Source organism: Genypterus blacodes, unplaced genomic scaffold, assembly GCF_046128005.1.
Source record: "Genypterus blacodes isolate CSIRO-AG114 ecotype Tasmania unplaced genomic scaffold, CSIRO-AGI_Gbla_v1 ptg000064l_1, whole genome shotgun sequence".
NCBI lineage: Eukaryota > Metazoa > Chordata > Actinopteri > Ophidiiformes > Ophidiidae > Genypterus > Genypterus blacodes.
Genome location: NW_027466876.1, coordinates 258,284 through 380,179, shown reverse-complemented (window position 1 = coordinate 380,179; position 121,896 = coordinate 258,284). Strand labels below are relative to the sequence as shown.

The window sequence follows — 121,896 nt, the reverse complement described above, 5'->3', positions numbered from 1 at the left end:
GGCACAAGATGTCACAGCATGCTTTGATTAGTATGGAAGTAATTTGCTATGGCTTTCACAGTCTTATTGGACACTTTGAGCAGAAGTGTTAGAAACCACCGTCATCACAACACCAATTATCCTTCAGAAGAATGCTTCCATCAAACCAGTAGAGTTCCAGGAAATTGTATAATCGATGCCAAGGTTCCTTTCCTTTAATCTGTCTGCCGTCTGTATCAAAACAAGCAAAAAGACAAGGACGCAGGCAAGTTGTGGAGCCTCACCAAGCTTTATTTACATGCGCACCATTTCTTATACAAACTAGATTACAATTCAAAATGGAATACACAGGAAAAATACCCACTAACATCAAGTCGAGAAGAAGCAAGATTAATAAAGGGTAAAGTTCAGCGGTGTCATGAGGGCGTAGGGAGGGGAGCTGGCCTCTTAATAGACAATGAAAAGGAAACATCCAACAAGTGATTAAGGTATCTAGTGGTATGCCTCTTGTTTTTTTGCTATTTTTTTGCTTTTCTTAGCTCTACATTTGTACGTGTTGTGCTGCGGATGTGTGATAATGTCTGATAATGACTTCTCTCCCTGAATGAAGCAGTAGCACTGAGTGGTTGTGTGGATGCCTGACCCACTACAACCTCAACCAAGAATGTAACTCTTACCCCCAACAAGTGATACATTTTACACTCAATGTACAAAATGTTAGGAAAGCCTTCCAACGTCAAGGCCTCAGTATGTTTCAGACAAAGTGGCTGCTGGATCCTGATGCTCTATGTAAAATGTAGTTTGCAGCACTGCGATCTCCCTGAAAGAAGCCGAGATACGGTTGTTTACTGCCCGATTGCTAAATCAGCTGCAACATGGCAAATTAGCTGCAGCTGCATCCAATTTACAATTTGACAGCAGCACCAACTTTCATATCTCAAACCCACCTTCCCACTTGGTTATTAATGGGGTTTGGCAGGTTTTGGTCTTGTCACTGTGCTTACAAACCTGCACCCAGGATCATGTTTGAGGAGATGTCTCTGAAGGTTCTCAGTCTGCCAGGTCATGGTATCCAAGGAAAGTTAATCTTAGGTTAAGGTTAACTTTCCTTGGACGTTTAAGGATGTTTATCCCTGTTTGTGTTTGTGACATCGCTTCGACTTTACAAGGTTGCGTTCAAGCATTGTAAGACACCACATTGATGCACCAAACCTGATTGTGTTGAATCATACTGAGGCCTTTAATAATCCATTGTTATAGAACATTTTCCCGGGAATCCCCTTGTGGAATGCTCCTAATATTTTGCACATTCAGAGTAGACGATGATGATGATGGTTATTCAGATGATGGCTCAGGATTCATCCTGCCAACAGAGATGTCTTAAAGCTGTAAAAGCACCAGGGTTTTCAGATGTGACTCTGTGTGGGAAATTCCATCTCACAGTCCCATGAAGCTTTATTTGTGTCAGAGTTCTAACCTGCTGCTTACTGAGAGCACGTGGACATGTGGAGGCGTTCCCATAGTGCCTGTACACAAACTGTGTGACAATTGGGGCAAGTGTTGCTATTTAAGCCCCCATTTCAGAAAAAGGATGAAATGGACGTTCATGTGAGTGCGTCTTAAAATTTCTTAGGGAGGAACAGCACCATTGGAAGGGTTCGAGGGGGTACAGCTAAGTCATGCACTAAACGGCAGGTAGCACAGTAGATCATTCTGGCCAACCATGCACACACACTCATCTGTCTTTACCTCAAAGTGACACTGTATACACACATCTGTACACAATTATACACAGTAAGAGCAAACCCTTTAACGTTGCTACCCCAGGACAGAAGGGGCACCAGGGTCTTCAGATGCTACAACAGTGGTGCTTTCCATCCATATTTCCACCAATCAGTAATTTCGCTGGTAAGTGTTCCCTCCAACCTGGCACAAAACGTTCATTTTTTCTTCAATGTAACCTTCCGAGGTATCATAAAAAATCCATGGGTCAAGTACTAAGTGACTATATAAGGACATATAGCGAGTACATATGCATTTCACAAAATTCATAATGCATAAATACATACATGCATACAGTCGGTTGTGCTGTATGCACCACGAGGGATAGTGAAGGATTACACATCCTTGTGATATTAATTCAACAGAAATACAAATGACACAGTTGAACACATACATGAGACACTCACACACGCATACACACACAGAGACAAGTACTCGGGAGATACAGGAGGTCAACTGCTGGAGCACCGGGCATGTCCTCGAGGGAGGTGTGTATGAGCGTGTGTGTCACGAGTCCAATGAGAGCAAAAGCAAAAATAACATGACGTATGAAGTCTTAATCCTGGTTTAGACTTTCTCTTCCTTCTTCCTCTTCATCTCGACGGTCAATAGTTCACAGGTTACAAGTTCACAACACAAAGCATTACTGGATTTCTAAGACATGTTTTAAATACCACAAGAATGTGACTTGATGTTTCATAAACGGGAAACCTCCCCCTCCCCCCTGAGTGATGCCATATATGCATAACGCGCCCCACAAGCTCGTGACAAAGAAAACAGCCGAGCTTCATAACACAGATACCTGGTATTATTTTCTCCATTTGTGAGTGTGTGTGTCGTGATTTGGCTGCCAGCATATCCTACTGTTTGATTCAAGTAATTTGGCAATATACAGAGATAGCTTATCGTTGTACTTGAGAAATAAATGGCTTCTGAAGGGATGAGCCTAACGCGAAGCCCCTTCCTGTCTACACGTCACCACTGTGCCGTGCTACACATGGCTGCAGCTTTGGGCTCCTGCAGATGGAAACTAAATGCACGGCTTACTCTCTGGACAGGATTCAACACTGTTTACATAGCACCTGTATGGTGTGGAAATGTACACAACCCTAGAACACAGGTATTAATTTTGGCTACATAATATGCTGTGCTAAACAACCTCAACGGAACTCACCAAAAAGCTAAGAAAACAAAGAAAAAGCGAAGATTTCTCCTCCTCCTGGACTCTCCACCGCCCTGCACTGTACATATATTCATGACAGAGATACTCTTCCTCTAGTCTTTTCTTTTTTTTACAGTTAGATATACACAAGGATAAAAAAAACAAATGTTTTTTTGTAGTATTCAGCTAATTTTAATAAAACCCGAAGGATACTGCAATTCATTTAAAATTGCAGTCAGTCAAGCAACTTATGAGCAACAACAAAACTAGAAGTGCGTGTCATTTTGTTGTTAAACTTTAACTCTAAAGGAGTTTGGAGTCAAACTGGGGCAAAGTGTAAGTATGTCTGCATGTGTGTGTGTGTGTGTACGCGTGTACAATCTGTGTGCAATACTACATTTCCATCTTTTCATTTCATCAATACACTGATTCTCTTTATACAGACATGTCAGATGCAGGAACAATTATGATAAAACAGGAAAGTCAAACAAACACTGAACATTAAAAGTCACAGGGTGAGAACAGGGTCTTTTTTTAACACAATACATCCCTGGAAACCACTGGATCAGATTTACACCACATCACTTCTGGATTAAAATTTGATATTCATGTCTTTTTTTCTTCTTCAACAGGAGCAACTGCATCGTGCACGGCGACCAGCCTTTACTTGCCATTAAGTCATTTGATTCCACCTTTTCTGATCATCAGTGTCTCTTTGATATCAACAGATTGGCTGTCAAAGGAGAAATTGCATAATTCTAAGATTTGTCGTGTCAGTTTGTGGTGATTGTTTGTTGTTGGAGGCTTTGAGGGCTGATGTTCAGCATCTCCAGAGTCTGTCAGGTGGTTTATAGTTCAACCAGTGTAGGAGCGAAGGTAAAGCTCTCGAGAGGAAGTTCTTCTTCTGTAAACACAGGGTTTGTATTTAATGTTGTGCTGATGGCAGGTTTGGCAAAAAGGATGTTGTGTCTCTGATCTTCTCTTGCACTACACAGTTCAGACCTGGAGAGATAAAAGACATCAGATGATTATGTCTGGGTATTCATAAAATACTTAAAAGAAGGGAGACTCAAACACTTTTTGGATTGTTTAAACTACTTATAGTACAATGAAAATGTCCTCCAGTAGAGTGAAACGTTTAAGCAGCACAATATAACCTCATATTAAAATGCTATCATCTGTATCCACAAACCCTGTGGAGTAAATGAAAGGTTTCAATGCACTCATAAAACACTGCCAATGGAATGCTCGCTTGCTTTGCCGCTCACTCTAGTAAAAGTTATTTTGAATTGAATTTTGGGTGAAAAAAAAAGTGATTTGAATACGGAAGATAATCAAAGGATACAATGTTTTATACTAAAACATGTTCGTATGTAGGACTGCACACAATTGGTTTCACAGACTGAGGCTGAGACAGGTTGAAGGTTTTTATCTGACAATACCAAGGAAAACATCTATCTTCTAAGTAAGTAGCATCTAAAGTAACTAGAATCTTAAAATCTGTACTTGAAAAACTGTTCTTTCCACCTCTTTGTCCAGACAGACTCACTTTCTCAGACTCACATTTTTGCTCATGCAAACACACACAAACCTGCTCTGCTCCTCCCTGAGCCGAGCCGTCTCAGCCGGGTACCCAGCTCTCAGAAGTCTGCTTGGTGCTGGTGAAGTTGCCGACTGCATTCATGTTGGCCACAGGGTCAAGGTCAAAGTCCAGTTCGTCTGCTTCCATCAACTCGTTCCTGATGATGGTGTCTATATCACACTCCAGGCTGCCATTGAACATGTCCAGGTCCAGATCTGTGGGGAAACGGTCTTGACAGATCCCACTGCTGTTGCTTATGGTTCCATTCAAGAAGATGGAGGTGTCAATTTGCATGGAAGAGGAGCCATTTCCTCCCAGAGGGGAGAGCAAAAGTTGTTGCTTGGCATTGGCTAGAATGTTAGCCTCGTTGGTTAAGCTCAAGCCTCCGTTTAAGGACCTCAAGGAGCTATGGTTGTGGTTGTTACTTTGCAGCATCTCCCTTTGGTTGCCTTGACCCACTCCACTGGTCCCAAAGGTCATTATCGGATCATTACGTAGCATGTGGCTGCGGCGGGAATTCTGGGAAATGACAGCAGCGGCACTGACCTGTGACATTAGTGGGTCAGATTGGGTCATCATGACGTCACTGTGGCTGTGGCCGTCAGAGTTGAGCAGGTCTTGTAGTGTCTGGCAACCAAAGCGGGAGATGCTAGAGAAAGAAGCCTGCTTGTTCTCCTGGATGGTCTGCATGGGGGACGCACGCAGAGACGAGCTTGCTGTGTGGGGGCCAAAGATGGAGTTACTGTAGCCGTTACTTCCATTGTTAGCAGGAGACGTGGTTGAAGGAGTGGTGGCTGGGGATGGTGATCCTAGCCCATTGGGTTTGGACCCAAAGATGAACCCTGAGGGACCGTTTGGAGTGACCTGTCCAGAAACGGTTGGCACTAGGTTGATGTTATCCAGCAACTCGTCCATCATGTCGTCTGTAAGTCCGTCGTTCAAGTTCATGGTACCTGCCAGGTCTGCCAGGCGGGGTAGCTCAGCTGGCACGGCCTTCCCGTTGGCCGTGTTGGGGGAGCTGCCAGGAGACAAAGCTCTACCCGGACTCGAGTAGAGCATGGGTGAGAGTGGAGGCTCATCATCTGGCACCTCATCCAGTTCAGGATTAGCCAGGATGGGTGAGAGGCGGCCACTCAGTGTGCTGGCATTTGAGTTAGTGCGGGAGCGGAAGTCTGTCCAGGCGTCCAGCTCTTCCGTACTTCGGGATATGGGACTTCCAGGCCACTTGGAAAGACCCGAAGGACTGTCGCCTCCTTCGCCAGCCGCAGCCGCCGCCGCTTGCAGTGCGGCTTTCTTCTTCGCCGCACGGCCACGGGCGGACTTGGTGTACTTGTTGCTGTTGTCCATGGAGACCGCCCGGCGACGAGGAGCTTTGCCGCCCTTCCCCCCCTCTGGGTTGATCATCCACCAGGAACTCTTCCCCGTCCCCTCGTTCTGAACGCGGATGAAGCGGCTGTGCAGGGACAGGTTGTGCCGGATGGAGTTCTGCGACAGACGAGAAGAAAGAAGAGATGGTGTTGAGTGATGTTTGTGAGATTCTTTCAGAGCACTTACTCAAACAATAACTGCCATCAGCATTGATTTGTTCTATTCTTTTTGAATGAATACCTATCATTAAGTCCAGCAAACACTGATCCATAAACCGCCCACTGAGTTGCAGCAATACATTTGCTCTTGGTGACGGTAACCACAAAACAGAAACAGCAAGTGACAAATTTACTGATAATTGTTGGCCGGATCACCATACTTACTGACTGAACTAAAATGAATGTTAATACACTATTTATAATACCGAAGACGGACCTTAGTCAGATTTATCATTACATTTGGCCGATACATTATTTTTACGATTATTACCAATTGGTTTAGTAAATCTTCCCCGAGTCTTTTGCTTCAGTTTATTTACTAAATACAGACAGAAGCACATTAATATGCAGCAGCAGTTGGCAGTGATATTTATGGATCAGAGAGTCATCATAATTAAGAATCTACTCTCTTGAGAAAGAATGAATACGTACAAAGAGCCCCTGTGTTGCATCAGAAGCATGTTCTGATGCATGTGTCAGATCATGTGTGTTTGTGTGCGTGAGTCATTACTAGTGTGTATTGATCAACTCTGAGCTCATTCATGTGGCAAACCCAAGAGGCTCATTGTGGGGAACTGGTGCACATGACTGCCCCACCTTTCTAATGATCAGGAGTTTCCTTCAGAAAAGCGAGACATATGTGCACATTAAAGGGGCAATCCGCACCGTACCACTTGTTAACCCATACATGCCCTCGTCTATGCTGTAACTCTGTTCCATGGTGATTCTTAAGGCGTCTTTAGCAGTCCCGTATCAGACAACAAAGAGGATCCATAGTTACATTTCGGTGTTACTAATGACCAAGGTGCTAATCTTCATGGGAACGGTTAAAAGCAGAGAACAAAAACAAGGCTCAGCTTGTTTTTTTGAGGATGTGATGGGATTATTAGTGAACCAACAGTGATTGGAATGGACTTCACAGAGCTTTGTTATATTTAAATCATAAGGAAAGAGACTGAGAGCAGAAAACACCAGTAATGTTTCAGGGAAGTGCACTAATCTGATCACAGTACGTTGAAAATGATATGTTTCTAAAAACAGCCTTTTTCACTTATTGTGCACAGCACTTTTGTATACACATTAAAACATTACAAAAGGTTCAGTGGAGAGCATACAAATCTGTTTTTGTCCTCTTCAAGTAACTGCTTATAGTCCAGCCAATAATTGTATGATGGAAACTTCTTCTAATTTCAAATTGCATCCACCTGCTACATTAAGCCCACACACACATGTCCCCTAACACATCCATCTGGACAAAACACACCCTATCACTTCCACAATTCTCCTCCTCTCAGCTTCTCTTCTCTATCTTTTGTGCCAGAAAGTTAAAGACACAAAGTGCAAGCACGAGTTTCCACCATTAAATTGAAAATGGCTTTTCGTAAACTATCCAATAGATCAGAAGTTCTCAACCTGGTTGTTATCCACTTGTCCCTGCTCTGTGCATAGCTGACCAGCTACACACATCTGATTTATACAGAGAGGAACCAGGAATGAGAACCACTGCTACAGCTGTTAATTACAGTATTTTGGTTTGATTTCTTTCCTCTCCTCTATGCTTTCCTGGACTTCTAGAACACCTCGTTTAATTCATTCTTTAACTTCATTCCTTCATTGCTTTCTTCGCATGGCCCCCTCTCTTCTTGTGTCTGTAGTTTCTTTGTACTCGTAAGCACACCGCTCTGATGGGCCCTGAGGAACTCTGGGTGTATGCTATATGCTCGCTTATAAACAACCCAAACCACCATCACCAACATGTACGCATTCTCCCTCCCCCTGCTGTGTTTTTACTCGCTGAAACATTTAAAGATTCTTGGATTCAAAGCACATGAGAGCCCACTTTTCAGGGTTTTGTGGGAACGATTGCGTTGTTTTCCATGAATTAGTCCCGTCCTTCTGGGCTACAGTTTACAGGCAATTTGGTCTGGATTGTTTTTCTGGTCAGAGGCAGTTCAATCAGAGAAGAGAAAGAGAGAGAGAGAGAGAGAGAGAGAGCGAGCAAGCTACAGTTACAGTTACATGTCAGAATGCTATGTGGGCAGGAGAAGAAAGAACCATCTCTGGGGCCAAATTGATCCCATGACCTTATGTGAGTGCATATGTAACTACATGTGTATCTGTAATGGTTTTATGGAAATGCCCAGTTTTGTATTCGCAGACTCTTAAGTGTTTTCCAATTGTTGCTGCATACGTTCTTTATGCAGGACTTTTGGGACGTTGCGCATTTGAGACCACTGGTGTGCATTAGTAAATCCATAAAAAGTTGCATGTTATTGTGAATGGTGCCTGTGTGTGTGTGCGTGTATCTGTATATGTGTGTGTGTGTTTGTGTGTGTGTGTGTGTGTGTGTGTGTGTCTATGCTGAGCAATGAGGTAAGATGAAAAGAGATACCACGGAGACCAGTGTTTATCCTCTGCAAGCATCTCTGGAGGCATGACGTAATGCTGCTTTATTGCACAACATCTTACAAACACACACGCGCACACACACGCACAGAAACACACACACATACAGTATATCTGATTATTTCCAGCTGCCAGGGGGATGTAAATAATGGCAGATGACAGATTTAGCATGAGGGAAAGGGACGTTTTGTGGGAGTGATGGAGAGCAGAATGAATGGAACGTGAGCTCGCCTCTCTTTTCCCTTTGCCCCGCTGCTGTAAACATTTACCTGCCAGCACATGACACTTCATCAATCCATCCCCTTGCCTCCACCCTCCCCCACCACCCCCATTTGTACACTCTCCTCCCTCCGACAGAGGCACGAGTTTGACGCACACTTGTGCCCCTGCTCGTTTGTGTCAAATGTCCGCAGAGAGGTTTCCAGTTCTGTGTTTGAGCAGAGAACAGAGAGGTGAAAACGCTACCCTGCACCCTGACAACAGACCTGAAGACAAACAGATAAACAGACGCAAAGAGAGTGAGAACACCAACCACCAATTAACGGCCCTTCTTTCAGCTCGTACTCCACATTGGCAAAAAAAAAATCAATTGTACTTGCACTGTACCTATAATTAAAAATGTTCACTCAGTGTGCACTGTAGTGAGGCAGCAAGGGAGAATAGAAGGGGAATCGTGTGGTTTTTTTGCAGATTAAAGAATTCCAAAGGAAATAGAACACCATTAGAATCTATGTGCTACTTTCCCGTTACAATCTCTGGAGTCACAGTTTGTTTTCACTCAGTGCTTCATAACATCACTGTAAAGCCCTTTGACAGTGTAACTGCAACTGAATGAACATACTGTTTATATTTTATGTTTTGTTACACGTAGGATGTATGTGCTGTGTGTTTGTGTGAGTGTGTTAACGGCCCCGTCGCAGTGCGAGCAGGTTTCTACTGTAGCTCCTCTGGGATCCTTCCAAAGCCCATTAATGAAAACACTCAGCGAGGCGGCAGCTCTGATTCATACCCCCTACTGTGCAGCTAGGGCACGCACGCACGCACGCACGCACGCACGCACGCACGCACGCACGCACGCACGCACGCACGCACGCACGCACACACGCACACACACACACACACACTTGTGGCATCTACCCTTCCAAAGTATGATGTCACTGACAGTGCCAGCTCATTTTTGGATAATTTGGATTTCCCAGTCTCTCAACATTTCCATTTTTCCCCCTCTTATGTACTGTGCGCTCTGCTTCACCGACTTGTCACTGATGGAATTAAATTTGAATCAGGATAGTCTTCAGCTTGTTATTGTTGCATGTTTCTAACATTACAGGATTTCTCAATGTAAAGTGTTGCGATAACGGTGACCCCTATATCAGGATCAATATGTGGGTCTGAACATGCCTGGATTGCATATGCAGTACGCTGTTAGATCAGGCAGACTGCCATGAGCGTAGAACACCTCCTCCTCCTGTTCTCAATGTATCCTGCACTTTGTGTTAGTTTATGTTGAGTATGGCTGTACATTGGACTGTCAGTGCTCCAAACAGAATCCCTCTCTACCTTGGAGGAGGAGGAGGAGGAGGAGGAAGAGCACAAAACTCAGACTGAGCAAAAAACAAATGTACAGCCATTTATGCATTAATTGGTGATCTTTGACTGACGTATACAAAAAAGTCTAATCTTGCAAAATGTTGTTTTGATGCCTACTTTCTACGATTTATGAGTACATTTCTTTCATGACAACTCAAACCATGAAGAGAGTCGTTATCACCAATGTTGAGTAAAACCAACTAACTCAAACATTGCTTGACTAACTTGAACTCTTGTCGTGAAACCAGCTCCAGCTGTGTGTGTGTGTGTGTGTGTGTGTGTGTGTGTGTGTGTGTGTGTGTGTGTGTGTGTGTGTGTGTGTGTGTGTGTGTGTGTGTGCACCAGCTGCAGCCAGTGCTCAGGAACACAGAGGCCTTTTTGTCCGTCAGCAACATGTGGGAACAATTAATCACTGTCAGCAACCACGCTAGGAATCTCTCTCTCTCTCTCTCTCTCTCTCTCTCTCTCTCTCTCTCTCTCTCTCTCTCTCTCTCTCTCTCTCTCTCTCTCTCTCTCTCTCTCTCTCTCTCTCTCTCTCTCTCTCTCTCTCTCTCTCTCTCTCTCTCTCTCTCTCTCTCTCTCTCTCTCTCTCTCTCTCTCTCTCTCTCTCTCTCTCTCGCTCATTATTCCCTCTCTACTTCAGAAGGTGCGTCGGTGTACACTTATCTAAACTCCCTAGTAGATTGAAACACAATAGAATGACGTCTTCAGTCAAGAGATTGGGTGATGGCATGCAGGTATGTGAACGCTGCACACCTGTTAGGTTATCTAGTAAATTTCCGTTGATTTGATCCGTTGGCGTGATTGAGAGTTTGTTTAGTAACTGCCCTCAGAGCTGACTGAGTCCCAGGAATGCGATTGGTGAAGGGGAATTGACCGATGCCTATTAAGTGAGGCAGTTGGTACGTGGGAGGGTCTATGACATGATGTTGCAAGTGTATTTCATCACCCAGCTGCAGCCCTCATCTGAAGTCAGAATAATGAGCTGGGTCAGTTTCATTTCGCAGAGTTCATGGTTTGAGTGGATGAGGGAAGGATTTGAATAGTTCCCCAAACCCTTTAGCCCAGAGGAAACACAGCTGAGAAATACACACACACGCACACACACACACACACACACACACACACACACACACACACACACACGCGCACACATACACACACACAGAAAGCTCTGGGTTAAAGGGTTACAGGGCCAAGAGACAGCACAACACCAAAGGTCAAAGTGCCTTCAGGTTGCAGCTCTCACGTTGTAACTCCTTAACTCCGCCCACTAAACCTGATAGCACTGTTCTGATTGGACAATGTTAGTGAGCTGAGCTTCACACCTTTGGCGAACTTTACCAACCTATGACTATGACTGTGTGTGTGTGTGTGTATGTGTGTGCGTGTGTGTGTGTGTGTGTGTGTGTGTGTGTCCTAACCAAACACTACACACACTTTATCTGTCATTATGTAAACCAACACTAATCTGAGTCTACTGTCAACAGTGGTCGCTGTTGGGGCAAGCGAGTAAGTTGCATAACATGGTTATGATTTAGGGGGGGGGGTTGACAGCAGGGTTGTGGTTAAAATACTGCTTGTCTTGCACTGGAACATTCTTTATTCAGACGGTGCAAACAAGATTAACTTGATTTCAAACCAACAACAGATACAGTAGCGCCCCGTCCCAGCAGATGGATGTCAGATAAGTGACAAAACAAAAGAAACTGAACAAACACAACAAAATGACAGGAGCCAACTATCTTCTATTGAAAATCACAATAATATACCTGTCTATTCATTTCAGAAAAGATTTACAAATAGAGATTAGAGTTGTAGTATAATCTATATAAAGTAGGAGCAAATCTGATACTGTAATGCCATACAACCATGATGGCCTAAAGAAAAGAGCCATATCCTGAGGATTTCTGAGGATTTCTTCTACTGCAAAAACACCGGTGCTTGGCTGGTAAAACTGCTTCCTGTCTCCATTCTATATTCTGGAGGGAGGAAGTGTAACAAGGAACGATGATGTCACAGGCCAGCAGGCAGAAGATGCTGTTGTTAGGGTGCATTTTATCACACAAACTCACAAAACAACTAAATAGACGACGGCAAGGTACTGCTAGCAAACTGAGAGAAACTTCACATGGAAAAAGAATATGAAGAAACCAGACAGATGGAACCCTTTTTCGTACTATAATAGAGTTCTTTGGTGTATTTAAGAATGTAATTCCTGTACCATGGTGGCCCTTCCCTGCCCTTGAGCAAGGCACCAGGCCCTAGACCTTGGAGCTCCTACACACATATGACATACATGTGTGCACACGTGAGGTCTGCAGGATGAAACGCTGAGGAAAAGAGCGAAAATATAATGAAACGTAGAAGACGTGCAGGTCTTATAAATAAACACACTGCAGAGAGGTGACTGTTATTTATACTGTGACCATACACACACACACACACACAGACACATGCACACACACACGCAAACACAAACACATACACTGGTTCCAGCTGCCCTGAGTTCTGGAGAGCAGACAGAACATTCCATTCTGTTCAATCAAATGTGTGTTTCCCAGCCAGGCCTGGGCGTCTCTGTCTGTTTGTGTGTTTAAGTTGTATTTATGTGTGTGTGTATGTGGGTGTGTGTGTGTGTGTGTGTGTGTGTGCTGGATGACGATCTGGAGTTTGGCAAAGGAAACCTGTTACACCTCTTTTTCATCATATTTGTGTTCTTTGTCCCCTTCCTTTTGTGCGTAGACGTAGGACTTGACGGGACTAGCAAAGTTCACACAAACACACACGCACTTTTAATATTGACTCATTTCCCAAATTAGCTTTGTGTTATGAGTTAGATCTTATATAACACATTATTTGGAATGGAATAAAACATTACTTTTAGAATTAAATTGGATTCACACACACGCGCACACACACACACACGCACACACACACACGCGCACACACACGCACACACACACACACACACACACACACACACACACGCACGCACACACGCACACACGCACACACACACATTCGTGAGACCTGGCTCATACAACGTGAACCTCTCTCTCTCTCTCTTTCTTCTGTCCATCTCGGCTGCCTCTCATTGTGTAAGACCATATAGGCTCGACTCTATCCTTGTTTACTCAAAGATTCCTCCAATCAGATTAAGCCTGTAGGGGGGTGTCAGTCGACCCATCCCACACCAAACAGCCAATCCCAGCGGGCCGGGGGCTGAGGCACAGTCAGTCACGTTAATTCTGTACGGCAATTCTTCACTGGGTCAGTGTGTTTTGATCAGTGCAGAAAGGTCATGGTGATTCCTCTGAAACACACGGCTTGTTGTGTGAGTAAACACACACATGCACGCACTGAGCTCTGTATGTTCACAAATGTGCTGCTCATCATAGCTCAGGACGGTTTGCTTTGGACAACACAGGACAGCCCTGCTGGGCTTTATCAGCCCGAGTTCCAGGACATAGAGTCCTTAAGCCACGGAGCAAGTGTGATTGCCAAGAACACACACACACACACGCTCACACACATACACACACACACGCACACACACACTGACAACAGAAACATCTCAGCAGACAAATTGAGACTTCGAGAGTGGGACTTCCAGGTCTATAATCCCGAGAAAAGAACTGTGAAGAAGGATCTCAGGCAAAAACACATGAATGTCCACATGTGCACTTTTGACAGTGAGAGGACAGAATGTCTTTCCGAGTTCTGTCCAAATACTTTGATTATGCAATAAAAACATACATCTGTTCAAGGCATTGCTCAAGGGAACTTTGCCATTTGCTACAAAAAACACAAACCAGTGGCCAGTTCATTAGGTCACCGGTGTGTCTTATGCAATCTATGAGAACAGCCCTGCCACAAACACTCACTCTGAGGCTCCATGGTCATTTTAAAGGATTTATTGGTGATTGTACGTTTATAAGTGCTGGGGTTTCTTATATTTTGCGCATTAAATACATAAATTTAATGGAGTGGAAAGAATATTTGGAATAGCTTTTTATATTATGCAGTAAAATAGAACTTTACATCTAGCTACAACTTCAAACCAACACAAACAACACTTTCTAAGCTTCGCAAATATACGTATGTTGTCCCTATTGATTGTGTCGTCAATATTCTATAGGAGCTTTTGTCAGAGTTTGTGTCTTGATCTAGGAGAGACAAAGATAGGAGAGATTATATTTTTTTGTGCTCAGGTCATTGGTGTCATGTTTTAACTGGGTGGTTGATCGTAACAGCCCTGTATGTGTGACTGATACCTGGCACCTAGACTGGATGGCTTTGGATAGATGTGTGTGTGTGTTGTGTCTGTGTGTGTGTGTGTGTGTGTGTGTGTGTGTGTGTGTGTGTGTGTGTGTGTGTGTTTGAAGCGGTGGGTCGGGTTTGGGCTCTGGATCAGCCCTGACATTATGACGATGCTCTGTCTGTGGTGACTTGCAGCATAACCTTTTTAAGAACTTCAACTATTTCAACATCAGACTGCCTAAAAATAGAGGGGCTAGAGGGCAAGTCTGCGAGAAGCCCAGATGACTGTGTTTATCCTGATGACACACACATAGGAAACGCACACAAAAACACACATTAAGTGCACATTGCGTACGTGCGTGTTTTTTTTCAATGCTTCTTTTGTTTTGTTTTGTTGGCACCTGTGCCGTCGCGCAAGCAGCATGAGCTGATGTCCAGCTGGTGTTGTCATTACCTGCGCCAAGGAGGGTACTGTTTCGGTTCTGTCTGTCTGTGTGTCTGTGTCTGTCTGTCTGTCTGTCTGTGTGTCAGCAGGAGAGTTATAGGCAGATTTCAATGAAACCTGGTGCAGGTTGGACATTAAACCATTCGTTTTGGTAGCGGTTGGCCTGATGGTGGCGCTATTGCCTCCACTGTTCTTGGCTTACAACTTTGTATCTTTTCTTTTACCTTTGTTTTGCTTTGCTAGCTTCTTCTGTGGTTGTCTCGGTGACGTGGTGCTTTGAGTTCATAAAGGAAGAGCTTTTCTATTGGAACAGGAGATTGAAGAGACATTTCCAGTATATTGTGAGCGAGTGAGGGACACTGAGAGGGATCCAGGAAGAAGAGCGAGTGAGATAAAGGGTGAAGAGTGGGGGTAGACAAACGCGGTATCTTTCGTATTAGGACTAGGAAGATGTCTACATGATTAATTACACGGCTGTGTGATAGGAGCACGGCGGAGGAGTAGAGGGCTGGAAGGAGGAGGAGAGTCATTCATAATTATCAGGAAAAGGCGACGCTGCAATTCCTGTGGGACGACACGGCGACGGCGACAATGGAAACCTTTGGGAAATGAGCCCCTACACCCACATCAGGGCGCTCGTGCTTGTGTTTCAAGGGCGAAAGGATGGGAAGGGAAATAGAAAATAGATCCACGTGCACGGGAAAAGGGAAGAAGAGAAGAGGGTAGAGGGAATAGGGAAGAGGGAAGAGGGAAGAGGGAAGAGGGAAGAGCGAAGCCTTCTTAGCCGAATTGAGGACGTACCGAGTTACGGCGTAGGTTTAGAATTTAAATCTGCCTGATTCTGCAGAAACTCACTCCTAAACCTGCTGCAGCATGAACCCTCTTGTAATGGAGACGGTGGATTTTCCTTATTAGACCAAATGAATTCCTAGTGTCTGGTCACAGGCAGGAAATCTGTACAGGAAAACACTTGATCTCATTCCTCCTGATTGTTCTCACACCGCTTGGATTGATTGATATTTCGTAACTGATTCCCGCCTTGATAAAGTTGCGCTGTAACTTAATTTTGAACAGCACGACACATAAATGAACACAGGCCGTCGCTGTTATGAATAGAAAACATTCAACAACAGCTAGAGAGCTTGCAGCCTCAAAGTGACACAAGATGGCAATGACCAGGACTAAATGAGGAGCTACTTTACCTGGAAATCATCTGGAGTCAAACCTGTGTGTGTGTGTGTGTGTGTGTGTGTGTGTGTGTGTGTGTGTGTGTGTGTGTGTGTGTGCTACACTGAGGTTGTGGGTTGGGTTTGGGTGCCTATGGATGCTTTGTCCTATTCCAGATACACACACTCACAACTTAGAAATGTCTCTCTCTCCCTCTCTGCATTTCTGTTGGATTCACCCTTGCACTTGTGTACGTGTGTGTGTGTGTGTGTGTGTGTGTGCTGGTGACTTCTGTCTCTTTGATCCGGTATTTCCACAACACAGCCTGCTAATGCCTCAGGCTCTAACTGGGTCACGCCCACAGGCCTCAGTTTGGGTTGACGAAGGGTTGACTGGTTTTCTATCTGTTGACACACACACACACACTGTTTAATAACCTATCAAACCTTCAATTACCTCGAGGGGAAGGTGAGCTATGATGTCATGGTGGACAAGATTAACAGCGTCGCGCATAATAGTGGGCGGCTAAACTACACTGAAGGTTACATATTTAGTTTGAGCGCCGTTACTGTATTTGGAACCTGTGACACACTGTTTCTGTTTGACAGGCAGGGGTGTGTCTTCATGTATGTGCGTGTGTGCTTGTGTGTATTCCTGCACATGAGTCCACATCTGGTTCACATTAGTGTCAGGGCCCTGATGGTTCATGGGGCTCTTCACTCTAATGGAACTGAACAAAGATACAGTCCATGCGCAAACACACACACACACGCACACACACACACACACTGTAGGTGAAACCACAACACACACATCATTTTCAAATTAAAACCTAAGCCTTTCTCTTTTATTTTGCCAATTTTGCGTAACAATAACTGTGCTTACACGTACGCATGACGTCTGACACACACTCTGACACACACTCTGACACACACTCACAAGATGCAAAACCGACAAAAATCAAGAGGGCTGAAAAGGCAGAAAGTGTTGAGGAGAAGCTGATTGAGCGGAAACAATCCTAATTTATACGACGTCTCAGTAAGAAGCTAAACTGGGCGGCCCTCACGTCGCCCCCTGGTGGTTACATTTAACGACGTGACTAACGCCACTTGCGTAGGAACTGTGTGCAGGAGCGTTTGCCAGGCTAAACTTGAGAAACTTGGTATTATGCTGATGATATATGACACTAATATATGAAAACCACCAGTATATGCTTTCAATTTAATAAATTCAATACAGAAACTAAAGCAAAACTTCACAAACTAAAAAATGTAATGTCACTCAGTCAAAATTTGGATTTAAGGTTTTAACTGCTTCGCTTCTCCTACAGAAGCTAAACCGTCAGCTCCATACCACGACCTTCCTCAGGGTGAAGTGGTCTTTTACTTAATTGCATTTTCAACCATGATGACCTAAATGTACCCCTTCTCTCTCTCTCTCTCTCTCTCTCTCTCTCTTCTCTCTCTCTCTCTCTCTCTCTCTCTCTCTCTCTCTCTCTCTCTCTCTCTCTCTCTCTCTCTCTCTCTCTCCTCTCTCTCTCTCTCTCTCTCTCTCTCTCTCTCTCTCTCTCTCTCTCTCTCTCTCTCTCTCTCTCTCTCTCTCTCTCTCTCTCTCTCGCTCTCTCTGAGTCTACAAGTTACTTCAACAGTCCAATCTTCAGCAGCATGACACAATCTGCAACACCTCTCCACAACAATGCCACTGCTGTGCCTGTTTCATTGTGTGTGTGTGTGTGTGTGTGCATATGTGTCCTCGTTTTCTGCTGACATCAGCACTTACAGCCATTTCAACTCTCACTCTTTCTCTTTGTCGCTCCTCTTCCTCCTGCACACCAGCTGAGCAGCTGGAGAACACAACACACACACACACACACACACACACAGTGTTCCAGTGTCCTTAGCGAGTGCATGCTTTATGTGCGTTTTAGCACAGGGTGACATCCTAACCTTTACCAGACAAACACACTATGATTGACAAACTGTGAAAACACACACACACACACACACACACACACACACACACACACACACACATTATGAGAGTTCTGCTATTTTCTCCCAGCAACAGCGAGCCTTCTCCTCAGCTCTGTTAGTCTCCGCCCCTCTGAGGAGCCACATGACTTCCTGCTCTCAGTCAAAAAGGAAAGAGAGCAGCAGTTTGCTTTCTCTGCTCCTCTTTTCTTATCCTGATCTGAGATTCATTCTTCCTCTCAGCTTGTTAGAGATGAATCATGGCGCCGTGATTTTTTTACTGTCTAATCATGGCCACTGAATCAATGCTCGAAAATAAATAACAAGAATCATTCCTGTCAGTTTGACCCTGTGTGCTCCCTGGAGCTCCTCATTCTCTTCGATCACTTCACCTCCTCTCCTCCTGTAAACCCCTCTGCACTGTTTCTCTCCTCCTCTCCTTCATTGCATCACTTCCTGTGAAAGCCATCTCTGTCTGTGCGCTGATAAGAGAAGAAAATCCTTGGAAATCCGGGTTTGTAGAGCAAAGCTATTGTTCCCTGACCCCATAACCCAATTCACAACACTCTTTGTGTGCATATGTTTGTGCGTCTAATGTGATTATACGTGCGTACGAGCTTGTGTTGAAACATCTCTGCTCACGTTGGCTATAAGCTTATTAATCTTTGTGAAAGCAGATGATGATGGTGATGATGACGATGGTGAACCAAACTCTGCACTGCTGTGTCAGCTTATACCTGCACGTACTCCTTTATCTATCTGCATTGGTTTTCAGTTTCAGTTTGCAAATTCATGACCTGTCAATCTTTCCACCGCTAAAGTCATCCACCTAGTTACATTCATTCATTCACAAAAGAAATCCAGATAGAGACACTATCAGAACATCCACAATTGATGTCACAAAGCGCCTTGAGATTAAAAGTGAACTGAAACCAAATGGTGATTTCATTTGTTTTGCAGTTGAATTTCACACAGGATACGACTTACTCAGCTGTGTGTGTTTGTGTGTGTGTGTGTGTTCACGTGAATGACTTCAAAAGGCTGAGACAGTGCTGATAGTGGAACGCTAAACTGAGATACTAAACCACAGAGGTGGAGCGACGTGCTGAGGAGCACATAACGCAAACCAACACGCTCTGCTGTCCTTGAGCCGTACCTCTTCTCTTTCTGCTGACTGTCACTCATCCCACTTTCACCTTATTTCACTCGCTAGACTATTTGACTGTCAAATGAAACACGCTGACTATGACGTGTTTTACAGACTTCAACATTCTTGGTGTTATTTAGGGATTTTTTCTGCAACTTATGCAAAAAAAGACACACTGAGTGAAAACAGGCCTTTTTTTTGTACTGTAACTATCAAGCCTGACCTTGGAAAATGGGAACTGAGACGTTTTCTGAGCAGGACTTTCAAATCATCTCAGTTCTATGGGATTCCCAAAACTCTCTTCTTCTTCTTCCTCACATACTCATTAAGCAGAACGAAGATACAATGGAACCCCCCCCCCCCACCTTTTCTAGGAAACCCCATTTTCTTTATGAAAGCAAAACAAATACGAGGGATTCCGTGATTTTTCCATTGCCGAGTTGAATCCAAACTTCCTCGCTTCGTTTCTTGTCCTCGCTGCTTGAATTTGAAGTTCACCGCCATGGTAACGGTGATGGAATTTCATTAGGGAGAATCCAAGCAGACTGTATATTATTATTGCCTCTTGGTATTTATTTTAGACGTGGGGGCCGCATGAACTTAAATACCCCCTGCCATACGGTGTTATTTGGGGATGTGCGTATTGGCATCGGGGGCCCCAGTTTACCCGGGTCCACAGGGTTCAGTGAGGACACAGGAGGCCCTCGTCTCCTTTCCTTCATCCGTCTCTTTGTCCTCGCTTTCTGAGGCGTGCACAGCTTGGTGGTACTCAACGTCATACATGACAATACACACACACACAAACACACTTACAACTGCCGGGTTGGTATTCCCTTACACCAAGTAGTGTGTCCGCAAGTATGCACACACACACAGAGTCAGGTGAACAGTGGCCTCTATTGAATTGCAGTGTCCCCTCCCCACCACGTCACCTCGCCATCCCTCCTTCTTTTCCCCACACGCAGCACTTTGTATTTATACTACCACGCTATTAATAGACTGCTGGCAACCACACAGCTACTCCTTCTGTGTTCTCTGTGTGCGTGTGTGTGTGCGCGTGTGTGGTGTGAGCCCGTGTTTACTCACCAAAATTAGTGCAAAGTTTTGGTGGTTTGTTTGGATTTCTGGTTAAAGTTTGGGGCAGAAGGTTCCTTACTTAGACGCGTGTGTTTGTGTGTGTGTGTGTGTGTGTGTGGGTCATGTGACAGATTCCAATGACAGAAGCAGGTAATCTCTTCATCTAAGCTGTGGCTGATGGCATTACCCAGAATTAACAGTAACTGACAGAGTGACATAGGTGCACTTCCTCTGACCTCAAGCGGAGAAAAGTGTGATTGCCTGCATGTGCGTTTTCATTCGCTTGGTTTCTCTGCGACCTTTTCCACCCTCATGTGAACTCTGGGGGGGGGGGGGGGAGCAAGAGAGGAAAGGGATGGAGGGCAATAACGGAGGGAGGGAGGATGGAGGGTTGGAACACCGCAGCTACGGCTTTTTCATCATGTTTGGTATTCATTCGCCATAAAAAAAGAATACAAAAAGCGAATACACTGCACACTTTGTGAACGTCGACAAAAACAAAACAAAGGACAGATGGGTTGGATAAGTGAATGAAAAGGGGATTTGATTTGCAGCCACATTCCGATCTGCTTCTGGATCCACATATCCGGTATTCTGCGTCAGTTTGTTTACTTTTGCGACATAGGAATTCTTTTTTTTAACATGTTTTCTTTTCTTACAACTTTTGACTTTTGACTCTATAGAAACGGAAATAACCAACATGCCTGAACACCTGCCCGAGCGTCAACCCACGGCTCGAACTTGGGATTCAGAACTCCAAACACCACTGTGCACACCGAGTGAAAACATTAATCTGGGGAGAAAACTTGAGCACATCGCTGCTGTTTGCGGAAATTCATTGCTATGGTCCCAAAACAAAGACAGCAATCTTAGGAAATGAATTCACTCATTTACACAACATCAACAAGTCCAGATATCAATACTAACCAGTCAGACTACAATGTGTGTTTAGGTATTTGCTTAAAAATGTCAAAGAAAATAATCGAAAACAGAGAATTCTTGGTTAAAATATATGTAAAAGAATGTTGATTGATAGATAGATAGATAGATAGATAGATAGATAGATAGATAGATAGATAGATATTTGGTTTCCCCTCTCTCTCTCTCTCTCTCTCTCTCTCTCTCTCCCTCTCTCTCTGAAAGGTCTTTTCTAAGTCAACTCTCTGCACAAAAGCTGTGTGGTGGCACTAGCTGGCTGCAGGCCAAACTGCTCTCTCTGGCTCTTTCTCTCTGTGTCGGTGAGCAGCAATCACTCAATCCGCCTCTCCCCCCCCCCCCCCCCTCCTCCCTTCTCCTCTTTCCAGCTCGGTTTTTCTCCTCCTCCACTCTCTTTTCTGGGAGCCGGCGAGTGGGTAGAGAGTGTGAGATCCCGAGTGGTCTCCTCAGTCAAACGCTCACTTTCACATGGCGAGGTGACTGAGGAGCTGCAGGGCTCAGTGCTCCTGAAAGGGGTGTGTCTGGTAATCCTTTGGAGCTTGTGTGCGAAGGCCTTGTAAACCCGAGAGGCGAAAAGAAAAGAAGAAAGCAGGAGTGGAGGAGGAGAGAAAAACCAGAGGAGAGAAAGAGAGCACTGACAAGCTTTTCAGCCAGCTGGGCCTCTTTCTTATGGTGGGCTCAATACCACAGCTCCCACATGCTAAAAAATACTCACAAATGAACACACACATGCTCACACACTGACCTCAGCGTGAGTGTGTGTGTGTGTGTGTGCCTTTCATGAAGGGTTCGTCTGAAAACCCTCATCTCAAAGCTGACTGACAGCGCTTTGACTCGAGCACACAAGGTAATGAAAGGCTCGCTCGTGAATGCCAGTCACGCAACGATTTCACATGGACTGCAACACTGAGCGCACAAGGGATGGAAAGGAAGGAGGGAGGAGACAGAGGGAAACAGGTGGAGAGAGGGATGAAGTACGTGGTGATAAGGAGGAACACTGAATACACTCGCCTCTAAAACTAAAAGCGGGGGCGATGTCAAAGTTTGTGAGTGTGTGAGTCGTCTGTAAGTGTAAATGTGACTTTTATCCCTTTGAACTCACACACTGACCTCGTGCAGCCGTGTGGCACGTGCCGTCAGCAGCCACCGGCCTCAAACTGACGGAAATAACCAGAGGAAAAGGGAAGTGGTGTTAGTCGTCAACGCGCCGCTCGCTCGGTCACAAGAGTCGAAGGGGGAAGAGAAAGCTGAAGAAGGTCTGTGTGTGCCATATGTGCCATATGTGTGTTCATGGTGTGTCCTATGTAATTTCTCACCGTGTTATATAACGATCACACCCTGTGTTTAAGTTTCAAGGTGTGACCAACCTCTATATGGAAGGACAAGCTTTCATAAGTGTGTGTGAGTGTGTCTAGTTTCAGTGTGCCAACCTCAGCAAGACGTGGAAAATCCTCCGCTGCTCACTTCTAGCGAGGGGCTATTTGAGTTCAGGTGAGGGGTTAGTTAGTGTCAGCGTCTGCACTTAGAGCCCAGATTAGATCAGCATGATAGGATTGAGGTTCATATGAGTTGGTGTCTTGACTTTAAGGTAAATATCAAAATTAGGATGATGATACTGTACTTTAGGAAAGAAGTGTGAGCAGGTGAAATGAGCCAACTGAAGGTCCTCGCTAATACAGTCAAGCAAATGTGACTGTGTGTATCCGGGAATGTGAGAAGTGATGACATCACTGGATGAACCAGTCTGACTATCAGTGGCCGGATTGAACTCTCCACTGTCTGCATGAGCAGACACTGACTAAGCTTGTCCAGTATAAATATATACTGTATGTGTGTGTGCGTGCGTGTGCGTGTGTGTGTGTGTGTGTGTGTGAGCTTGTATCCTTATGTATCCTTTGTTGTTTCTAGCTTGGTTTTCCCAGAGTGCCTTGCAATAAAAAGCCTGCCGTCTGTCTGCTGCACGATTCCACACTAAGTGGGTCACTGGCTGGCGGAGTAAGAGAGGGTGAAATCAGGCTAAATTCACGCAGTGTGTGTGTGTGTGTGTGTGTGTACGTGTGTGTTGGTGTGTGTCTAACGAGTTCAAAGTGAAGGCAGGGTGAGGAGAAAAAAGGCAAGACAGAAAATAGAGGAAACAGAGAAAACCAGACAGGCAAGAACAACCCGTGTTTCCTTTGGGTGGAGCTCCACTTTAACCCACGACAAGTGGCGTGAGCTACTGTACCAAGCGACGGTTTCCCCATTAAAAGGAAGGGTGGGTGTGTGTGTGAACATGAGATGTGCAGATATGGAGAGGGAGTGCTGCAGAGAACACACACTGCTGCGAGGTGCTTTTAATGTGAAGTACGCAGACAGACATGAGTGCAGAGGGAGTAGTAAAATGAAGTGTACACGACTTTATTTTGTCTGCTTTTCACAGTCTCCTTGTCTGGGTTAGACGACTATGGGCAACGCCTAGGGACCACCACTTATGGGGGGAGGGCTCGAGCTTGTGTATTCGTGTGTGTGTGGTAATGATTTCGGGTGCAGATAGAACACTGTAGAGGAATTTGGGTTAGTGTGAATTATTCACTGGTGTAGCTGAGCCCAGCATCTCCACGCAGGTTTCTCCTCAGGCAGGATACTTCCATTTGCACCGACAACAACTCACAGCTAAGAAAGAAACTTTGTTCTTCTACTTCTGTGCGCTCAACTCACACATGCAAATTGTAACTCAAGCAGCGCAAAGATTAAGGAAATTAGACGGATGGACGGACTGATGATGTTCCTGAGATGATTCAAGCATGAACGTATCAGATGTTTATGTATTATTTAATTGTCCTGTCCCTGAACTTTGTCACCACCAAATGTTTCCTTCGGTGTCTTGTGCGTTTGTGTCTCTATTTCTAGCAGCAAACCCCCGGCGCAGTTTAGCAGACTTCCGCCCCTTTGATTCCGGCTGTGAAGCGCTATTTATGAGTAATAATGGCTCGATACTCCACTGGAGCTTATGGAGGTACAGCAGCCACCCGTGATGCCAGAGCCAAGTACAAATAAATCAATTGAAGATAATTTGAAGTCCGGTAGATATTCAAATAAGCAACATGTTACTTCTATTTTCTATTTCCTCTTGAAACCCCATTTGTTGTTGTTTCTATTCGTTCCGGCCAATCGGCAGCAATCAGTCTTGTAAGTTCCACCCAGCGGTTTCTGAACCTCTGTTAAGTTCCTGCGGTGTGAAAGTCATTTTTTAAAAAGCTGTCGCAGTGCCGCTGTGCGTCTGAGTGGTTTTAAACGGGTTTACTGGGCCCACAAAAGTCCCAACTCAGCAGATTAGACAACCAAACACACCTCAGTCTAATTCTGGCTGAAGACCGAGCGAACCTCGTACCATCAACAACGCTTTCCTCCCCAATCAACGCTTTCCCCCCTCTTTCTCCTTTCCCCCCTTTATGTCTCATTTGCTTTCCCTCTCTTTTCTCTCAGTCAAACCGAGAGAAAACAAACACTCTGTGCTGTTTCACGCCAGGAGCGATCAGTGTTTGACTCACTAACCCACTGTACTATTGCACTGCTGAGTGCAATAGGGCACCCCATGTAAAATCTTTCCCTTCCCCCACCTCCTTCTGCCCGCCACCTCCTCCTTACCCATCCCCTCTTCAACTTCCCTTCCTCTTTTAACCCCCCCTGCTTTATTCCCTCTTTCCTCTCTTTCCTCAAGTCTCCCTGGGTTTGAAAGTTGGAACACAGCCAATTAACACAACAGCCGGTTCGCTACAGCGAGGTAGTGGAGGAGGGGAAACAAGAAAGAGAGAGAGAGAGGGAGCGAGAGAGAGACACACACACATCCCTACACACTGACCTACATACACTTCCACCCAGCTGATTGAATCCTACGGAAGTTCCGCGACCAATCACAGGTGGGGGTGGAGTGCCAGGCAGCCAATGGCGTGGGCCTCTCGCCGTGGCGCTCTTGCACTGTCTCCATACAGTTTTCAGTAATCATACAAGGCCAGAGAGAATGAGAGAGACAGAGCGAGTCGCAGCAAATGAGCAAAAGGAAGGAAAGGACAGAATAGAGAGTGAGACAGAGGGAGGCTGAGGAAGAGGAAATGACAGATTCAATGGAAATAAACAAACAAAAATAAATGCTTATTTATGGCCGTGCAGGCAGATGAAGGCTAATACTACCTAATGCTAAAGAGTGGATTAGTGCCCTGTATGTGCCCTTGTTCCTTTCCTGGCCTGGGTTTTGCCTTTTCTGGACCTGAGAAGTCTGATCTCCATCTCTCCGCTGTGCAAATGTGCATTAACACCATTAGGAGCCTCCAAAAATATCAACTAATCAAACTGAATTCATTGCTGCTGTCCCCATATCACCTCATCAGTCTAGGCTTCAGCCATATTCATGCTTTGACTCGAAGTCCAGCTCGGCTGAATAGATATTATAACCCCTGGTTCCATTTGCGCGCCTTTCACTTGTGCATCAGCTCTTTAAATGTTTTGAACATTTGCTGAAAAGTTCTGTGTCGATGCCCAGTGCTGTTTGTTTCAAAAGCTTTCCCACTGTGTGCAACTCTTCCGCAAGTCACACTCTCTCGTTCTCTACACACACACACACACACACACACACACACACACACACAGACACCACCTGGAAATACTATAGCTATGCCAGTGTGTGACCACCACAGAGTGAATGTGGGCATCATTGGAAGGAGGTGGGATGGAAAGTTCAACTTGCAGGCAACAAACATAGACACACTGTAATGCAATGGTCTCTTTCATTCTATTCCATTCTATTTTACCGTGCCGCCGTTTTGCTGTGGTGGCAAAACGAAGGAAAACAAGTCACAAAAGCAAGACAATAAAAAGCCAAGAAAAGCAAACTAAAGGAAAAGGAGGGAGCAGTGGGGAGCTGGAGAGAGGGAGTGTGAGGCACACTAACCCATATTTAAAGACACGGAGGCTTATACATCACCCACAACTGAGCCAACAAACTGGAAATGATGGATTATGGGAACGAGAGGGAAGACAAAGGGCTATAACACTGTGTCCAGGGACGAGATAGGATTTGTATCATTGTGTGCGCAGCGAGAAAAACACATCATTACATGCGCACAGATGCATGAACCTCAAGCCCAGTGTATGTTCAGAAGCAGAAGCACTCATAAATATCAGATCTCAGTGTGGCCTTGTCATCTACACATCCTGGCATCACACACACACACATGTACACACACTGTACATTAATCAGACTAAAAGCCTTTGAACCGCACGGTGATGTCACTGCATGGTGATAATCAAGAATCCATTCCCTGAGGATACAGTGGTCAGCAAAGGACTGGACTGGTTCACTCTGGTGGTCCATATACAAGGTCCCCCTCCTCTTTACCAGTGGACAGTTGAGCCTATGAGAAGTGATGGGTCTTCATGAATAATGCACACTTTGACTCAAGTGCTCATATGAAAATGGATTCCTGACCAATATTGACCCGTCTACTTGAAACATAAAAAAAAAAAAAAACACCCAGCAGCACTCAACCTGCAAAGCTCTCTCCAGAGTGAGGGGATGGGGATAATTATACGGCCAAAGTGAGAGGGGTGGAGAGCCGGTGACCCTCCAGTCTGAACATTACGGAGCGCTGTGACCATGAGGACGAGGAGGGAGGTCACAGCGGGACACGCTTTTCTTCAGGTTGGAGCTGTGAGCCATGCTTAAGAAGGCACCGGAGCAAGAGATTGCACTCTCCAGGCTCTTTGATCACGTAATCCCAGGAAGTTTAAAGGCCTGGGTTTTCTTCATACTAAATGAAAGGAAACACCGCACAAGGCTAAATTGTATTCTGATTATCAATGCATGTAACTGCCTTAATAGGAGTACACTGCTTCATACTGTGATTACATCATGTGTTATGTATCAACGCAGAACAGCAGACTCCTGTTTATGTATGTAGCTTCATCGTATCTTTACTTTTAAGGACAAACCTCCTCAAAATCTCAACTTTTCGTCAAGGCAACAATAAGATGCATTTTCCCCATCGATTTGTGTGTGCACGCACTCAAAAAAGGAAGAACTGATTTTAAGAGGAGGAGGAAGAGGAGGAGGAGGCTGACACAAAGGGAAAGCCATTGAAATTGAGATAGAGCGCTCAGTCTTTCGGTCTTGGTATACGCGTTACACAATGAAAACATCTAAATTCAACAGCTATTGTCATGACATCACATCACTCTGCGGGACAAACTGTATCAACAAATACACTGAATATACTACATTCAGAGAGTGTGGGCCCAGAAATGGAAGGTATGTCGCCTATACGCTGCGTTCTTATTTGTGTTAGAGCATATTGAGTGTACGCTATAGTGAAAAGTGAGTATAAACAGTAGTATTGAGGGACAGTCCAGCTTTCTGCTCTTACCCGACTCTCTGGTCAGGTCACATGAGCTCCGACACTGTATGTACCCATCCCCCAACAATATGGTGTGGGAATGACAGGAGATGGAGGAGGAGGAGAAAAGCAGAAGGCAAGAGGCCCACTTTTTCTCTCTCTGCCTCTTTACTTTAAGTCCTCCCACGTTACCATGACCGGGAGGCTCCCGCCCAAGAAGAAAGGAGGCTCCAAAGTTGGCTGTGCAGGGCAAAGTGAGGATCTCTCTGGGGGAAAATGTACAAATGTGCAGCTGAGGTCAGGGCTTTCCCCTGTGTTAGCCCAGCCCCCTCTGAATACAGTACACACACACACACACACACACACACTCATGGTCACACACATGCGTATATTCATAGGGAACACAAAGCCTTCACTATCTGGGCCCCTCAACATTAAAATGCCTGGAGCTAAGCATGGAAATAAGAAACATCCATTCAAGAATGTCTCCTACATAGAAGCATACTGGATGTGTATTCCTACTTGTAGCACGTTACATATGGTTACATGTATGTTGGTGCTCATTTCCCTCCAAGAGTGTGTGTGTTTACATATACGCCTGTGCAGCATTCTGTCCTTGCTGTGGAGCCATTTTGAGACCCTGGAGGTCTTGAGGTCAGTGTCTCTGGATATCAGTTACTCTCTTCAGCAGCACCAAGGGACTGAATGATTGATGGACAGATGGCTTGCTGGTTGGGATGAAGGTCGCCGTGGGAACAGAGGGATGAGCTACAAGTAGAGAGGAATCACACATCCATGCACAGACAAAGCTTAAGAGACAAACACGTGGCCACACAGGGCGAAGACAGAGGGCTGAGTGAAGTCTGTGTGTCTGGATAGAGCCGTGCCCAATGTGCCTTGAGGCTTTGGAGCGATTTCATGCCCCCATAAGCAATGAACCACACAGACCCAGACACACACACACACAAACACACACACACATACACACACACACACTACTGGGCATTCTCTCTGCCCATCTATCCGCATCAGATGGAAAACAGCATGGCGCGTGGTCAGAGAGGCAGAGAGACAGAAGAACAAAGATAAGCAAAGACACAGAGAGAGGGAGAGAGAGAGAGAGAGAAGGATAAAGACAGAAAGAGAGTGAGAGGGAGTGTGCATGCTCTTATTCTCAAAGCATTGTCTCCTCAATCTGTATGTTTACAAGAAGACAAACTGATGTATGTCTGTACAAGACACTGAAATTGCAATATTCTAATGATGATTTACAGCAAATCCTGACTTATTCCACAATGATCACCCACTGACAGTACGTTAACCTTCTAATCATACGGCTACCAAATAAATCAATCCTTCACACAGTGTTTACATTTTAAATTGAATGTCTTAGTAATTGCTACGTCAACAATGGAAGCAGAGACCTGTTAGCTAGCAAGAGAGTAGCATTCTAGTTAAGAGTTCATTCAATTTGACATTTCACTTCATTGTGAAATGTGACACAGTGAATGGGACGTACTGTATTTCAGTGTGTTGATGTTGTTGTTGTTGTCTTGTTGCTTTAGAAAACCTGACCCGCATTCTTGTAAAGAACAGAAGACAATGCTAGTTTGTAGCTAGCTAGGAATGCTGGTCATGACTCTGTGAAACAGCTGGGAAGACACGAGTTGCCTGAACCGTTATCAAGTTTCGAGGCCATTATCAAGAAAATAATTGACCAATTAGAATTAAGCATTGAAGAAAACTGTATAACAATATAAATTCATCTTATTCCATTAAAGTTACAGGTTAAATTAGGTTCTAGTTACTAGCTTCTTCACAAAACATTAAGGCTGTATTTATTCCTAGCTCGTATGGGGCGCTTATTCCGAAACTAGGAGCGTTTCCTAGATCGGTTTGTTTGGGCATGTGTGAACACCGCAATGGTAAAGAGGTGAACATGTGGTTGTATGCCTCCATCAGAGCACCTCGCCTCTTATGGACGTGTCAGTTTTCAAGACATAGCCATGATACTCACTCAAACTGATTGTGTTATTGATATACCAAACATTGGTAAATCAACCAGAGAATATCAAGCAAAGAAATTATGCACAAACACTGCTGTTGTTTGTGTTTTTGTTCAGGTAAGGGGTTAAATTCCCAAACAATTCTGAACAATCACAGAACAGTTTGCAGGTGTGTGTCATCTGTTTACAAGTTTTGTTCATTATGCTTTGCTTCATTCACGGTTGACCACCTTGGGATTTCAGCGGTTTGTTCAAGGACATCTCCACAGTAGCTGTTGAGACGGATGGAAGAAAAGTACTCATTCAGTTTTCCCAGCTGGTCCAAGGATTTGACCCGGCAACCTTGGTTTCATATCCATGTTTTAGACCAAGGCATCAAATGCAACACCGGCATGTTGAATTTCTCCAGTGTGGAATATGAGGTGGAGATGGTGGAGGAGTTTTGCTGCTTTCAGCTCACCAGATGCTGATGGATGTTGTAAGAGTCTGGCACAAACTCTGCTTTTGTGGGTGAGAGGTGACACAAAAGCTTTTTCTGTGGGTTACGGGGCTACGGGTTACCACTTCTGACCTTTCACGTTGTCAGCTTAAGGTAGATAGGCCCCTGCCCACAATCCTGGAATCAAATTTCACTAAGTCCACAGTCTTAACCTCACCCTTACAACAGCTGAATTCACTTACGCAGGTTTTCTGTCAGCTCTTCAGGTTAACCCCGGGCTCTAGAGTCTGTCCTCTGTAAAACAAATGATTTCGTTTGTGCACTGTCAGCAGACACATGGGGGCATACACGTTTGACTGACTCATATCTGCTGTGCTCTGCAGGCATATCTCTGACCCTTATCACCCCTCCCTTACTCCCCCCCCCGCATGTTCTCTTATAAAACCCAGGTGTGCAAACACAAAGGTTTGCCTATAGGCCCCATAAACAATAACAGATAAGACAAGAGGAGGACGGCAATGAAAAGAAACCAGGCCCAGGGCCTCAGATCCAGGGTGACACATGAGGGCCACCTCCTAATCTGAGTTACGACTTGGCCTACTTTTCATCCTCAATTGACAAGAGGCTACAAGCCAAATCACTGGACATTCTTTCATTGATACAAGGTCCACTGCCATGGTTGAAGACACTGTATGATTAAAGAGATGGAAAAGACTGTGACTGCAGCCGCACAGGCTTTATTAATAATAATGATATCTAAAATCCAAAAGGCCCTATTACAGAATAATATCAAGAAAAGTATCATATCAAGAAAATGTTGTTGGCTGGACTCTATTCCTCATTCTAAGTGCAAGAGATATGACCCATAGATGAGAAGCATCACAAGTACTTTTGGATGCCTGCTTCCTCAAACAGCATAATTATGTATAAGTATAATTTAAGTTCAAAGGTTTTGAAGGCTTTTCACCACGTGACAGCCAAAATGCATCAGATTTCTATATTAATTGCTTCTAAGGGGTGTTTAAATGTCCTTTCTGCTTTAGCTGAAGGTAGATGGCTTTATATTAAAGGCCCAATACGTCACAGAACCAGTTTTAATCACAGGGCGCCCAAGCTGATGAACTCCAGCTTTTAAACAATGACTGGAGAAAATAAAGATGTATCTGAAACTCTACCCCCCTGCGTGTTTTCTCTTCATGCTGGCATGTGACTGCGGCTGCTCCTCTCGTGCACACTGGCAAACTACAGTACCTCCTCCGTGTTCATTACATGTACATTGCACAAGTCAAGCAGAAAGGACTTTGCTCCAGCGCACCCCTTTAACACTTTAACCACATTTACACACAGAGCACATAGAAATGAACAGACACACACACAGACACACACACACACAGACACACACACACACAGACACACACACACACACACACACACACACACACACACACACACACACACAGACACACACACACACACACACACACACACACACACACACACACACTCTCTCTCTCTCTCCTCTCCTGCCCTCTCTCTCTTTGATGTAACCTCAGCTGCTACCATCAGCCCTGCCTTTCTGTTTCAGCGTTCAGTGGATAAAGCAAGCTCAACAATGGCCTGCCTTCATCCCAGAGTAACCCGCCCTCCCACATACACACACGCGCACGCACAGACACACACACACACACACTCGCATACAGAGTGAAGTCCAGTGCCACAGTTGTAACTTCATGAAGAGTGGGATTTGTGCTAAGAGCTTAGGGCATGTGGGACCTTGAGGCCAGCGAACACAATGGACTCACAACCACCAGCTACACACAAACATAGAGCCTTGAAAGGCCAGACACGTGAGGGTATGGAGAGGACATATTTCGTGATGGAAAGTGCAGAGAAAATGTCACAGGGTCATTATGGGAACTATTATCAGATGCCAAGAAAGATTAGAAGATATCATTCCCTTGTCTTAACGATGCATGGAGGAAGTGGAACATTAAGAGCCCAGTGTGCGTAAGAGCAACACATCTACAGTTGTGTAACTCATACCAGAATCCGACACGCTTTGCATGTCAAACTCTGACCTATAGAATATCACAGAGGAGAGTCCTGCGAGCACCGAAACAAAGCCTGAGGGCGGAACAGGTGTCTGGCAGGCGTGCAGGTTGATGGCACTCTCAGTCTTTGCTTATCAAATCTGGGAGTGCCGTCTCCGCGTTTGGACAGCTTCCAGTCAGAACCTGTCAGACTATGTAAAATTGTACGGAGACCAGGCAAAATGTTGGGAAGACTCAACAGAGCTCAAATCAGAATGAATAGAACTGAAGGCAATGTGAAATGATGAACTATGTAATGTAATTAAATCAATAATAATGCAATAAGTTGACAAGCAACAAAGGTTTTCTCTCTTTCCCACAGATGCATGTAGATGCTGTCATATGAGCAAGATGGGACATAGTTGCTCACAGTCGAGGGAGTCTGACAGCTTGGAGAATGTCAGTGAAGAAGCTGAAGAGTTAGTCATTAAACATTGTGATATAACATGTATTTCTGTAACATAGAACAGAATTACATTGTGTGTCACGTTTTATACATCGCAACTGGTAAACTCAAGTGTAATCAAGAATCTGTACAACTCTTACATACGACTCAATAAGCTGTTTCATTGCATTTTCTACAATGTAAAATAAGGATTGTCTTATTTCCAATACCACTCGAATGCAGCATGCATCAAATTCAAAGTGTCAGACGTGGTATTCTAGGAGTGTTAACATGCCACCAAAATCAAATCACACTTTACATTGTTGATCCATAGCGTGCAGGAGTGCGAATGAGATTTGGTTTCATGTTTAATGTTGTAATACATTTGAGTGTTTCAACTGTGGTTATGGATATCTATGAGCCAACAATACCTCACTCGCCTAAACACTGAAACCGTACATGACACAACACTGAGAGATAATCACAATGACTCAGCATGACAAGTGACTCACTCACAGGTGACATGTTTGTACATACATACACACACAGAAACACAAAGATGGGTTTGCCCAATTTAGCTCAGGCTGCGGCTTCCAAAATACCTAATCTAATATAATCCTGGTTTAATCTGTTGTCATCACTCTGGACTAAACCTTGGTAAGTAGTCGGACTATGGATGGATGGATGGATGGAGGGGGGGAGAGAGAGAGAGAGAGAGAGAGAGAGAGAGAGAGAGAGAGAGAGAGAGTTTTGCCAATATATACTCAATAAGTAACATTAAAACATGCGCATGAGAGAAGTTATGTGTGTGGGTGTGTGGGTGTGTGTGTGCGTGGGTGTATGGTGGGGGGGTACGCGGTTGGAAAAGCAGATAATCTTGGTTTATAGGAGTGAGTGAGAGCAACGCAGAGAAACATCTGAAAGTCATTATTCCTCCATGATATGTCAGCACCACATCACCCACACTCCACCTCTGCTTTCCTGACACAGAAAGCTTTATTGTAGCGGATTAAATGTTAATCAGGAACAGTAGCTCAGCCTCAGTCCTTTGCAAACTCGGCGATACAGGATAGGTGGAGTGGCGTAATTGAAAGAGACAGCACAGAAGAAAACAAATTAAAGTTTAAAAGCCTCAACTCGGACTGACGAGCCAAATACGGAGAAGATAACTTCAAATCAGGCGCAAACAGGTTTGGAGATACTCTTTCACCTCAACCAACACACAATTATTAAAATGTTAATGTTTGGTTAAATGAGGACAGAGGTTGTGTGTACGTGGTGGTGGTACAGTGTGTGTGTGTGTGTGTGTGTGTGTGTAGTAGGGTAGATTACATAGGAGGAGGGAGTGAGGCAAGGGGCCCACTTCAGCAATGTGGTTATCGGAGAAACTGAGAAGTAAGGGCAGATTGGGAGGTATGTGCAGCCGGACCCAGAGAGTGTGTGTGTATGTGTGTGTGGACAGAAAGGGGGAGGTGAAATGCAGTCATTGGGTCAATCTGTTATCAGCTGTCGCCCAAACTGTGATGCGTCCCCCACCTGCTTGACAAGTTATCAGTTGCTATGGAGCAAACAAGTATGCATCCACACACACACACACACACACACACACACACACACACACACACACACACACACACACACACACACACACACACACACACCGAGGGCATTGCAGCCAGTTAGGTAGTCATTAACTGTAGCTCAGTGTATTCTACAGTTCTAAAATTAATCTTTTCCTACCAAGAGAGACTTCTTGTGCTGCACTGCTCGTTTCCTGTTATATAGACAAACCACTTCCATTACTGTATCCAGACTGTAGATCTGTAGGGTATCAATATTCACGTATGCATTGCTGTCAAAAGCTGACGAGTCAAGTTTAAGATCACATCCAGCCGAGGGTTTAAAAGGCCCACAGCGAGTGTTTGTGTCCGAGCCGGGAGGATAAGAGCAGGAACTTTAGGGGAACGTATGAGACTTAAACATATGGTGTGTATTTCCTCAGAGAGGTCAGAGTGCAGGTTTACACACAATGCTCCTTTCCTAAGTTCTAGGTTTTGCTCAAGTGCACGTGGGTGTACGTGTAATGACGATGCCGCAGCTAAAGCAGCAAAGCAATACTGAGTAAAGCCACTTTAGATTCAGTGAATATAAACAAACGTAAACACGGTGTAACTTTTATAACAGAGCAACGTTTACTCCACAAACACGTCTGTTTCACGTTTATGCATGCACCTATTCTCTACTTACAACTCTAATGTGTCTACTGCTATCAATATATTGATCCTGGTTGCGACAATTGATTCCCCCAGCCATTCTCCCGCGAGGTCAAAGGTCAAAGTCAACTACAGAACAGCATATGTTTGGCCAGTAGACATGCTGTGACTTGAACAAGGTCAATTCAGAAGGACAATAGGTGACTGCACTTCCCTTCTGTCCCATAAGGAGCTGCTGTGTTGTGCTATGACATATTTTAAAGACTTTTAACAATTTATTACATGTTTCATTACTGGCACATCCTCATCCTCAGTGTGTATTAGTAAACTGAGTGTTAATTAAAATGTGATATTTCCCTGTAGATTCTTGCTGACGTATGCTGACTGAAGTATGAACTCGGCAATCTGACTGAAGGACGGTGACTAAAGTGGCTTTTGCACCACAGGAAATGTTTCCAGCAACTCGTGAACTTTCCTTTGTTTTGCACCAAGGCCACTGGACCCATTGAGCTTCCAGAGCTGCTACTCTTTTTGTCTCTCTCTCGACGGCTAAGGAACTGCTGAGTGGAACCTGCGAGTCCACTTACCCCCAAAAATAATAACCTCTTCCCAAAGTATTCAATCAAAGCAAAAGCAGGATTGATTGAAGACTAAACTCTTTCCTCTGCGGCTGTTGCTGTTTTTGCAGGGAGATGGTGAAGCTTTGGCACAGCTCTCACACTGTAGATGTCACATGATCGTGTTCTTCGTGATTTAATTTGGGTTTTTTTCATCTTCGTGGTTCTTGAGGCACGGCGGGATTGTGAGGAAGGAGCTCGCTGAAAGAACCACATTGTTCCTAACCAGCATCATAGAGAGTCCTGCGAAAATTAGCTCCTAATTCTGTTCCAAATTTTGAGTCCCTGCTTTGAATACATCAAGAAAACATGTAAACAGGACAGTCAGATTTTAAACGGGAATAAATCAATGTTTGCATACTCAGAGTAACAGATTTAGATTTGGTAATTTCAAATCAATTTACCAAAGCAAACAAACCATTTTGTCTTATAATCAGAGTAAGCAATCTCTGCATCACTGCAATCACACGCTTCCTCACCTGTTCACACTCAAAATAAGCAATAAATATATGATGAATGATGGAAACCTAAGTCTACAATTGACTAACTTCTTTCTTGATCACATTACATAGGAAAAAAAATCATAGGAATAGGATATCATGAAGGCCTAGGCTTCCGCAAACAGTCGGTCTCTCTTTCCCTCAATGTGTGTACGTCTGTTAAACTCATACTATCGCACAAATACACACAACACATAAACCCAGTGACCAGTCTGCCCAAACCTCAGCATCAAACAGAGCAGTTTGAAAGTCATGTTTAACCTCTGCCTAAACCTATGTGATTTCTGCAAACAACCCAACAAAGCTCGGCCACACAGTGGTTTTTTGGAGACTATTCATTTCCACAATAACAACAACAACAACGTGGCCAACAAGTCTCTGGTTGCTGCAAATGTGGCTGACGATGGCTACGAAAACGCATTTGGTGCTTCAGAGGAGAAGTTACAGCAGGGGAGGGGGGGGCGACTTGTTTTTTGCTCACCACAGTGTTTTACATCCAGACAAATGAGGGAGCTGGCATTGAAAATAATGAGGTGATGGCATGAGACGAAAAGAAAGAAAGAAAGAAGAGTGAGTTAGAGTGATGAAAAGAAGCCCGGAGAGATGTGACGTTTGAAAGAGGCTTTGGCCAAGAACGGGCTCTTAAAAATTAATACACTGATCTGAATTCATCCCGGGTGCATTGAATAATTGAGAAGCGTCTCTGAGCAAAAAAAGAGATGGTACAGAGTGTGACATGGCCGCGATGGTGAGGACAGAGAATAACCAGGAGGAAAACACCATCATTTGCTTTTTCTAGTCAAGTCTTTTGCCAGCCATTTGAACCGAGGAGAGAGAGAGTCACACACACACACACACACACACACACATCTACAAAATATAAAATAGTTATATATCATACATATATTATAATGGTGTGTGCTGGAAAATATGCAAAGAAAAATCAAATTACATTACTTTTACAGGTTTTTGTTGATCCACTTCTATTGTCTCGTATTGCAGTATCTCTCATTTAATTCAATACCTAATTAATTATAATATAAGGTACAATTTAAATTCATCAGTCCATACAGTAAATTTGGCTCTTTTCAGAAATTAATAATCATGTAAAATGTCAGACCGTAAGTTTTTTATAATCATTTATGTTCCAGTCATGTGTAACCACTGTTATATATTGTCTATATGAAGTGTTTCTCACATCTCAAATTGTGATAAAAGAAATGTTCAATTTAAATACTTACATCTGTTATGTAAATATGAGAGAGAAGAAGAAAAGACAGAGACATAATGGTTTCAGAAAAAATGCCACAGAGAACAGACAGTACTTTTGAACCCCCTCCAAAAAAAACTTCTCCACTGATTGCAAATGGAACTAGAACAGAGCCTGGGGGTGCTCCTCCATGCTGGGGTTAGGGGTGTGGCTTTAACTGGTGGGTTCCCATAACCCTCACACACCAGCCACCTCTCCATTGGTAATCACTGCCAGAGGGCAGTTGTAATACACCAATTTGGAGGAAAGCTTGTTAATTTACTCCACCCCCCTTCCCCTCCAAACCCCAATCTCCCCTTCTCCCTCAACTGTCTTCACACCCCTCCCCTCCTTTTATTGGCTTTTTGCTTCAGTTCCTCCAGCTTGGCGTGGTGCCAGATCTATCTGAGAGGCCTCCTGATTGTGCTCTGAGTACCTGAGTGTGTGCACGTACACACACACACACACACACACACACACACACACACACACACACACACACACACACCCACACACAGCCAGTTTCCTTGCTAATCTTTCTTGGTATTTTCTGCAGTGTTATGAGACTTTCCTTCCATGGTCACCTCAGAGAGCATCTGAGGTCTGATGCAAGTTTAAATCCCCTCCAATGGGACTCCAGTGTGACAGCCAATGAAAATGTCAACCCCTCCTTGTCTGATAGGTGCAATAAATAATTTTGGCCTTAAAGAATCAACACATTCAGCATGCCAGCCCATTAAAATGATAATTAGTGTGACTCGCTGCCTTGTGAGGGGCTGTTTTCCATACGCCTCCAGACAAATGTCAGATGGGGGGAGTTGTGTGCGTGAGTGTGTGTGTGTGTGTGTGTGTGTGTGCACGTCTGTGAGGGAAGTCTCTTTTTGGTGTGACAGTTCGCATGAGTGAAAGTGTGTTTAACTCCTGCGGTCATGCTGTGCTGGTGAGTGGAGTGTCGGTGGTTTGAGCTGAACATGAAGTATCTACAAATAGCCAGAGACCATCAGCTCCACGAGGACACTAAGAGTAATGTCCTGCACCGTTAACCAGCAACACTGTGTCAATAATGAACACTAGCGGCTGCAACCCTGGGGGTCCTACACAATGTGGTGCAGATGAACATAAGGGAATGAATTCTAAATGAGATCAACCAATTGTCCTATTCAGACCTCTGCATGAATAAACGGCAGAGAGTCACAGACAGACAAGTAACCCGAGTGATAAGCCTGAACATGACCGGGCATATGCACTGTATATGTCTGTACATGTCCGTCTGCGCGGGAATGTATGGCGATTTTTGGAAACACACACCCATCTAGCTTGTCTTCACCTCAATATCACATGGAATGGTTTGGCGAGTATGAATATGATAAAAATCGTTTGCTGTGGCTTTCATAGTCATCAGATCTACACCCAACTGAACACTTATGGGAGAGTATCTAATAAAATACACCAGCAGACTTGTCACACTTATGCCAAAGTGTATTGAAGCTGTTCTGATGACCTCAAGTTTTCTTATTTAAACACTTTACATTGGCTTTTCCTTTAATTTGTCACCCATCTGTATGATTATGTGAAGGGGGCGGCTGTGACATAACTTTGTCCTGGGCAGCTGGTGGGAAAACGGAGACTGTTACAGGCTGGTTAAGTAACATCAGAGTGCAAAGTTCACCGAAACACCGAAACACACACACACACACACACACACACACATACATAGACACTCATGCTGATTTATAGAAAATACACAAGCACACCTTCTCTTTCTCTTATGCAAAGAAAAAGACACAAGTTGAAAGGCACACACACACACACACACAAACACACACACACACAAACACACACACACACACAGCCACGTGTGCCCACACACTCACACAGAAAGTGTTACATATGTGTTTTCAGGTGCTATTTTAAGGTCTTGCCTGTCACTCCCCCTCCAAACATTTCAACAGCTCTGGATCAGACATGTCCCTCTAGGATCAGACCTTCCCGTCGCAGACTGGTATGATTTATGGCCCCAAAAAGGGCTGACTGCTCTGAAAGCTGAGCTGATGAACTCTTACAGCCTCCGTAATGATTTTGATTGTAAAAGGCCTTAAAGAAAAGACAATTAAATATCATAAATGTAGACTATTACTTGAAAATGGGACTGGTGTGAAGCTGAAAGTTTCCTGTGTAAGACAAAAGAAATGACTGTATGTGCTTCCAATAAAAGCCAATGGAGTGGACTCTCTTGGTTAAAGACCATCTAAGGTGATAAAAGGTTTTCCAGTGTTATGCTTGGCCGTCTTAACCTACTTTTGCCAGCGTTAATTTTTAACTGACGAAGATATGAAGCGCAATGACATCAGTGGGAACCTAGGAGAGAAACCCAGAGGGATTAGCGGGATTTGTTCGGCAAATCTGCTCTACAAAGGTGCACTGGCTGCATCAATCTGTAGGTGTTCAAGCTCGTGCTGTGTAGAGGTGAAACCTAAGACCCTGTGAGAGTGAAATTGAGAATGGGCAGATTGAAAAACATTCCCGTAGCCCTCCGAGGCTCTCCATCTTTGCTTTCAGGTTCTTAACTACTAACTGTAACCTGTCACATGCTTGGGTTTTAATGCAGAGGGTGTCATTTTGTTCAACTTGTACGGATCCATAAACCCCAAACAAACTAATATGTTCATCTGGTTCATGTTGGATTATGTGAATGTGATTATATGTCTGTTCCTAAAAAGAACAACTGGTATCAGCAATGAAAACACTCTCGGAAGAAACTATAAAAGGCTTTAGGTTGTGAGCCAAAGCCATGAGATTTATTGACGGACACCGTGTAACACTATAGCCCCAATAGCCTTGCCCCCATGCCCGAAATTCCAGGACTAACAGCCCCACATAGTGACAGTGAACTCGGCCTTGAGTCGGTGGGGATACATGCAGCCTCCCCCTTTGCTGATATCACATATCCTAACTTGAGACGCTCTTACAGAATATGGCCTATAGGCTCCGTGACCCATGGGGCAATCTCTGCTCTCTGACCTTCTGCACCCCCCATCCCCACCTTGTTTCTGCTAGGTCCCATATACTGCATGAACATTGAAAGTGTCCAGATGACCCATACACACTCACTCCATCCCAGTAGTTATGTAATTCCCCCATGGCAGGATCAACAACCTTAGCAGTAGCCAACCTGACCCAGGTGACGGACCAATCCCTGCCAAGGTTTACATAACAAATAGCAAACAAAGCCATGTGAAGTGTTGTTATAGCAATGCTTAAGAAATTTTACTTCTAAATATACATGCAAATCACACCACAAAACCATCGGAACACAATACAATAAACCCACTTATAGGAAGAGACAACTTTACAAACGGCATCATGAGTTGTCGCTGATTACAATTGTTCAATCCATTTTTGGTATATTGTTTAATCTGTCCCATACATGGATTATCTGCTCTTCAGTAAACGTCCTTATGTAACTGTATCAATGCCTGAGCTCTTAAATGGTATTGCGTCACTCAAAACAGGCTACTGTGTTTCCAGACAAACCGGTTACAACGTTTCTGTTTGCTTTAATTCCAACCATGTGACTGGCTGTAGCCTCGGAGCAATATTACTCATAACTCATCAGCGGCTCAAAGACACACACACACACACACACACACACACATACACACACACACAGTCATATAGGGGTAGAGTGTCAAACAGAAATGGCCATCTAATAGGATTTCACCTTAATTCTCCCGAACCATCACAACATGTGTGTGCCACATTACTCAGAATTGGTCTAATCATCTTTTAGTCAAATTGATAGATAATTAGACTCGGTGTGTGGATCACCAAATCCAGGCTGCTTAGAAGGATTAATGGTCTCGCAAGCTCCCCTGGTGTGATTGTTAACGGTTATTCATTCCATATGTTCTCTGGGTGTTTTCCATTGATAAGTAATTGCAATGAGAATGTGAAAAAATATATAAAAGATAAACCACTAAGCAAAATTACACTGAGGCTAAATTGGGTATGATTAGTGCCAGACATTCCAAGTAAAACCTGTAAAAGAGACCTGTGTGTTGCCATTAAATGGTATGTGGGTGTGTGTGTGTGTGTGTGTGTGTGTGTGTGTGTGTGTGTGTGTGTGTGTCAGGGATTTACAAGCCACATGCTTTTTTGTTTTTGTTTTGATGGAGGAAGGAGGGGGGCTGGGGTGTGTGCGTGTGTGTGTGTTGGGGGGGGGGGGGGGGGGGGGGGTGAGGGACTTTGCTGACAAGACTCTTACCTTCCATCCTGCCGAGCTGTTGCTGTCGCCTTTGTCTTTGAAATAAGGGATGGATCTCACCATCCAGTCATAAATTTGAGACAGAGTCAATCTCTTGTCCGGTGAGCTCTCGATGGCTTTGGTGATCAGGTCGGCGTAGGAGAGATTCCCCCAGGCGTTGCGGCGAGATGACGCCTTTCTCGGGGTCTGTTGTGTCGTCGGACCGCCGGGGGTCAGCGCGCCTGAGGTGGCCGTCGGAGAGTGCGCGGAGAGCGGGGACCCGCCGCTGTCCTGGCCGGGAGAAGAGAGCGCTCCGTCGGCCGCGGGGCTGTTGCTGCTCTGGTCCTCTACCGCCACTCCAGAGCCATTAACACCGATGGCCGTCGGTGTAGCATTATCCTCATCATCGTCCTCTTCCTCTGGTATAATATCGGTGTCGTGGCTCTCTGGTTTCACCGCGTTTGAGTCTGGTCGTGGCAGCGGCCAGGTGCAAGATCGGGGCCGCTTTTGGGGCTCGAAATCGGGGTCGATGGCCACGTCCAGATTCGGGACCGGGTCGGAGAGCGGAGCCTCGGCCATGTCTGCTCCTCCGGTTACAATCTCCGTCCCCCCCGCTTCCAGGTGATAAAAGTTATAAGACAAGGAATGGAGAGCTGTCAAAGTCGCGTCCCATGAATGCGCGCTCCCGTCCTTTGTTGATATTCCACACCAGCAAAGTCCCGAAGGGGCCAAGAACAAGTTGGTTATTAACTCTGTGGAAGACATTGGAATATAAGCAACACACTCGGTTAGATTCAAGTTAAACAACCCCCAAAACACAATATTATATAGATAGACTGTAATCTACGTAGTTACAGTTAAATACCTCTTAAAATAATAACGAGTAAATCCGTTCAAAGACACTACTTGCACGTTAATAAAGCAGATTTCGAACACAAACGCGTCCTGGGTGCAAAAGCAAACTCAATCCACCTCGTAGGAGATCAATGCTTTTGACTGAAGACTTTAAAAGGAAATACCGTGTTACAGCCTGTCACTCGGAATGCCCAAAACGAAGAAGAAGAAGAAGCAGACTTAGATCCCGGAGTGTCCACGCTGTCCACTTCCAGATGCCATCTCGCCCCTCTTTCCCTCGTTTTCGCTCCTCAAGTGCGCTCTGCGTAATGGACAGATGGGGATGTATGCGGGGGGAAAGTCAGTGTCGATGTGGACTAAGACTGCCACCTCACTCTCTGGGTTACTACTGTGTCTCGATTTTGCTCTCCACAGTGCTGCTACACACACACACATACATACACACTCACGCATACACACATACATACACAGACACGCATGCAAGTCGATCAAGGGCCAACCCCCCTGGATCCTGCGCATGGGATCGCCTTTTAAAGAGACACTGCAGAGCCCCTGTATACGAGGCGGTGCTGCTGCTTGCTTGCTTGCTTACTTGCTTGCTTGCTTGGTCTGAGCAGCATGTGGGACAAGCAGAAGAGGAGAAGAACACGTCCCGACATGTTGGGTGAAGAGGAACACAAGTCGAGAGGGACATGTGTCATAACAGCGACATAAAAACACCTTCGGATGGAGTGTGAGGTGTTTGTGGAGGGATAATAATGTGAAAGTCAAAGAGTGTTATGTAAGAAGTATTTGTTTATTTTGTGCGTCCAGATTGAAACCTGTTGCAGTCCGTAACATTGCAGGCTGCTAATTGTGTTATAATAATAACATTTACAGACTATTTTGAGTTTTAAATAGCTGTAATTGCCTCTGTAATCCAAGTAAAGTCCCCGCAGAACTGTTTATAAGTTTATTAATAAGGAATGAGATGAATTTCAATCGCAAACTGCGGGGGATTTTAGGATTTTTATTTACAATTATTAATAATATTTAGGTTATTTTTCTTTTTTGTGTTTAAAGCACACACTCCACATTATTAATTACCCAGAGGAGGGTTTTACTCTTATTTAAACTTTACGAAACACTATTAAATCTCCTCTTGTTGCTTTTTCCGGCTTGTCCCTTTAATCTTGCGAGGCACGTTGTCAATCACGACTGTCAAGGCGCACAGGCCGCGCCCCCTTCATGGAGCCTGCCCCCGTTCGTCCAGCATGACGTCATGCCATCTATTAGCCACACATAAGGGGGAGCAATCGTAGATGGTTCTCTATCCTGTAAGTGATGCTTTGCCCCCTCCTCCCTCATCTCCGTCCTCTTCCTCCTCTTCCTCCTCCTCCTTCACTGGATCAAAACAGCCTCGTCCACGTCTTCTTTGTTTCCTCGAGAGGTGCCAAGGTGCACGTCCACACGCGCGCGCTCGAGCAGTCTGTGCAGGAATGCGTGAGCGCAACTATCTCTTAGAAAATATCACTGTGGAAATTCATGGTGTGTGTGTGTGTGCGTGTGTGTGCACTGTGTGGACTGTTTGTGTATTGCTATATTATTATTATCATTATATTTTACACACAATATATAGAGTTTTACACTTTTTTTATGTGGGTGTGTACAGAGTATAGTCTAACACGTGCACACTGTTTATACTGTGTATGCAATCTATATATGCAAGCTAAGTGATGCTCTTTTAAATAGTTCATTTTAACCAGGTAGGTTAATAAAACACACATTGTCTTTTACATTGACACGCGCACACACACACACACACACACACACACACACACACACACACACACACACACACACTGACACACTATAACATGTTTTGTGCCCCCTTCTTCTCATCAAACAGAGATATTGATTTGGTTGCATGCATGGAGGACATGAAGATTGTCTGTGTGCATGTGCGTGTGTGTGTGTGTGCCAGTGTGTGTGTGTAATATTATAGGAATATGTCCTCATTTGACTCTGACAATGGAGATGCATCCAGTTAGTCAAACTCATAGATACTGAACTGCCCTGAAAACTTCATTTCTATCCTTTATGTCTGTGACTTGTTGATGTCAACATGTAAGACAAACCCAAGAGGCACAGGGCTAACAAGTCAATACATTCCAATGGTTAAAAATGTTATAAAGCAATAAACAAAAGGAGACAAAGAGGAAATGAAGACAGAGAGAAAGACTCAGTGTATCTGTGCCAATGAACATAATCATGTTCTTGTGTACAACACTGACTGCCATTTGCTTTTCATTCAGTAGGTCAACTGAGAGATGTCAAATTAAATCTATTAATACAGCATGCCTTCACCTCATACGTCACAACATAAGTGGCATAATTGTTACTTAAATACTTTGGCAGAGTATCCCTGGCACCGGGCCAGTTTAATCTGCAGCGAGATAAGATGGCCTCACCCTAGGTGCCCCTGCGACGGCTGTAATAGGATTGCATTCATTCACGTATGCACAAACACACACACTCATTCCTTATGGCCACATAAGGAACAGCAAAGCAGGACATCAATACTGGAATGGACGGGCATCAAAATGCATTGACCTATCTTGGTCAACTGGCATCGCACACAGCATTCCGAGTCACGGAGCATAAATGTTCATTACATTGCGGGCGTAAGTAGGAGTGTCTTTGGCTTATGTCACAAATGCTGATGATAGCTGAGATAGAACAGCGTTAAAAGTATTCAGCCAGCTGTTTAACACCCTGTCCCGCACCCCCGGCCTCTCGCCCTTTGACGGCTGGGAGAGATTCCAGCCCCACCTGTGACCCTAAGTAGGATAAGCAGGGATAGAGAGTGGGATGGCATGTTTGGCACCTCACAAAGGAATGAAATGCAGGAATGAAAAGATGTAATAATCAATCACAACTGTTAACCACGCTCTCCCTCGAAAGACAAGTTCAAATGTACATTTTAGGGCCTGTTGTGTTGTATTCACAGATGTAACATGAATATGACTGGACAAAGATCACCAGACATAGTTTTCGTCTTGGGTCCAGAGTGGATGCAGACTGAGACCGTCGCTCTGAGCTGGCGTGAATCATCCAATTAGGCCAATCTCAAAACATGGCGACAATCGTCTGGTTGTGTGTGAGTGTTTCTCCAAACACTGTAATGCTCTGATTGGATTAGGGGCCCTTGCAAACAGAGCATGGGATTTGTATAAAAAAATGACAATTATGGAGAGATAGACTTGGGGACCTTTCAACCAAACCAAACACCCTCTCTGACGTAGAACATGCATATACACGTTTTAACGCACAGGCGCACACACGCACACCCACCCACACACACACACACACACACACACACACACACACACACACGCACACACACCGACTCTTGAGACATTCACTGTTCCTTGAAACTAATTAAATTATATGTTTGCCCTGGTGTTTCCTTACATGTTTATCACACTGGTTGCCTTGACAGTTGGTGCAAACACTGCATCTAATAATATCTTGTGCAGATACTATGGATACAGCATGAAACAACAACAACCCGGCGTGTTCTCTGAGCTGCATATACTTGACAATGCTGAGGAAAAATTCTTCTTTGTGTATGTAAGTGCAGCTTGTTGCTCAGATGATGGTTGTCGTAATGGGCCGGGCTGGTCAGGCTGAGTGCTACACTATAGGATGACTTCATCGTTTAACGAACATGATAACAAACCATCGGCAATTCGTTGCCCTCTGCTGCCATCTACGGGCGAAATTGAAAACACCAGACAATTAGATAGATTTATACTACTACTAATAATAATTTTAATAGTAATAATTGTAATTGCCATGTACCTATAAAAGTGATTATTTATTCATATTTACCTCGATAAAAACTCAAATTCAATATACAGTATATAGGAATTATAAAATAGTGTGGCTCCAGTATTAAAATAAAAGTGAAAGAAGCAGCAGCTGTTTTCAGACCTTCAAATAAAGAACAAGACCCTCTGGTTCTGTTCAACTTTATTGAGAGAAATTTAGTTTAGCCGCCTTGAATATTTGTATGTATTGTTTTGTTTTTTATGGGTGAAAAATAATTATAAAATGATGGTGGTAAATAATTCAAACATTTGCAATCCGTTACTGTCTGCTGAATTTTAATATATTTATTGATGAATGTAACTTTTACCTCACCAGTTTATATATATAGTTAACACTTTATTCAAAAATGTACACAGCCTGATTCTGTCACATGAAAACAATCCGATCCAGATTGGACTCTTTCCACATCTATCCAGTAGAGGGCAGTAGTCATCTGTACACACTTGTTGCCACTGAGCACCTGTTTGCTTTGTGCTTCACATGCTAGAGTCTTAGTCTTCCATATTATTTCAAACAAACAATCCACAAAGGGGGAGAGAGAGTTCACCTCACAGGGATAAGACACGTTGACCTGAAATGACATGAAAGATACTCTGACATAGAGGGGATACATACAAACTAAAGTCTTGAGGTATATACATTGTTGTGGTGATGGTGTGTATGTCAAGATACAGGACTGAATGTTAGTCATTTGTGTGCCTCTTGTTACTGCGGTCTCCCTCCAGCCAGTATGTGTCTGTCTGCATCTCCATCAGTCTGGAGACGGTCCTCTTGAAGGCAAAGATCTCCTCTTCCGCCGTGAACAGAGTGAGGTGCTCTGCTGCCTCCTGAGAAGAAGAATCAACAGCGCTGCGGTTAGCGACTGACAGGCTCCAAATCTCGTCCCTCGCATCAGCAGAGGGCTCGACAATGCAAAATCAATCAAAAAAAACATTCAGAGCATAATTCCAAAGTGAGAAATGGATTGTGATCTTACCCCTGTGAGGCCCAGGTCATCCAGCAGCTGTCTGTCTCTCTCATCTTCTCCACCAGAGTGGACGAACAGCCGATGTAAAGGAGCCGCAGCAAGCAGCACCACTCTAACCTGGGACATGGAGGGAAGACATCAGACAGGGTAAAGTCTCACTTCCTATAATGTGAATGAGCAGAAAGCAGCTTATCTGCACAGGAACATCACATTCAAGCCCTTTAATGCCATGTTACCAACTATCACACAGCGTTCAAACAGCTGATCCTGGACATCAGGGTGGACGTCATTGCAAAAACTTGGCTGGCTTTCAGTTATTCTGCTACATTAAGGTTCACATTGTTGATTCAAACTTTCATTTCATCATATTTTCTGGCAGTAAATGGATAAAACTGTACATAGTTATGACATCATATATATGATTTATTCAGACAGGTGTATTACTTTAAAAACAAATTATAATTGATTGTGGAGTGATGCTGCAAACAAACCAACCAACAGTGGGGAAGACCTCCTTCTCCATGGCAGTCAGGGAAATAATCTATTTTTGAGAGGCAATTTCATCCCTCGCAGATTGAAATTTGGGGGCACTTTGTGAAATACAAAAAAATTAACATCTTAAATGATCAGAATAGAGGCTCATTCATCCAAACAGAGGACAGATGACTAATTAATCAGCATCGACTCAGATCTCCCTTTTTTTAAAGACAGAAAGGTCAGAAACACGTAGATGTTTGTTTTCACACCAAATTGTGTGTTTATGACATCAAAAGAGAAGAGTGCATACATCCACGTATGATAGAATGATAACCTCACGTGTAACAGTGACAACTTCCTGTCCTCAGGTCAAGATCGGGGGCCAGAAAATGCAATTTGCAACTTGTACATGTAGAATTAAAAATGAAGGCGACTTTGCCCTTTTGCCGCTGGTTATTTCTGACACCGTCTTTGCAGGAGGTAATAAGTGAGACATCTGTATGAGTCATTCAGGAGTGGGCTACCTTGCTGTTGTAGAAATTGTCTATGAGGGTGATGAAGCGTCGGGCCTCGTCCTTCAGCGTCAGAGTCAACAAGGGAACATGGCGGATAAATACAGTGTCAAACATCTGCGACATCTCCAGGTAATCGCTGGCACCCAGAGGCTAGAAAACCAGAGAAAATGTTTCAGTTGTTTGTTTCATATGCATGCACACACACACACGCACGCACGCACGCACACACACACACACACACACACACACACACACACACACACACACACACACACACACACACACACACACACACACACACACACACACACACACACACACACACACACACACACACACACACACACACACACACACACGCACACACAGGCACATTCTGCAAAAGGCTCCTGTCCTTTTCAGTTCGTGCCCTTGGTTCTTTGCCATGCAGGAAGATTTTTCCCAGTATTAATGTGGATTCTTCAGTGTATTAATGTAAGATGATGAGCCTTGAAACTCAAAATGCCTAAAAAAAAAAAAGGGTCTTTGCATCAAGCTTGATAGTTACAACACGGCAAATATGGCTGCTTGATTTGAATCACGACATAAAGCAGGGAAACTGTGAAAAGATTTGCTTTTTGACATTGAGCGGAAAATAGGAGTGAGCAGAAAATGAAGGTGATTCAATCTGAGAGCCACAAAAAGAGAAACAAAAAGAGGCCAGAGGAGCTTGAATACGGGCGGTGTTGATCTGGACGCATTTCGTGTGTGTGTGTGTGTGTCGGTGTGACAGACGGGGAGCTCTGGTGGACCAAGGTAACCATGACGTCCTCCATGTTTCCTGTCACTAAGCACCTTCAGAGTGTCTCATAAAAGGCAAAAAGGCAACAAAAGACGAGACTCGGCCTTCCGTTTTTGTGTTGTAACCATGTTAGATAGTGGACATACACACATCATACATAGCATTTCATTTAGAGGAACCTTTTCAATGACCTTTGAACGAATTTTCAATATTTTCAGAGAGGTACTAACCCACAAAAAGGTCTGGAGTATGATGAAGGATTAGTATGTTTGTGTGAATGTCATGTATGTGTGTGTATATACTGCGTGTGTGTGTGTGGGTACATGTGTGTACTTCACTCACTCTGCCACACAGCTCAGCAAAAGTGCAGTCAGCGACGGAGCCACAGGTCTTTGCCAGCGTCACATCTCTGCCCAGCACCGTGAGCACCCGAGGACCTGTAACTATGGAAACACACACGCCCAACAGTAAGACGGATCCTCGGTCCTATTACGCAGTCTTGTATCGTCACATTTAAAGTTAGATCGGATATATTAGAAGCAAATCTTGGAAAGAATGTCTAATATTGCTTTAATTCAATGTATTACTCAGAATCTGAGATTTCATACCTCCACCAAGGCCCAAATGTCCCCTGATTTCACATTTTTTGCTGAAATAAATTAAAATCACTGAGCTCTCATTGATAGTGTCTCATGGATATGAAGGCCTGACTTGTTTCATTCAAGTTGGGGTCTTAGGATTTGAGAAATAGATGGAAATTTTAAGGAAAATGGAATGGAATCGATGGGTTAACCTTTCAGATATTCTGCAAAAACAAATCGTTATAATTTCCTCACCACTTTCTTGTCTTAAGGCCAGCTCCTCAAATAGCCCATCCATGACTGCCTCTACATTAGGCTCCTCTGTGCTGCACAAGATACACAAAAACACACACACACACACGCACACACAGGCAAAATACAGACAGGAAATAAAAGAATATGAAATTAATAATGCTGAAGTGGTTGCATGAAACGATGACAACAATGTGAGCGAGGGAGGGGGGGTACTTAGCTTTTCACTCCATCAGTATAAAACAGGATGTTAGGCTCTAAACATTAGGGTTGTGAATGCACATCAAAATGAGATTGTAAAGAGTGTGTGTGTGTGCTTGCGTTTTAACTCCAGGTAAAAGTGTATGATGTACTCTATTTACATACACTGAAAAGACGAAGGCACTTGAAAGCTCCAGCGCAGCAATGAGCAACAGCAGTGTCATTCATACTGTGTGTGTGTGTGTGTGTGTGTGTGTGTGAGAGTGTGTGTGTGCGTAAGCAAAGAGGAAAACAGAAAACTAGCTTTTATAGCTCAACCATCACATTCTAGAGATTTGTCTTCCATTCTTTTCATAAGCCTTTCAAGGTAATGTGGGTTTGCCTTCTTTCTGCCTTTAACAAAATCAAACTAGCACATGTGCACAAAGAATCTGTATCCGTGTGTGCCTGTGTGTGTAGGTGCATGCGGTGTCTGCATGCGTATGGGAGACATTATTCATACTTGCTCACACACACCATCAAGCTCACACACACACACATACCATCAAGCTCACACATACGCACCAACAAACTCTCGCAAACTTACAATCAAATGCTGGCACATGAACTATCAAACTCACACACATGCACATTCACCATCAAAACTCATATTTTTATCGTACATAAACAGACATAAAAGACTAATTGGATTATATTTATAATATATTATTATTAGTAGTATTAGTAGGACATTATTATAGTTTATAGTTTGATAGTGCAGGTGAGGGAGGTTGATAGTAAGTGTGTGTGTGTGTGTGTGTCTCATATGGTCTCCCACATGCGTGTGAGTCTCTTACAGGTAGTACAGTTTCCCTGCTGCAGTCTTGTCAAGCCTCCTGTAGTCAATCCCAGAGTCTAGGCAGATGGTATAGCAGCACTCCTGTACGCGTGCACGCACACACACACACACACGCACGCACACGCACGCACGCACACACACGCACGCACACACACACACACACACACACACACACACACACACACACACACACACACACACACACACACACACACACACACACACACACACACACACACACACACACACACACACACACACACACACACACACACACACACACACACACACACACACACACGAAAAAAGGATATTGTTTAGTTTAACTGGAACTTTGGACCTTTTTTGAATAGAATATCGATCGAAAGAAAGAGATTCTAATGATCACAACTAAATTTTGATGATCCGAACATGTATGTGAAGAGAAGAGACACCAGGATGACGGACGCAAGAAGCATCTTAAATAGCAGCAGTGTATTAAACTGTACTCACTGTGGCTGTGCTCATTTACATAATAAGTCTTTGTAAATACCCTGAACAACTGAAAACATGCAGCGACGCAGATATTTGCAGTCTGTACGGTGATTTGCGTCATGCTTAATAAATCTGGCCCTCCGTCTGCTCTGAGAGCTCTGGGGTTTTGTGTCTCTTCTCTCTCCTTTGTTGAGCTGATCTATTGTCACTTTTCCCATTCAAGTGTGTTACAGCATGGGTGAACTTGTGATGCAGAGTTCAAACTTTTCCAGATAGTGTAAAACGTCAACAGGATTCATGTCAGGGAGGACAGCACAAACTATAATCATCATCTCCGCCATTCTATCAAAGAAAAGAAAGGAATTGCATATCATCCATCCGAGCCATTGCTGGCTGGCTGAGTATTCGGCGACAGCTCCACTAAATTATGAAATCAGTGAATTTCTGCCGCTGGCCTCTCTAAGCTGCGGGATAATTAGCAATCATCACAAAGCAAGGGGACGGAAATACTCCATTCTTCTCCGCTGTCAACTTTTTATCTCCGTGTCCGCTCGCACAAACGGGGTTCCCACTCTGAGCCAATTGGCTGAATCAGGCTTAATAACAACCTGACAAACTCTCCCTCCCCCACGCACAAAAGGGAGGTGTCATTTCATCAACCTACTGTGACCCCACCAACGGGTAAATAGTTCCTCCAAAGTGGGGAAAAAAAAACTTGTCACTATCGCCGCCACATCATTAGAATCTGTGTTTGTCTTTTCTCCTGCCGTCTTCTCCACCCTCCCTTTATGATTTCGCCTCTACCTATAGACGGCTGACGGATCTCTTGGAGCGTCTCGACGGAAGAAGCGAGGTGCAAATATGAGAGGAAAGAAGGAAGAATGGAAACACAATCAGTGATGATGATTCCATTGGTTATTTATAATCAGATGAGACTGAGGCCTCGCGGGTCATTACTTGATTATCCATCTTGAGGGGATTGTCAAGTTCTCACTCCTCCAAGATTTCATCCGCCTACACATAGCAGTCTGCAAACCCCCCCCCCCCCCACCCCACCCCCCCACCCCCGCTCACAGACTCCAATCCTAGCTGGACTACTTTGCAACTCAGTCTTTTCTCCAACTGTCCCTTTAGTCTGCCCAAATATCATTGGATGTATGCTGAACACCAACACACACTGGTCTCGTCTACCCACAACACACTTTGTCTCTGAGTTAGCAGTCGTTTAAACTCAGATATACCTCAGTGTCACTCTTCGTCACTCCTTGGGGCTGGTCAGGCTTTGCTGGACTAACAGCCTGGTCCCGCCCCCTGGTGGAAAGCATGGGGGGAAGACCACAGCCGACACAAATCTCAACAAAATCGCATTTCAAATCTGAAGTTACAGTACAAAACACTCAAATTGTGACTGATTAGATTGAAAGCAAACAATACTGCATATTGTGGCTTGAAGCTGATAAAACAATGGAGGCCTACACGCAACAAGACTGGTGGCTTCAACAGGTCTACCATCATGCGAAACCGTCAAATACTGTAAGTACACACAGACTAAAACAACATATGGCATAGAGATTGTTGAGAGTTAAAAGAGTTGAAGGGAAGAGGAGAGATGGAGTTTACTTGCAATTAAGGAGTCGTCCACTTGGGGCCTTACATGTGGAACAATTCGTATTGTGTGCTTAAAGACTGCTAGATTATCTTCCATGTGTAAAGAAGAAGCACTTTTTAAAAACCTGCAATGAAACTTCTGCTGTTGATACTGATTAAGAGGAATCAGCGATCACCTCAGCATCATCTTCGTTATAAAGATTCAATCAATTCCCTTATAGTTTGGTCTGGCTGAGTCATACTCGGATTAATAACAAGCAACAAGCTCAGTGAGTGTTCTCCCATGGCTTTGTTGGGTATACTCACTAAGCTGAACCAAAGGTATGCGCAATAAACGCAACAACCCATTCACTAATTCGAACCATAACAAACAGACTAGTTTGAAAATCACCATAGTTTCACTGTGTGACTTAATTAATTTACCCTATGAGCCGTAGCACATTGGCAATTTGTACAACTTGCATCCAAACTAATCACGCAGCACGGAAGCACAACCGCTGCAAATTAGGAGATTGAGTCTAGTCTTTGCACGAACACATTCACCAACTTAGAGACGCACAAGCGGCGAGGGAGAGGGAACGAAAGACAAGAGATGACAGACTTGAAAATCAGTCTCTTTGGAAGAAAGTCATCCGAACACATGTAGCTCCAATCATGTCATTGTCCGAGCTGTCCGCTGCTCTCTCTGGACAGCCGTTTAGCATAAAAACAGAGTGGCTTCTTTTTGTCGTTGCCTCTACTCCCCTCCGCTCACTCCCTCCGTGCCACATCTCTCTCTGTCCTTTACTCCTCAAAAAGTTGCTTTTGAGTTTTTCAAAGAGTGCGGTGCCATTGAGCTGCAACAAAAGCCAAGGATAGCTGACTATTGGGCCCTGATGAGGTCCACTCCCTCATTACCCGGCAGCAGAAAACATTTGATGCTTTTTTTGTTTGGCCCGGAGAATTGACCAGGCCTCAAAGAAATGTGGGGTGGGAAGGCTGAAAAAGAGACAGAGGGGGGAGTAGAGGGAGAGAGTGGCGGGGGAGGAGGGGAAAGGTTGTCGCTCATTCATCCATGTGTGTCTTACAGCCTTGTGTGGAGGGACAGAAGAAAAGAAGGAGGGAGGGATAGAGGGGTCGAGAGAGAGGGAGAAAAGAGAGAAAGCTTAAAACACTGCCTTTATGCTGGCAAGTTCTGGACGACTCTTCTGACATCAAAGTGTTTTCACTAACTGGGGAGCTGCTATGTGTGAGTGAGTGGGGGGGTATCTGGTGATTTTATTCATTCTTGAGCAATGAGGGGGGTACGTGACAATGTGAACACCCTAATTACACCTAATGATCTATTCCCTTAAAGTGTGACCGCCTTGGGCCAGGGATGGTTTGTTCTGAGAGGTCGTTCTCACAACCTCCCCCTGCCATGGCTGCTCCTCTTGGGGAAACATCTTTTGAGTTGGAGCCCCACCTTTCATGATCCAGGACCCCAACTGGACCCCCCAAGCCTCAACCCCCTCTCCAACCCTTCTGGAGGCCTAAAACTCGACTAGTGCTTTGACTTGGGGAGGACAGTGAGCTACCTGCACCTGGCCAACAGAGGCGCCACATGCTCGTGCCAGACAGAAGACTTCATTCGTGAATGTGAGCACATTGAGGTCCCTGTATGTTCTTGTGATCCTAACAATGACATGACACTGCTACCATGGTACCAGTCATCCACCTTTCCACTACTTCCAATCATCATTTGACCACTGACCTGTCACTTTGGACCAGTTTTAGATCTAGTTTTGAAGTGATGGCACTTAAGATCAACCGTAACAACCTGCAGACCACCAAAGCCAAATTGTGCAATTGTCCAAGTAACTGTCATATATTGTGCTTGATTATAACAATGGTTAGTTGTTATTGTTAATGGATCCCGTAATTTTGGCGGGGTAGCAGATTATTTTAAGATGGGATGTCTGATGTTGCTGTATTGAAGCATGGTGTACCTCAAGGGTTGAATCTGGGCCCTATTTTATTCCCTATCGACATGCTACCCCCTGTGGCTAACACATGCTGTATGTGTGTGGGTGATTAAAAATAATCAGCACTTTCTGAAGCACTTTGTACCTTTTGTTTCAAATGGTGATCTACTATAAATCTTTTAAATATAAAAAATGTGCTTACTTTTACCCAATGGTTCATGAAAGTCACAAAGTTTCAGTCTTTCAGTCCCACATCCGATTTCAGGCAGAAATGAGTCAAATGGTGCTTCTCTGTATTTACATAGGAGTTGCACGAAGGATTTTCACATGGAAATATGACAGAAATGTGGCACAGCTGTGTATTTGGGTTAATGCATTATGTATTTGGGGCATTCCTATGTTGAACTGCAATATGGGAGGAGGGACTGGAGGGTCACTGATAGATTATTTTTGACTGCTGTGGGAGAGAAAATGGCCTCTTTTTGTAACACCTGGGAGAAGCAGGTGTAAAGTTTGCATTGCCTAATGAGGACGATTTGATCAGTGAGGGGGAGGCAGAGAGAGATCAGTTCATATTTCATTTAATAAATCTTGACCACTATAGGACCTTCAAGGCTATATTCATAAATTGTCTTTAACAGTGCAGCTATTTAGGTGGCAAACTGGCAAAAAGCTCAAATCAATAAAATTTAGGAGCAAGCATTAAACCATAATCAATGTTCCAGCACTGATAGCTGACATCACTGTTTTTGCAAAGACACACTGCCTTGGTTAAAAACTGGCCTACCTGAGAAATGAATATGTGAAGTATGCTCATGCGTGTATGTTTGCACAAGTTGGACAAATGTTCACGATAATCAAAACAGAGCCAGAATGAAATCCTTACGATGAAAGAGAGAAGAATCAACTCCTCCTATATTAGTTGTTGTTTTTTTAAAGCAGGCCACTGATATGAAAGAAGTGAGGTACGCCCTGCATGCACACAGTGACATTGCCCTGCCATTAAACACAAGACAATGACTAACAATCAAATATCAAAATCCATTTGATTTGAGCTGGCAGGCTGCAGGCTCTTCAACTGCAGTCCTTCTCACCAAGGCCTTCACTGGAGGACCACATCCCTCTCATTCCTCAATTTTCTTTCTCAATCCATCCGGTTTTTATTTATATATTTTCTTTGCCCTCATCGCCAACACACAGTACATCATTCATAGCAATCATCAACAATGGTACACAAAAATGGAGGACAGTGGAACAAAAAGAAGGGTTATAAAGGACAGGAAACCCACAGACACTCAAAGTTGCCTCAGGGTTGTTGTCATGTTTCCCCTGCAGCATTGTGAGCCATTGAACAGGAGAGGGGGGAAAATTAAGTCACTATTCTGTTAGTGTAATACAGAGACCTGACCTTGGGTGAGTAAAGCCATCAAACAGAGCAGGATAGTGATAGAATTAAGAGCAAGAGAGAGAGGGAAAGAGAGAGATTCTTACCCCCTTAACCCTGTATCTTCTGTATTAAAAATTTAAAATTTAAAATTAAATTAAACGAGCGTTAAAACAAGTGACAACATTTCCTGATGGACTTGACAGCAGTGGTTAAAACAGTCACATATTTTTTTCAGACTGAATAAAGCTGCATGAAGGGTTTGGAATTTAGAAAATGATCCTTCCTCCTCACACCAACAGCAAGCAAAGCAGTCAGGAATTTGGTTATTTTACAGTTTATAGTTTCACGTTCTTTCACTTTTGACAGGATGAAAAGGGACATTTCTGCTAAAAATCAATTAAATTCATGTTGAAAGACTTGTAGATAAGTATTAGACTAGTTTAGAATTATTTTAGTTAGTTCTTTGGAAATCTTTTAGAATCACAAATCTTTTCTAGAAGTCCTTTTTAGCAGAATTTATTTCAAAACATTTTTTTCTGATTCTGCTGACTATTTTCCTTCCATAAATTGGTAGAAAGTCAGATTATGGAGAGCTTTTTCTTTCTGGATTACAGAATGGATTTTTGAATTTACATGAGTTTTTTAAATTAATTAACATGGCTTCATTTGTCAGTCAAAGACAAATTCACTGAAAAGTAAAACATCTTAATTATTTAAGGCCCTACATAGGTTTAGAAGTATATGACTTTTACATCAGTGGTTTATCAAAATGGATCTTAAAAGGAATCCCTGTTTAAACTGGTAATGATTTAGTTTTACCTGTGCCCAGCCTTAGTTGTATGCTTTCCATGCCTGGCCAATGCATACATTTAAAACACTGCAGTTGACCTAATGATTTCTTATTTAGCTGATTTGCAACCTGGAATAACGATGGGGGGTTGGGGGGACGAGGTGGGGGGGGTTTCTTGGCACTGGGGGTCCCATCTAATCAGAAGTCAACAGTTAATAAAGACATCAGCCCCAGCGGTCGGAGGGAGGATTAACCTCTACCACTTTGGCTCAGGTGATAGGGAGGGAGGTCAGAGGCTATTTTCTTACTTTTTAACACCCTCATTCACCCCCTCATTCCCTATAGAAACACACTCATGCATGCACATACAAGAGCCAGCTCCGCCAGGCAGGAGAGCCCACGGCGCTGGACCCTGTGAGCATTAATTCAATCTATTAAGGGTCAACTAGTTAGCAGTGTGACCCCGCTAAAACATGCTTTAACTTTACAGAACAGGCTGCTATACAGAGTGCCACACACCCCCAGAAAAACCCCGACCCCAAAAACCAGATGGCTTCACAAAGGGGAACATGGGACCCTGAAAGAGAGGAGGCAGTGTGGGACAGAAAGGGACAACAGGCATTCAGGACCTTGATGAGGGAGGATTAGAGAGGGCAAGGGTGCTGCTGGGTGTGTGGGTGGGAGCAGGGTGACTCCAAGGCCTCCTCTGTTGCGGAAAGGGAAACTGACGTTTGTGTGTTTATGTGCATGTACTTATATATGGAGTATTGATGAGCTGCAGACTGTGGCCTGGGCTCTTCGTAGCCTCGTCACTTCCTGTTGTTTCATGTTTCCTGATCCTGATGTTTTATATTTTCTCAGTCAGGTTCAGTCAAGAGAACTTATACCTCCTCCAAGGCCCAACAGTCCTCTGCTTTTACTTTATTTTAGACAATATAAAGCCAGATTTAAACAGATCTTTTATGTGGTAGTTAAGGGTTAGGGTCATGTAAAAACGACTCTTCATGCAAATTCATCATCGTGTTTTTCCTGATCTATGTCCTTCAATCAAAATGTCTTGACTCATTTGTTAATGTCGAGTGATGCGGCAAACATGACCCACCAGATCTGGATCAACATCTGGATCTGAGCTAAACTAGAAATATTGACTGTCCAAAACAGGAGAGTTTTCCATCAAACTGATGTCTTAGCTTTCAAGAAATAGGCAACAATTTTGATAAATGATCCATGAAATTGAAAAACACAACACAAAAACCTGTGTCCAGATCTGCCCCAAAATCTAATCAAGTCTTCCTCCACCTGAGTCAAACCTATCTTCAACATTTCAATCAAATGTCTTTACTTTTTGAGAACCCACTGAGTTTGGTGTCAGTTACGCCGATACAAAAGTTTACAATAGGCTAAAGAAACTCAAGTAAAATAATGTAAAATAATAACTTGTGTGCTGTTTCTGCGTTATTTATAGCATCAGTTCAAATATATCTTCATGCAAAAATACAAAAGTATCTGCGAGTCAGTCTAACCCGACTGATGGAATGTATTATACCACTAAGAAATAAGATTGTTGATGGACTACGAGTATTGATTTTCAGTCATTTGGCAAAAGAAGAAGTACTTATCTGATAGTATGAATGTATGCATACACAGATCTTCATATATCATAAAGAATAACTATTAAACTTAAGATCCTACATAATACTGAATTTCTGCCCAGCCTGTAAACAGAAAATGAGGCCTGCAAATCTTTCTGTTTCACTGTTTGGAGCCTCAGTGTGAAGAGTTATAAATGGATCACATTAAGGGTTAACTATCTCCTCGGCTTAACTGACCTTTTAAGATTTAACAAAACTTTTAAGAACTAGGTAGAAGATCTGTTTGGTATTTATTTTACAACATTTGAAAATGTTACCGACTCAAGTAAAGACAGTTAAGTAAGAAATGGCATCATTGTAACTCTGATGTTGCCGCACTGAATCTGGATCAGGTGTGTGTGTGTGAGAGTGTGTTTGTGTGTGTCGAGTGTGTGTGTGTGAGGTTAGGACAGGCTGAGCGGTGCTACGGCTTTAATCTAATTCCTTTTATTGGTCATTATTATCGCCGGTTTTTCATCTCTCCATTTACGGCACAATGCAAACTATTTGGATCCCGCTCGCCCCTACTATTTACATTTTAAATACCAATAAAACATGCAAGAATGCTGCCATCACCTGTTGCAAAATGCATGACAACAAATTATTCTGCAATTATTTATGATCATGATCACTCCAAACACATCAGCGCTCATCTGATATGCAGGCAGGATAATGGTGCTACCTGCTTACAATGCCATTAAATTGCAAAGTAGCTTTTTCGCCCGAAACGCTAACCCACCTCACCGCTTCTTTGCTGGCGTCCCCCCCCCTACCGCCCGCCTGCCTGCCCGCCCGCACCCACACACACACACACACACACACCCTCACTTTTGAAATGCAAGCAGCGAGGGTCAGTCACTCAGCTCGCCCATCCATCTATCATTCACTTTGCCTGGGCTCACTCATGCTCTTTCTATCTCTCCCTGGCTTTCTTTTTCGCTCTCGCTCCAAGTCTTTCACAGTGCCCTGGTATGATCAAAGACAGCTTTGTGACACTGTGCGAGGCATCCTGTCAACAGAAAACATCAAACCACAGGAGAGCAAATTGGAAAAAGACAGACAGAGAGACAGAGAGGGACAGCAACGCGTGCGCGCGTGCATGCAAGGTGCCGTGTGCGCATGTGTGCGTGTGTGTGTGTGTGTGTGTGATAAACAAATGAATAAATTAACAAGACGGGGATGACTTTGTCTCTACCTTCAGCACGTCGATGAAAGGTAGGAAGGTGTCCCTCTGAAGTCCATTTTTGTAAAGATCTGAAAGAGGAGGGGAGCGCCTGTATTAGAGCTGCTGTTTAGCCTCCTAATAATGTCATTTCCCCGCCACAGATTGGCAGATAAAGTGGCTATTGATGAACTGAAGGATGGGTGGGGAGGCAGGACAAAAGGACTGGGACCAGGGGAGAAAAATGGATTTCTCTACCGGCAGCGGCAGCAACATAAAATTCATTACATTCCCAAACAATGGTGGTGAGAGAAAGGACTGTCGCCTTTTCAACACGGACAATGTCCACAGCAGCCTGTTGAATAGAGGTTTCAATTAGCTCGGCTGGAACAAATTACATCTGAAGTAGCATCCCTGATAGACAGATAAAACAGATAGGGATTCACACACAAACACACACACATACACACACACACACACACACAGAGACACGCACAGGCTTAAGCTCTCTCTGGCTGCGAACGCAAACAAGTGGTTGTTGTTGATGTTTGGGCTTTAAGCTTTCTACAGTAGGACCTGGCACACAAATAACACTCGCCCAATAACTGCTGTACTGTAATGGAGTGTGCTGCCTGTGATAGAAAACACAGCGTCTATGCATTGAAAAGCACTTATTCTAATCTTACTGTTTATGACTATTTACTGCTACATTGTAGAAGTGCAAGAAAAAATAAATAATAAATAAATATCTGCATTAATTATTCCTCCGATCGTTCATTAACTCACTGAACGATTGCGCTTCTTGCCGCTTTTAATGAACTTATTGTTTCATTACCTTCAGTGAACCTTGTATTTAATCATTTGTAGAAGCTCCTTCAACCACATTCAGATGTTTCCTGTAGTTCGTCAAAATTTCTGGGATTTCCTGCATGAACTTTTTGGATTGGGTTCATTTCTGAAACATGATTTGGCAATTCCAAGAAACATCAACATTGTAATTTGAAACCTCCAATGTTCAACTCTGTTTTCATTGAGATGATCCGTTTATAAGGGTTTATTACATTATAGTCAGTTCAGGCATTTGTTTTCATTTTTAGGGACAAAAAAGTATAATGCAGGCTGATTTTGCTCTTTTGTGTCACTTGTGTTTCACTTCACCTAACCTGTTTTTGCAGAAGAGAGGCAATCCGAGCACCTTAAGGAAACCAATGCACCCGCTTGCTATGTGCTAACCGACTACTATCAATCAAACTTAAATCGTTCAGAATTAACCACACAGGAAATAGTCTTGTTAATGTAAACTCCAGACGTGGTCCAGTCAGTTAGAGACCATAAAGAAACCCATCTCTCTAATCCTCCATTGACGCCGGACGTAAAATAAAGAATAATAAAACACTACATTAGCTGTAGCGTGCGACCCTCTTTAAATGACATAACCCACTTTAAAGCCTCCTAATACTTGGGTCTGCACATCAATAAAAATGGAAAATGTATGCCTTTCATGTGCAGTTGTCTTTCAGTGTTCCATTAACCATGTAATTAATACCAAGTAGGCCCTCTATCAAGTTTGCATGGTTTTGTGCTTTGTTGTTAATAGCTAGTAAATATCAGAGACCCTGCCACCCTTTCTGTGCCCACTCTAGGCTTTGAGACGTGATGATGGATGTTGCATCATACATTTATCGCTACCTTCATCGCCGTCTTGCTTATTCTTTCCCCGACCTTGCTCCCCTGGTCCTGAATGCCACATCAAAGCCGTGATGCATTTTGTAAATGCTCCTCTCCTTTTTCTTCTTCTTAATTGCTTGGTCATTTAAAAGCTCGACGTGATTGTTGTTGTTGCAGCTATACGAGCCCCAACTTGCACTGGTGGTTCCAGTATGATGTATCTGAACAATCACTGTATGTTCGGTCTTATTTGAATGAAAAATCAATTCAAATGCTTCTACTCTCCCTTAATACACACAGAGTCATCCCACTGATTGGCCGGCAGTCCAGCCAGTCTCTGAAACATGAATGACTTTTCCCACCTGTGTTTCCTCAAAGGGGATCTACGACTACAGAGAAGTAAGAGGTTGACAGTTATTCACATAGCACACCAAACACACACGTGCTCATACAGTGGTCATACCATCAGGTTGTCGGTTGGAAGTGGCCACCACCACGACTCCCGTCTTGAACAGCGCCTCAAACAGCTGCTTCAGAATCACGGCGTCGGCGATGTCGGTCACCTGACAGCACACAGTCACAGAGGAGAGAAATGGATTCAGGGATTATTCACCTTCTTCCTGCAGTGCACATGTGCATGTCTGAGGTCAAACCTTGTCATCAACACTCCATGTTGATTAGTGTCATTCAGGTGCTCTCATTGAGTCCTTTGTCTGGTCATGGCCATTCACACACACGCACACATACGCACACACACACTCGCACAGACGCACACCTAAACCACTTGAACTGACTGGAAATGGTCACGGAGCAGCTTTTTGGTGTGGACAAGTGGCTGCGGCAATGCAGTGGAGCTGGACTAATCAACTGAACAGAGACAGAGCGATCGTGAGCGAGAAAACAAGGCGAAGAAGAAGAAGAAGAAGAAGACACACACACACACACACACACACACACACACACACACACACACACACACACACACACACACACACACACACACACACACACACACACACACACACACACACACACACACACACACAGAGAGTGAAGTAAACACACGGCTGTTTAGTTACAATTGATTAATACTATTCAACTGCCTTTTTTTCATCTACAGCATTTTCCACGAGTTCCAAACAAACAAAGGTCTATGACAACATTGAAGCAAGGACGTTTATGAGTCGCTGGTTGTTACATGAAGAGCTCTGACCTTTCTATTGGGAATCCGGCGCACTCATTTTGTTCTTCGTCTCTCATTTTGGCTCTCTTTCACTCCTGTTGCTCTTTTGAAGCATCCGTGAGGGAGGAATCACGCGCTGCTCTGTAACTGCGGCACATTAGTATGCACATAAACGCGGCGTGTCAGCTCGATTAAGCATCATGACCGACTGAGGGGGAAGCTGATCATTGACCGCCAGTCATTCCCGGGAACAAAAACAGCCATTAAACACTGCCGCTGAACGCAGGGAATGTGTGTAAAAAAAGCACATACCTATCTCATGCTTGCCCTTTTCAAGATGTTTCCTCATCTATTAGCATTTTAAGACACTGTACAAAAATATTCTTATAAGCAGGATGTTTGTGATTACTTTGCTGTTTTCTAAAGAAACGACTCGCCACATGTCGGAGTGAAGCCCTTTGTTGGCGTTAGTGAATGTGGGATGTCTCGGATAAAAGAAAGGTTTTCCAGTCATGTATTTGTCCCGCCCCCTCCTCTTCTTCCCTCTTATCTCCTTTCCTGTATATAACAGGGCACTTCTGACGGCCATACCCACAGCATATGCCTCTTTTCATAGTCTGGAGAGTCTTCTGCTTTTGCATATTAGCCCCGCGGCCCTTGCCAATACTTGATTAACATCTGTGTTCAAGCCTTGATTTTGCTAAGGAGAGGTGGCTAGGGGCATCAAATTAGTGTGTGTGTACGTGTGTATGTGTGTGTGTGTGTGTGTAATGAGAATCAACAGAAAGCCAAGGCTCTGTGTCCCTCTGAAGGGCGCCCCCCCTCCCTCCGCACCCCCCTCCCCCCCATTTCCTCAGACCGCAGGATTTTATTTTCATTTCAAAAGAATCATTTAAAAATGACCTTTTATACAACCTGGATTTGTTTATTCATGTGCCCTCAACATGGGCATAGTGTGGGGGGCAATATTGATTGTTCAATGAGTAAGGAGAGAGGAAAAGAGAATGGGTATCCAGAGAATGGGAAAGGTGGGTAAGGGGGGGGGGGGGATGTAAGCACTTGTGGAACACAAAAAAATAATGGCGCAATCTCCGTCAGCCAATGTCGATATTTAAATGAGCATCCAATTACTCAAGCGGCCGTCAGTTTACAGCGAGGCGCACGGGTGCCAAATTAAACCTCTTTTGATGTTACACCTCTTTATGTACACAACCTATGAGCAATTTCACAGAGCCCGGCACAGTGACGGAGGCCCTGAGACAATGACGCTCAAGCGCTTTCTTCTCACTCTTCCTCCTCTCTCACTCTCTTTTTCCCCATCTTTTCCATCTCAGACCTCTCAATGGCGAGTATTCATTAGGGGCGCGGGGTGGGGGCCGCGAGAAGGAGGGAGAGGGGCTACAAATTACTGATAATGGCACGGTGCTAATGAAGAGAATGGAGAAATGTCATTAGCATTTAAGAGGATAAGATCCATCTGACCCGCCGCCGCCAGTCGCTTTCTAGCTCCACTCACTTAAGGAAGCAGGAGAGTGCGACTGATACCCGGAGTCTCATTTGCATGCCTGAGTGGACGAGAGATGCTGATTGGTATAGACCGCCCCCCCCTGCCCTCCTCTCCCTCCATCCCCTGCGCACCCTCCCCAGCTCTCGCAACCTCTTGTTTATGCATCACAAACAACGGGCACATGTCTGCTTGTCCTCCCCCCCCACCCCCTCCTCACCACCACCTCCAATTCACTGGCGGCAACAGTCGACGAGCGAAAACAGCGACGCAGGCAACAGCAAAACAAAACAAATCAATGAGAATGCACGAGGCAGCGCGGCCGGTTTAAAATGAGAAAGAGGGGGGAATGAAAGAGCGGCTCTTGATCCTCGCAGATGCACCGGGGAGTGATTAGAGGGAGCAGCCGCGCATTCTGTGACCTTTGACCCGCTGACATTAGCTATAATGATATCAGTGGGAGGGACAACATTGTGCTACAAACAGGTGTGTATGATTAAAGCACTGTTTTGTTTTTTCATGGATGGTGCTAATCTGCAGCACAAATGGCCGAATGTGTCGCTCAGTTGTGTTTCACCCGGCACGCAAACCGGCCGTGGTGACGCGCGCGCGCGTGTGTGTGTGTGTGTGTGTGTGTGTGTGTGTGTGTGTGTGAGAACAGGTAGAAGGGGCGCATCACTGACCCAGCTCACTAGTGCAGCTAAATGCATGCATGGACTTTTGAGGAATTAGGCTTTCACACACACTTTAATGTCTCAGGGGCTCTAATCGAAGTGTTTTGATGCTGTGTTTAAAAAAGGCCACTAGGTGTCCCCAGTCCTGTTTTTGTTAGGATATCAAGATCAGAACCTGTCTGGTCAGAAATAAGAGTAAAAAACTAAACGTAAGAACCACAAACTGAAAAGTAGCAGTTTCTAACTTATAAACAGTCAAATGTCACATTAATATTAACAGTGGTTCTCAATCTAACGGTCGGTTTTACATCTCTCCCTGCTCTACCCACACCTGATGAGATCAATCAGGGGTGTTAACTTGATCGAGAGTTGGCGCCTCAAGGATCTTGACTGGCTGAACGCACTTGATTCAGCTCATCAGGCGTCGCGTAGAGAGAGAGAGACGGAACATATGAAGGATCATGATTGAGAACCCCTGAACCTCTGATTAAATGTTTTCATTATCTTGAAGCATTTCGCTGCGTCTGTTCCATGGATGAGAGCAGAAGTCTGACATCCTGCTGCATTTCCCCTGACCTGGACTGGATTCTTCTTGGATGAGTCACGAGAATGAATACAAAATCATCTCTCGCTGCATTTCTGCTGTCGGGTTAATTTCATTTCTCTGGAAGCATATTCAGCATTTTCAAACAGGAGCATTCTACAGCATCCTGCGCTTTCACATCGCCTGTACACACACTTGTTGAAACTCGATCACTGTAGAAGAAGCAGTAACGCATCATTTACAACCTACACGAGTCTATAAGTTTTTCCCTTCATTCTGGAAACTTCTTGATTCTATAAAGAAACCGAAATCATTGAAAACATTTTTCTTTATCCAATCTTTAAAGCATTTAATTTGTTTATCTGAATTTCTTTCTCTAAATGAAAGAATATTGATTTTATTTCAAGGATCAGGAACATTCATAATTTTGTAGAATAAATAAGTGTAGTCAGGTTTATTGAGAACTTTTTTTTTTAAATCATTTGTATCTTGTATATTACTTTATTTTTCGACAAATGCGGCAGGTTTGGCTTGAAAAAGCTTCAGAGGTTATTTCTGATTGAAGGTTAATGGCCTGACAGGTTCATTGGTTTTGAACATCTTAAACATCATCATATAGGTTTGTACATTTGTGTTAAACAGTTTGAAGAGAATGTACATAAAATACAAACATAGAGAACGTGATGCATGTAAGAGTATCTGGCGTTCTAATTGTCTTGTTTGCTACTTGTCAGTTTCTGAGTAGATTTTAAGAACACACACACACACACATTTATATATATACACACACACACACACACACACACACACACACACACACACACACACACACACACACACACACACACACACACACACACACACACACACACACACACACACACACACACACACACACACACACACACTCCCTCACCTGAAACTCGTCAAAACACAAGAGGCAGGTTTCACTGCTGATCTCCATGGCAACCGGTGATATGGGGTCATAGGTGAACATTTTCCCTAGCGTTCGTTTTGGCAGGCTTTGTTTCCTCATGGATCCCTTTAAGGAGTACACATCTTGAAGCATTTTGCTGCGTCTGTTCCATGGATGAGAGCAGAAGTCTGACATCCTGCTGCATAACCCCTGACCTGGACTGGATTCTTCTTGGATGAGTCACGAGAATGAATACAAAATCATCTCTCGCTGCATTTCTGCTGTCGGGTTAATTTCATTTCTCTGGAAGCATATTCAGCATTTTCAAACAGGAGCATTCTACAGCATCCTGCGCTTTCACATCGCCTGTACACACACTTGTTGAAACTCGATCACTGTAGAAGAAGCAGTAACGCATCATTTACAACCTACACGAGTCTATAAGTTTTTCCCTTCATTCTGGAAACTTCTTGATTCTATAAAGAAACCGAAATCATTGAAAACATTTTTCTTTATCCAATCTTTAAAGCATTTAATTTGTTTATCTGAATTTCTTTCTCTAAATGAAAGAATATTGATTTTATTTCAAGGATCAGGAACATTCATAATTTTGTAGAATAAATAAGTGTAGTCAGGTTTATTGAGAACTTTTTTTTTTAAATCATTTGTATCTTGTATATTACTTTATTTTTCGACAAATGCGGCAGGTTTGGCTTGAAAAAGCTTCAGAGGTTATTTCTGATTGAAGGTTAATGGCCTGACAGGTTCATTGGTTTTGAACATCTTAAACATCATCATATAGGTTTGTACATTTGTGTTAAACAGTTTGAAGAGAATGTACATAAAATACAAACATAGAGAACGTGATGCATGTAAGAGTATCTGGCGTTCTAATTGTCTTGTTTGCTACTTGTCAGTTTCTGAGTAGATTTTAAGAACACACACACACACACATTTATATATATACACACACACACACACACACACACACACACACACACACACACACACACACACACACACACACACACACACACACACACACACACACACACACACACTCCCTCACCTGAAACTCGTCAAAACACAAGAGGCAGGTTTCACTGCTGATCTCCATGGCAACCGGTGATATGGGGTCATAGGTGAACATTTTCCCTAGCGTTCGTTTTGGCAGGCTTTGTTTCCTCCGATGGATCCCTTTAAGCAGTACACAAACGTCAGGCGAATCTTAAAGCACACCTGCAACCCGCCGGCAACAACGGAATAAAGCAGTAATTTCACCTGTATGCATAATGGCAGACAATTAGCAGCGGGGCTTCGGGACCAACACAGAGATAAATATAGGATCTCCGCTGTAGGAGTCAGGGAACTTCCAAAAAGTCACGCCAGCCAACCTTCAGTAAGTGCATACAGGGGGGAGAGGGAAGGGACTTACTTTTGTGAATGTCCAACATGAAGCCGTTGAAGTGGACACGCTTCTTGCGAGTGTTTTCCACCTGGGAGTAAAACATGTCCATCAGCATCGTCTTCCCAGTGCCTGAGAGGAAGAAGAAGAGACAGTTATTCAAATATCCATCCTAAACAAAGACATCTGAGACCCTGAGCAGACTTTGATGGAAACACTTTGAATGCCCTTAAAGTGCCAAAATCTCATTTTAAATAAGGAAACTAAATCGCTGGTAGTGCGCCCCCTTGAGGTCATGAGGCCTTATGCAGCCACTTATAGCACCTTTTACACCCAGAAGCCTGGAGCCAACTTTCTACCTGCATATACTGTAGTAAACAACGCAAAATGATCTTGTATTTGTATGTTAGTATGATTAAAGGAACTCTGAATTCCTTACTATGCCTTATATGACCCATATGACATGATGGAATGTATTTGTGTCGCTCATTATCAAATGCAGTGTCTCAAAGGACGGATCCCGACCTTTTCTGGGTCACAGTCCAACATACTGTGGTCCTGGTAAGCTGTTTAGTTGTTGTTTGTTTGATAACATTAGTTCACGACAATGTCACATCACTGTCCCCTGAATGTAACTTTGTGTCTTGTGAGTTGTTGTAAATGAAGCACCTGTCACAGTGTAAACACCAGTTGCTCTAATTTCCATAATCTCCACGGTACTTGAAAAGTGGGGGGGGGGGGGGGGGGGGTGAGAGCAAGAAAGCACAGAGATGCTACACCGGTAGAGTCTTAGAAAGTTTAAATTGCTGATGTGTCCGAAGTGAAAGATTCATTTCTGTTCTATTCTTGTTGATCTGAGAATCAACCCAGGGAAACAGACGATGCTCAGGCTTGTGTCTGTATCTTACCTACATCTCCGTAGATATAGAATCCTTTGGGTGGTGGTGGTGGGGGCGGAGGAGGAGGAGGTTCCTCCTTTGGGTAAAGACAATAAAAAACAAACACTAAATGAACAGTGGCCGGTTTGTTTCATATTAAACATTTCAACAGCCTCTTGTCATTCTGAATTAAAGATTAACACAATAGAAGCGAGGGCTGGATTCATTAGGATTGTTGTGCATAGATGGATTCCTTATTAAAAAAAAAAAATCACAAAAACAGTATGGCCGCTGACCTAAATAAAACTTTGTTATATCATTACCATATAAAGACCAAATCCGGGGTTTAATAAACAAAGTATCTGGAGGCATTAAGCTACGGCGAGAGTGTGAGGTTTCACATTCTCCAGACGAGCCCACTGCAGGGGACGAAGACAAAGGGGATCTAATCAACAAGACAAGCCAGGGTTCCCACGAAAGAAAAGCATCATCAGAGGAACAATGGGGGGATTTGTCAGACAAAACGGAGAGGACTGGATGAGGCTCCATACGAGATGGAGTGGACTTGTCTGTGCAGCCTGTTTAGCACTGCTAATTGTGATACGGTACTGTTGCATTGAGGTGCTGCTGGAAGTCATTGTGCTGCCTGCCTCCTACCATTAAAGGTCTTTGCTTCAAAAAAAAATAAAGAAAAGGAGAAAAAAAAAAGCCTTTTCTGTGGGACCAAACTGAGAATATAGACTAAAGCCAAATATCTAATAAAGTGGGATGAAGCTATGTGCAGGTCGCTGTAGACTCACTGACGTGTGATGGTACATGCTGCTGCACAAATGATACAAGTTTTCACGACTGTTGACTGTTTTCCATCACGTAGCTTTAACTCGGCTTTAAAAACAAACTGTTGTCCAAAATGTAAGAATCTAATTGAGTCAGTATTACTCAGCTGAAGCAGCACTTGACTCTGACATTTGCAGACAATTGCCTGATTCTAAACGAAACAAAAATAAAGGAAAAACAAAACTTCTCCCTCCTCCTCCTCCTCCTCCTCCTCTTCAGTCCCTGATAAACGCTGGGGAGAGCAACAAGCCCCTTTTCCTGTCAGCTCCACCATAACAGCATGTGACTTCTCCCTGACTTCCCAAGCTGCCCCCCTCTTGCGCCGCGCGGTAATTGTCGCTCGGTGGCTGGACGCCCATCGCTGCCACGGCAGAGTGGAGAAGGACAAGGCCGTCCCTCAGGCAGCTCCTGGTCTAGCTGGGCTCCCCTGGCATCGCTCCTTCCTGGATCAGAACACGAGTGGACGGTTCTCATGCGTGACACTTTGGCTTTTAAATGACTTCGGTGTGTTACTGCTTTTTGAATGTGTTATGGGTAAAGATGCCACGTTTCTTAGTAACAAGGTGAAGAGGTTGATAGCAGGAGTCTCAAAGAGGTCGAACCGGTCTTACAGGGAGACAGGCAATATATAGAGACATTTAAGACTCGGGGTCTGACTTGAAGCGGGTGAATCCCGCTAAACAATGGCTCATTGTTACTCAGTCATCCACAAAACCACGCCACATTGGGTCAATACTAAGTCAAGTGTACTCTCCTCATAGACTTGGTCAGTTAGCGGAGGACAATGGCGGCACTTTCATCGAGAAAACAGACACTAGGAGGACAGGGGTGTGACCTGATTCAAGCCTGAATAATTGTATAAGTGCTTCAGTCAGTGTGTGTGTGCATGTGTGTGTGTATGTGTGTGTGTGTGAGACAGACCAGGGAAAAAGGTGCAGGCAGAGGAGGGGGGGGAGGGGGAGGGGGGGGGGGGGGGCGGTGTTGATAGCATAGCACCAAAGTATTTGTCAGAGTCCCAAATCAAAAGCAAAAGGGACAAGAATGGCCCAGACAATGGGGATCCCCTCATTACTGCATGGGGACGGTGCGGGTGAGAGGGGTGCTGTGGGTGAGCCCAGCAGGAGGTCTGCCCTGCTGCCTTTGCAAACTCTCTGCCTAACTCTATGTGTCTGTGCCAGCCAACCAACAATCAAAAAAACAAACTCCCACCGACCAACCGGTACTAGACGGCTCCCCTGACCCCAAAAACAAACAACAGCCAACAACATTCTGCTGCTCCAAAACTCACAAGCATGTACACGTCCCAGACCCCGACCCTCCCTTTGACCCGCAGCCGCAGCCGCAGCACAGCCAAGCCGATTCTCCTCGAGTTCCGCACATATGTTAGACGTCGAGAGACAGAATGAGAGCCCAGATGCTGCACTGTAAAAGGCTTAAAGCAGATCTATGTGAACAAAACAAACCCTGGTCTTGATTGTGACGGCCTGGTGGGGTTGTGGTCCGTCTGGGCACTGATGTCAACAGCCCAGACGGACAGAGGGACATGTTACTGATGTGTTTACAAATGGTCATAATGGTAAATTGTTGATTTTCAGAACTGACTCGACTTGCACACTGGATTTACATAACGTCCCAAAGAGGTTTTGTTTCCTGGACGACACATTATCTATCATAACATTATGGACATAAACGTCTCACCTATCACTTTAAACTACTAGGTCCTGGAAAATTCTCCATTTCTACAAAAATTCTGAGGGAAAAATCTTTAAAACATCTCAGAAAAACTATATTCAAGAACAATTTGGTTTTCTGTAAATATTTGATTAAAACTATTGGAATTTGTCCTCAAAAACATAATAATTCTTTCCAAATGATGGATTGAAGACATTTAAGAATTTTCGAAAACTAGAATTCCGTTTCATTTTTGACATTTCCTTCTGGAAACCTTTAAAAATTGATTTCTTATTTGTCTCTCATCAGTTAAGGCCTCCTTTACCTTTTCAGGTGATTCGTCCCCTTTCTGCAGCTGAGCGCCTCCATGTTTTGCCCTCGTCCTTTCTGGAGGCGGTGTCTTCATGTAGACGTTGTTGGAGTAGTTGTTCAGGACGCGCTGCAGCTGATCCAGCTGCTGGAGAACCTGTCTCTGCTGAGCGTCGTCCCTCAGGGAGCCGAGCTGGACCAGCTTCTCATACTGTCCTGCTGAGGAGCCGGAGAAGGCTGACGCTGCGCTGTCTGTGGTGCAAATGCGAGCTTGAAGCGTCCACCAAAAAAAACAAAACAACAAAAGTGAATCATCATCCAATATATCCACAAGAAATCGATGCAAGTATTTGCACTCAAGCTGTTAAATGAAAGAACTTTCTTAGATACTGAATTTGGGGTTTTATGAGCTTGTAAGCCATAATCAGCAAATTTAAAACAAATGAAGGCTTGCAATATTCCACTTTGTATGTGATGAATCTATACGAATTGAATTACTGACATAAACGTACTTTTCCACGATATTCTAATTTATTGAGACAACAAAATGATGGATATTTTCTTTCTGTTTAGGTAAAATGTGTTTCCTTAGATTAATAAAGGTATTTTAAAAGGTGATAAACAGGTTTAACTGTTGTCACGGTGACATTACAAACATGTACAAAGAGAACTTTGGCTTAGCCCGTCGCACCATATTGTCTAAATTTCCGATAAAACACAACGACATGACGTAGACACTCTCACCTCTCACAGTGTTAGTGAGCAAGAGGTAGGAATTCTTCTTTAAGGTCAGAAATGAGTCTTTAAGTAAAAAACTGACTGGATATCTGACAGCCGCAAGGTACATAGACGCCGCCATGTTGATTCAACCTGGTAAAACTGTATTGGCAGATATTTGTTATAGGAATGTATTTTATCCCACATTATTTTTTTTGATGCTATATCATGATGCTTGTTTCATTTTTTCTTTTCTTTTTTTGAAAAGGTACATTGCACATTCAAAGTGCTTTACAGTAAATGTGCTAAATTTAGCTATGAGGATAATTATCTTCGCGTGTTTGTTTGCTGCATTGCACAAACACAAATGTTGAAAAAAATTATAATTTGGTGATGATTTATGGTGATGTTCATCGAATGAATGATGGGTACATAATCGGTATCAAAATAAACCTGCGTCACGTTTTTTTGGGGGAAATCATATATCAAGATCATATATATACTCTATACAATATACCAAAAACACACCTTTAAACTTTATTGTCATTGTTATATGTTTCTTTTTCTGAAACATATATCAATTTGTGATACTCTTAATCATAATACTCGGGAAAGCGAAATTATTTGTTGCCTGATTTAACTGGAAATTGACATAAATAAGTTGGAATGGCCCTAGTTGATTTCTGATTATTCCAAATCCCAAAAATAAAATGATCTGCATCACATGGATAGTTAAGGAATGTGGATATGAGTCAATGCGTCCGCTGCTGGGTTGTAAACAAACCGTGCAGGAACGTCAGCTGAAGCTCAGCTGATCGGAAGTCTAGCGCTATGTCAAACTCGACGGAAGTAGTACCGGAAACCTTGTCATTTCGTCCAATGTAAAACTCAAATGTGCCACTTCGAGTGTGTAAAAAACGATGTTTTGTTGAATTAGTAATTGTAAAAAAAACAGTACTTTATTTTTTATTGTAATATGAACCGAATGTCTGTCTACTTTCGCATTTTTATTCCGTTTTACGTGGACTCAACATTCATGAGCATTTTATTTTGAAAGTTTGTAGCGGGTTATGACGGTTGCATTATAGTGAACTTGACAGTCGTCCTCCTGGCTGCAGGGTCTACAGGGGAGAAATGGCTGACACCATAGCTGACACAAGAAGGCTTTTTACCAAGCCTCAGAACCTCAATGACGCCTACGGACCTCCGAGTAACTTTCTAGAGATTGACGTGAGCAACCCCGAGACGATCGGGGTGGGCAGGACCAGATTCACCACGTACGAAGTCAGACTGAAGGTGAGCGCTCTGTTAACAAGTGCTAGCGTTAGCATGACAGCTAACTGCAACGGAAAGGAATGAACCATATTAGCTTGCACTCTGCTACCTAGCTAGCAAACGCTTTTCTTGACATTCCCAAAGCTCAATTGTCAAACAAAACAGATATTCCTAAGTGTAAGAACGAGTATTAGGTGCTGCTCGATAGTCATCTTAGTTATTGCTCGCCAACAGGCTCGCAGCGCTTGACAGGAGTTGGCTCAGAAAGTCAACAAAGTCAAATTTACGTATGGAAAGTAGTATGGTCTCCTTTAGTAACAAACATGCTGCTGTTGCTCAAAGATGAGGTTTGTTTATATGAGGTTTTGAAGGGAGAAACTGCAGCCGTCTAACCCACTAAGTGAAATGATCATAAAGTAAGTGACTGACTTAGTTAGTGAGTGTATGACATCATGTGTTCATACCTCATGCACTGATGCACTTATAACAAGTTTTAAAGTTGAACTGCTTCGCCACACCCCAGCTTCAGACTGCAGGGGACAGATAACAGCTGACACCACTGACTTGATAAATTTGAATCTGGTCGTCTTCCCCATGATTGTGTCGCCTACTGAACCAGACTGAGAGACAATTTAAAGGCTCAGGAAACCTCAGCAGGTGATTTGAGTGAGACACTGTGAGGCTACAGTATTGAACTTTTTCCCACAATATTCTAATTATCTGAGATACTGACTTTGGGGTTTTCAAGAGCTTCTAAGCCATAATCATCCAAATTGATACAAATAAAGGCTTGAAGTATTGACCTTTGTGTGTAATGAACCTATAATATATGAGAGTTTTACTTTTTGAATTGAATAACTCAGATAAATTAACTTTCCCATCATATTCTGCAGTAATCTGTGTGAGAGTGTGCGTTCCTGGCTTTGAGCGTACTTGTGTGAAACCCGTTTTTTTTTTTCTTGACATATTGTGACATATGAAAAGGTAAGCAAAATATTTCCAGAGTTGTATGCTGAAATAAGAGGACAAAGGGGAACAAAAGTGTGTTGGTCAGCATCTCAGGAAATGTGGACAGGATACTCCTCTCCGGCCCGGTACACCCACACACGCACACACACTTCCTTCCTCCTGCAATACTCTGCTGGAGGAATTCAAGTTAGTTTCAGCCAACAGAATCTTCATTTTGAATGCGAAATGCTTGCTTAAAGTGACAAATGTGTTTGCTTTTCTAAATGTTGTGTTATTTCATTGGCCAATGCTCTTCTGAAACCTGAAATTCAACATTAAGCACTTTTAATGACTAGAGTAAGAGTAAATGAGTCCATACATTCAGTCTTTATTCCATTGTTAGATAACGCAAGAGTGTCAGATTGTATGAAAAACTAGAGTGCAGTTAAATGCTGTTTGTTTTTTCAGATGCTGAGATTGAATTGTAATGTAAGTTGTAAAGGTTTTGCAGAGCACATTGTGACTTAAACGCTATTTGTTCTGCCGGATCACATGCATATGTCGAGCGCCGGGGTCGCATCTCTTATCACGAGGTACAAAGTGTTACTGCTATGTGTTTTCTGTATCCTGATTCCGAGATGCAATGGGTAAACAGAGTGTATACCAAAGAGTGTATACCAAAGAGTGTATACCACAGGGTGTATACCAAAGGGTGTATACCAAAGGGTGTATACCAAAGGGTGTATACCAAAGGGTGTATACTAAAGAGTGTATACCACTGTCGTTAATCTAAACTGATTGTTATTGACTGTTGAATCTTGAAAATTAGACTTGTTGTGGATCTCCTGAACTATACAACTATACATGTCTGAATTTGTGTTTAAACAACAACAAAAAATGTCAACAAATCACGCGTGTGTGTGTGGGGGGGATAGGATTTTGAGATCCGCTTCAAAATCTAATCAGAGGGACATTCCTTGATCAAGTTTAGTGCTCTTTACTGTTCTATAACAATAATATAAGAACCTTAATATGATTAGTTAACAGGGAAAGTTTGTACCTGTTCGTTTTAAATTTGATAAGAAAAGTTTCTCTTGAAGATACAGGGATGTTTCGTTTTCTCTTAATCACATTCATCATCGGGGTACCGTTTGGTATTGACAGTATTGTTTGCACTCTTATTCTGCGTAGGCTCGACTGAGAGTCTGAAATGTCCAATCAGTCACGGCGCTCATCTGATTACCTTGTTTTTGAGTCGTCATTTTTGTTGACTGACACCCCTGTAGTTAACGGCCTGGAGCGTTTAAATTGTTCGCCATCTTAAAGTATTCAAAGTCTCTTTTTACCTTTTGTATTGAAAAGAAACCGGCGAGGGAATAGAAGCCTTCTCCAGGCGTTAGCGTTGAATATAAGGCTACTGTACTTGATTAGCGTGTAATAATTAGCATATGCGTGTAATCAGCATTATTGTGCGCCTCATAGCCCTCGGTGACCCTGCTTTGCATAAGACCACAGAAGAAGCGGAGCATCCCTCACTTCTCAACAAACGTGGTGTCAACTTTGCTTTGCTTCTCTCCTCCTCCTTTCTTCTGCTGTCTCAGGAGCGTTTTTTTTTTTTTTTTGTTGCTCCGTCTCCATGTTTTTCGAGAGCGGTAGGCGTCGTCGCCCGAGCCTGGAATTGCATATTATAGGCGCCGCTGCTGCTGTTTTGGTTCCATGGTGCTTATGGAATGAATTTAGAATTTTTTTGTCTGTTGTTTTCTAACCCATTTCCTCGTCTCCCCCGTTCTCACTGCTGCCCCGCCATCCACCCCACATCCAGAAAGCCCTTGTGGCCGCAATGAGAGAGAGAGAGAGAGAGAGAGAGAGAGAGAGAGAGAGAGAGAGAGAGAGAGAGAGAGAGAGAGAGAGAGAGAGAGAGAGAGAGAGAGAGAGAGAGAGAGAGAGAGAGAGAGAGAGAGAGAGAGAGAGAGAGAGAGAGAGAGAGAGAGAGAGAGAGAGAGAGAGAGAGAGAGAGAGAGAGAGAGAGAGAGAGAGAGAGAGAGAGAGAGAGAGAGCTTAATCCCTTCATTGAGAGAACAGAAGAATGAAGCAGGCCGGGGGTGGGGGAGCCCGGAGCTGGAGCGTTTATTCCCCATCCTTGCCTCCCACCCATGGGAGGGCAGAAAGCCACCCCCCCTCACCAGCCTTCATCCCATTGCCCACTTATCCCATTTCACCGCAAGCTCTATGCAAGTCAGTTGCCGGGTCGGTGGTTACCTTAGTCCCTGTGATGACTATATAAGCACCTGAACAAGATATATGCCACATATTATGCCTATGAGGACGGCTAACCTCTCCTGCCTGTGTTAGAAATCATCATCATCATCGTTTGCGTTTGTCTGTAGGCACTGCCAGAACGTTCAGAGTTGAAGCAATTGTAGAGGGATTGGATTATCATGTGAGAAGCCAACTTGTGGCTCTGGCTGTGAGACAGGTCTCAGGGTCACTTGCTGACAGCGTCAGCCCACCTTTAGCATTTTAAAGCCAATTGGATGAATCTAGCCCATTTTTTTAAGACGAGGATGCAGCGAGTCCGTCCTGAAAGGAGGCGTCTCTCATTTTCAAACCAGCATGCCTGAGCGGACTCGTAATGTCGAGGGGTTGTGTTTAAAACAATGGATATTTGTTCCCGTCAAATCCTTTCGTTTTCAAGCGAGGGTGTTTTTTTTCCTAAAATGGCTTACGGGCTGTGAGAAGTCAGTGGGTTTGGTTGTCTGGTTTATTGTCTTTCTGCCCCGCTCATGTTTGTCATGTTGCTAATGGACACAGTTCTTCCTATCATGTCGCCTTAATGTTGTTTTTTTTGCTTGTTGCTCTCCCAAGCTGCATACTGTATTATTTTTTTGTACCTCAGCTAACAGGAGAGGGGGAGGGGGAGGGGTTGGAGTGGACATGGGGGTGTGGGTGGGGGGGGGGGGGGGCATTATCAAGATTTCTTGTCTTTAGTTGGCTCCCATCTCATCCAGCGAGCACACTCAGGAGAGTGAACTTTGGGATCTCACTTTGTTTATGGATAGGAGCACATAAAAGGCCTCTTATAGCTTTCTCTCCCTGTCTCTCTCTCTCTCGCTCACTCAGTCAGTCGTCTCCCCCACCCCCCTTTTCTGTACTCCCATCGCCTCTCTCCCTCTCTCTCTCTCTTCTCTCCTTTCCATTTGGGCTTTGGGGCGGGGGCCTTTTGGTCATTAATAAAATGGGGAGAGATGCGGTGCGGGGGGGTGTTGTGGGTTGGCTGAGAGGGTGTGTGCGGGGGGGGGGGGGGGGGGGGCTGTCAGGCACAGTCAAGTGTAATCCAAGGTCTACAGCATCCTCTTCGACAACTATTTTAATGGAAATAGGGAACATATTGTATCAAGGCTACCATATCCTACTTGAAATGACAGTATCAAAAGTGGGAGTTGATACTATGGCAACAAAGCAGCTTTTTGCCAGCGAGGCGAGTCGGAGAGAGGGTAGGCTGTCAGGCCGCAGGGGCCGGGCGAGCGAGCGGGAGAGTGAGAGAGTACACGGAGAGAGAGGAGAGCGAGAGACCCATAGCCCCACAGCTTTTGTTCCCTCTGTCTTTTTTCTCCCATTTTGGAATATGATGCAATGAGATGGTATTATGTAGCCATTTTTAATGCTATTATTCTGAAAGGGGCATATATGGGAGGGGTAAGAAGGGGGCACGGGGGAGGTTAAGGATGCGCACTCTCAAACTTGACTTAATCCATCCTGCTAAAAGCTAATGCATGGCAGCACTGAACTATTCTCTCAGGAGACGAGTGATCTTTGTCCCCTCTCTCACAGTGTTCCCTTCTACTCCGCCGTCTCTCTGCCTCTTTTCAACCCATTCTAAATGAGCCGCAGGTATTGTGTCGCACGCATTACGAATCGTATGCTTCCCCCTATGGAGTGCTCATGCTTGCTCGTTTAGTGAAAGTGAAGATCAAAGTTCTGATTCGGAGATACTTGAGAGATAGACGAGCTCCCTCATCAAAGTTGTAACATGTCGGTTTTTGCCTATCGACTTCGTATAATCATTAATTCATGATATGTTTGTGTGTTTTGCATCGTATGTATTTGTGAGCTTCATGATTTGCTATAGTTTCTGCCAATTTTCATCTTTATGTGTCGCTATCTTGAGTTTCCCCCCGCGGTACCTGTCCTCTTATCTCGTATTCCGTCTCTCCGAAAGCGAGAGAGACAAAGCGTGCCTTTGGATAATTAAGGAAACGCTCCGACCCGGCCGGTTGTGGGCAGGTCCCCGAGTCTACATCGCTACCAGGGCCAGTAAGTTGAGACACCCGGGGCCTTAACCTCTAACCAGCCGTGAAGAGAACAGAGACCGCAGAAACCTGATCTTTGACTTTGTGGAGCTCCCGGTCTCCGCCCCTTTTCTGTGTGTTTGTGTGCGTGCGTGTGTGAAAAGCGAGAGAAGGAGCGAGTTTTGCCCCCGACTTCTCATTTTTCACCGCTGTCGTTGTCGTTCCTCCCCTTGTCCTCGCGAGGCCAATCTCTTAATCATAGGTCTGCAGGGGGAGAGAGAGGACAGAAAGGCCAGGTGACTTTCTTCCCTTACACTCCGGGGTGTTAGCTTTATTGTGTACAGAGGAGTGGTCCGGGTTCCTCTACGTGTACACAAACAAGCTCAAATGCTTCAGACCATTGTGTTTACATTGTTAACTGTGTGACTGGTGAGATCTTTGTGCTTAACACCTGTGCGTTCATGCGTCATCTATGTCGGTGTGTGTGCGTGCGGTTTTAAGTGTGTGTGTGTGTGTGCACGTGATGGGATTAGAGTCACGGCGGTGGCAGATTACCTGTAACTGTGATCTGTTGTGGCGCGGATTAACTTTGCGGCGCTCCATGCTGTGAGGTAACACGACGCAGCAGGGCCGGAGCGCGGCGAGAGGAGAGCGGAGTTAATGCCAGAGTGCCGGGGCAATAAAGCTACGATAATCCACTTCTCCTGTGACCTGAGGAAGAGGAGGGGGGGCGGCGGGGCTCCGTGACAACTTCACCTGGAGAGAACTTGAAATAAGTGGGGAAGGAACGTTTTTAGATGCAGCTGGGAGTCGATGGGAATGAGGAAGTGGCACCAAATCATTTGATTATAACCAGAGTAAGGCGATACTCCTGTTTTTAAATGTTGTCAGAGTAGGATTAGGCTCTTTGCACATCTTGAGTGTGTACTCGAGTGAGGACAACAGGTCAAGCTTTTGTGAAATTGTGTTTTTTTGTTTGATTCAGGTTGTTTTCACTTTGCGTGGACAGAAGAGCACCAAACTGTTGGATGTGGGTGTCGGTCGGGACTCAAGCTCACGTACTGTACAGATGTTGTAAAATGTCAATTACACTTTTTCAACGCTTGAACCTCAGCTTTCCGACCTTAATGTAACACAATTAGTCAGTGGTTCTCTTAAACCCTTCTTTGCCTCACTCCTTCTTTGACTGATCATATCCTAAACATGTTTTCTCACCTCCAACAAACTCATCCTGGCTCCACTGGGAAGCAGACAGAGACCTTTAGGCGGACCAAGGTGCGCTTGTTTGACCAAAACCATCACAAAACGTTTGGGTGGTGCTCACCGAATGAAGTCGGTGTGAAAGTGACCCTAGTTTCCTACTCATAGAAAATCCAAAATGGACCATGAAATGAAGATGACATGACAGATGAGTGTAATATGCCTCCTTTAATATGACTGTGAAATGATGTCAAACAAACTAGAATAGAATAACTGAGCCTAAATATTTCCTTCAGCTCCACTAAAATGTGTCTAAAACAAAAGAGCTTCCAATATAAACTGTATTTTTTTCAAACGTCTCCCATTTAACATTATTTTACAAACAGGAAACGCATGTCACAGTGTCAGCTCTCATTGTGATTAGGACATTTTATATCAAGAGTTCCTTCCCTCTTTCCTCCTCGGGTCTGCAAGAGATCCATGATTTTGAAGACCGAGTGGGGAAGGGAACAAAGCGCGCGTCTGTCTTTGCATTGAAATCCCTCAAGAGGAGTCTCAAGGGCACAAAATCTGACTTATTATCACAGAGGGAGAGAGGGAGAGGGAGAGGGAGGGAAAAGATCACTCCTCCTCTTCATCCTCATCAATTAGTTTTGCACAGACCAGAAGAAGCTCCTAACCTCTCCATATTTCTCTCCTCTTTCGTTTCAGCCACACACACACACACACACACACACACACACACACACACACACACACACACACACACACACACACACACACACTACTTTCGCTTTTGTTCACCCATTTACTCAGCCTTCTAGTTAACTCCCCGTCTCCCTTTTGCTGCACACAGTCACGGCTGTCTGCTCATCGATCAGCCGGATTCACGCCGCACCTACTTGCTCCGCCGGCTTCCTTCCCCCTGTGAATTCTGACCTTCTGCGGATGCGGCCCGCCAATGAAATGTTCATTTTCTAGCTCCTTGTGTGTTATATTGTTGTCGGATGGCCATGTGCTGTCAGGACGAGTGAAGAGCTTTGGCATTGTGGTCTAATGTGCTGTTTGCTTCAATGTTCTCTGTCAATGTCAAAACATCTTTTTAATATGAAATTCAATCTCAAGTGCTTGTCAACAGCAATTCAGAACTATCGGTACACACACACATACACACACGCGCACACGCGCACACACACACACAACAGGAAAACATTCTGAATGTGGTAGACCTTGGTGAGCAAAACATAAGTGAACTTTTTTTCTTTCTTTTTTTGCCTGGAGGCCATTTTCAAAATTTCTATTCAGTTTACTTCAGTATGAAGTCTTTGTCTTTTTTCTTCTTTTTTTCTTTTTAATAAAGTCAGAGTAGATAACACAAGGTTAAGCCCAAAACCACTGCGGGGGGAAAAAAAGATGTTCCACTTGTACGTCGCCCCTGCCACTTCCTGCTGCCTGTAATCTGGGCACGCTTCCTTCTGATTGGACAGCAGAAGTCTATATTTGTTTAGCTTTTTGATTGAACCCCCTCGTTCATCAGAATGTAACTTTTGGATTTACACACACACGCGCACACCCACCTAGTTTAACAGGCACACACACACACACACACACACACACACACACACACACACACACACACACACACACACACACACACACACACACACACACACACACACACACACACACACACACACACATATGCATTTCCCGCTCAGTGTGTGTAGCCAGTTCAGCCCTGAAAGAGTCGATCGATCAGAACACAAGGTGCTTAACGACACGGCACCCAAATCTGCCCGTTTCATTCTTTGTGCTCATTGATTTTGCGGCAATGGAGACAGAGAAGTGGATTTATGTTTTTGGGTTTTTTGTTGCCTATTAGAGTTTAACACAGGTTTGAAAAAGGAACCCTAAATGAAAACAACAGCATAGATATTTGTGTAAAATTTTTCTGTTTAGAAGTGTCATGTATATCTGAATATGTGTGTGTCTGTGTGTGTCTGTATCCTCAGACCAACCTCCCCATCTTCAAGCTGAAGGAGTCCAGCGTACGGCGGCGGTACAGCGACTTCGAGTGGCTCAGAGCAGAGCTGGAGAGAGAGAGCAAGGTGAGCCATTATGAGGCCGAGTCGATGCGGCGTGTGTGTGTGTGTTTGTGTGTGTGTGTGTGTGTGTGTGTTGAAATGCACCCACAAACCGATGATCAGTTGGAGTTTAGCCGTCAAGGGGGTTTTGAGTCTTTCTTCATCTCAATCTTCGTCTTCTTCATCTCCTCTGTCTGCAGGTGGTCGTCCCTCCTCTCCCGGGGAAAGCTCTCTTCCGGCAGCTTCCGTTCCGCGGGGATGACGGGATCTTCGACGACTCGTTCATCGAGGAGCGGCGACAGGGTTTGGAGCAGTTTCTCAACAAGTAAGCCCCCCCCCCCCTCACACACACATTCACACACACACACACACACACACACACACACACACACACACACACACACACACACACACACACACACACACACACACACACACATCTTCCTCCCTCCTAACACCACTTAGTCACCAGATAAAAAAAAAAAAAAACCCAAAGAAATCCAACACATCTCCCCTCAGTTCCAGTCACAGATCATTCGCAGTTATTTTAATTCACAAGAACAATGACAAAACACTTTGCGCACTAAGTGGATTCAACTTTTTCACTTCTCCTCACATTGTTAACAAACTGAACCGTCTGAGAATGGTAGGTCTCTCTCTTTCCCCCGCTCTCCTCCTTAATTCTCTGCTTATAATTACCTTGTAATGGACGAGAAGAACCGAAGAGGATTCAAGTGTGCACCCCCACAACATCATTTTTCCCACATTTGTTTTATTGTTGATGTGTAATTTATGATAATTGCAGCTCAAATTACAGCGCGCGGTTCTCCAGCAGGGGATGGCGTGCGTGCGTGTGCGCGTGCGCGTGTGCGCGTGTGTGTGTGTGCGTGTGCGTGTGTGTGTGTGTGTGTGTGTGTGTGTGTGTGTGTGTGTGTGTGTGTGTGTGTGTGTGTGTGTGTGTGTGTGTGTGTGTGTGTGCCAGCGCGCACCCCTGCTTATTTTTGATCCAGCGTGTCCTCATTTTCTGCCGAGGAACAATAAAAGTTACAGTGTGATTGTAATTATTTGCTTTGATTGCAGACTTGGCCATTATCTTTGTTTCATGTGCAAATGCCTCAATGTTTCCTGTGGGAATATTAAGTGCGCAAAAAAGACGTTTGAAATCCATAGATGTTTGTGTTTTGAGGAGGTGAAGACGAACTCGCCAAGTAAGATTTCACCCCGTCGCCGTTTCCGATGAATGGAAACGCGGCACGTGTTGATCATAGCATTGTTTCGGACTTGATGCCGGCCAATCCAGGCTTGTTTTAATCTGTGATTGAGAGCATTGTGTAAGGGGAGCACAGTTTCAGACATGGAAAACATGATTGTCATGGGTGAGATCAGTGAGGAGGAGGAGGGAGATCCTTCAGCTTAGTTTTTTTTTTTTTTTTTTTTTTTTTTGAGGAGGCTTTGAAACAGAATTCGCTCTTCAGGTAATGAAAGAGCGCTCGCATCCTCACTTCCAACTCCCCTATCCAAAAGCAAAAACGGCCATGAAATATTGCGACCCAGCCCTCCCTCCAATGTCAAAATAGCTGGGACCAATTGAATGAGGTCGCTGTTTCTAGGGAGGTCATGCTATTTGACCGGTGAATGGCTGCTTTATCTGAGATATTTCCTATTAAGCCTCATACATACGAGCTGCGTCATCACAGCCCCCAAAGTGTTCCCAGAAGCTAAGATGCTCTCCGGTCTCAGGTGGACTGACTCGTTCTCGTTAAGGTCTCCCTGCGTGATCGGAGGGAAGGTACTGAAAAGCCCCGACGTCAAAGCAGCAAGAGAGAGAGAGGGAGAGAGATAAGGCCACATGCATGCTATCAACCTTTATAAAACTAAAGCTCCTTCCCAGTTTTGGTTTATGTCCCACACAGTTGTGATTTCATGTAGGATCCAAGTACAAAATCAACTTGAAATCTGACACGTTAAGCAATCTTTCATGCGAATCCATTGTACAGTTGTGTTGAGGATGATAGCTGAAGGCCTTTGAATGCACCCTTATGGAACTTTGTGCAAGTATACAGCAGCTCTGACACGTTCTCTCTGCTATTTCAGGCTCTAAATACAGATGTTTTAGAGAAATATGTCATAGGAAAACACTTTCTCAGTACAAATCTGTATCTACCTAAACCTTAATGTGATGTTAATGTAGAGTTTTTGAGGCTTTTGACTTGTTTAGTGCGAGGATTTAAGTGAACCAAATATCTCCACAATGGTCCAACTTACCGCCAAATGGAATCCAGATCACACCTATGTTCAAAGTCCATCCATTAGAGGGCTGTGCTGGTAAACTATTACCTCCTTTATAATACAAAGTAGAGTGTGCAACGGTGTTTATTTTAGCACAACCTTGAACACAGTCATTGAAATACATAATGTGCCTCATGTAAATATCCACACTCTTCCTCCTTTTCTATGTTCTGTTCATTTGTGCGTCTTTGCTTTGACGGTCTATCATTTTAAACGGCCCGAACCCGGAGTGTCAACCTGCCTCTCTCCTGTCTTGTGTGTCCTCCAGAGTGGCCGGCCATCCTCTAGCCCAGAACGAACGGTGCCTGCACATGTTTCTACAGGACGAATCTGTGGACAAGACCTACACCCCATCCAAAATAAGACAAGCCTGAAAGGAAGGACGACTCGGCTCCGCCCGGCTCGGCCCGACCCGGCTAGGCTCGGCCTGGCCTGGGTCTGCTCGGCCCAACTTGTACCGTCACCCCAAAACATTGTCAGCGCTACAGATTTCCCTCAAGACCGTAAACATTTCAGTGCCCCTTACACACACACACAAACAACACACACACACCTTCATGTTATTATTCACTGCCACTTTGTTTAATTAGTGACCCTGATTGGTGTTTGTGTTCACCTTCTCTGAATTGGAATTATGATCATATAACTGTGGTTCAAAGTGAATTTCAATCATTTCTCCTTATATGTCTGGAAATGCCACTAACGTGTATAATGTATTTATCATTTAGGTTTGTCTTGAATATATTCATTTATACGTCATGTATCTAATATTGGCATGTTGCTCACCATATCTAAGAAGTTCAGACACACATGTTTGATGGTCCTCTCTTTAAACGGATGCATATGTGTGTGTGTGAAACCGACCAGCATCTGCCCTGTTGCCACATTTTCTAGCAAGTGAGAAGACACACACACACACACACACACACACACACACACACACACACACACACACACACACACACACACTCACACTCACAAACACACACAGAGGGAACTGCAGTATTTCTACTGGCTATATGCATTTTGAGATTTGTATACTGCTGTGCCACTTTTGTTTATTTTAAAAATTTTCCAATAAAACAGGTTAAATGCACTCACGCATAAGTACATCTGTTGTCATTTGTTCATGATGTGACATTGTTGACCTGAAAACACACACACACACACAGTGAATTTGTCCAATGTGGATCTTTGGGAAGGTTCCTCAGGTGTTAGTTATTCCTTTTTTTTATTTAATAAATAGCTTTCAAGGATTTGTGAACTTTTTGCGACCAATGGTGACGTGATTGACTGAAGCGGATCCTCGGTGTTACTTATAGATCAGGCTACTTCTTCTTCAAACCTCCTGGATGCATTTTTACATTGAAGTTGTTCGTCCTGCTTTTGAAATTAGCAGCACTATTATTAATGTAATTTAATGTTCGGGCTGCGCAATTATACGGATTTAAATCGAGATATGAAAATGTGCGATTATTGCATTGTGAAAGTACTCAAAGAGGAGGTACTTCTCTTGATTTATCTACTCCACACACTTTGTCTAGTGTCAAATAATATAGACTATCAAATGTTAAAGATCCATGTAATATTTCAGTGTAATTAAAAGTTAAGGTATATGAGTAACAACAGCGTTTTGTTAAAGCCATTTCATTGTATTTGATTTTGATCTATTAAAATGGTGTGAATTTGAAAATACAAAAATGGTTTGTTTCATTTGGCAATTGAGTTGTTTATTGTTAAGTACACTTCAAAACCTGTGTCAATGACTTCGTGTATTTTCAACCTCAAACCAAGAGGTCCCATGATCTGTAAATTGCAATAGGATGTTGTGGTGAAATGGTGCAGCCCTATTTTCTATCTGAAAATCAATAGAATTCACTCTTTTATTCTCCAGGTTACAACTCTAAACAGTTATAACTCCAAATATATAGAACACAATAAAATCATCACGGGCCACAAAACAGATCCAAGTGCTGAATATGATTTTATCCAGTGTTAGTGTCTAACTTAACAAAGTCGACCTAAACATTGTAATGCTGCGCCTGAAACAGGACACACAACACAAACAGGACAAGTCACCACTTTAAATACACACACCCATCTCCGGGTGAAATGGAGGTTTAGAGTCAGGAGGCAATGCCAGCAATGTCCTTTTTGATTTGCAAAGTCTTTCATTTCCAAACTCTTCGTCGTTGCGTTTGGTTTCAGCACCACGTCGAGTGGACAGCGCCTCGCGGCTTCCACCTCCATTACACGCGTGAATGATCTTTTTTGGTTTCCTCCATTGGGATTGGACACAGCAAGAAGAGATAGAATTGGTCGTTAAGCTCATTGGTCTCACAGACACTCGATAAAACGTCTTAAACATGAAACATTTCTTTGTCAAACAGCGTCTCAGATGCCTCCAGAGTCTTTTGTATTCACAGATTTCATTATACAGGCAATACTATGATGAAATTTACTAATCCTTATAACTCTAGAGCAACTGTTAACAGGCTACTTGGTGAATTCCAGCTATTTTTCTTAAATAGCCTTCGAGTTTTTGAGCTCTGTGAGATTCAGTCCATGCGGCCTTGGCTGTTTTGGTGACGCGGGGCCTTTTTTCTCCCCCCAGTGTCGTTTTCCAGCAGGCGAAAAGCGGCGAGGATTCATATATCGCTAGACTTGTACATGTCGGAGAGGAGCCTGGTGATGGGCACGTTGCCGATGGTCTTCTTGAAGAACACCTCCTCTATGGTGGACGGGCTGACCGAGCGGAGAGCCGGCAGGAGAAGGAGAAGCTTCCCAAAGCGACACGGCTGCGTCGGGTACCTATGAAGAGGAAGAGGAGGTCAGACCAAGTCCGCTTCTATGCGCTGATGAAGCCAGAATTGGAGAGGGTCAAGTCAAGTCACAAGTCCTAAACGTTCACCCTCGAGTCCTAAACAAGTCACTATGCACTCAGACAGACATGCGCACTGATCCATCGCTGTACCTGGTGTGTATGTAGCTGTTGAGAGTGAGCTGCGCCTCGTCCTGTAGCGCTGCGATAGCGCTGGCGTTGCGGAAATTTCTTAACTCGCTGCCCCCATGAGCCGGAACTGCAAAACAGGCCCAATTATAACCAATTAGTCTCGTTCACACCCAGCAGCAGCGCCCCAGGGAGTTGGTGGGATTCAGGGCCCCTCAGGGGGGGGGTTGCGTTTAACTCACCGGCTTTGAACGTCACGATGCATTTCAAACAGGCGAACTCCGTCGCGTCGAGTCGCATCTGTCTGAACCGGGTGACCACCTCTTGGAGCGCTTGTATCTCGGACATGATCTTGTTCATCCGCTGCGAGTCTGTGTTTTCACTGTTCATACCTACATTGAGACAAAGAACGTGAGCGATCGAATCCCATCCCAGCTGACAGTTCTATTCAAACCTGCCTGATCTGACGTCATCACACGTACCAGAGACAGCGAGCAAGGTGGAGGAGTCCACAGGAATGGCCCACTGCGCGATGCCCAGGACGAACAATTCTCTCCACGCGTCCTCCAGCAGAATCAGCTGCAAAAGGGATTCAAAGCATGACGTCATTTTCAACTCAGCTAAAGTTACAGCTTCCAACACCACGTGACACCTTTTGTGCGCGTACCTGGTCCGATAAGGGCAGAGTGGAGAACGCAGGCACGCTTTTTGCCCACTTGATGCTCATGAAGAGGAGGCGCGCCGCCGATTCACACACGGACTCTGTGGCGACCTCGTAGAGAAACACGGGAGTGCCGCTGACCTCGTGGGGGTACTGGAGGAGAAGGATCATCATCAGCATCATCAATCATAATCATTATCATCCTCTTCCTCTTTATCTTCATCATCATCAATTATCAGCAGCAGCAGCATCTTCATCACATCATCATCAATTATCAGCATCAGCATCATCAGCATCTTCATCACGATCATCATCATCATCATCATCATCATCACATATTGTGCTATAATGCAGCAAAGGTCAAATTCCAAGCCTCAGGTTTAGTCAGAAATCTTATTTGCGGATTTTGTGGCTCAACGCGCTGCTAAATCTTGACAAGAATGTCAACTTCTAACCTTTCAGAGGGGAGGGGGCGGGGGTGTAATCCTATAACAGTGCATGGCTACAATAGAAACAAGCAATAGAGACTTGTACACTTTTTAGATTGGTAAAGTCTGTATAAAATGGGATGAAAGGGTATGGATGGAGAACAGGTTCGAACATACCTTGGGGGTGGGCTGTGCCAGGCCCACGATGGCTTGTCTCTCTGGCGTGGTGGTCACCCCGCTCATCTCCAGGCTGTGCGGCTCCAGTTGAGTGACCGTTGTGAAGAAGGGGGGGCCCGGCATAGAGGATCCCGGGAAATGGTTCGACGATCCGTTCACCTCCTTATGGCCCCGGAAGTACAGGGCGACCTGTTTGCGGATGGTGGACGTCCGGGGACCCCTCTCGTGCTGGACGGCTGTATAGAAGCAAGAGGGCGGGAATGAATCAATGTAGGCCTCCTTAGTAACACTACAATACATCTGATTAAACTGTTGCCAATTGATCTATGTTGTATTTAAGGACTATACACATTTTATTTTGAAAATATGACATTAATTACAAAGTAAATTCATATATTAGACTGATTCCGGGTGATAAAAGCAAACACCTTTTGGGGACATTTTCAAATCAAACAAATCTGTGAGGAATGTTATGACGTAATGATTTACCGTCTTTATTCATGTTCACTTCCAGGCACTTTTTCAAACGACACGCCCGACACTGGTTTCTGTGAGTCTTATCCACGGGACAGCCACCCTGAGAGAGAGGGGGGGGGGAGAGAGAGGGAGAGAGAGTTACAGCTACCACTCTCTCACAGCTTGTGCACACACACACTCATACACAGAGAGAGAGCGTCCCGCCACTCCATTCTTAGGAGGCCTATCTGCAGGTGAAAGATCCTGCTATTATCATGTCGTCACATCGACCCGCTCCCCTGCGGCTCCATGCGCGTCCTCTTCCCCGGGAGGATAAGTAGCCCATCCCGCCCTCCGCACGCCTCGATCCCCACAGCGTCGCATCATTACATTAGATTGGATTACACCTGCTGCATTACAGCGGCGCGGTGTTTAGACCGGCACTTAACGGCCCCCGGCATGACACAATTAAGGCTCATCAAGGGAAGACTTGACGCTGAGTGGAAAAACAAAACGCGACATGTGCGTTTAAAATGTATATCCTCTGCGTATAAAGCTGCTAAATGCCTTTTCAATGAAGATCACGGGGACGTCGAGTCACTTAGATCCACGTTTCTAATAGCATTTATAACGTGGGAGAATAAACCTCTCACGGGGGAGGACAAGAGGGAAGAGCCATCGGTGATTGTTGAGTCATTATCTCTCTCTTGATCTGATTCCGTATCTGACCAACTTTGGGAGAGAGTTAGTGGACATCCACAATATGAAAAGGATGGAGGAAGGAAATGAGATTGTTTCAATAATGGAAGTAAATAAAGAGGCCTCACCTGGGAGCCAGATTTACACACGTATGTCCTGTTTCTGCGGATGCTCCTCTTGAAGAATCCCGAGCAGCCGTCACAGGCGTAAACACCATAGTGTTTCCCTGAGCTACGGTCGCCGCACACTTTGCACGGGATGTCCAGAATCCGACCTGGAAGAGGCCCAAAGTCAATTATGGCGCTAAAGTATGCGGATTCATTAACGAACATTACACAAGTGGAATCTGTGTTCATGCAATATTGCCTCAGTCATATGATCTAATGTATATACTGTATATATATATATTCATTATAATGAATGAGTGCTGAATGTATGCGTTGTAGGAATGTTTTGATAATCGTTAATTGTTCCTTTCTGATGACATAAATTGTTCACACACACCCGCACACACACCCACAAGTACACAGGTCGTCCGACCATGGGAATTTACGGCGCGCATTTGGAGAATAAAGTCCGGTGGGAAGCGTCATATCTGCGCCGTGTAAAACAATGGCCCGGGGGCGCACAATGGAGACATTAGGGGAAAGTGTTAACTTAATGATTTTCCCCCATTGAACCTCGTCTGACTGCCTGGATCTCGACAAGCTGCCAACTCCCCTTCATAATGGGACTCGACAGCTGCTTTATCCCGCAGGTCTATAGGCCCCAGGATTAGGGAGTGACACTGCACCGGGAGAATAATGCGCACCAACTCGTTTCACCAACTCAAATGAAGTGTATGTAAATCGACCCCGGAGTAGATGAAAAAAAATTTTGATTTTTTTTTGTGTGTGTGTGTGAAGATTTTGTATTCAAATCTATTAAAAAGAAGGTTATTTGTATGCATATGAGAGAGTCTTTCTTTTTTTTCCTCCGGAGGGAAACGCCGTCTATGTAATTACACTGACGTTTTGCCACCTGCTCATTGATTCAGCAGTGACCCGTCAAAAAGGGTAGCATGGGAATAACTACACAGCAGCAGCAGCACAGAGCCGAGCCAGAGTCAGAAGGCCACAGGCTCTTGAACAGGAGGTTACTGATTTGGTTTTTTTTGGCGCAGGAGAAGCAACTTTCTCCTTAATATAAGTCGATTGAAATTCGTCTTGTCATTTTCAGTAATAAGATATTCTTGGTCAGAGGCAAAATGACTTATATCGTCTTTAAAAGTTGCTCATATAGGTCATGACAGTGTGTTATTCATAAAAAAAATGGTGTCGGTTATTATTTGAACATAAACTGTATTTAATAAACCCGGAATTCCACAAGTCAAGCTCATTCGCGCTCTACCACAAGTTAGTAGGGCTTTTAAAAAGTCAATAAAAGACAAATAACTAACGAATCTGAACTACATTTCACTAACGAAATGTGTAAATGTAGAAACGCAGAAATTCAATTAAATATTATAAGGCAGGATTGTTGTTGTTTTTTGAGGAGGGAAATGTATTTAACTTCCCTCCGCGGGGGTCCAATTCGTCTCCATTGTGCCGCAGTAATTGCAGGGAGATATATGGCATATTCTATTAACCTAATCACCATCAGGAGGAGAACCTGCTGGAAAAAAAGAAGAGGAAAGAAGCTGGAAATGAAGTTTTACCGAGCGGACCGAATATTTTTCTGACCACCCATAAAGTTTCCCTGTGAGTCTGGAGCTCCACATGACGCTATAGTGGGAGCTGTTTAATTCTGAATTACATTAAAATAAATTGTCTTTCTATCAATAAGTGTTTGCTGAGAATTGAGCGAATCAAATCAGGTTGGAGCCGATTGGAACATGTGTTAGGGGATATTTTTGTCGGAATTCTCCCAGAAATGTCCTCGTTTTTAGAACGAAAACACTATTTTACGCTTTGGGTTAAATTCTCAGTGATCTACTTTGAATCCACCATGAACGGAGGCCTGCTGTAGTGAAAGGTTAAAGAGTTCAAGAATAAAGGAACTAATTTCAATCTGATTTAAAAGCGCAAACCATATTACAACCTCAAAACAATTTAATAGAAAATCAATGAATGTATTCCAGATCAATTAAATATTTACTCACAAATCAAAAAGCTAAATAAAACAGAATTCTTACGTATTTGCTTGTTCTTTAATGTTATTTAGAAGACATAAATCATGATCTCAAGCTCTAAAATCAGCTCTGTTATTATCTGTTTTGATTGTATTATTAATCAGCTTTTTGCTCGTGATTATTCTTTTTGAGACATTATCGAAAGTGGAATTAATTACAGGCAACAAGTGGCATCAAGTGGGGCGCAAGCGTGGCACTTGAGGAGGAATATTCCTTCATTTATTTAGTATTCTAGTTTAGTATAATGTTTTATTTCTGAACTCTCCGAAGAAAAAGGAAATTCAATCGGTTTTAAAGAGACACTGAGCCCTTGATGCTCACCATCAGCTCTGATATCACTTACAGCTCAACTTTCGGGCGGAAATGCAACAATTCTACACAAAATTGCAACAATTTCCTGCAAAATGCCTCCATTTTCTGCCCCACTAACATATTTACACGGTCACGCTGCGGTGACAGGAGGCGTTTGACAGATTTATGTCACCTATTTAAGACATTCATGATAGATCGAGTCCAGGTAATGTCTCTATAAAGCTCCAATATATTCCACATAAACATGAAGTCAGAACGAAAGTGACACTTACTTGATTTGACATTGAGAATATCCAAACAGCCACTTGTTGATCCGGCGGGTTTGCTCATCATTGAAACTCGACTTGATAATAAAGTTTAGAATGAAAATGTTTTCTCTCTCGATTTCGCTGAGAGGAACAGAAACAGTGTGACGGCGGATTGACGGGACTCTTCACCGGCAGGGATGGAGTCGGTAAGTGAAAGTCCCAAGTTGCACAGCTTGACAGATCGTTGCTCTCTCCGATCGGTGACGCCAGACCAACTGAACACACACGTTCACACACTCGCTCACTCACACACACAGTGGAGCTGTTGGAGCGTCTGAACGGAGCTCCGGGTCCTGAATGAACGCGCTCCCGCGGGCGGGCGCGCAGAGCCGGAGTGCAGCCCCTTAGAACGGCCACTGGCTACACGGCGATAACAGACCTCCAGGTCGGGGCGAGACAGTCGTTGCGTAAAGTTGGAGCTGCAAAACGCTGCTTGGTGCGCATCCAACGGTGCCCAAGGGGGGAAAGGGAGAAACAAACAAAAAAATCACTTTTCGGGGTTTTCTGACAGGGAGAACGTTTGTTAAGACCAGGACACGATGTGACTTTGTTGTGCGAGTCCCCCAAATAAGCCGCGGTAATATTTATGAGAAGTGTCAGGGGGAGGCTGGAGGGTGGAGATCTCCACTTCCTTCATCCACTTGGCTTTCTACTCCAAACTCCAACCTGACGTCACTGGCTGCGTGTGTGTGTGTGTGTGTGTGTGCGCGTGTGCGTGTGCGTGCGTGTGCGTGTGCGTGTGCGTGCGTGTGTGTAGGGGGAGCGAAGTGGATTTTTGAATGTGTGAAGTGCCTTGCTCATGAACCTCAAGTCGCAGCGTTCAAAAACACGTGTTGCATGCATTTTTTAAGAATGTTTAAAATGGATACATATTTTATATTATATCATATTATATTTTATAATATTATATTACATTATATTATATTATATTACATTATATTATGTTATATTATATTATATTATATTATACAGTATTAACGAATGACAGGTCTGAGCTCAGGTTTGGATCCTGGCCTGCTTATTTACTGTGTCAGTACATGGCACATTACTGATGTAGATAATGGACAGATGACTGAAGATGCTGCTACATCTCTTAACTAATCTCTCTCTCTCTCTCTCTCTCTCTCTCTCTCTCTCTCTCTCTCTCTCTCTCTCTCTCTCTCTCTCTCTGTCTCTCTCTCTCACAACAAAAAACAAAAATACAGTTTTGGAGGGCGGGGCTTGTATGTGAAGTTATCTCCTCTTATATAAATACTGACTGGCCGTGCACCTGTTGCTGGAATTTAATTCTGTATTTGTGTGTGGAGTGAACTTAATTTCTTTGGAATCAATAATGTGGCTCGATTGTTGCACGTTGCAAAGAAACCTTAAGGCAATAAAATCACAAATAAATGTGATCAATATATATATTATATTTTATTTATTAACAATAAAAGATCAGGTTTGACAATAATAAAATAAAATAACGTTAGCAATACACAAACAGGAAACTTTCGGTAATAATAATTATAATAATAATAATAATAATAATAATAATAATAATAATACATTAAATACACAACTGGTCCCTACACTGCCCAGCTCACGTGTATTTCCGGGACCGTGTATTGCGCGGTTGTCCGGTGGTCCGGTCAGGGCCGCTCACTGGCACTCTGACCTTGGCAGCTTGCTGTGCTTTCACTGCGTAACTCCAGAAATCCATATTCTGTTTTTAATTGTGTTCATTCCCACGGTGCACTGGAGGCCATATGGACACACAAAGTGTCGATTTAAGCGGACGAGGGCGCGGTGCAGAGGCGTGGTTAATTGCAATTAGCCATTGTTGTGTCTTTCAACCTTCCCTGTTGCTGAACTGAGGCAGGAGACTAACAAGCCGCGGGGAAAATCACTATAATATTCCTTTGATATTCCTGCAGGGACCCAGGGAGCGCATGCGCCACCTAATAGTTCACATTATTTATAATCCATTTTCGAGTGTTTTCTTTTTTCCAGAGCTTTTTCCTGTTTCAGCCTCTACTAGTTGTAATATTTTCCGAAACAACACACCGAAGCAGGTTATATGTTTCTCACAGTGAGCTATAAATTCACATCACTCTCTCAGAAATCAATAACACCACTCTCCCGGTTATATCGTAAGTGTGTGTGCGTGTGCGCGCGCGCGCGTGTGTGTGTGTTCTGGGGTGGGTGAATGTGTGACATAATCTCCTTAACTCGTCCTAATCCTCGTCATTCACTGATAGCCTTTACACAAATATAACCAACATCATGGTTGCCCGGGTTGCCTTCTTTCACTTTTTGTATGAGTGACTCTCTTCTCCTCCAGCAGTCAATGAAATGTCGTTAACAAAGGGGCCAGTGGATTGTGTATCTGTTTTTGGGGCTCTACGTCAGGAGGCTGCTTGATATAAAGTAAAGTCTTTATAATGAGGAATAAGTCAGACTGAACAAATAAGTCCCTGCAGAACAACACAGAGAAAAACTGATTATAAATATGTCCCCTTTTTCAGAACACAATCCAGGAGAGCTCATACTGAAAACACAACTAATTCATTGTTACATATTTACACCTTTGTTTATATTTTGGGATTCCATTCTGAATGATGATCTTCCTACCCCCCTCACTCACACCCCCAGGGGTCAGAGTTTGTCCACCTTTATCTAACCACTACATCAGCGGGTGTAGACTCATTACCAACCAGGCGTAAACCAATTGGCTTTAGGAGAAGTCACTAAGCTCAGACTCACACTGACCGAAGGCCCACGTTGCCGTCCTGCCATCGTCCTCTTAACACTGGCCGGAAAGAGTAAAAAGTCAAGACTGACAGCAAAGAGAGACTCCAGATACAAATCGGCTTCTCCGCCCGCAGGATACAGTCAAGAATGTGATTGGTTGCGCAACAAAAGCCGCATTTAGCAAATCTAGCAAAAAATGAAAGACCCCCCCCCTGGATGTCACTAAAAATGTTGGATATGATTACATATTCAAAAGGAGTTCAAAATATGCTGCCCAATTTCAGCACCACGGACAGTTCTAAAAAAATAACCAGAAGATCACAGAGATGCAGCCTACCTGTCCAAGTGATCAGCACATACAAGTATGAACTCATCTATAGAGCTTTAAGAAACAGTGTTGAAAGTCATCTCATGCATCTTCAGTATCTGGATAATGTTAAGATGCATGATGGTGAGATGTAAATGGACTGTACTTGTATAGTGCTTTTATCCAAACTCTTCACGTGTACTCACTCACCCATATGAATAAACTTTCTAACAGCAGGTGCATGTGATGTGAGAGCAGTTAGAGGTTCAGTGCCTTGCTCAGCAGCACTTTGACATGCTTGACAGGAAGCTTTCTATCCCTAGACGATTGCTCTATATATCTTCCAGAGCCATGCATTTGACAATCATATAGACATTATGTGTCTGCTTCAACTCAAAGCAGAAATGTTATGTCACCATCACGGCAAGGAAATGGATGAAATACATGTGTGGTCAGCCAGCGAAACTAACAACAGCAAATGATAGAGAATGGTTTCCAGAAATCCTGATCACAGCGACAAAGCCAAAAAAGATAAACATGTCTTATAGTGTGTATATCTATACAAGGGCCAGAGACCCTTTTGACCCCCAGGTTTAAGTGTATCAACAAGTTGACTGATCTATAAGGTCTCATGCTACCGTTCCATGTCTTTGGATGTGGGAGGAAACCCATGCAGACACAGGGAGAAGATGCAAACCCCACACAGCAAGGCCAAGCTTGGAAGGAGGTCTGAGCTGGATTTGAACCCAAACTTTTTTGCTTTGAGGCAACAGTGCGAACCACCAAGTCACTGTGCTGCAGAGGGTCGCAGTGCTTCATCTAAAATGTTAAAACTAACTGGTTAAAAGTAAAACCTCAGTGCTTCAGGTTTGTTTGAAAAGCCTCTGAATCCAGTATTGTGACTGTGATGCTATATTGTATTGATTCTGACTGATTCTAACTCAATAAAAGGAGTGTGTGTGTTGACTGTGTTTGGTTAGTCGATTTGTTAGCAGGACTACTGAACAGATTCTGAAGAAACTTGGTGGAAGGGTGTCAGACAGTGATTGCTTTTTAGGGCAACACAGAGTTGCAATGAATGGAGTGAAGTTATAAGAACAAGGCTAGTTTTACATTTTGGAAAAGTTTAAGTAAGAGTGTGTTTCTCATTTAATATTCCCAGATGTCTGTTTTGAATGTTTTGCACTGGTACCCACCTGGCATTCTCATCAAGGGATTTCTACCTGCCTCACTACCTCCACACCATTGACTATTCCTGGCCTCATGCAATGTAGCCATAGTCTCCACTGGACATACCTCTGCATGCTGCATTCACACACCCTTAGACTCACAGCCAATGTCTCTCCATGGAAGTATCCCAAAAAGAGACAGACCCACGACCCAAACCCACAAATCCACAAGTCGGTGCAGTGCAGTTGGACGCTCTGACAAATCTATTTGGGGCAAATTGTCAGTGAGAAACTTCCGCTCGAACTGCCTTGGACAAAACTGGCTGTTGGGGAGAGCAAATCCCGCTGCATGAGGGTGGGGGACAATGGGGGGCGAATGTGTTGATGTGCGGCCGGTGGCTGGGGAGGGACAATGGACGGATTAGTCAGTCCCCTGGCTGACTGATTTGAGATGGCTCCTCTCAGCCTCTCACTGTGGGGAGTCCCATTGTCCCGCTTCTGATTCCCACTTCTCACAAACTCCAAACAAAAGTCAATCTCTTTCTCAAGGGGGGGAAAAATATCGACCCGTGTTTCAGCTCGGGAAAGTGACTCAAAAACGTATTTGGGAGAGATTGCTGACTCTCTAACTCCCCTTCCAGTCGTTATGTTCTTTTTTCCCCCTCTTCTGTCTGCCTTCATCCTCTTCATTTGCAGTCTTTCTTGCATGCTGGATAGCTGGATGCTGAATGATCCCAGTTTTTCAGCCTGGAGTGGGGCTGGGGCACCTGTTGGAGGCTTAGAGGCGGCTTTGCGGCCCGGGTCATTAATATTAAAATATACAGAGATGCCATCACGGGCTGGTCTGAAATCGGTCTGATGTCGCCCCTGGGTTCCCTCTCTGGATGGACCTCTGCTTTCAGTCACTCGTGAAGAGCCTTCTTTTCTTTCTTTTTTCTGTCTTCTCTTTTTCTTTTTTCCCCCTGAAAAGACTCGTTAACAAATTATGACAGCTGAGTAGAGGGGCTTAGTCTGTTCACACTGCAAAGACAAACATGGGAGCACCAAGGAGCCCACAATGTGATCAATGTATCTACAGTTCTCTTCTGTGTCAAGGCTTGGAAAAGAAGTTTGAGTTTGATACGATGCTGATGCAGGGATTGAGGTCTCAGTGGGACATTCCTAACAAATGTAGGTCAACAGGTATTGGAACATGAAGCACAAAAACCCACACAGACACTTTCCATCATGCGTTAAACACACATATTTTCCGAGTCTATCTCCATAAGCGTTAAACTATTAAATATACTTATCCAACAGATTGCTAGGTTGATATGCTTGAATATTCCTACATCTGTCTCAGGATCAAAAGCATGAAGACGTTTAACTCTGCTGGACCCTCTTGTGGTTCACAAATGCCTCCTGTAACACCAAGCATTGCTAAATAATAGTTTCACTTCAATTTGGAGATCCCAACATTTCCAAAGACGCCAGATTTGTCATATCAAACTATGAGGCAATATGCAGCAAACATGACACAGGATATCTACAGTGTGTGAATTTGCTGTAACATTAAGTGACTGGCGCAGTGTCTTCTTCAGTTTCTGGTCCTGTTGTGAGTGTATGGAAAGTTATAACACATTTAAAAGGACAATACAATGAAAAACAGATTGAGAAAAGGGTTAAGAGGTGATGGTGAAACTAAATATTTTAACTGTTTGCCCTTAGGTTATACGTCACACAAAAGAGGGGGTTCACACACTAGTAGCAAACACACACACGCATACACGCACACAGGCTGTCAGACAGATTAGCCACAGCATGGTTGTCATCAGCTCCAGTTCACCTGGAGTCGCTGTGACACTCATCCCGCTCTCCGCTCTGTTTGTCAGACTCAGTCCTGGTCGCTCCCTGGTTCTCCTCTTGTTCTCCTGCTGGCTCCACAGGTCAGGTTCAGTGGTCACGGTCTGGGGGTCACAGTCCCCCCTCCTCATTAACTCCCTCAGACCCCACAGCACAGGAGCTGTCAGCATGAAGCTCACACTCACCTCATGGTATTTATTACACCCTTAACTCCCTGCATTTTGAAGTCATTTTTGCATTCATACCAATGCATGACTGCAATTCAATGCAATACAATGGGGGTTAAACCATTTTTTGACTTTTTAAAACTTCTTTGAATGAGCAGATTGATTTAATGTTTCCCACATCAATATTCTATGAAAAGATAGAATATTTTTATTTCTTGGACTGAAATTATTTTTTAATCTAATCTAATTGAAAGAGAAAATTCTTCAAATTTAGAATCCTTCTAAAAGTGTGGAAGATTTGTGCGGAAAGTGTTGTTTCATTGCTTAGCAGTGATGTCAGAGGGTTAACGCTAACCACACACACATACACACACAAATACAAACACCCACCCACCCACCCACACACACACACACACACACACACACACACACAAACACACACACAGTAAACACTCTCTGTGGTTGTTTGGTGATGGTTTAAGTGCAGGGGGGACAATCATACGGGTGTGTGAGTGTGTGTGTGCGTGTATGTGTGAGCATACCAGTCACATGTTGAGTGTATGCTGACACACCTTATTGACTGGTGTTTGTTTTATGAAGGAACTAGAAGGGCCCTCGTGAGAGCACACACACGTTTTTGGATAGTGGGGACACCCGTGGAAGTATAGGGGAGAGCCTGATGGATGCACAGGGCCTTGAACTGCAGACCTTCTTCCTGTGTGGGAATGGAACTAATCACTGCTCCAACATGCTGAGACATGAAGAGAATGAACAACTATAATAATAAATAATAGACCTGAATCACTGTGTTTGTCATGAAAAATCAAACAATCAAATGTAATAATAACAAAAATTCCCAAAATAAATAGTCCCATTAGCTGTGACTGTGTGCTAGCTACCAACTTGACTGATACGTAAACAATGAAAGCAGTTGAATCTTAAGTTAAATTGCACATTTCTGTTAATTGTGAAATACAACACATTTAATTGGACGTCTTTCTGGATGTTGTTGTTGACGTTTTGTTGCTTAGACTGTGAAAATCTGACACGTCTCCATATTGGGTAACAACAAGACGCTAATGCTAATTTGTAGCAGCAATGCTAATTTGTGGCTGGCATGGAATGCAGGGACTACACTACATTATCACTAAATGCAAGAATTATGCAAACATGAAAAGGGACAGTGTGATGGATTTTGGCTTTATTATCTCTGGTTTTAAATAATGAAACAGTGGGTGTGTGTGGTTGTGTGTGTGTGTGTGTATGAAGGTGTCTCATATTTGTGTTTTTTTTTACCTTTGAAAGCTGAGGATGAGGAGTGATAAAAGCCGTTGGGAGACATGGGGTCCTTTAGAAACACCCCCACAATGACAAGGCCAAGGAGGCACTTATTTTTCTTCATATTCACCACATTTTCTCAATCATCCACCCCACCACCCAGCAGCTCGCCACTTTCCCATCCTCACATTCCCTCAAAGTTTCAGATGCTTACAATACCACAATGCCCAGATGCTGTCCTTTGGCCCTTTACCCCCCTCAAACCTGAGCTATCATTCATAACCTTTATGTGGAGTTGGGAGTGAAAGAGGTGGGATAAGGGAGAAAGAGGGGGAGCGGAGAGCAACATGGCAGCTTATTTAGAAGACTTCCTTTATTGGAACATGTGCAAGCAGTTCACTCACAAAGGACTTAAATAGGATATTTTCTGTTCCCTATAGTTGCTTTCCCCTTTTAAGTGCCGAGGCAAAAAAAGTAAGTTTACAACTCCCTCCTCAATGGGGGCTCTTCACTCTCAGGTTGCGGGGACCTGAGTGACCTAGGAAAGTTAATTAGGAGGCGAACAAAGAGCGAGCTGGAGCAGAATGCCTCGCCTCTCCTCCAGCCAAAGATGTCATCCATTAATTAGGAAAATCTTTAAGGTGGCCTTATTGAATTTACAGAAAGCCCTGTGGTTGGCGGGCAACAGTTTTTTGATCAAGCCCTGACTCAAACAATGCCTTTCTGGGGGTTAAAAAGAAGAAGAAGGGAGGAGATTGGTCGTCGGAGAAGAGAGGGAGAGGGAAAAGGGGGAGAGAAAGAAACGTATGGGGTTTGCGGCGCAGTACAGTTTAATGGGGTGGGGAGCTGCCAATTGTGACAGCTCAGATTCACATGGGTATGGGGGGCATAGTTTGGGGATGATGTCATGCAAAGGCAACCTGGGGGCTTGGGAAGTAGGAAGGGGGCGGGCGGGGGTGTGGGGGCACTGAGCCACAGGGGCCACTCAAAGTTAACATCGCTGCCTGCATCTGGGCCAAATCCTTTTCTTCGGGAACCAGGAGAGGCTTTGGTGAAGGCCGGGCCCTCCAGCACTCCTCCACCGCTCCCTCGTTCACAAATCGGGAGCCGCTCTAAAGCTAACCCCTCGCTAACTGACTGGCTAACTGCCTTTTCTTCCCTTTCTAACCACCTATTCATCCTTTAACAACCATGAATAAGATAAAGCTGTAATGCTGCTTTTCACTGCTCACCACTATTACTCACTTTGTGTCATTATTTCACATTTAAAATGGTTTTTCATTGATCAAATTATATTTTCATTTCAGTTTCAATGTTTGCTTCTGCTATAAATGTAATATATTTGATTATTGTGAGTTTAAGTCTGCAATCAACTGCCCCAGGGATCGAGATTCGAGATAATTTCAAATTAAAAGATGGTATTAATGAAAAATATATGTAGAGAAGTGCATATTTAAATGCCGGCTTTTACTCTCATTGCCTTGTTATCAGGTGTGTAAAAAGGATTTATAGTACAGCGTTATTGCAGATCATTTTCTTCTGGATCTATTTGTAATATGTTGAAAGCATTTTTACTGCTGAATCAGCATAATCTCAGCTATATCCTGGTGGTATTTGCATGTTTCTAGTCACATTTGTCCATGTATATCAATAATGTGTGGGCATATGTTAAAATCTACCAGATCTGGATCAATATCTGGGTTTTGGCTTTTTTGCACCTGTTGATAGTCTGGAATACACATGCATGAATTTATCTCAGTAGACTTGTTGTATTCATTTTTGAAAAACAACAAAAATACTATCATGTTATGATTTAACAAAGAGAAAAGAAAGTCCTAATGTCTTAATCCCAATCCAACTCCACCTCAAAATGAGAGGAACAGATTTATAAAAGAATATGGAATTATATCTGTAACGTTTTGAAATATACTACGGAAAACAAAATCCTCCATGTTTGTGGTTGTTGTTTGCCCTTTTCAAAATTACCACCTGTGGGTCTCGTGGCTCCGTAGCCTCACAAACAGCAACAGGATGAGGGAGTTACAGACCATCACACGTGCAGTACATCACCATGCTATGCTGCTATGTTGATGTGTCCCTGCGTCCTTGCGTCCCCGCGTCCCCTGGGTCTGAAGGACGTGAACCCCTCAGCCCCACCCCCCCCTGAGTGCTCATGGAAGGGGAGGGCTCATGTGTTTTGTTTTTTTTTGTCAGAAACAATCACGCCCTGGGCCATTACATTTACAGCACGTCCTGCTTTCGCCGCTTTAACAAGCTCAGCTCTGAGAGGAAGGAAGGAGCTTCTCAGAGGACGACAGAGAGGTACAAAGTTGAGATTTACGCACTAACAAGAATCTGTAAAGGTCTGCAGTGTATTCAGAACAGTCAAGAAATGAAAGCTTGGATGCCTGATTTGATCCTACCGAGCAGAGATCAGTTCTCAGATCATGTCTGTGTGGTATATTCCCCCAAGACTTAAGATTTAACTGAATAATAACTTTATTTAGAGTGTCCTGCTTCACCCCCAGCCCTCCCCTGGGCCCTGGCCCACCCGTTCTCTCTCTCTCTCTGTTCTGTTTGGGCAGTGGAGGTTGTCAGTCGGGGTTTATGTCCAGTTCACCGGAGCTGAAAGAAGTCAGCTTCATGTCTTGTTATGAAACAAGACGTCTCTGCCTCTCAGGAGCCATGAGAAGTGGTGTGGGTGTGTGGGGTGAGCAGAGAGCGGGACCATCCTCCGAGAGGCGACCAGCAGTGAGGAAGTCAAAGCGGCTTTTGTGTTGCTTCTGTCAGCTGCGTGTTTGGTAATTATCCCTTCTACGTGAGCACAGACTGGGCTTTCCAGAGGAGATCTGACCCAGGCCATCGCACGGAAGAGTGAGCAACACATCGTCAACAAAGATTAACTTCTAGCTGTGTCACTGCAGAGGCTGAGCAGAGGAGACGTAGCAAACACATGGAAGTCATTCCTCTGTCAGACGGTGGTCAGACTGACCCATGATGGAGCACCATCCCCCCCTCAGCATCGGCTCTGACCCTAACCAAAGGTCTTCTTTAATCATCATTTCCTATTAGCCAATGTATCCATCAACCTCAGGAGGACGACCCCATTCAACATCATCATCATCATCATCATGTCTTCACCAACACAACAGTATCACAGTGTATTCAATTGGTCTGTCTCATTAACAGAGTGGTATAATGTCAGCTGCCACCACAAACTTCTTCGTCCCTATCCCTATATTGTCCCCATCATCATACTATATATGTTTGTCCACACACTCACACAACCACCTGCACCCTTCATCATAGTATCAGTCTGGTATAGGTCTGTCTTGCTTACGCAACGTTGCTGATAACTGCTTGTCATCACCCAAACCCTCACATTATGAATGTGATCATCTTCTTCATCATCATCATCATCAGCCTTTGTTCTCACATCACCAGTGGCACAATCATGGCAGAGTCTTCCTGTCTTTCTCTTTTACAGTGACGTTACATACATGATGTCCATTCCCACCAAAACCTTCATCATACAGTGAAGTGAGCATCATCATCATCATGCAGTCCACTATTTGCAGTTGTAACATTGTAAATACTTTATAATCACATTAATAATATCATCACACTGAAAATCTGTTCTCCTCTAAGCAGTTTTGTGAGGTTTACCAGTTAATTTGTGGATGAAGTGACGAAGCATCCGTTTCTTCTATTTACACTCCTGGTTTCGGTCCTTTTCAGAGGCGCAGAATAGGCCTGCCTTGATCTGCATCAATTGTCATCCAGGGGCTCAGGGGCACTTCGGCGGTCAGTATAGCAGGCGAAGTCAGGGCTAATCCCTGGAAAAGGGGAGAATCACGGGAGAGGGGAAAAGCAACAATAACCAAGTCAAGCGTATAAAATGAAAGCGAAATCTCTATTATCACTCCCCGCCATTCCCAGCAAAGTGGTGCAACTGGGGGTTAGTTTGTGATTCGAGTCAGACGCTTAGGGGGAGAATATAGGGTCCCTGCGGGCTGGGAGACTCACACGACGAAAAGGACAATATTGCCGAGGAGGAGAGGAGAAGAAAGCCCCTCTCCCATCCCGACATAACCATTAAATGCAGTCTGACTTTATGTTGTATAGAGGGGGGGAGACAAGAAAAGAGGCACAGTTCTCTGGTGAAAGAATGAGGTTTTTGGCGGATTAGGGACGGCCCGAAGGATGAAGAATAACTTCTGCATAACTTTACAGCTATTTTCTCTCCCGGAGCCTGCAAAGGGCCAAAGCTGGAGGCTTGGAGGAGTTTGAGCTCCTTTGTGAAAGTCCAGCTTCAGACTTTCACAAGCAAAAACAAATATTTATCACGGATGTTAAGATATAGCAGTCAGATCCTTATATTTAAGTTATATTTAAAGGCATATAGGAGCTCATATCCCCCTGTAATCATCAATAGGTAGAGCCTTGACAGATTCACTATGTGGTTAAATCATGAAAAAGGTTCTTGTCATCAGCCCTGAAGAGCTCTCATCGCCCCAATCATCTAATTTGCGTATCTAATTAGTGATTTTTTGTCCTCTTGGTGTCTCTTTCTCACATGATAATGAAGGCATTCTCTGTGATCCGTGACAATGGCGGTCATCTCAAATAATGATGTGCCCGATTTTACTCCAGAGTCTTCCTCTTAAAGAACCAAGATTGATGCTGCCAGAGCCGGTGGATCCTCACCTGAAACAAAGAGAATAGAGGTCTATCCATTTAGGTCTAAAATCATATAATAATGATAACAGGGAGAGGAATAAGAAGAAAAGGAATAATGAAACAAATATGTGATGTCATTCCAAATAAACTACCTCACTACCGCACTATACCACTATAATTTACACATTCCCATATTGGTTATCAATCAAGAAACACAATTAACTAGAATATGAAAACAAAAATACATTACATATTTAACTGTATCTGCTTTTATTTGACTGCTAAAAAGTAAAAAATCTACAGCGCACATAAACAACATCAACGTGTGATTGTAAAGGGTTTTCAGGTTGCAATCATTCTTGTTTTCTGAGCTCCACACTGGTGGGGGACGGAGGGGGTGCGGGGAAGGAATGAGGAACATCTGAACAATTAACTGAACTCTGGTCAGGAGAAGAAGAGTTAATGAGCTGCCGGTGCCATGTGCTGAGAGGAGCATCAGGGGCCAGAATCCAGATAAAAAACGCCATATTTAGCGGCAGAGTAGTGCAGAGGCATTAGAATAGGCCCCTAATGCTGCACGCTTTTCCTCCCCCTTATTTTCATTAGGCTCTGATGACTGCGGAATTGATGCGGCCTGCAAGTTATCAAGAGCCACTAATTTCACATTAAAGACCATTGACTGCGCTGGCTTGATTCGAGGGGGTTTCTCACAATTATCACAATCAGGATCGGAGCCCAAATGGTTTAGATTGACTCTGTGATGATTCGCTCCGAGCTGGGCGCACATTGCAAAATTGTATGGTATCAAAAAACCCGTAAATAATGAGAGGACCAAGACGGACGGGTATCTGTGATCACCACACACGCACACGCGCACACACACACACACACACACACACACACACACACACACACACACATGCACCATGACAGAGAGACAGATAAACAGGCAGAGAGATAGCTCTAAACGACTAAACTAACCATCTATCAAATCCAAGATTCTTTCTGTTATGAATTAAACAACAAACTGTGAATTGTTATTAAAATAATCCAATTAATTTTTTTATGTTTTCTATATATTTTTATACTCCATTTTTTCTATATATTATTATTATCATCATTGTTGTCTCAAGTTTATAATAATACTAATAACATATGTTTAGCAGTAAACTCACTTTAGTTTACTTCGTTTCCACTATGATGTGTCATGTTAAATTCAAAATAAAAATATTAAAAAAGGTGCATGATTAGTTGGACAATAATGATAATGATAATAATAATAATAATAATAATAATAATAATAATAATAATAATAATAATAATAAAAAATAATATAGATACACTATTTCATGAACTCACATGACACTCTCGCGAGATTCCGGTGTCACATGACTACGGAGAAAACAGGAAGTCATGTGTTGTGAAGAGTGAACGAAGAGAAGCCGCCGCTCGCTTTATTCTCTGTGCGCCACAATGTCTTTAAACAACATTGCCGCCATTTCGGTTTTGTTACTAATTCATATTTGCAGTCGTGTGTCTGATGGAGGAAACCCGTCGGAGCCCGTGGGCCCGGCGGCCATGCTGGACTCCTCCTCCGCGTCCCGGTTCTCCCCTATCAGTCTGTCCTCTTCTTTCCCGGAGGACCTGGAGATCAACGAGTACTGCAGCGAACTCCTGCACATCTTCAAGCTGAGATATGTGACGTATGTGGACTGTCTGGTCCCCGCTGCCAGGCCTGTTAAAGTGTGTCAGAACTGTTACTCCAGCTACAGCAGCCTGACTGACATATACCAGAACATCTCATCTGACCAGGTACATAAAGGGACATGTGTGTTTACGACATTACGGATGGTTTTACGATCACACAGTGTCAAGAGTTGCTCACATGACACATTATCTATACGCTTCTTCTCTTTCTTTGTTATATTTCATGAAGTTTCTAAGTCGTTTGTATTTTAAAAGTGAAAACAGGACAGGCCTTGTTTATGGGCCGTCTCACTATTCGTCACGGATCTTGTGATGTGTTGTAAAATACAGGAAATGACAGATCACATGACCGCATCTGCCTGACTTGACAGTGAGTAGATAGCAGTGATAAAGTTTGTGTGTGTGTGTGTGTGTACAGGTGGGCCATGGTAATGTGAGCTGTAAGGACAGCATTCTACGCAGTGATCGCCTCATGCTGGTCTATCTGCTCTATGGCAACCTGGAAGACATCTGGGACGTTTCGGGCTGCATCAGTAAGTCGTCTGCACTACACATATTTAAGGTGGTTTAAAAGCAGATATACCACATATTGCTTCAACATCTTTATCTGAAGACGTGTTAGAGAACCTTCACATGTTACAACCTCTTCACAACATCCTTTTGTTGTGGGTAATCAATAGATCAATACATCACCTTGTAGTTTGTTCAGAACTATTCCGGATTATGTTTGGACCACAAATGAACAGCATCATTTTCTTTGAGAATGGACTGAAACCACCTGTTTGCAGAACGGACCAAACTAGTCTGACCAAGATGTGAGATGAACCCGAGGTCAATGTCATGGTGAATTTCCCTCACTGAAAAGTAAACACTCAGTCACACAGCTCAGTTTGTTAGACGCTCGCACCACCGCTACTCAGTTGTTGGTCATCACTACAGAATAGAACCTCAAAGATCCTATAGGAGACACAAGTGGGTCTCCCAGCCAAGAGGATCCCCTATATGAACCATAACCAGCCTGATACACTACAGGACAACTCATCACATCATCACACCACTCCCTGCAACTGCAAATAGCGATGATGTGACCAGCTGACGTGCCTTCTCCTCCTCCTCCTGTCTGTCCTCTCTCCTGTGTAGCAGTACGCAGGAATGAAGCACTTAATGATCAGTTGCACTGTCACAGCAGAGTGATTGAGACCAGGCTGAGGTTTGAGATAAAAGGGGGGAGCAGTTGAGAGGCTGATTGATGTTACCAAGGTGAAACCTTTACAAAAGCCTGATCAGAGTGTACTGTATACACTGATTTCATCTCTTCACATTTAAACGGGACACACTCTGCATCTGTGCGGAACGTTGAAATGCATCCGTTAAGGCAAAACTGTTGATCTGATTGATTCTGTTTACTTCTTATCTTTTTACTCTTAACTCATGGGAAATGTGTTTGGCAAACACCTGTCTTGCCAAACACATTCCGTCTGTCTGTTCCTCGACCTGCCTGTCTGCCCCCATGTCAATTTTATGTGAGTATTTCCTCACAACGTTCGAACGGGTGTTTGCTGTCATGGTGTTTTCAAAACAATGTAAATGACTAAGATGTATATGAGGCTTTAAAATGACCTGCAATGTCAGACCCTTAATGGGTAAATAGGCAGTATCTTCAACAGCCCGTTTTCTCTCAGTGTGCACATACCCCCCAAAAGGAAATTGAGAACACAGTGTAATAATGTATGTCCTCTATAATGAATACAGATGCCAAATGCTGTGATGTGATTTTCTGTTGTGCAGACTGTATCAGCAAAGGGCTCCAGAGTCTGACCAATGACACACTGTACTTCATGAACATCCTCAACCAAACCCTTACTTGCTTTGAGATGTATCGGCAGGTATGTCTCGAGCCGGGCACCATTGTTTCCGTCTGTGCATGAGTCGACCTCGTACGTTGAGATGTGAATGATGAGGATTGCTGTTCTTTTATCCTTGTGTTTGAGGGGGGGAACCATTCGGAGTTGTGCACCAAGTGTAAGGACGATTACAGAGGCCTGAATGTGCTGTACGGCCTCATGGAGAAGAATAACACCCTGTGTATTGATATAGAAGATTCGGTATGTATGCCAGAAGCGGAAGTGCTGCCTTCATGTGCGCCTCGTAAGCACGCAGTAATTACCACATGTCACACATTCAAGTGTTCTTGATTGGGACTAAACACGAAAGTGCAAGCTCTTTTTTTTTCTGCCTTTATTGACAATACAGTTTATAATTTTCTACCGCCAGATTCAATAGCGTAGCATCTGTTAGTGTCCTTAGCAAGCAACCACGCGTTTTGAATAAACAAGAAACTTGTTGGCCATGGATCACAACTCGTAACTTCTATATCCTACAACACATAAAGGCAGCATGATGTATAAAACACTTTGACACGGTGATGTCATGCGTTCAGAACACTCTTATGGAGGATCAAGTTTTACCAGTAACAGTTTTACCTTCTATTGGATCTCATTGGATTTGTTCCATATTTGCCACCTAAGAAGTTGTATCTGAACATGTTCCTTCCAATTGCTGATTCTAGAACAATAATATAATTAAGTCCACATTTATTATAAACTAATGGTTGTTATTATTAGTAGATTATTAGAATTTTTAATTTTTGATTTTTTGATTTTTCGTACAATTTTTTTTTTTTTTAAATTTTTAGACCAAAGTGAAAATTCAAGAATTTTCTATTATCAGTAATTGATTTTAGATTTTGCATTCCCAGAAATGTTTTTTTAATTTCCACATATCTTCTTCAGACAAATAAATTTGATAGTACAAGCTATGTTTAAAAAAGTAATATTGCTGTTGTCGGCAGATGAATTGTGTTTGTAGAAAGATGCTTGTTGTGCTGTGAAATGTTTGTCGTGGGTTTTTTAATCGGTTAAGAAATTCAGAGGCATTTTAAACTAAAATAGAAAAGTAGAAAACAGCAAAATAGCTTTAAAATAACGGTAAACAATTGATAACAATCGGCGTCTTGAGACTTTGCTTGTGACTTTGTTCCATTATTTAGTTGCTCTAAGATGAAGGTTTTGTTGTGTTTGTATCTCCTCAGATGAACATGACCCGCAGACTGTGGAGTAAGAATTTCAATTGTTCCTTCCCCCGCGAGGAGACGGTTCCTGTCATCGCCGTGTCCAGCTTCATGCTCTTTCTACCCATCATCTTCTACTTGAGCAGCTTCCTTCACTCTGAACAAAAGAAACGCAAGCTCATACACCGTGAGTAACCAGCTTAATTCACCCATTGTGGCACAGAGAGATTTTTTGACAGGGTTTGCAGGGGTTGCGGGTCTTTATGGAGGTGGCCTTGACTGACCTGACTAAGGGGAGGGGGGGCGGGGGCGTCTTATAGGGTGTTGCCTCTTGAAAACCTCTGGATCATAGACAAAAGTTTTTCAGTTAGGTAGTTAAGCTAGACAGAGATCTGCCTACCATTGTAGTAGGGTTGGGCAACATCATAGGTGAAAATGTTCTATCCTCAACATCACTTTAACTAGACCAACTCCTCGGTACGTATCCGTCTACTTAAAGGAAGCAGGCGCCTAATGGACTTTCAAGCCTTAAGTTGAGAACTAAATTAACTACTTCACCCAGACTTATCCGGAGTACGTCTCTTTCCTCGCACGTGCACAGAAACGTGCTTAACATGTATTCCAAAGTGATGCCTGTTGGTGTGCTCGCTCCTGACCCGTTGAGGTTGTTCTTAAGGCTCGCTAGCCTCACTCAACAGTCAGTGAGTGAGAGTATCTATCCTGCAAAGGGAGCTAGACATTGGTTAGACAATCTAGTTCAGTTTTTGAGTGGGTGGGACATGAATTTGATCCGTATTTGTTGGGACTAGCAGGAGACCATTTTGTCTGCGTTCCTTGGAGTCAAATGAAGTTCTGGAAAAGGTTCCTAAAAAAGTTGTTGCAGGGCAAACAACAGCAAAGTGTGACATAGGATTGATGTTTTTTTCTTTACGCATACCTGATGTGACTTTAACTATTGTCTAACATCAACACTTAGGCGTTCATGCTTTTGATATCTTCTTTAGTCTGAATGCTAGGTGGTGATTAATGTTGACTCTCTCTTTCCAGCCAAGAGAGCAAAGTCCTACAGCAGTATGGCGAACATTCAAGACAAACTGAGCTGAAGAGGAGGCGGCCAGGACATCTTTACCACAGTCCCTTCCTTTGTACTTCCATCTTGTACCTGACGCTTGGCTGTCCCCTAAATGCATCAAGTGGACTTTGTCGGTGCATTTGCCTTTAATAATACCATTTTTTGATTTTTTTGGGGGGATTTGTATGCGTCAGGGCATGTTGGAATTGAAGTCTATTGCCTAACTAACAAACCTTCTGATCAGATCACTGCTCAAACGGCAGCCGCGGCGTCATCATCTCGAGCCTTGCTGTCTGCCTGTCCAGTGCATCCTGCAGTGCGACACACAGACAGAACAGACAGAGTTAGTGGTTTGTGTGTGTGTGTGTGTGTGTGTGTGTGTGTGTGTGTGTGTGTGTGTGTGTGTGTGTGTGTGTGTGTGTGTGTGTGTGTGTGTGTGTGTGTGTGTGTGTGTGTGTGTGTGTGTGTGTGTGTGTGTGTGGCTCCCATTTTATGGTTGAGAAATGGGTTTTCCGTCTCTAATGTATGTCCAAAAGAAAGCTGCAGAAAGGAAGCACTTGATGTCCATTAATGATGACAGGTATCTGCTGCAGGGGGGGGAGGGAGCACTCAGGCGGGGGTAAATGAAGACGTGATATGAAATGCACTCCACAGCAGCGCGGTGTGATGTTACCTGTTTGCCAGCTGGTTTTGGAAGCATAAAGCTTTTAATGTGCTTTGATGTTGTTTTCCACTGATGTCTAACTTAACTTGTGTGACTGCTCACGACAGTCACGTCTCCTGGGTGAGATAATGCTGAAATTAATTATTACTGTCGCACTGATAAATTGCACATTTTGAGTTTGTATGGCCAAATAAATATTTATGTCAGAGGTGTAAAGTGTTTTTTTTGTTGCTACGAATAAACTAAATACCTGAATACCTAACGCAACAAACACCGATTATCTAACCACAACAAATTAAGACAGAAAACAATTATGCAAATAAACTACCCAAATAATAGTTAATAAAAAAGGTAAACAAACAAATGCAGTTCTACAAACTATAATAAAACAAGGAAATGGCAAACAAATGCATAAACAAGACAAGTTAACAATACAATGTCAAACACCCAAAAAAACAAAAACTAAACTAACTAAAATAAACGGCATATGACGCAGAGGCAGGTTAACCACTAGCTAAACAGCGCAGACACAAACTATAAATAAATAACTTAACAATAATCAATAAAGGAAAGCAGACAAAGAAAAATAGATAACAAATGTAAACAATATAAAGCAAAAACATGTCAACAGCAAATACAGAAATGACAAACGCACAATAACAAACATTAAACAAATGGACATAAAATAAGTCAACAAGCATGTAAAGTACAACAAACAAGAAAAGTAAAAACTGACATAAACCATGTAAACAGAAGGTATGAGGGAATAATTTCAGGCAGTAAAATTAGGGCCCCCAGGTAGACGCATAGTCCAAATATACAAATGTATTGTCTTGTATTGATGCTTGTACAGGTGTGGCTATATGTAGTCAACAGAATAGAGTCAATATGTACACTTGCACATGGAGTTCACACACAAGCATGGCCCTTGTTCTCATGTTACGTGTGCTTGTAACGAGGCTTTCTCTCTCCGTCATTAGCAGCTAATCTAAATGTGGATCAAGAATAATCTCAGCAACATCCGTTAAACTCCCTTTGGCTTTTTGGTCTTACAGAGTGTAGCCACAGCAGCTCTAATAGTATTACAGTTAGTCCCTGATATGCCGAGTCATATGATGTGCTCGCAACCAGCAGAGCTGCTGAATTACAGCAAAATGTGTTCAGAGGCTTGTGTGGGCTCAAGAATGACAGATTTGATTCCTGTTAACCCTCAAAGTCAAAAGTTTTTGTCATTTAGCTACGTTGAAATTATTATTATTATTTTGCAGCGTTAAATTATCTTCTTTTTCTGCTGCGACTTCAGATCTTTAGGACCCACCTGTAAGTCCCCTTAATGTACAGTTGATCCTTATGATTGAATGAAACTTCCTAAATGAAACAGAATGAACATGTTTAGTTAGATGCAGTTAGTTAACAGTTTATTTGATGGTTGTGGCTCATCAAGTGTCCAAAAACACTAGTGATGCCATATGTAACTATAACATGTGGGCTATAGAACAAAGAAATGTATGTTTTCTTCTTTGGTCACAGTCAGATTATGATAAATGGAGATAATAACAGTCGCTAACCATCAGTGACTGAGATCTAATGGTGTGTATAATTATTGCACACCTAATCCACCCGCAAACAGCTTTTATAAGTGTTAAACGTGAGAATATATTAGTGAGAGTGACAGTTTATGTGGAAGAAATTAATATGATTTTTTTGAATGACTCATGTCCTGATGTGAGCTGCTTTTATTAGTTCACCGGTGGACCGAAGTGGAATTATGTGCTGACATTGATGTTCACGTTTGTGCAACAAAACACACACCGCCCCTCCCCTCCTGTTCACCCCCTTTCCAATCCCAGGGTGCACAGGGACACTGTGCAGTATTTACATGTGGAAACTGCCTCTCCTCACTGCTGTATTATGCAAATTGTAAGAGAAAGGAATAGTTTTCACTTAACTTTACCAAAAAGAAGATTTGTGAACATTTTCCCAGACATGTGTTTCCTATGATGGATCCAGATATTGATGCTTTAAGGGGTGACATTAACAATAACACAACTATTGTACCTCCACAACTGCTACCAGAATACAATGTTTGCATATTTATAACAATGAGCATGCAGTTATGAACTATAAACTATAATCCTCATCTATGCCTGGATGTCACAGCACAGTGGCTCGTGATAACTGGAAATGAGTATTGCAGGATCACAGGTATTCCAGAGGACAAGAGCAGACCATTTTGTATTCTAAATCTACCACAGAATGAGCAAACAAAAGGTTAAAGAATCGAAGAAATATTACACAAAAATATATGCAGTATGTTTCCTGCTGAAACTTTTCTTACAAGCCAAGAGACCATCCACCAAAATGGACATTTTGAGAGAAATACACGTCTACATGCTCCATCCTTTCATTCCTTACATGAGTTCTTAGCTTTTGTAATGTGTTAAGTTGTTAGTTGACCTCCATGAACCTTCAAAGCTGAGGAGTGAATAAGCTTGGAATGCAAGAGCATAAGTGTTGAAACTCAGGTCAGGTTTGATGCTGAAGTGGCCAGATGATGGCAGAGAAGGTTTCCTTTGATGGTTAAACTGACATGTGGCCTCCACTGCACAGACCTTCAGATCAACTGTCTGTTTCTGTAAAGAATGTATGAACTAGAAGAGCGGTAAGAGCTCATACTTCCACCAAGAGCTATAGAGCCATTCTTATTGTTCTGTATGTAGATTGGCCTAAAGAGAAAGAAGATGGGACTAAGCATCATGTATTTTCTGGATCTATCTCTGTATTAATGTAAGTATTAAGGATACATCAAAACTGGATGCATGCTTAAAAAAATAGAAACGTTTAAAAATTCAAAAATTCAAAAACTCAAAATTCTAATAAAAATTCTAATTAATTTATGAATAAAAACCATAGAAACAATGATACTACTACTACTGAATAGCACTTTACTGGCTCCTCTAAGACCCTTTACTATACATAAAAACAAGTATCTTGATTTGACTTGTTTTTAAAATGTACATAGCTGTAATAGTTTTCAGACAATTCCCAAAAATATTTAAAAAACTCCCTCACAATGTTAAGATGTCAGTCACCGAATCTGTTCTGTTTGGGTAATAAAACACATCTGAGTGAAAAGTTCAAGTACATATCCAGACATAGTGATTGATGTATTTTTCCACCCAACCAGCCTCTTGGTCTCATTGCATTTTGTGTCCCTCAATCTTTTTTCAATGTCATTATTAAGATTGAGGATTGGCTAATCGAGAGATGGATTTTTATCCTAGCACAGATTACCTTGAGACAAAGATGGTACATTTTTTATTTAATAATGGAATGAAAGGACTTCTGCCAGCTTGAGTCTGGCCCTCAGTCTTCCTTTATTACGTCCAGCTGATGCTAAATTACCTTTTTCCTGTTCCCTGTCAGGATCACAGCCTGTGTGCCCTCTACAATCTCCCCTCGCTTTCCGTTACGGCTAAACAGTGCATCCAGCACCGTGACTGTCTCCTTCCTCTGTATGCCACAATATTAAGAAACTGTTAGTTAGAAGCTGTTACGCAAACCCACCTCCAACATCAGCACCGCCCTAAGCTGTCAGTTAGTTACCTGGCTGAAGGTCAGGCTCAGATTATCAACCTCTCAACCCCTGAGCAATGAATATAATGCTTTGTTGAGCAACAAGTAAACATATGCCCCTGGGTGCAAGAATTAGCACACACACACTCTCAAAGAGCATATGCAGTGGGAGAGTGAATAAGGCTTATTATACACCTGCGAGCGGGGTCAAAGTCTTTCAATCCATGGCTTATGGTATTATGATAGATTATAGAATCACTCTCTAATGGCAGTCATTCAGTTTATAATCTCAGCAGCACTCAGCGTTCCAGCTCCGGCTCTGTTCAGAATAAGGCCTTCTCCTCATCCATCCACCTCACCCCCCTGCCCCCACCCCTCTCCCCCTCTTTCACAAAGGTCTTATGACAAGTCAGCTGTTGGTGACATCACAGATGCCGGATCATATGTCAGAAACCTTCGCCGGCTGACTTGCATCCCTTGTGGCTCAGCAGTAATAGAGCGACGTCTGAGGGCACTTGAGGCCAAATGAGCGGCGAGATGCCCCCTGGGGGGTCCAGGCAGCGCGGGGCCAGGGCCAGTAGGGGGGCACTCTTTAAGGGCACGAACATCTGACCCAGAAGTGTGTTTGTATGTGTGGGCAACCAGAAAGTGCCCATCTTGCCATCAGCTTGAGAAGACATTTCTTCGTATCATGGAGGGTGTGTGTGTGTGCGTGTGTGTGTAAGTGTGTGAGTGTGTATCTGAAAGGTGTCTTTTGAAATTATTCATTTGTAGAACCTGAGGGGTTTATGGATCATGAGACAGCAGCGCCACCTAAAGTCAGCTCCTGAAAATGTTCCAATGCAGTTCTGTGAGTTTATTTTCAGTGATTATTATGAACTTTTGCGTTACTTTTTCGAGTTATTGAATTTATTTATTTTATGTATGACAGAAAGAATATGTCTGGAAATTACATGAACAAATGGGGGAGGGGAAAAAAGGCATAAACAATATTAATTAAGGCTCTGTACAGCATCTGTCCATTTGTTTGAAACAGTGACTGTGAATTGTGTGTCTGAAATACTATTAAGACTTTTTCATTTTCTATTTAACTCTAAATCATTAAAGTGACCCTCAAAGTCCATATGAAGTAGGATCCACTCCTCCATAGTAACCAGCACAGGTGTAGTAACAGCATGCTGCCGGCTGAGGACAGCACTACACCATGTATGATGTATCAGCTGTTGCATTCAAAATATTAAATACTAATTGTGTGTCAAAGCAGAATAAAGTTAAAACACTGTGAGGTGACGCGCTTTCCATTGAATTGAAGAATATGAGATTGTATGTGTTTTGTTTGTTTTGTTCTAAAACGTCCTGCTCTGTTCTGTGCCGAAGAGTCACAAGGTTTACGACGGACCCATGAAGGCAGCACGGGGTTGGAGCCATGGCAACGTTTGTCCAAACACTTCAGGGACGATTAGAATCTCCAACGTACCACACATAACTTCGGCTTTTTACTATGTGTCGCACTTTAGTGTTTACGAACCTTTACAAACAACTCTGACACACAAAATGGATCCGGATCCAAAATCTCCTGGAACCAGTTTGCAGACTATTAAAGAGAAAACCGCAGCGGCTCCTCGTCTCCGTGCTGCGGCCTCCAAAGGGTAACTTGGGGTGTTTAATTGTTTACATTTGTTTTAACGTTTTAATCTACTCGTTGGTTGATATATCCTTTAAATTTAAATGTTTTACTTTGATTAGTTATTTATATTATACATAATCCTTGTTTATTTACTTAATGTTTAATTATTAAATATTCATTATATTTATATTCCTTCTATATTACCAGGTTTGATGCTTCTGTATTGCTCCTTGTTTTAGTTCTATCTATGATAATTCTCTGCAGAACAAGGGTCTGCTGTTGCCATATGACGTCACTGTCTTAGTAGCGATTCACAGGTCCTCGCAGAAATGAATAAAGGCAATGACGTGTAGTTTGAGTACGTCAAGATGAACGCAATGAATTCATCCCAATCGGTGCATTTAAAGTGACACGCGCTCTGAACGACGTGATGGCGTTCGTGGACCAGGACCTGACTGTGTGTATATAAACCTGTGTTTGTGTTTCAGGAGTAGGAGCAGCATGACACAACCGGGCAGGACAGACGAGGGGAAGACACGGTGAGATAAAACAATGATGTAATGTTTAGTTTTCACTGCTTGTGCATGTGAGTTTGAAGTTGTTGAATTTTATTTTATTTTATTTTTAACTTTTGTTTTAATTTTTAATGAATAACGAATTGAAACATAAATGCAGATGGCTTGATAATGAAAATAGTCAGTAGTTGTCATGCAGACTGAAAGATTTGTTTTCCTCTCATTAATATGGTCACTGAAGTATCTTGTTTCTTCTTCAGAACAAATGGGGCAGCGGAGGAGGACGGAGAGGGGGAGGAGGAGGAGGAGCTCCGGGAGAAACCCAAGGAGAAGCCGCTTCCACTGGAGAAGAGTGAGAAGGTTTGATACCAAAGGCTCCTGCAGTTTGACTCATGTCTCTAAAACAAAGACACCAATCTGAGAGAAAGTCAATCTTAGTGTTTTTACTTGTGTTTTTACGACTTTACTTACTACAGTCTGGATATTGATTCAGCACTATTGTAAAATGAATATTGGATTGATGATAAAACAGAAATTGGCAAAATGTAATATTAAACAATGTGTGTACAATATTATCATGTACACGTTCTTTATTTGCTTGTTCCAAAACTTTTCTGATTATTTTCCCATGATGTCTCCACAGAGGATATTTAATCTGCAGATCGATTTGACAACCATAGTGACCAATGTCCAGGCTGCCGCTGATGCTAAAGAGTCTAAGCGTAGGACAGAGTTGGAGGAAGCTCGCAGACTCAGGTGATGCACTGATTCTGACCAATGACACGCCTTTACACACCTGTCCATTCACACACACACCCATCACCACCTCATTTCCTCTGGTCTGGTTAATATCCATGCAAAGAGAAACCAACCGAATCAACCCTTTGTCTTTGTCTTTGTCTCAGAGTGGAGATGCTGGAGAACGACTCGAGAGCTAGCCAGATGAAATTTCTGGAGATCACCAGAGGATGGTTGGGGGCTAAGATGGAGGAGTTTCCTCAGGAGCTGCAGAAGAGTCTGAACTGCCAGCAGCAGTTGTGCACTCAGCTGCTGGAGGGCAAGAACCAAATCGTGCAGGGGTTGCACCAGGTAACTATGGACGCTTTTTGTCCAAAGCTTCTCCTACACAAGATACTTTTGAAGAGAATTTGGAATTTACATATTCGGATTAGAAACACAATTGCCTTTGTTATCTGAATTCCAATTTTTAAACACCTCCCATGTTTTGCCTGAAAAGGAGCTGAAGTCCAGAGATGACCGCTTTGTGAAGGACCTGAGGAGGCAGGTGGGGGAAGTGGACCTCATGATAGAGGAAATGGAAAACCAGGTGAAGCTCCTGACCAAGGCCTACAGGGAGGAACTGGCCCAGATCGAGGTAGGACCACATCTGTTTAATTGAAACCTGCGTGGAGAATCATACGTGTGGGTGAACAAGACAAGACACCAGCCAGGAAGAGGAAACTCAAACTTTCCCCCCCCTTGTGTTTGCAGAATGCACATAAGAAAGAACGTGAAAGTTTACTGAAAAGAAGCAAAGAGAACTGGGAATATCTGAGGACGGAGCTACGGGACAAAGAGGTGAGGACAACTTGAGACGTGCATATTTGACTCTTCTTCCATTTCCTGGTATCGACCTCGTGCTCATAATTTTCCGAATGTTTGTTGTCGTCTCTAGCTGGATAATTTGAAGCAGAGAAAGACGATGGTGGAGAAGAATGACGCCATGATAAACAAGCTGTGGGTGGCGAACACGGTGGAGTGCAAGCTTACGAAGAAGAGACTGGAGACAGAGCTGCAGGTTTGGACAAATATCCACGCATACACTCCAGCAGATAAGTGTCAGAGGAAATTCAGGCAATCTCAACTATGCCCACGTAGAACAAGCGGCGCGATTTACAGAAGAAGAGGGCCGCCTTCCTGCTGAAAGATGCCGAAGAGTCGCCCAAGCTGCCGGCAACGGAAAAGAAGCAGAAAGAGCTCACCCAGCAGATCAGCAAGTACGGTACACACATATACACACACACACACACGCCGATCTCTGTTGTTTCTAGTAACTGCTCTAGTTACTGTGTTTCAGACTGCAGAACCAGCTGAAGAAGCTACAGATGAAGCATTCCACCAAGAAGAAACAGTCTAAAGAGGGGAACGATATTCTGTTGGAGCGCTACAAATGTAACCTTCACCAGTATGAAGACCTGCAGAAGAGAATGAAGTGAGTGAGTCAGTTCTCACCTACAAGTCAACTGGTCTCAGCAATCCATGACATATTGATTACATTCAGATCCATCCTTCCATCATTGCAGGCACTTTGCAGCCATCGATGCTCAGAAATTTCAGGAGATCTGGTTGATGAACGACGGAGAGGTCACCCAGCTGAGGAGGCAAGGCCTGGCCATCGACCGCACCATCGCCACACAGCTGCTGGGTTTACCCTGGGAGAGGCATCACGTTCGGAATCGGAGCCCCACCTCGCCCTCCCTGGCCACCTCTCCGCCGCTGCCCCCCACCCCCTCTGGTGGGCTGCGTCAGATAAGGGAGACCTCAGTGCAGACTGAAGGTGACAGTGCCAGCATAGTGGGAACGCCGTTATGGGAATTAAGCGGGGATGTGCTGAGTGACAGTGACAGTGACTCAGAGGGAGAGAAGGTGGGGGAGATTACCATGGAGATGATGAAGGAACTGGTGGACCTGCTGTATAATGAAGTGAGTCAGATTGACAGGAGCGTCAATGACACAAAAGAAGCATTTTCATAAGGACATACATGAATGTTCTCCTACTTCCTTCCTTCTTTCACAGGTCTTCCAGAAAGAAAGTGCATTATCGAGTGTTCTGGGTGAAAACACCATCCTTCATGTAAGTTCCAGACTCCTCACCACATCATTCTGATTTGATTCTCAGATCTGTCTGTGTGTGAGACTTGATGTGTCTTTTCCAGGATTTGGGTATCAGGAGTGAAGATGACTTGCGCAAATTGGCTGATTTCTTCTTAGAGTACACAAAGCAGCAGAGAGAGCAGAGAGAGCAGGCTGAGGTGAGGAGGAGGATGCTGAAGATGAATGGATATGAATCAGGCTGAGCCAAACAGATAGAAAGCAGATTTTCTACATGTTTTGCTTCCACTTGCAGGCTGTTTCTGAACTGGGCGAATCCAGTGAAATGGCGGAGGGAGGAGAAACCAACGCCACCACGGATCCAACATGCGATTTCCTCAATCCAAACCATGTGCTGCCTGCTCTGAAAAACTTCATCCTGGAGCACGCAAGGTACCCAACACTACACACACACACACGACACACTAAAATAACCATCGGAACTCATCCCCTTTAAATGATTATCTGGACTGTCTGTTCCTGTTTTGTTCCTACATGAAAAGTTCAAGGATCATCTGAACACTAAATGATGAAGTGATAATGTCATCTTGTGTGCTCCTGGTGCTTTATAAGGGGGAGGTCGGGATCCCGTTGCTCCAGTCTGTGTCAGACGGCTGTCTGGGATAGTGCTATGGATGAAGCCTATTGGAAGAGTAAGGCCAATGTCATTTCAGAGGAAAAGTACAAGCTCTGGACCACAGTGGAGAACATATTAAAGAAGTACTAGTGAGTTTCAAACACACACACACACGCACAGTAAACATCCATCTGCATCTAAATGAGTGATTTTTCTTCTTGTGTTTCCAGTGAGGTCCTGACTGAGACTTCGGAGCTGGCCAGAGAGACACAGTGTCTACACCAACAGAACTCAGAGCTGCGGATGCTGCTTCAACAAACTCTCAACCCCAGGGTATGAACCAGACTGAACCTACTCAATATTCCATTCAAATATTCCTTAACGTCGCCTATCTGATCTCTGCTATTCCCTTGGCAGGTCACTGTAAAGACGGACATGCCGCCATTATCAGAGTTGTTGAAACACTAACTGGAGTTCTCTGCATCAGAAAAATAAAGTCTCTATATTACATCATATTATATTTTCACCATTTATTTTACAAAGAAAAATGGAACAATTAACCAAAACCGATCTTACAAAGCTGTGCAAGATACGTGGGAAGAAACATAAAACACTGACCTTAAGTGAGTCAAGATGGCAGTATGGTAGTTTTACCCAGCAATGTTGAAGACCTTGAGGCTTACTGCTGAGGGTAGAGAGAAGAAGAGCAGAGTGATGAGGAGGAGGCTCAGTGCAGCAGCCAGCAGCACAGCGCAGTGCAGCTTGTAGTGTCTCCAGGCCAGGATACACACCGTCCTCGCTGGACTCAGCAGCTAGGATATGCTGGTCTTGGGAGGACTGGACAAAGAGATTCAGAGATGGGGACTGAAATGATTGTTGTTGTTGTTTTATTAAGGAGAGAGTGACTGAAGGAACAAACACATCCTGAGCTCCATTTCTCTTACGTCATTACAACTTGGTTCATGAAATTGGGTTTATTTCACATCGCCAAAACAGACAAAAACAAAATTTTGCACGCATTAAAACAGATACACTGTAGATAGAAATACACCAAATCATCATAAAAATGGGAAAGTTCAATGCAAACAACAACTCATCAGAAACACAGAATCACAAAGAATGACTGCAACACAAATGACAGGTCAAGCACAGGCAAATAGGTCGAGAGCTCGTGGACACTGCAAACAATCACCAGGTGTAAGAATCAAACCCAGCCCTCTTTACCACGCAATTCAGGTGCACTTTTAACGATACTCCCATGAAATCATTGTTACATCATCTCCAATGTAAAGACAACAGGGATGGTGTTTCATTTTGTGTCGAGCCGGAATGACATTAGGTTACCACACCGATGCATGCATATTGATACCAAAGCGTACATTTGGGAGGAAACAGTGAAAGAGGGCTGGTTTATGTTGGGGGGGAGGGGGGAGGTGGGATGATTCAGCTGTGCAAAGTCCAGAGAAACTGATCCTTATGATGTGGTTACGTCCAGTTAGTGGAAATCTAACGCACTAAAAACCTGTTAAAGCCAGAGAAACATCTCACCATACTCGCCCTTAAATCCTGAGGAGCCCCCTGAGTATTGCTGCCTGACAGAGCAGCAAAACTAAAGATTAAAAACTGTACAAAAATCAAAGGAAGCCCAAAAGCAACTAGTGTGATCTGTGAAGACCTGGAGCTCAACTAAACAGCATCATTAGGATGAAGCTCCGGCCTAAACTCTAAGAGCGTCTCCTTACGTTGATAGTTAGAATTGTTTTGCTTTGGCTTTGGTTTGGTTGGTCTTCATTTTCACCAGACAATGAAATGAATGCTTTCTGAATGTGAGGCTGTTGGCTGTAGAAAGAAGATGTACGGGCTCCCACAGTTGTGTTTACAGCACCAAAGCCTTTGTGATGTCATAATGGTCAGTTTCCTCGACTTGGAGCAGCATCCTCTACAACCACACC

At 43.7% G+C, this 121,896-nt stretch overlaps 6 protein-coding genes across 7 annotated transcripts; 3 read left to right on the top strand and 3 right to left on the bottom strand.

Annotated features, from left to right (window-relative positions):
- Positions 1-249: 249 nt before the first annotated feature.
- foxo3b (forkhead box O3b) lies at positions 250-42,771 on the bottom strand. The gene is made up of 4 exons (XM_076155089.1): positions 42,222-42,771; positions 41,224-41,954; positions 4,515-5,990; positions 250-3,925 (listed from the first exon to the last, which is right to left on the bottom strand). Exons 2-3 carry the CDS (start codon positions 41,779-41,781, stop codon positions 4,545-4,547), a joined length of 2,004 nt encoding a protein of 667 aa, XP_076011204.1. The 5' UTR covers positions 41,782-41,954; positions 42,222-42,771; the 3' UTR covers positions 250-3,925; positions 4,515-4,544.
- A 3,341-nt stretch (positions 42,772-46,112) lies between these two features.
- Positions 46,113-71,977, bottom strand: afg1lb (AFG1 like ATPase b). Its single transcript, XM_076155147.1, has 13 exons — positions 71,871-71,977; positions 71,143-71,396; positions 68,340-68,406; positions 67,462-67,563; positions 67,096-67,223; positions 61,669-61,768; positions 59,571-59,629; positions 50,541-50,623; positions 49,507-49,577; positions 49,013-49,113; positions 47,899-48,039; positions 46,907-47,014; positions 46,113-46,757 (listed from the first exon to the last, which is right to left on the bottom strand). Exons 1-13 carry the CDS (start codon positions 71,971-71,973, stop codon positions 46,614-46,616), a joined length of 1,461 nt encoding a protein of 486 aa, XP_076011262.1. The 5' UTR covers positions 71,974-71,977; the 3' UTR covers positions 46,113-46,613.
- Positions 71,978-72,946: 969 nt separating this feature from the next.
- On the top strand, positions 72,947-85,038 carry snx3 (sorting nexin 3). The gene is made up of 4 exons (XM_076155030.1): positions 72,947-73,139; positions 81,568-81,663; positions 81,840-81,964; positions 84,197-85,038. Exons 1-4 carry the CDS (start codon positions 72,978-72,980, stop codon positions 84,300-84,302), a joined length of 489 nt encoding a protein of 162 aa, XP_076011145.1. The 5' UTR covers positions 72,947-72,977; the 3' UTR covers positions 84,303-85,038.
- A 1,538-nt stretch (positions 85,039-86,576) lies between these two features.
- nr2e1 (nuclear receptor subfamily 2, group E, member 1) lies at positions 86,577-92,114 on the bottom strand. Of its 2 annotated transcripts, none has more exons than XM_076155077.1 (9): positions 92,054-92,114; positions 89,428-89,573; positions 88,634-88,721; positions 88,145-88,380; positions 87,546-87,692; positions 87,361-87,457; positions 87,121-87,270; positions 86,903-87,008; positions 86,577-86,739 (listed from the first exon to the last, which is right to left on the bottom strand). In XM_076155077.1, exons 1-9 carry the CDS (start codon positions 92,112-92,114, stop codon positions 86,577-86,579), a joined length of 1,194 nt encoding a protein of 397 aa, XP_076011192.1. The 2 variants fall into 2 exon arrangements, with proteins under 2 accessions (XP_076011192.1, XP_076011193.1); XM_076155078.1 differs by having other exon boundaries at positions 92,087-92,111.
- A 13,529-nt stretch (positions 92,115-105,643) lies between these two features.
- ostm1 (osteoclastogenesis associated transmembrane protein 1) lies at positions 105,644-110,994 on the top strand. Its single transcript, XM_076155125.1, has 6 exons — positions 105,644-106,077; positions 106,391-106,505; positions 107,761-107,858; positions 107,964-108,077; positions 109,064-109,229; positions 110,090-110,994. Exons 1-6 carry the CDS (start codon positions 105,739-105,741, stop codon positions 110,143-110,145), a joined length of 888 nt encoding a protein of 295 aa, XP_076011240.1. The 5' UTR covers positions 105,644-105,738; the 3' UTR covers positions 110,146-110,994.
- Positions 110,995-115,908: 4,914 nt separating this feature from the next.
- On the top strand, positions 115,909-120,340 carry drc1 (dynein regulatory complex subunit 1 homolog (Chlamydomonas)). The gene is given in 16 exon segments (XM_076154907.1): positions 115,909-116,003; positions 116,470-116,520; positions 116,757-116,856; positions 117,125-117,252; positions 117,402-117,585; positions 117,734-117,871; positions 117,988-118,074; positions 118,172-118,294; positions 118,375-118,493; positions 118,574-118,708; positions 118,800-119,199; positions 119,294-119,350; positions 119,433-119,528; positions 119,624-119,760; positions 119,941-120,093; positions 120,175-120,340. Coding segments are annotated over 16 exon segments (2,169 nt in total).
- Positions 120,341-121,896: the final 1,556 nt, after the last annotated feature.

Bases quoted from the DNA above. Each gene is read 5' to 3' on its own strand.
- foxo3b (XM_076155089.1), bottom strand. From the start codon at position 41,781: ATGGCCGAGGCTCCGCTCTCCGACCCGGTCCCGAATCTGGACGTGGCC. The intron at 5,991-41,223 runs GTAAGAGTCTTG...CGTCTGTCGCAG, and splicing joins ACAGCTCGGCAGGATGGAAG to AACTCCATCCGGCACAACCT.
- afg1lb (XM_076155147.1), bottom strand. From the start codon at position 71,973: ATGTACCTTGCGGCTGTCAGATATCCAGTCAGTTTTTTACTTAAAGAC. The intron at 68,407-71,142 runs GTAAAGGAGGCC...CTTTACCCAAAG, and splicing joins GGGACGAATCACCTGAAAAG to GAGGAACCTCCTCCTCCTCC. The intron at 50,624-59,570 runs GTAGAGACAAAG...GCACGCGTACAG, and splicing joins CTTTCATCGACGTGCTGAAG to GAGTGCTGCTATACCATCTG.
- snx3 (XM_076155030.1), top strand. From the start codon at position 72,978: ATGGCTGACACCATAGCTGACACAAGAAGGCTTTTTACCAAGCCTCAG. The intron at 81,664-81,839 runs GTGAGCCATTAT...CTCTGTCTGCAG, and splicing joins AGCTGGAGAGAGAGAGCAAG to GTGGTCGTCCCTCCTCTCCC. The intron at 81,965-84,196 runs GTAAGCCCCCCC...TGTGTCCTCCAG, and splicing joins TTGGAGCAGTTTCTCAACAA to AGTGGCCGGCCATCCTCTAG.
- nr2e1 (XM_076155077.1), bottom strand. From the start codon at position 92,114: ATGATGAGCAAACCCGCCGGATCAACAAGTGGCTGTTTGGATATTCTC. The intron at 87,693-88,144 runs GTATGTTCGAAC...CTTCTCCTCCAG, and splicing joins TGGCACAGCCCACCCCCAAG to TACCCCCACGAGGTCAGCGG. The intron at 86,740-86,902 runs GTACAGCGATGG...TCCTCTTCATAG, and splicing joins AACAGCTACATACACACCAG to GTACCCGACGCAGCCGTGTC.
- ostm1 (XM_076155125.1), top strand. From the start codon at position 105,739: ATGTCTTTAAACAACATTGCCGCCATTTCGGTTTTGTTACTAATTCAT. The intron at 106,078-106,390 runs GTACATAAAGGG...GTGTGTGTACAG, and splicing joins AGAACATCTCATCTGACCAG to GTGGGCCATGGTAATGTGAG. The intron at 106,506-107,760 runs GTAAGTCGTCTG...TCTGTTGTGCAG, and splicing joins GGACGTTTCGGGCTGCATCA to ACTGTATCAGCAAAGGGCTC.